The sequence below is a fragment of the Pelodiscus sinensis genome, chromosome 3 (assembly GCF_049634645.1).
Source record: "Pelodiscus sinensis isolate JC-2024 chromosome 3, ASM4963464v1, whole genome shotgun sequence".
Classification (NCBI taxonomy): Eukaryota; Metazoa; Chordata; order Testudines; family Trionychidae; genus Pelodiscus; species Pelodiscus sinensis.
Window position 1 is genome coordinate 78,630,392 of NC_134713.1, and position 116,464 is coordinate 78,746,855.

Genomic DNA, 116,464 nt, shown 5'->3' on the forward strand with positions numbered 1-116,464 from the left:
ATACTTCACAAGAGTTAATTAAATATCTGCACATAAAAAGACTTAGATTAAAAACCAGCATCCGAACTCAGCTAGAACCTGCCTTCTAGATCAGATCCTTTGTCTCCATCTGTTGTTCACTAAGTCAATCCTTGTGGAATTTTTAAAGCCTTCATGGGAATTTGCAGAGACTTTTAATTTGTAATTTTTTTCTCTCCATTAATATTATAAAAATTTATAGACTTCAAAAGTAAAGACTAGCTTTATGAAGTAATTCTCCATGGAGATAAATGGGCAGGACAACTCGGGGGCCTGTAGGGTGACAATCTGGGAGAGGGGACTAGTGGGGTTTTTATGGGGGCAAGGATGGGAACTGAGATCCACAACTAGAAAAGAGCCATGCTTCAGATTTTTCCAATAAATTCTCCATTGGCATAACCCTATGCATGCAAAAATTGCAAGCTGAAAGCAGTTCTTTTGTGAAGGGTCGAGTCAAGCAAGTCTCTATCTTGGTTCAAATTAATATATGCAATCTGTCCTATGGAATTGCCATGATAGCTCCATAATCATTGCACTTGAACTACTGTAATGTTAAGAAAATCTGAGTAACTTGTTGCCATTACAACTAAGATGTCTTTAGGGTGTCACAGGGAGGACTTTGCACATAAGCAAGCTACCAAATCCTTTTTTTCTGATCTCTGCCCTGGAGACTTCAAAGTTCCTCTAGCCAACTTTCTCTTTCCTTTTTACTGGTGGCATCTTCCCCCCACCACATATCCCCAAACAATGTGCTGATGAAGAGACTCGTTTTTGATGCCACTGGCCTCATCCTATGTTTTGTACAGACTTGGTAATAGTTTTTATTAAGATGCAGCTGCTTACTCCTTCCATTTGCAATCCAGTGCACAAAAATACTGTACCTACAGACAAACTGCTTTATCACATCGGCCAATTTTCAACTCTAGACAACTACTTTATAATACAACTAATCAGGAAAGAGTCATTGTGGATAGTTCTCTGAAGACGTCCACGCAGTCTGCAGTGGCAGTCAAAAAAGCAAACAGGATGTTAGGGAATAATTAAAAAAGGGATAGAGAATAAGACAGAGAACATATTATTGCCCTTATATAAATCCATGGTACACCCACATCTTGAATACTGCGTACAGATGTGGTCTCCTCATCTCAAAAAAGATATACTGGCATTAGAAAAGGTTCATAGAAGGGCAACTAAAATGATTAGGGGTTTGGAACGGGTTCCATATGAGGAGAGATTAAAGAGACTGGGACTTTTCAGCTTGGAAAAGAGGAGACTAAGGGGGGATATGATAGAGGTCTATAAAATCATGAGTGGTGTAGAGAAAGCGAATAAGGAAAAGTTATTTACTTGTTCCCATAATATAAGAACTAAGGGCCACCAAATGAAACTAATGGGCAGCAGGTTTAAAACAAATAAAAGGAAGTTCTTCTTCACATAGCGCATAGTCAATCTGTGGAACTCCTTGCCAGAGGAGGTTGTGAAGGCTAGGACTATAACAGGGTTTAAAAGAGAACTAGATAAATTCATGGAGGTTAAGTCCATAAATGACTATTAGCTAGTATGGGTAAGGAATGGTGTCCTTAGCCTCTGTTTGTCAGAGGTTGGAGATGGATGGCAGGAGAGAGATCGCCTGATCATTACCTGTTCGATTCATTCTCTCTGGGGCACCTGGCATTGGCCACTGTCGGCAGACAGGGTACTGGGCTGGATGGACCTTTGGTCCGACACAGTATGGCTGTTCTTATGTACCATGCCTTCAAGCCTTGCAAACTCATTCTGAAAATCGACCAGACCAAGCACAAAATCTTTTCATGCTGTCTCTTCCAATTAATCACAATAAAAGCCTCATATTTGTTGGCCAAAACCCTCACATCTGACAAAGAGGGTAAACAGAACTATGGAACGCTGCTTTAACTAGACTAGCATCAGGATATTAGCAAACGTCTTTGATATGTGAATTGTTCCTCTGAATAGTATTTAGGGATTACTACTTTAAGTTGATTTAACTAAAGTATTTATAAATGTATATTAGAGGGCTATTTCCCTATAACAAAATGAATATGAATCTTTCCAATTGAGATCTTGGAATGTTAGAAGTTATGTGACTCTCTTGCAGCATTCTAAGACAACCTCATTTGTTTATTGAAGTGTGAAATTTTTCAAAATTACCTGTTTAGGAGCCTTGTGCACTTAGAAGCCAACATTTCTTTCACTTAGGCTGCTCAATCGCTTAAGTGCTTTTCCAAATTTCACTGTAAATCCATTTACATTGCTTAAACGTGTTAAACTACCATTAAAGTGTTTGGTATTATTGAGCATATTTGAGGCTCACTATTAACTGTACAATAGGCCAGCGGTTCCCAACCACTGGGCTGTGGAGCAGCACCGGGCCATGAACCACTGGCTGGTGGATCGCGGCAGCTCTGGGGGCCGGGGCTGGAGTATACTGTCCAGCACCTTCCCTCCCACCACAGCTGTAGGGAGAGACGTGTGCTGCCCATGGTTCACTGTGCAGTGGGCCAGTTGTGCAGAGTCCTGCATGGCAGCCTTAGAACTACTGTGACCCGGGCAGCATCACTCAGCTGGCGGCTGGAGGCAGCACAGGGCTAGGTGAGGGGAGGTGGGAGGTTCTGAGGCAAGGGGCTGACACTGGGGACAGGGCTAGTAGTGAGGAGGCTGCGGGGGGTAGAGCTGGTACTGGGGCTAATATTGACACTGGGGGACCCTTGAGTTAGGTGCAGTGGGGCTCTGGAAACAGGAGTCTGGTACTGAGGGGTCTGATGGGGGGGCTCCAAGGGGCAGGGAGCTTGCACTGAGGCCTTTTGAATAGAGGGTTGGTGCTGGGGAGTAGTGAAGGGTAGGAGGCTTTAAGGGTTAGGGCTGACACTGGGGGACTCTGGAGGTTGAGGCTTTTTATACCAGGAGCCAGCAAACCCATTCACAAACTTCTGGTGGATGACTAACATTTTATTTGCATATTTGACTATTCATTATTTGTGCAATGAATTTGCAAATATGCAAATAAAAATGTTACTGGTCCACCAAAAGTTTGTGAATGGGTTTGCTGGTCCACAATATAAAAAAGGTTGGGAATCACTGCAATAGGCCACTAAGAGAGTGTTCTACTCTGAATTCTGTAACTTCCACTCCAGCTCATCTGATGAAGTGGGTATTACCCACAAAAGTTCAAATATTACATATTTGTTAGTCTCCAAGGTGCCACAGGACTGCTCATTGTTTTTAAAGTTACAGATTAACACAGCTACCTTTCTGAGAAATTTACTGTTATCAGAGATATATTTGACTTGAATTATCAGAATTAAGGATGTTAAGAGGGTAATTGGCTAATCATGTAGTTGATACAAATTGTATCAATATACCATTAGTTGATAAGGAAAGGTGCTATATCCCAGCTCGCACCGGGGTCCAGGAGCCACCCCCGCTGCAGCTCTGCAGTTTACATGTAGTAGGAGCCAGGCATGTAGGCAGCCCAGCTCTTACTACATTTAAACTGCAGAGTTGCAATGGGGGTAGGTCCTGGACCTGGCGCGAGCCAGGACTGAGCAAGCCTGGCTTGGTTTGGGACTGCTGTGGCTCTGCATTTTAAATGTAGTAAGAGTCAGGCCAGCTCTTCCTGCATTTAAAATGCAGAGTCACAGCAGGGGTAGGTCCTTGACCTGGTGTGAGCTGGAACTGAACTGGGCTTGTTCAGTCCCAGCTCTCACTGGGTCCAGCAGCCCCTGTCTGTGGTGATCCCAACAGGGAGCTGGGACTCCCCGCAGACAGGGGCTGCTGCCGGAGCAGCCTATGTTCGCAGCCAGCCCAGGCCACCAAGGACAGTCCTGGCTCACCCTGATCACTGTGCCTCAGCATTTTAAATGGAGTAAGAGCCCAGCGGTTCTTACTAAATTTAAAATGAAGAGACGCAGTGCACGTGGCTCTGGAGCCGGCTCCTGGAGCAAATTGTATCGACTATACTATTAGCCAGATAATCTCATTTTAATATCCTTAAACTCACCACTTGCTTCCGAAGGAGTATAAGCGACAGGAGTGCATTTTAAGTGTCTTTATGGTGAGTTGTCAGCATAATTATAGAGATTTTAAACTCACCCCTTAACTTCTTATACTAGTACACCTTTCCTCAGTAGCTCTTATTTGCCCTTGGGTGGATTACCTGGTTATCTGAGGCTTTTTGCCTAGGGGTCCTCATGTGACACTTATCCCTCAACTCCCCAGTCTCTGGTTTGTCATCAGCACACCACTTTTGCATTTTCTGTCTCCTGTGGGTGGAGAGTTTGTCAAAATCCAAGATGGCTAGTGTGGAAAAACTCCTAAAAAAAGAGAGAGGTGAAAGAACCGTTCCCCATAGTTCTCAAGTGATGCCATAATAGGAGTGATCTTTTTGTCAGACCTTTTCCCTACAGCCAGGCCCTCTTCTCTCTCTCCTTTACCTCCTTGAAAAGGTAGCACCCCTTGCGCTAGTGGCAAGTCAGATCCACTTCCTAAGTAAGTAAAATCCAGAAGGGCTCACATAGAACACTCATCATCATCATCTTCCTAAAGAATGATAAGTACGTATTCATCTGAAGTCACATCTTTCCACCAAAGTGAGTTTGGCTTTGGCTCCACTTCTAAAAGGTAAACAGAGTTAAAGTCAAAAGTATGGGATGGGAGGAGGTGAGGGGTGGGAGTGGGAAATGAAGAATTCCAGTTGTTCTTCTCTGAGGGTCCCCATGGGTGCTCCACCTAGGTTTGTCAGTGCCGCTGTGCACATGGGCCTGGAGATTCTTGCTAACAGTCCCCTGACTTCTAGTGCATGCTGCGCTATTGTGCAATGACTCTGAATGACAGTCTCCCCTAATTAACAATACAGTAGCCTTTAGTTTAAAAAAAAAAGTTATTTCATTAGGAGTATACAAGAAGAGCAGGAAGAAGAACAAGCGGAGCGGGGCATAGGTGCTACCTCCGCGTACCGCTCGCCCAAAGGGCAACACAGACAGGCAAACCCTGTCATGCCCGCACCACTGGGATTTAAAAGGTGCACAGCATGTGGGATTTCTATCTCACTGGCAGATGGACACAAGCAGTGTTTGTGCTGTCTAGGACAGGACCACCCAGTCAGCCACTGCCCACACTGCCAGAAGCTCGCCCCAAGATCAAAGAAGGTGAGAGATCTACGGAGACAACTTCTCTTCACGGACCTCAACACTATGAATGAACTGCAGCCCCACTCCACCTCCTCCCCCAGAGATACTCCTCCAGGGGCAGAGGGCAGGAGAAGCACTCCGTCAGAGGAACGTGCCAGAGAGCATGACCAGGAGCGGAGCACAAAATGCTCCAGGTCTGCTGAGACACAGCCTCTGAGCAACAAAAGACCTCTTAACAAAGAGGCTGACAATGCTTGCCCTGAGAAGGGATGTCGAAAGTGGGATAAGGGATCCAGCTCAAAGAGAAGCCGTTACCCCAAAACGAAGCACAGAGCTGCTGGCCATGCTTTGGGCTCTCCTCACAGCAAGCCCTCGGTACTGCCAGTACCAGTACACTTCAAAGCACCGGTGGTACAGCTGTACAATGCCTCCACCACTCCCAGTTCCGAGGTACATGATGGAGGCGGACCTCGCGGTAGCCTTGGTACCATGCTCACCACTCTTCGGTACCAATGGCACACCAGAGGTTCCATATTATCCTCAACACCAGCATCACTAATAACAACAAGATTTAGTAACGATGAGGAGGAGGAAATAAGGGGCTCGCGCAGAGTTCCTCAATACGCTGTACCACAACAGCAGCAACTGCAGAAGTGGTAGATGGCATAATGGATACCTCCACCGCTTCCACCACAGTGGCTCTATTGGCACCCATGGGCACCCTACAAAAGCCAACAAACGCAGTTAAACGAACCCTTCAGATACTCAGGGCACAGTCAGCTGACATGAACACTCAGAAACAAGCTAACTATAACCCAGACAACCATGACAGCGATTCATCTACGGAGGAGGCAACTGAAGCTTCGCTTATTCCTCCCAATACATCATATTCCACGATGGACAAACACAGTCTCCCTGGGTCACCAATCAGAGGGGATGACTTTAGAAGGTTCTAAGACCTGTTTTGGAGGGTAGCGGGACACACTTGATATACAGCTCTCCGACGTAATGCAAAACAAGTATAAACTCACGAGTATACTCTCAACCTACCTCAACATACCAAGCTGGCTCTGCCAATGAATGAAGTTCTGATGGATCCAGCTAAGTCCATATGGAAGACCCCGGCATCAGTGCTTCCAACTTTGAAGAAACTGGATAAGAAGTACTATGTAGCACCTACTAAGGTGGAATTCCTCTTCTCTCACCTTTCCCCAAATTCCCTGGTAGTTGAAGCAGCCAACCGGAGGGGGAAGCAACTCCAGTACCCCAGAACACAAAATCATGACAAAGAGATAAAAAGGATGGATGCTATGGGAAAGAAGGCCTATTCATCAGCCTTCCTCCAACTGAGAATTGTGAATTATGTAGCTCTGCTAACCAAATACTCACACCAGATATTTAAATCATTCAATTCTTTTATTCAGTACATACCAGAGGACATAAGAGAACAATTTGAATCAAATGTGAGGGAAAGTTCATTGATATCCCGAACAGTGTTACAGGCAGCATTAGACATAGCAGATACAGCTGCCGAGTCCATGGCATCCACAGTAGCGATGAGACAAGCATCATCGCTGCAACTGTAGGGGTTCCCCAGGGAGGTTCAATCGAATGTCGAGGACCTCCCAATTGAGGGTGAGAAGCTCTTTGCGGAGGCAACAAACTCATCCCTCCACACCCTTAAAGACTCTAGGACAACGCTGCACATACTGGGAATACAGCTGCCTGGAACCAAGAGAAAACAATACAAACAATATAATCAAAGGTTCAGAGCACCGGTGTATACACAACAGCAAAGGGCCTATGAGAACAAGAGGTATATGAGACAAACCCAACAAAGACAATCAAATGAGCATCCATTATCGACCCAGGCGTCCACTTTGCATCAGCAAATTTGAAGTGTTGGTCGAGGATACGACAGCTCCCATTCCTCCAGGGCAGGCAGAACTAAGGAAACATCTTCAGAAACAGACTGGCCAAATTCTACTCGGTATGGGAAACCATCACCCCATACCAGTGTGTCCTAGAAATAATTTGAACCAGATACTCTGTACCATTCACAGCAGTTCCACCACCCTACCCCCCTTCCCCATCCCTCTTCAGGGACCCTCATCACGAGCTGCTTCTCCTGTACAAAGCGCAGCACCTCTTAAAACTAGGCACCATAGAGGAGGTGCCCAGCCAATACAGAGGGAGGGGATTCTATTCCCGATACTTCCTAACAGTCAAGAAATTGGGGGGACGGAGGCCCATCCTAGATCTTTGTGTCTTCAACCCATTCATAAAGTATCAACGTTTCAAGATGGTTACATTGGTGAAATCATACTAGCCTTAGGGAAAGGAGCATGGCTGTCTACCCTTGACCTTCAGGATGCATATTTTCACATATCAATCCACCCAGCACACAAACGATTCCTCAGATTTACCATCGAGGTCTTACACTACCAGTACTGGGTGCTACCATTCAGCCTTTCCACAGCACTGAGAGTCTTCTCCAAAGTCCTCTCCATAGTAGCCGCACATCTGCGAAGAAAACAAATAACCATATTTCCATATCTCGACGATTGCTTGATCATGGCACTCACCTATGTGGACATGGAGCAATTGTTGGAGACAAGAGGGTTATTCAATACACTTGGGTTCCTACTGAATTTGCACTCTCACTACTACCCAGACACTGGAGTTTATAGGAGCGCAGTTGGACTGCACCCGGTAGCTTCACTACCCACTCACAGATGGTTGTGAATACGCGACCTGGTCATGTCTGTACAGAGCTGCCCACACATCATGGTATGCACATGCCTGAAAATACTCAGACGCATGGCCACATCTACATTTGTAGTCCCAAATGCCCTACTACATACAAGGCCATTCCAGGCATGGCTATGCTCAGTGTACCATCCCAGGCACCATCTACTCCACAAGACGCTCCATGTACCTAACCGAGTCAAAGCCACCCTGAACTGGTGGATAGACAGAAACAATATCTGTTTAGGACTTCTGTTTCAGGCACCAACGCCATCCGTTACCATTACAATGGATGCGTCCCTGCTGGGATGAGGAGCCCATATGGGGAGCGTGGTGCTATAGTGACAATGGACAGGCAAAGAGTCCCAGCTTCACATCAATGTATTGGAGCTCAGAGCAGTGAGGAGAGTGTGCTCACAACTGCTCGCTCACATACAAAACAAAGCCATGAGTCTATTGTTGGACAATGTTGCAATGATATACTACATAAACAGATGGGGGGAGTGCGAGAGCTCACAGCCTATGCAGAAGCAGTGAGACTATGGCAATGGTATATTGTGCACAACATGACACTTACCGCAATGCATTTTCCGAGCAAGAACCATGTACTAGCCCCCATACTGCTCCAGGGGCGGGCATTGGACCGTGATCCCTAGGGGACGTGTTTGCAGTCCGCTGGGATTTCTCATTGGTGTACACATTTCCATCTATACCGCTCATATAACAGACAGTACTAAAGATCAAACAGGATGCAGCCAAGGTCATCCTGGTAACTCCCACCTGGCCGAGACAGACTTGGTACCGTACCATACTGCAACTCAACACACATCACCCGTACAAGTTTCCCCCGATACAAGCTCTATTAACTCAAGACAGAGGACGCATACTACATCTTGGGCTCCACACACTCAACCTGCAAGCGTGGATGCTTGTTGGCTGTCAGACAGCAAGCTAACCCTGTCTCAAAGGGTCAGAGCCATCCTGATTAATTCCAGGAGACTCACGATGAGACAAGACGGATTTACGTGCATAAGTGGGTCCAATTTGCAGCTTGGAATTCAGCTCATGCATGGGTTCCACACAGGGCGAGATCTCAGCTAGTTGGGAGTTACCTCATAGGGCGGGGATATCGGACATACTAGAGTACGTCCTCTACCTGCAGGACACAGGGCTATCAATTAGTTCCATCAACGTACATTTGGCAGCTATATCAGTACTACACCTACCAATCCTAGGGCATTCCACTTTTTCCCACCCATGTGTTAAGAGATCTGAAAGGCATACGAAATCTGTGTCCACCATGTAGAGACCCAGTGCCATCACAGGATTTGAACCTTGTGCTGGACTCAATCATGAGACGACCTTTCAAGTTGCTCGCAACTTGCTCACTATTCCACCTATTAATGAAAGTAGCCTTTCAAATAGTGATAGTATCAGCCAGGCGAGTGGGAGAGATAGTAGCACTCATGGCGGACCCACCATACACGGTGTTCCACAAAGACAAGGTTGTCCTCAGAACCCACCCAAAAATTCCTTCCCAAGATACCAACCTCATTCCATTGTAATGAACCAATATACCTGTCTATGTTCTTCCCAAAACCACATGAGGACAGCAACCAGGCAGCGCTACACATGCTGGATGTATGCAGGGCATTAGCCTTCTACCTAGAACGCACAAAAGACTTCCGCCGAACACCCAGACTATTTGTGTCAGGTGCAGGACAGGTCCAGAGGTCAACCTGTTTCTGAACAGAAAATATCCAAATGGATCTCTGCATGCATACAGCTGGCCTAATCCCAGAAACACAGACAGCCACCAACAGTTGTACAGGTACATTCCACAAGATCAGCGTCTACCACGACTGCTTTCCTACCGCTAGACATTATCTGCAGAGCAGCAATATGGGCTTCGGCCAATTCTTTTGCGCAGCATTACGCAATTCAGATCTTTGAGGATATGGACACTAGCTTTGGACATACAGTCCTGCATCATGAAGCACCCACCACCACGCAGGAACACTGCTGCATAGTCACCTAAGTGGAGCACCCCAGGGATCCTCGAAGAAGAAGGGAAGGTTACTCACCTTGTGCAGTAACTGGAGTTCTTCGAGATGTGTCCTCGTGGCTGTCAACACCCATCTTCATTCCTTCTGCTCCAGTCTAGGAGAGTCCGGCATAGAAAAGAAATGAAGGGAATGGCCGCTGGCGCATGTGTAACTGTCATTTTAGCAATTGCACAATAGCACAGCACACACCAGAAGCCGGGAGACTGCTAGCAAGAATCTCCAGGCCCTTGTGCACAGCAGCGCTGACACACCTAGGTGGAGCACTCACTGGAATACATCTCAAAGAACTCCAGTTACTGCACAAGGAGAGTAACCTTCCTGTAGAGTTCATGTTTTTGGAGTTGGGAGTTGCCTGACTCCTAATGCTTTCCATTTTGTATTTGGATTTTTGCAGATTGTGGCTCTTTAGAATGACTCTACAGTTATGTCTTACTCAGAGGTGGCATTTTTATTTTAAAGGGGTTGGTAGCTTTGCCTTTGTCCAAAATGGTCTGTTATTTCCAATGTTCCAGATCTCACAGCAGACCCAAGTCACAACAGCCTCTCCTGGTAGCTCTGAATCACCAAGGTGGTAGAGAATGTGGAATAGTAACCACTGCTATTACTTCACACTGTGTCCCTCAAAGGAGTTTATCGGTTATCTTATTAGCAAGAGGTTGAGATTCGTAGAGCTGTCATGGCATTTTATCCTGTTATGCATTTTTTCTACATGATCTGGATAAGACTTGGTTAAGGGGATTTTAATTTGAAAACTTGGTCTCATCGTCATTCCTTTCAATGACTATATGCTACCTCTTCCAACGGAGGGAAATAATGACACTAGCCTTCCTTTTCCAGAAAAATTTTCAAGAGAACTGACCAGATTGAGGCTTGTTAGATACTTTTATTCCCAGAGATGTGTAAAGCATAGCTATTCCCAAACTGATTTTTAGACTGGGATTTGTCCTGTAAATAGACCTTCTATTAGTATGTTATAGCAAAAGGCTTTAATCCCTTTGGTTTAGGGCTCTGAAAGAACCTTCTGATAAAAAGATGGACACTCGCGAGTAGAAACGTTTTTTTAAAGCTTTACTACTATTGTGCATGTAGCCTGTGCTTTCAGGCCTGTTGTAACTGGGAGTTTGGCTTTGCATTACTTTGAATCAATATCACCGGACCACCAACGTGAATCTTACATTCAATTTACAAAAAAACAGAGATCGCCACTATACGCACTTGGTTTTTTTCCAACTGTTCCTGAAGAGTGGGTTTTGTACACACAGAGACACACCCTCCCTTCAAGAGTAGTTGAAAATATAATTACGTATGCTGAGTAATAATTAAACTTTCCAGTTCTTATTTAGGCTTGAGAACTTATTTGTGCATATAGCAAAGTGGGCTTCTATTTGAACATTCTATGGATTGTTATCTGATCAAGTGAAGTAGAACAGATGATCTCTACAAAAGCTTATTCCAGAATCAGCTGGAATATTCTACAATGGACACATCATAATTCTCTCTCAATAGGGACTTCCATTTAAGAAAACAAGAAGGCGCAAAAACATGCTGCCTGTCTACACTGGCGGGGAGTTCTTGCACAAGAACATTGACATTCCAATGTGTGAAATCAGTGCTTCTTGCACAAGAACTATGATGCTCCCGCTCAGGAATAAGCCCTCTTGCGCAAGTGTTCTTGCGCAAGAGGCCAGTGTAGACAGGCAACATGAATTTCTTGTGCAAGAAAGCCCGATGGCTAAAATGGCCATCGGAGCTTTCTTGCGCAAGAGAGCATCTATCTACACTGGCACAGATTCTCTTGTGCAAAAGCACATCTCTTGCGCAAAGGCATATGCCAGTGTAGATGCTCTCTTGCGAAATACTTTAATGCAAGAACTCTTGCATTAAAGAGTATTTGCACAAGATCATGCCAATGTAGACATAGCCTTAGGTTCAAATGGAAGTCTCATTTAGATATTATCCACACAAAACTGTAGGTCCCAAGAGGTGAAAGAGGTGCAAAAATGTGCCTGGATTTAGGTTAGTGGTTATTGTCACTTTACCCCTGAAAATTTCAGCATTAAAACAATTTTAAATTAGCTACAATTAAAGTCATGTTATGTAAACAAGGATGAAGAAACCAGATATATTAAATGACTACTGAAAGTTCTTTCTAAGGTAGAGGAGCATTTTACAATGCGAGTTAAAAGAGAGAAAGGAAAAACAAAACCACAATTTCAATAAAAACACAGCTGGGCTCAACTATAAAATAATTAACTCGAGAAAGTATTTCCTTCCAGGTGCTTTATCCTAGGGATTCCTACAACAGCCTTTCTTGCTTCTGCCAAGAATCATTATTTTAAGTAATAGCACAAAGGACCAGCATATGTTTATCTTGCACTTTCTTTGAAATTACTGATGCCTGCCCTGCTAGTGTAGACTCATACATCATGATTCACAGATTTGATCTAAGTCTGGCTCCAGAGCTATAAACACAAATGAATTGTTTGGGAGGGGGAGGGGGAAGCTCCAGAGTTGCTATTGTCTTTCCTGGTCAGGTTTTAAAACTTGTAAATAAAACAAGTCCATGTTCTAAAAATGCAATACTTCCTTAACATGCCTCAATATAGGTCTGCTGTTTGCTATAGCGACTCCTCATCCTGTGTCCCACATTACCATAGGGAAGGTGAATAAAAAGTGAAATTGTTTGGCACACTGATGACTAGTGTTGCACTTCATAGCACTACAAAGCACCAGCTGTAGGTAGGATTGGCTCCTTTTAAAACAACTGCAAAGTGTAGTCAGTCACTCAGGGTGGAATTGATAAATTGTATCAATACAGTTACCACTGTAAAACACATGTGCTGTAAATGGTACCATATTAATGAGCTTTCCAGCTCTCAAAGATCCAAAGCAAGGGAGACAGTGTGTGCATTTTATTTAATACAAAGCTTAATTGCAAAACATTACATAAAATGAAATGAAAGGAGATTGCCTATCTCCTAGAGCTGGAAGGGCTCTTGAAAGTTCAATGAGTCCAGTCCGCTGCCTTCACAGCAGGACCAAGTACCATCCCTGACAGATTTTTGCCTCAAATCCCTAACTGGCCTCCTCAATCCTGGGTTTAGCACGGTTATATCCAGTTAAATGTCCCTTTTAAGCAGGGGTGGGCAAACTTTTTGGCCCAAGGGCCACCTCAAAGTATGGAAATTGAATGGAGGGCCATGAATGCTCACAAAATTGGGGCTGGATATGGGAGGGGGGTATGAGCTCTGGCTGGGGTGGGGCTAGAAATGAGTTCAGGGTCTAAGCTGGGGCAAGAGGTTGGACTGCGGGAGGGATGAGGGTTCTGGCTAGATCTGTGTGCAATAGAGTAGGGCCAGAGATGAGGGGTTTGGGGTGCAGGAGGGTGTTCTGGACTGGATCCGAGGGGTTTGGAGGGTAAGAAGGGGGATTAGGGTTGGGGTAAGGGGGTTGGGATGTGAGGGCGGGAGTTAAGGGGCGCAGGCAATGGGACATGCTTACCTCCTCAAGCAGCTTTCAGAAGCAGACACATATCCCCTTCTGGCTGTTTCTACGCAGAGGTGCAGCCAGGTGGCTCTGTGTGCTGGCCCCCTTGTCTGCAGGTGCCACCCTGCTTTGGTGGTGGTGGTGGGGGTGCTTTGGTGCATAGGAGCTGAAGGAGGGACATGCCACTGCTTCCAGAAGCCACGTGGTGCCAGAATGTGCGCAGAAGGGCAAGTGCCTGACCCTGCTCCCCAGCAGTAGCTGGAGGGCTGGCTTAAAATGACTGAGGAGCCGGATGCAGTCTGAAGTTTGCCCACCCCCCTGCTTTTAAGAAATTTTTCTTTTCCAATAATTTACCATAATTGTCACAGGAGTATTTTTAAACTAATGGTAGTCTGAGCATAATCATTTAAGGAAAATATCACTTAGGCATCCCTGAGAAAGTAACTGATTTGAAACAATGGGGTTTTTTTAGGTGCATCTCTTGGTACGAGAACTGTTCCCAGCAAGTTGTCAGGGACAGAATAGGGGACTGCTCTCTAATGAGCTTTAGGAAGGGTGGGCTCAATGTACACCACGTGTAGAGAAGTGTTAACCACTTTAGACAAACACTTAGAAAATGTCTCTGCTCTGTTTCTAATAAAGTCTGTCGCTGTAACCTATGGGAGATTCATCATACAAAACAATTTAAATGCCAGATCTTTTTCTAGCACTCAGAAGCAATACATGACAACATCCAGCTTTTCTGATACTGCTGAGAAACAGAAAAACAGTTCATATTGATAGCAGAGCCTCAGTTTGCAAGTTCCGTAACTTTTGCCAGCTGCTCCAATGTTCTTTTCACTCTTGCTGTTGAGTGGGATGATTACATGTCATCAATTCCTTTATGTTATTTCCATTTTGTGTTCACCCAGCTTAGTGTGTAACAGCTACTTGCATTGAAGGCCTCCTTTTTCAGAAACAGCTGTGGTTTCGATAAGTCTTTGTAGGTGTGGAAAAGCCTGAAATCCTTCAGTTCTAATTCTTTCAGAAGACTGTACCAGTATCGGACCACCATGCTGTCATTGCCACTGACCTCAAATCCAGGCCAATGAACGTGGACTTCAAAGACCAACTGTCCTATCTGTTCAACAATGTTTTCCAGAATCAGGTTTTCCAAAATCTTCCACTCAGCACTTTCCATATCTGCCTTGAGCACATCAATCTGAAACACAAAGCTAATTACTTTATGAAAAAGACAGACTGTGCAATTGCTGTTGATAACCATCTTAAGTGCCAGGCTTTTCAATTTCATTCAATTTTACTTAATCATTCTTGAGTGTGGCTGTTTTTGTTTAGAAGTCCCAGCATCTCCTGGGGATAATTGAACCAGTTTTTGAAGTTTAATAATTGCTTGTTCATAGCTTCCCCTCCCCAATTCCCCCTACTCAACTCAATTTTAAATGCTTTGCAGTCTGAGGCTTCCAATGAGGAGTACTAATGAGGCACTTAAACCATCATATTTTATTATTCCTTTATAAATCCTGTGAGCCTCTCAAAGTTAGAGGGGTGAAAAACACATGCTGCTATGCAAAGATACTCATACTTTTCTCTAGCATTGACTAAAGAAAGTGCTATTTGTCCATTACTTTCTTAAACATTACAACATCCAGCAAACTCCTGTAGCAGATGTTATGTTTGTTTGTACAGTAATAGCACTGGGGTCCACAATTGGGGACACACGCACACTCTCTCTCACTCTCTCTGCCCTCCAAGCATACAAGAAGAAAACAGCTGCCTTTGGCAGAGTAACAGTGAAATTATTCATTGGTTTTATTATGGGACTGTTTCCCAAACCTAACAAATTATTGTGGATAGTCTGGACCTAAGATATTGGAGGCAAGGTGGGTGAGGCTTTTATAGGACCAACTTATGCTGGCGAGAGTTGATTTTGCATATAGATAACATGAGAGCCTGTTACACTGAGTGCCTTCTCAAAGCTCCCCTTTGTCATACATGCTTGCTTTCCCCAGGGATTTAGGGACATTCACATACTTTGCATTCAGTGAGCTCTGCTATGACTGGCAGAAAGAGCTTTCTTTTTCTTGCATAACTGAAGTCTCCACATGAGAGGCCCCAGCCTAGAGTTGCAGGGAGTGTTACAGGTCAGGAGTGCGCCACTCTGGCAAAAGGTTGTGAGGGAGCTGTTAAAGCTGGTGCTGTGCTTTGGCTGCAGGAAGTGCTGCTTGTCCCTAGTTTTCATATGCATTAAAAGACTATTCCTATGTGCCTGAATGAATGTGCAATATGTGTACAGCTTATATTTTAAACCTTGCTGAACAAACCCTTGAAAGACCTATCAATACTAGTAACATCTCTTTAGTGCATGACAGAGTAAGTATGGTTTCTGAAGATGATGCCTTCTAGATTCTTATTGTTAATTAGTAGTGTATATTTACTATAGGCTTTCTAGCATCACTGAAAAAAAAATCTGTTTTTTTTCAGGAGTAACTTTAAAGCAATTTTTTTCATTTTGTGGAAAGAAAGATTTGAGTGGAATTTAATTCTTTTTTGTCAAAGGTTATATGTCTTCACTGAAGCAAACTGCTATGGGATTTGTCTTTCAGAAAAAAAGTCCTGGCTAAGGAGAAAAACACATGCGTTTCACAACGCCCATATGGGAATCGGTATTCTTTTTTCCCCCCAGCTCTGTTGCTGTGACACTTGGATGGTTTTGTTTAAAGTATTAACGTTCTTAACCTGAATACTAGTGTCTATAGCAGCAGGTAAGCTAGGATTTAACTTTCAGCAGAAATTTCAGAACGTCTTTTAACATGTAATAGAGGAGGCTGTGTCTTAGCTGCACTGGAAGGCGTTTCTGAGAGCTCATTTCAAGTATTATACTTCCCTCCAGTTGAGATCTTTTATTTTAAAAACCCCAGGCATACTTTGTATGTTCAAATAATATCAGGCACATCGATGGGTTCCTAGCCATACTGCAGATGCAGCCAATATGTTTTGCCATTGGTTGCAATGGGGCAGCACTTCACCCATGAGGCTTTAAAATGAAAAGCACCCATGCAATTAAGCGTGACATTTACTTTTTTCTTCTTACCTATTAGTTATTCTGTGTTATTGTTTGGTTTAGTTAGGTGGTTTAGTCCATTTTAAAATGAGTGCCAGCTCCCCGGTGCTAATAAGGAACCTCACAACAATAAGGCAGTAAGTACATGTGATGGAGAAAAATACTTCAGCCGGGAAATATATTTGTTTCAAGCCTTCCAAGGATTGTTCTAAGCAAGAAGTTATGACAAATATTTTCGAGTATTATTTTCAGATTTTGTCCTTTCACCTCCTGTTTTTGCCTGGATATTGCAGCTCCTGAGGCATGCCAGTGCTACCACAATGCTTGCTATAAGGGAAAATGAGATAAGTGAAATGTTGTGTTTTTTTATAGGTGTTTGCATTTTCCTGTTTGTGGGCTTAATGTCAGTCAGATGGTGCTTTTCCCTTTCAGTCTGTTCTGGACAATTGTCCCAGCATGGTAGTGGAGGTGTGCCTTCTAGTGGATGAGACTTAAAACCAAGGCCTTGACCATTTGTGGCTATTAAGATCCCATGGTCTTTTTTGTAAGCATAGGACTCCACCACAGCATTGAACTTAAATGGGGCAACTATAGCAGCCACTAGTCTCCAGCTATCCAGTCAGTGCTTAATTTGTGTTGGGGCTTGTAGCACCTCTTTCATTACAAATTAAGCACTGTCTCCATTTCACTCCCTCTGAAATGTGTTGGGTTTGTTTTGAAAGGGAGTGTTGCTTTTTTCTGCATACCTGGGAGTAGGCGCAGGGGAGAGACTGGACCTAGGACAGTGAGTTAAAAAAGGTATGACTAGGACTTGCTGGGCAAGCAGACTAGAGAGAGTTAAATGCAGCTGTGAAGGACTGAATCCTACCCCATCTCTACCATGCAGTTCCCATGTGGTGCTAGGCAGGGTACTTAAACCAAAGTTCCCATGGGGAGGGTCACTAATTGCATAGCCCTCATTTTCAAAGTGCTTGTTTTAGGCCCTGGTGTCTGACTTGCAGCTGAAAATAAGGGAGTGGTAACCATGCTTTGAACATAAGAAGTGCTATGCCATGTTACTCATGGAAAAATCGGGTCCCAGGTGTATTTAATTCAGCACCTCAAACCAGTGGATACTTTTGACCTTAATCTCTGTGCCTTAGTTTCTAATATATAAAATTGGGATAATGATGATACTTCCTCACAGCAGTACTCTGAAAATAAATTAATAAAATGTTTGTGAAACATTCAGATACTTTAGTGGTAAGCACTACAGAAAAGTCCATGATGAAACTAATAATTATATCTCTAAAGCCAGTTTTAATAGTGTATAGTAAATAAAGCCTACAGCCCCACACTGAACAATGAGGAGAAAATAAAATATTGAATAGCTGTTCATTAAGTGAGTATTGTCCATCCTGACTTCTGAATGAGGCCAAAGCAACAGTAGGGAAAAATAGTATGTGACCATGTATTTAAAGACTACATCATAATGCAGCTGCACAAGGGGGCCAAATGAAGGATGCACAGATAATGTCAATTCTGGCACTTCCTAATTTTCATTCTTTGATTTTGCTACCTTTAATATAACATTTTGTATGTAATAGTTTAAGTATCAGTTTGCTTGAGAAAAGTTTTAGAATCTGTCTGCGTTATGCACTGTAAATTATACTTCCTTAACTGGTTATGAGATTTCAGTAGAAAAGTAGTTAAGGGAAGAACACTCTAGCATCTAGCCCCTCTTCATAAATTCAAATAGCTGCTGCTTTTCCAGAATATATATACAAAATTCACCTTGCTATATTTTTGTAGATAATTTACCGTCTAAACACGTATGATCATTATAGGACTACACTGCAGCAGTGCCTTATACACACTGACTTTAACTTAATGGGACTGCTGTAACTTTTTAAATAGAGAAGTTGTCTGTTTTGAAAACTTTCCAGAAAAATTGCTGCTTGGCTCCGTTCTCTCATTTTCCTACTGTTTTTGCCCGACAGTGGTATAGTTGGAGGTCACTCTGTCATAATATATTTGCAGTTATTGCCTAAAAAATATTAATAGCCCTGTAACTGCATTGGCTGAACAGCAGGCAGCCTGCACATTCTGTTCTGCTTCCATAAACTGCATTGAAATGTGGCTGTTAACTCATTTTATCCTGCAGAAGAGTTGGTTTCTAAGCCACAATAAGGGCTCCACATACTGGAAGGATCAGAAATGTGATGCTAACAGGGCAGGCAACAGCCACCCGGAAGGTGCCACGTGGTACTCTGGCGGGGATTTCAAGGGCTCAGGAAACTTTGACCCAGGGCATGGTGATTCAGTTCAACTGCCTTATTCTCCCTCACCCCATCTGGGTCCTTATTGGCAGGCCTGAATGCTAGGGATGTGATATACACAAAGCTAAGAAATTCAGTGTTTTTAATTGCTCAGGCAAAGACACAGAAAAATATACATATGTTCACTTACCTCCTGCTCAGGTGCAACTCTGATTGTCCTACTAGCTACTATGTACCAAGGGCTAAATCCAGCGTTTAAGATACTTATATAACCAGGACTGTCCCTGGGGGTGTGGAGTACAGGACAAACTCCCCTCCCTCCCCCCAGCTCTTCCCACCCCCCTTGTATCCTTTCCCTGAAGACCTGGCCCCAGAGCTATGTGACCTGGGGGATTACTGAGGGCCTGGCATGGTGTGGCAGCAGGGGGTCAGCCCTTCCTCCTCCTGTGGGAGCTGCAGCAGCAGTGGAGCAACCCAGGAGTCTGCTCTGCTCTGCTGCTAACTCCCAATCAGATTGCTGTGTTTTACGGCGGGGGTAGGAAGTAGGGCACCTCAGCCCCTCCCCTACATTGCTCCAGGGAATGGAATGGACTGGAGCACGCCAATTTCTGCTACCATGAGTGAAGCAAAATGACCTGACTGGGAGATTGTGGCAGAGCTGAGCAGGCTGCTTTATCACACCAGGTCCTGGGCTCCTGCTGCCACAGTGAGTGCAGTAGGCCCTGATCCCTGCTGCTGCTCTGGACCGGTCCCCTCCTCCCACAGGTAATCCTCAGGCCCCATGCACTCCCATCAATATGGGGGACCATTCCATCCATAGGACGGTTGGGGTGGCTGCCACGGGGCACCCTACTGTGCATGGCCTCAAGTGGCTGCCTTGAATTGTCCTATGGCTGGGATGGCTCTGGCTGTAATACTCAGCACTGCAATATCAAGCCCCTAGGCATCCTGCCACTAGGGTTAGCATCCAATCTTCTCACACAGTGAATGGTAAGAGGATAGGTAGACAGCTAAGAAAAGGATTCTCAAAACTCATCATGTTGAGCAGGGAGCTATTTAAACTGGCTAAGACTGAAACAGAGGAAGAGGCCACACACACGCGCCTGCAGTTTGGCATGTAAATGATCAGACGTCTGTCCTCTGGCAGACTAAATCCAGATGAGAAATCTCACCAAAAAACAAGCACGTCTTGACCCTAGCATAGCTAGTAGTCTGGAAATTAAGACATTCACCCTGGAGGTGGGAGTCAGAAGTTCAAATGCCTGCTCTGCATGATTTTGAGCAGGGACTCTCAGAGGGGAGGCTGAGGGTGGTAGATTCTTGGTCTAATTTTCCTTTGAACTTGTGTGAGCATGAGAGAGAGAGAAGTATACAAATTATTAATGGAAATAAGCCTCCCTGTGTAACATCTCCTAGTATCTACTATATATTTGAGAGAGTTTTTGTCTGTTCAAGAACTCCTCCTAAATGTTAAGAGCTAAGAACATCAAATTTGGTATGCAGCTTCCTATTATCATAACTTAAAGCAAGGTAAGGGTTTGGTTGGCCAGGAAAACGAGATTGCTTCTCAGAAAACCATAAAGAAAAGAGATAATCAACAGGCAGGTGAAAGGGGCTGGCTGGAAGTGTCTCTCTAACTCAGAGATCGAGTTGAGATCCCAAACAAGCCCCCACCAGCAGGTGGATTTGAAGCTGGAACCTCTGGAGCTTAATGGAGGAGCCTCTACACAGCTTGAGCTATGGAGCCAGCTGGATTCCAGCTTAGGGAGCACACTTGTTGTTGTCTCTTGCTCTAAGTGGTCTAAGTGCCACTACATGGGACAGTGAACCACACCCACTAGATGTCTAGGTTACATGGCCCCCCTCTGGGACTGCCTGAGCCTCTCGCCCTCCTTTTAGGGAGGGTTGGGAGGGGCTGATGCCAGATTCATATGGGCATATTGCTGGCTGCTTCCCTTTGTCAGGCAGTGAGGGGAAGTGCACAGTTTGATGCATTCCTCAATCTGGCTGAGGAGCGTAGGAGGCAGACAAGCTATGTGCACCTTGCTCTCACACCCTGACAAGGACAGGAAGGGGAAGAGCAAGCAGCCCTGGTAGGAATCTTGGAGGAGGGGTAGGACCCGAGCAATACCGTGTAAATATGGTAGTTAAGGATATATTTTGAAACACCTGCTAGAGGCCAAACAGCTTCTGACAGATTTCTTATCTGAGGAGTCTGATGTTATTGTACAATGATTCCAGCATGGTGCAGCCTAGCAGAGAATTTCTGATTTTAAGATTTGAATCCTTTGAAGGGTTAACCCATAAGAGCTGCAAATGGTAGCACTTGTCCTGGTGCCAGCTGTCAGAGCTCTGTTATTCTGCCTCAACACTGTGTGGAAGATAATTTCTATCCCTATTACTAATATCTTCCACGGCTTTGTGGCAGGGTGGACTGTAGAGGCTTGGGAGCCAGAGCTCTGTTTTCAAGCTCTTTTGTTTCCAAATTGAATTATACAGACAATGCCAAAGCTGCCACGTACTAACTTGCTGTAGAAAAAAGAAAAATACTCATATTGGAGAAAATCAAAGGCGGAGAAGTGCTGGATTGCAGAAACCCACTTGAAAATGAAGTATGGGGCGCTGCAGAGGGAAGATTTATAACTACATCTCAGATTTTTAATGACAGCAAAGAGCTTCCCCCATTATTCACTGAACACATTGTTTCATGCACAGAAGTCTCTGTGTAGTCATGGAAGCATAGTGCCCTCAGACTTCCACATATAATCAGGACTGGGCTATGTCATTCCCTGCAGTTTTCCCCATATAATGTTCCTTTTGAGAGGGCATTTTAGCTCCACTGAGGATGCAATGACTGACAAGCTACTGTATGGTCCCTGAAGCCACTAAGATGCTTCCTTGTTAAATGAAACCTGCCACAGTTGACTCAAGTATTAAAAATTGGTGCTAAGAAATTAAACAACAGGAAGCAAATAATAGCCTTGAACAAAATGGATTCAGGGTTAGATTGCAAGCTTCTGGGGGCACAAAGTGCATCCCTTCTGTGCTCAAAAGCTCCATGGACCAGCACCAGTCCCTGAGATCTCCCAGACATAGTTTAGGATGGCAGCAAGCCAGTTCCTTGCACAAAAGAAAAGTAGAGTAATGCAGATCGAAACTACTGTTTATAATGCAAAATAAATAATTAAAAAGCTTAAAGCAACACCAACTTAAACACTATGCCATTGTCTAGATGTATTTTATCTATAGTTGTTCCAAGTAACACCAAAGATTTGACTGAGAAGCACTAAGCTTGTGTGTGTTTCCCTAATATTTAATCCTTATGAACCCTTTAAATTCACCTCTCCACACAACTGTAAGGCTACGTCTACATTGGCATGATTTTGCACAAATACTTTTAACGCAAGAGTTTTTGCGTTAAAAGTATTTGCACAAGAGAGCATCTATATTGGTCCGGGACTCATCGTAAGAACGATGTGCTTTTGCGCAAAAGCACGTCTACATTGGCAGCACGCTTTTGCGTAAAAGCAGAAGCCCGGAACCATTCTGAAGAGGGCAAAAGGGCACCAGCCCTTTCCGGGGGCAGGGGCTGGAGCTCCTTTGAGATGCGCTTAAAGGGATCTCCCCGGACAGCCATTTCTCTCCTGCTGTGTGCTATAGGACCTCTTGCAGGGACTGACAGCTGTAGCAGTTCTATTTGTGGTTGCCCTCTGCCTTTTTGGACACCACTGCCTTGTGCCTTTGAGTGCCTTTGGCTGATTTTGTTTTCTCAGCGTATTTCTTGTGCCATGGAGCCAGGGGTGGCCTTGTGCCTGCTCTGGCCCCTTCCGACCATTTTGGAGTGCCTGCAGCTGCTACTCCAGGCTACTGCATTCCTCCTCCAGGACCTCGAGGCACAGGTCACTCTGGACTTCCTCACCAGGGAGGCCATAGTGTCCGTGCCATCCCCACCCCACCGTGCAGAGGTCCTTGTGGAGACTGGACACCAGTACCAACTGGTGGGCCCAGCTGGTCCTGGGGCAATGGGACGACCAGCAATGGCTCTGGAACTTTCGCATGCGAAAGCAGATGTTCCTGGAGCTGTGTGCCTGGCTCACCCCTGCGCTCCAGAGAACCACCACCCGGCTGCAGGCACCCATCCCTGTCGATAAGAGGGTCGCCATTGCACTGTGGAAGCTGGCCACCCCGGACAGCCACCCCGGCACACCAATTCGGGGTGGGCAGATTGACCATCAGTGCCGTCATCATGCAGGTAAGTAAGTCCCAAGGAGAGTGGGGGGGAGGAGGGTGCTGCACTCCATGCCCAGGGGCAGGCTGGGTCACCCAGGGGTTTGGGCCGTCCCTCCCTGGCACAGGCGTGCTGGTGGGGGGCCCTGGTGCGCGTGTGTGTGTGTGTGTGAGGACAGAGGGCATCACGAGCCCCCCCAAAGGAGCACGCACTCACCCTGCCTTACGTGATGTGTTCCCCTGTGTTTCTCTGCACCCTTCTGCAGGTCGTCCATGCCATCAATGACGTCCTGCTACCGAGAGTCATCCGCCTGCGCGATGCGGAGGCTACGGTGGCCGGCTTCGCTGCCCTCGGGTTCCCCAACTGCAGGGGAGCCCTGGATGCAACCCATATCCCCGTCCATGCCCCAGAGCATTGAGCGGCCCATTTTATAAACAGAAAGGGGTAATTCTCAATTGTACTCCAGGCCCTCGTGGACCACCGTGGCCTTCCATTTATGTGGGCTGGTCCGGCAGGGCACGACGCCCACATCCTACGCAACTCCGACCTGTTTGTCAGGCTGGAGGCGGGCACTTACTTCCCCCAGTGGGAATTTACTGTCGGGGATATGCCCATGCCCACACGTGTTGTGGGGGACGCAGCCTACCCCTGCTGCTCTGGCTAATGCGGCCCTACACAGGGCAGCCGGACCACAACTGGGCCCAGTTCAACAATCGCCTCAACCAGGCCCGCAACCAAGTCGAGAGCGCCTTCGAACGTCTGAAAGCCCAGTTCTGTTGTTTGCTCACCCATCTGGAGATGGGTGATTGGAATGTCCCGGAGGTAGTGACCACATGCTGCCTGCTCCACAATCTCATGGAGCAGAGGGGGGAGGCCTTCTTCCCAGCATGGATGGCAGGTGAGGGCCAGGCCTACGAACAGCCCCACACAGCTGCTATCCGCCAGGCGCACCACAATGGAGTGCTCATCCGGGAGGCCCTGACGAAGATGTCCTCCCAGGCCCCATAGTAGGGTCGGCTCCCTTTATATCTCCCTCCCATCCCCTATTCTTCCCTCCTCCCCTCCCCTTACCTCCCAATAAACAACCAACACAGGTTTTTTTGGAACACGTTTGAACTTTTTATTTACAATGGGGAGGGGGGAGATGTAGGATGGGAGAGGGGAGAGGCTCTTAACTGGGAGGGGGGAGCTACTGCTTCTGTGTGGGTGGACCTGCACATGGGGGTGAGGCTGCGTCGGGGATGGGCAGGAGGGGCAGGAGTAGGAGGGGCCATTGCGGGAGCATGAGGGGGCACGGGCATTGCTATGGGAGGGATGGTGGGTGCATGGGGCAATGCCATGCCATAATGTATGGCATGGCCAATGTGTGCGGTGAGGGTGGAGATGGCATCTGCCATGCGCACACAATGGGCCTGGAAGGGGCCCCAGGCTTCCTGGCGCCACTGCAGGTCCGCTTCCACCTGGCGCATGATGGCTGCCTCCACCCGTTCAGTGGCCTGCACGTGCCGCCAAAGGAGCTGGTCCCGCTGCCGGACCCACTGGCTTGGTGGTTGGGTGGCTAGGGGTGCTGCCGCTGCTGCAGGGCTGGAGGGTCCCCCACTTCTGCTTGGTCCCGCTGCAGGGAAGAGAAGAAAGGATGGGTCAGTCGAGTAGCCCGGCCACTGTCCCCACACCCCATACCTTCCATCCCTGAGCCCAGGTGATACCACAGTAGTGTGGCTTGGGCCCACTCAGTTACCCACCTCCCCCTGTGTTGTATGTTTGCATACAGGACCGCCCCTGGAGTAGGGTCCTCCTCCATGTATTGGAACCACCGGTCTGTGTCCTGGCCCCTTGGAGGGTGGGAGGGTGTAGGTGTTGTGTTAACCTGTGGAACTCCCTGCCAGGGAGGCTGTGAGGCTTTGGGCTAATCAATGGTGTTTGACAGGGAGCGAGATGAATCCCCACACAGTGCCTGGGAGCACATATGGCAGACGTGGTCTGGGCTCTCAGATCCCCATCGCGTGGGATGTCTCCTGGACGGAACCAGGAGAGTGACTGGGGAATGTACCATCCTTGCAGCAAAACTCAGGTGGCCCTAGGGCCAGCCCGAGTGCTTCTCCCCCCCCCCTCCCGCTAGCCCTCACACACGTAGCCCAGGGACATGTGTGGCTGCAGTGGGGACTTCCCTTTGGGGCCAGCCAAGGCACCAGGAACAGGCGAGGGGCTCAGTGGGGGCCACGCTCACAGGCTGTGATGCTGCGGTTTTCCCAAGAGCAGCTGGCTGCACCTCTCAGCCAGGCATGGAACAGTGTGCCGTTCTGCGTGCTGCACCCTTGCGGAGGTGCGGACTCTGGCCTGAGCCCCTGGGGCCTTGACTGGTTCCAGCCGGCATCCACCCTTCCCCCTGGTCCCGCCAGATGTCTGTGAGCAGCATGGTCCCAGGCATGCCCTGGAGCTGCCTGCTGCGGCCACGTGCCGCTCAGTCACCAGGCTGTACGTGGTTGCATGTGCTGCATACTGCTAATACTACACAGCGTGCAGCTCATGCGGCCTGAGTGACGCGCTCTCCCCCTCCCTGCCCTTGTGAGTGCAAAGTGCAACACTCACCAGTGGATCCTTCCCCGGACTCCGAGGACACATGGGAGACATCGGGGCTGCTGGAGAGGGCCTCCACCTGGAGGGTCCTGCTGCTCCCCTGGTCCGCCTCATCCTCTGACCCACTGAGAAGCTGTGCTTCCTTCTCCACCTCACTGGGCCTGGTGACGGGAGGGGGGGGGCGCGCCTGCAGGTGTCCACAGGGACGGACGGTGCGTGGGGTGCTGCCTGGCCCAGGATGCAGTGGAACTACTGGTAGTGGGGGCAGCTGTCGGTTCCTGCCCCCTGGCCCTCGCTGGCCTGGACATAGCCCAGGTGCAGCTCTTTCACCTTAGCCCGGACCTGCTCGAGGGTCCGGGCTGGATGTCCCTGGTGCAAGAGCGCCTGGGCCATGCGGTCAACGATTGCCGTGTTGCGGCGACAGGAGCGGGTGTCGTGGAGGGCCTCCTCCTCCTCCCACAGGTCCAGAAGGGCCTCCAGCTCCCCCGCAGACCAGGATGGTGCCCTACGTTTTCAGTCCCTTGGGGCCTCCTGCGCTGGGGGTACGGGTGGCTATTCCCCCCCGGAGCGGCCATCCTGCTCTGGTGGCTTTTGGGGATGGCAACAGAGCCGCATAGCAGAGCTCTGGGTAGAGGCGGCAAAGCTGCTTCTGCCTCGTGGCCTCTGCACACTGCGTCTGCCTTTAAGGGGTCTCGGGTTACCAGGAAGTCCGGAGCTACCTGCAGGTACGGAGTGTCCAAGCGGCCACTAGGGCTTTTTTCCGTTTAGACTGCTTTTGCGCAAAATGTCTTGGCTGCCTGTCTACACTGGCCTCTTGCACAAGAACACTTGTGCAAGAGGGCTTATTCCTGAGCGAGAGTGTCAGAGTATTTGCGCAAGAAGCACTGATTTCTTACAGTGGTCTTGCGCAAAAACTCGCGACCAGTACAGACAGGCGGCAAGTTTTTGCACAAAATCTTGCCAATGTAGACATAGCTTAAGAGTATGTGGAAGTCACACAGATAGTTGAGTTTTAAATAGCCATTTCTATTAATGCTCTGCAGCTAAACTGTTCTGGAACTACAGTAATAGAAGACAGCAGACCCACTAGAGGGCACCCAAACTGTTTAAAGGGATATTACCCAATTTTGATACAATACTTGATTAGTTTTAGGAGACATCTGTAGTAAGTTGAGGGTCAGTAACATGGAGTCAGCAGGCCTAAATAGAGGCCTGTAACATGAAAACAGCAACAGGGCTGCAATCTAGTGAGCAAGACTTTGGTTCAGTAACAGGAGCCAAGAAAGAGGCCCTATTGATAACTGTGTGATTGTGTAAGTTAGGTCGAGCATGGAAGGACACAGGGAGGCACTGGGTACAGACTGTAAGCCAAAGGGGAGTAATGGAACATCTTAATAAGAAATGTCTTGGTACAAAAACTCCCTAAAAACTAATGCACATACCGACCTAGGTTCAGGACTGGGTCAAAATTGACAGCATGAAGGATAGTAAGTAAGCCCCCCTTCCATAAGGCGAGGGGTGGTAACTAGGCAACAGAGGGTGGTAACCTGGTGCGTAAAGAAATGATGTAAGTTGTTTGTACCTATCTATAAAAGGACAACGCAGAGGGTGCTCTCCGGCCGACCTTGGGGGGGCGCACTAGGCGCCTGAACGGCAGGTGTCATTGCCTAAACTTACAGAATGCACAGTAGCTTAACTTTGACTAAGTGCTGTTAATATCTGATATATGGCAATAGGCCTGCCTGGTGTTGGTACCTTGTCAACGCGGGCCATAGTGCCCAGTGGTGTAACATTGTACTCATCTCTGTTACCAACTGGTAGAGCTTCGCATTTGACAATAAACCTGCTCGATTGATTTCAAACCTTGCCTGCATCTGTCGTTTCTGGGGCCTCTCAGAGATCTCTTGTGTTGACCCAAGTGCACGGGCTCTAACGCTCTAGATAAAGGGAGTACCGATTGTTACGCACGCAGCCGAGAGTTTAACAACGGAGTAGAGGTCCTGTCAGGAGCGCGCCGGGACAACCCTGACCAGACGACGCTGACACTGACAATCCAGACCACCGAAGGTACCGAGGTACGAGAACACCGAGGTACGACAACATCTTAGGCACACATGCTGGAGGAGCAGGCAGTCAGTGAGTTCCCTAACTTCCCAGGGGCAGTATTCTACCAGTACAGAAAAAAAAAGCCCTTTCCTCATACCCAACATGGCATATGAACCAAATGAAGACAATACGTGAGGAGAGGATTTTAAATGTCTGTTTTACATGTGATACTTTCTCAATTACTGTTCTAAAGGTAAGGACTGGCAGCAACATTGTGCCACTTTACACTACAGAAACAAGAGTTCAGTTTGCCTAAGGCCTTATCCTCAATAAGAGGAAGGTCAATGCTGCTGAAGTCAATCTTCTGGAGTTTGATTTAGCGAGTCTAGTAAAGACCTGCTAAATCAAATTCAGAGGGCACCTCCATCAGCGCTGGTACTCCTGCTCCTCACTAGGAGTAAGGGACCGCACGGAAACTTGAAGAAAGATACATTGACTCCAGCTATGTAATTAATGTAGTTGGAATTGCATATCTTAAATTGATTTTCCAGGTAAGTATAGATAAGCCCTTAGTTTTGGTTGCTGGGGCTGCCCACCTCTGAAGACACCTTGGGCACAATGCTGGAGGAGCAGACAGCCAGTGAATTCCTTACCTTCCCAGTGGCAGTAAGCGTCAGGCCATGGGGGCAGCAATTCCCTGCACTGAACACAGGGCTTCAGGCTCCGCCCCCCCGCCTTTCCTCCCCCAGTTACTCATCTACCTCCGTAACCCCTGGCCTTGCTGCCTCCCCCAAACTCCCCACCAAGGCTTAAGTAAGTCTGCTGTAAAAAGTGCTACTTGTATGTTTGTTAACATCACTTTTCACAACTGGCAATAAATAAATTACAAGTCTTTGGACGTGTGTGGACATGCACAATTACTTCTTTTTCCTAAAGCTAATTAAGTATTTAGGGAAAAGTGGGAGAGTGGCCTCCAACAAGCATGGCTACACCAAGACCACCAAATAATGTACCCTCAGAACCCTTGATTTAGCACTCCTTGCAGAGAAGAGTTAATGAAATGTAGATTGCTCACCATGTGGGACCAGAAGCCCCAAAAGAGAGAAACGGCAAATTAATTGCAGGTTAATCAACTCTCTGCCTTTCCAAAAGATCAGTTTTTCAATGTGGAATGAAGAGGGAAATCAAATATTTTGTTGTGAGGTCAAACTTATGTGGAAGTGCTCATTCTCAGATGTCCCAGAAAGTCAAGCATAAGACACTGAGCCTTCAAAGGCATGATAGACAAATTATAATTTTCATACAATTGCATGAACAGGCAGGCCCTCTTCTGTTTTGAATATGTATTTTGTTACCCCACCCTTTGTTTAAGATGCCCTCAGTTAGGCTACGTCTACATTGCAATGCTATTTCGGGATACTGGAATATTCAAAAGAGCTATCCCATGTCTCAACAACAAGCCCATTATTTCGGACTCGCTATTCCAATGTCCCTGTAAACCTCATTCCATGAGGAGTAAGGAACATTTCGGAATAGCAAATTATTTAAAAATTTGGCAGCCCAAATTACAAATTAGGCTATTTCGCAATAAGATTGAAATAAGATATGCAATTTGAGCTACGCAAATCTTGAGCTACAATGCAGTGAAGACACACTCTTAGAATTTAGACAATCCTATGTAAATGAAATCCACATTTTGGCAGCAACTTTCTGTGGGATAAACGCCCTTGTGTTTTTAATTTTTTTTCTTTCTTTCTTCTGTGGTTTGCTATTGTCTTTTGTGCAGTCTGTCAGTATGTTTTCCCTCTTTCTTTTCCCTTGTAGTCATCCCCTTTCAACTTGATTTTTGCTCTCTCCACCAACAGCCTATTGCTTAGGTCCCTTTCTTGGCCTGTGCCCTTGTTGCTTCCCTACCCAGGATTATAACTGATGGCAGATGAAACAGTGGTCACCTTTAGAGCAAAGTACAGATACAGCAGCACACGGTGTTCTTGACTGATAGGTCTTCACTCCAAAGAGAATGGATGTCATCTCTCAACAGGGTGAGAAGGAAGAGGATCTGCTCTGAAGTTGTATGCATGCTCCTAGGGCAGGGCTTGGGAGCAAAGATTTTGGCACCGGTGAGTACAACTCAGGCCTGTGTTTCTTATTTAACTGGGATCAAAACTAAAGTTCTGGCACTGTATAGATGGCTTCATATCCAAGTAATACATTCGTGGTTTCTGAAGGATAAACATGTTCTTAATTGTCACAGCTTGAGATATTAAAACTTGTGAAACTAGTTTCTATATACAGGTACTTATATGGCCTCCACACTCTACTGTGTGATCATCCTAGTTCAACCACTTTTTGACTAGGTTTCATTCCCCTAGTCATTATGGAGTCTGTGATAACTGGGTACAAGCAGCTCATTTTGTTTTTTTGTTGCTGATGGTCTGAGGTCATTTTTGAGGTACTGACTGGGTGTTTTGTTTTTTGTTGTAATTTATATCTTGTTGTGAAAGTATCTGGGCAGCAGGGAATAATACTTTAACAGCCTTTACATATTGTACTGCACATACTAGTAATACTCTTGCATTGATAGCGGAGTCAACAATTTACGTAACCTTTCCTGCTATTCAGCCATCAATAATGTGTGTAGCAGCCTGTCCAATGCATTAATGTCCCCCATAAGAACTAGCCTTGCAGAAAAGGCTACAGAACACAGGAGAGGAAGAATCCATTAATAATGCCAATTATAGGTAAGCATTTACTATCCCTATGATTATTGTATCTATTTACGTTGCTTAAGGAACATTAAAAGGGGAAAACTATGGTGGTATAAAACAGCTCACTCACACATGCATGTGTGTACAACAGAAGGGGGACATGTATAAGGCTCTGATGGCACATTTGGTTCTAAACCCTTTCTTCATTAATGTCTCCAAACGTTTTCTCTTAGACTAAAATTTCTCCTGCATGGTCTTAATCTGACAGCAATTTATTTCTAGTCTTCACAGAAGGAAAAAATCAACCCTATTCACTCATCCAAGTTTAAATGAATGGGAAGGGTGGGCAAAAGAAGGTATTCTTTAAGATTCGAATATTTCCAGGCATCACTTTGAAGTATCAGAAGACAAAAAAATCTTATTAGATTCCCAGCTGCTGTTGTCTAATTATACTGCTGCAGGGCCAAAAGAGTGTTTTGCTATCCATAGCTGGGCAGGAGACTGTCACACTGTCAAATTGAGGCCTCTCTATCATCACCTCACACTTAGATTCCTGAAATGTGCTCTGCATGAGACTACACCTTCAATCAATTTGGAAACTGTAGGAGGCGCAAAAATATGGCAGCTCATTTGCTAAACAGTGTATGTATCTCTGTGAGTATAAAGTGCCTAGGCTCTAAAATCTGTGTTGGCTGCTAGGGTGTGACCATTTCTCTCTCTATGTAACCAAGCTACTACAGTTAAGAATCTATGGAGGTGCTCTTATTAGAAGGCCTTTATGTACTGTCTTCTTGTTCTATGTTTGCATATCACCTAGTACAAAACACTCCTGGTTCATGACAGGGCTCTTATGGACAATAGAAATACACACATTAAGTACCAGAGGGGTAGCCGTGTTAGTCTGAATCTGCAAAAGCGACGAGGAGTCCTGTGGCACCTTATAGACTAACTGAAGTGTAGGAGCATAAGCTTTCGTGGGCAAAGACCCACTTTGTCAGATGCATGAGGTGCACATTAAGTAGTAATTATACAAAAGCAACTTTTGGCACAGTGTTCTCCCTTGACATTGGAATTCAATTTTTCCTTTGGTTGACAGTAACCCAAATGTGCTGACCTTTAGGAGATGTTGCAAAGCCAGTTCATGTGGGCAGGCATTAGGAAAAGATCGATGCACAGGAGGCGCATATTTATGCAGGGCGAACTGATGGTTTTGTGGGAGCTAAAAGTGGGGAATTACAGATTTATGGAATGGCTTTGTTTATACAGAGGAAGGCTATGGGTTTGCTACTGCTGGCAATAACTTGACCATTGGATTCTTTCTCAAGGGCTTAAGGGAAAAAATTATGTTCAACATTTTGGAATAAAAATACATAAAATGGCTTTAACTTATAATTTTGAACATGATGTGTTGGGGGCAAGACAGCTTCCACACAGCAAAGCTGAGCCATAAAGGCAAAACAAAGGTTCTGGGGTGTAATAAATCAGTCAGGTTAAATTGTATTAGTGTCTTTTCATTTTAATTGGTTCAAATTATTGGAGTATTCCCCGCCCACTCAAAAATCCGCCCCAATCCTATTAATCCAATAGGACTGATCCCATTAGCTTTTAAAGGCAGGCTCATTTGACTCAGCATACTATTTAATGTGTTTTTGCTGGATATCTATTATATCACATTTCCTGCTCTGAACACCTTCCTTTTATTCTACTATTCACCACTGCTGATTCAACTACATTCACATTAAACCCTGTTCTCATATGAGCCTTTTTCTTGCAAGGAAAGGGTGGTAATTAAAGCTTTAGCCCTGGTCACTGCTTTGGTGACTACAGTTAGCTAATGAACTATTCATTTATAATTAAACTGGAGTAATTCCTAAAATTAGGCGCTCTCAGAGGAAGCAAAGAGTGGAAATGTTGGCTTGGTTATCTATTTTATATGTTTTCAGTGACATTTGATACTTGCAGTCAGTGTTATTAACACATATTGGCAAGCCTTCTATTCCTGTTCTGAAACAGGAAACACCTTTTGCATTATCTATTGGTGTTGAGTGTCTTTTCCAACCTGCAAAGCTCTTCTAAGTTAAATAGAAAAGATCAAAATATCACCTCTCCGGGTCCTTCCTGGTCCTTCCAACTGCTGGTTAAACTAGTGGGTGAAAGAATTCTCCTGAGAAAGAAATTTATCTGGACCAAAAAAAAAAAAATTAAAATTTTTGCGCACAATATTTCAAAATTCTGCAAAAACTGTAATTTTGGTCAACAAATAAATGTAGTTTGAGCATGGCAGTGGAGGGACAGGGCACTGGCTGCATTGAGGTGGGAGATTACCTGGTAGCCACCACCTTCCTGGGTACAGGAACTCAGCAGAGAGGCTGCATTCAACCCTGACACAGGGTAAGGGCTGGGTCTGCCCCAGAACCATCCAGGGGCCCTGCTCTCTGTGCCAGGCATACCAGGTTGGATGGGCAGGCTTAGCCCAGGCAAGATCCAGGAGTGGAAGGGCTTAGTGTGGGGAGATCCAAGTATGGCGTGAGAGATTTCTGTGGGGGCAATCTGGGTGCAGGTGGCTCGCTGGGAGATCTGGGTGCACAGGGACTCATTGGGAGTACAGGGGCAATGGGACTCTGCAGAGGATCCATGTGAAGGTGGATGGGGCTCAACAGAGAGTGTGTGGGGAGACAGAGCTCAACAGGGGAGGGCAGAGTACGTGGGGCTCACTGGGGGGGGGCTGCAGGAGTAGGGCTTGATGGAGTGGAGGTCCAGATTCAGCTGATTAGGGCACAGTTGGGTAGGAAGCGGCAACTCATCAGGGGATGCAGGTGTAGGGGAGTAGGGAATGTCAGGGTAAGGGTTTGATGGGCCTGTTTCATGGGGGATCCCCAGCTGCTGCCAAGGGGATACTGCATGCTGGGCTCCTGTCTTTCTCCATGACTCCTCTCTCTTTTTTCTCCAGTCTCATCCCTCTCCCTCTCTGCCCCATCCTTCTTCCTTCACTCCCACATTCTCCACCTACTCTGTTCTGCCTCCCCTCTTCCTCTACTGCCTCTTCCCCAATTCCACTTCCTTCATCTCCCGTGCCCCCTCTTGCCAAGCCCCACCACAGGCACTCACTTGTGACCAGAAACCAGGGAGACTCCCAGCACACAGAAGGGGAACATGACTGGCATTAGCACATAGGAGGCTGCGCTCAGCTTCCGTGTCTGTGGAGCCAAGATGCAGCCTTCTGCAGCTCAGCAGCTTAATTTCTGCACTTGCAGAAATGAGAGGACCTTGCCTTTGTTGGGGGGCAACCCTCCAAATGCACTCAGGGTCCCCCATCACGCAGCATTTTCTACTGGGAAACACAGGAATTCTGCAGGTTGGGGCAGGCATTTTATTCCCACAGGAGTAGACACTGACCTAGTTAGCCAAATTTTTAATGGACTTGAACCTCTCTCTCCCAAAGCCCAGGTGAGTGCCCACATCAGCAGGCTATGGCATCAATTTCTTACTTGAGCATGCCCAATGAATAGTTATAGAATAGCTTCGAGAAGAGAGATGGAGAAAGCCCCACTTCACAGTAGAGATGTAAGCGACTAATAGACTAGTCAACCATCCGAGTAACAAACATTTATCGGATAGTCGATACACCAGTCGACTTGTCGCTTCCCACCCTCCTTGTTGCCTCTATCAGAAAGAGGCAGCAAGGGGGAGGAGAGGGAAGGGATGCTGGGGGGATCCCTTTTAAAACCAATTCCTCCAGCTCCATGGGAGGAGGCAGGGGTACAGTTGCAGCGTTCCACCATTGAAATGTATAACAGTCCCCGCTGGGGACTCCATGCCTGTTGGGGCTCTTGCATCTTACAAAGGTGGGATGCTGCGCGGCACTTCCACCTTTGAAATGTAACAATAGCCAGGCAGGTTCTTGCTGCATTTCAAAGTAAAGGGCCTTTATTGAAATTCCATTGACTATTTGATTAGTTGATTAAGCTAATTTTAACATCCCTACTTCACAGTACCCATTAGCCAGGTGGTTAACACCCACCTGGAATGTGGGACACCTGGGCTCCTGTCCCTGCTTCAAATCACCCTACCAACACTCTTCATGTCCTACTTCACCTCCCTTCCCCCATGGTGAGACCCCCCCCACCCCATCATTTCCCTTTTCATCCCCCAGCCCTCGTCTCCTCACGCCCCAACCCTCATGAGACCCCCTTGTCTGCCACGTCCCTCCTCACTCTCTCATCTGCCACTCACCACTTCACCCTTTGCCCACCTGCCTTGCCACTCCCCCACCAGACACCCCCTCCCCTGCAGCAAGATTCCCACCAGACCACTGTTCACAGGTTGGAAGTCAACAGGCTCACACTGCATGGAAATGGCAGCAGGGAAGAGGAGGCTGCCAGCTCCCAGCCCATGAGCTTTCGCAGCCAGCAGCCTTCCCCTTCTGCCCCTGCCACCTTGTGCAGGGAGGGAAGGTGGTCAATTCCTAGCCTCCGCAGGACTCCACAGGTGGAGGGATGCTCCTGGGTATAACAGTCAGGTGTCTCCAGTGTGGCATCCTGACAGTTCTCCTGCACAGTCTATGATGACAACTGTTTGGCTGTGTGAGTGTGCTCCTCTAGGTGTCCTGCTGTGCAAATAGCCATCACAGCAGACTCCAAGAGAATCCCCAAAGACCACTGGATCAGATAAGGATCAAAGGTGCTTGGCCAGGTTTATTGTCAAATGAAGAACAATAATAGTGGTCAGCAGAATCTACCAAACCACTTACACATTACGCAAGTAATTAAGGAATTCATCTGCAAACACCTGGAAGATAAGGTGATAGGTAACAGCCAGCATGGTTTTGTAAAGAACAAATCATGTCAAACCAATTTGATATGTTTTTTTGATAGGATAACGAGTCTTATGGATAAGGGAGAAGTGGTGGACGTGGTTTACCTAGATTTTAGTAAGGCATTTGATACAATCTTACATGATCTTCTTATCAATAAACTAGGCAAATACAACTTAGATGGGGCTACTGCAAGATGGATGCATAACTGGCTGAATAACTGTTCTCAGAGAGTAATAACAGCTTACAATCCTGCTCAAAGGGCATAACAAGTGGGGTTCCGCAGGGGTCTGTTTTGGGACCGGTTCTGTTCAATATCTTCATCAATGATTTATGATGGCATAGAGAGTATGCTTACGAAGTTTACAGATGATACCAAACTGTGAGGGGTTGCAGCTATTTTGGAGGATAAGGTCATAATTCAAAATGACCTGGACAAACTGGAGAAATGGTCGGAGGTAAACAGGATGAAGTTTAATAAGGACAAATGCAAAGTATTCTCCTTAGGAAGGAACAATCGGTTTCACACATAGGGTATGTCTAGACTACACGCTTCTTTTGAAAGAAATTTTCTAAACAACCACAACTTTTTTTGAAAAAGCGATTCTCTCCTTCAAAAAAGCCCTATTTACAGTCAAGAACGCTTTTTTCAAAAGAGCTCTTTCGAAAATAAGTGTTCTTCCTTGTAAAATGAGGTTTACTTCTGTCAAAAAAACCTGCTGTGTGCTTTCAATTTAATTTGGAAAGAATGCAATAGCAGTCTAGACACGGGTGAAGTTTTTTCGAAAAAAGACCACTTTTTTCGAAACTTCCCCCCCCCCCAAATCTAGACATAGCGATACAGAATGGGAAGCGATTGTCTAGGAAGGAGTACTGCAGAAAGGGATCTAGGGGTCATAGTGGACCTCAAGCTAAATATGAGCGAACAGTATGATGCTGTTGCAAAAAAAGCAAACATGATTCTGGGATGCATTAACAGGAGTTTTGTGAGCAAGACACGAGAAGTCATTCTTCTTCTCTACTCTGGGCTGATTAGGCCTCAACTGGAGTATTGTGTACAGTTCTGGGCAGTACATTTCAAGAAAGACGTGGAGAAATTGGAGAAGGTCCAGAGAAGAGCAACAAGAATGATTAAAGGTCTAGAGAACATGACTTATGAAGGAAGACTGAAAGAACTGGGATTGTTTAGTTTGGAAAGGAGAAAACTAAGAGGGGACATAATAGTAGTTTTCAGGTATCTAAAAGGGTGTCACAAGGAGGAGGGAGACAAATTGTTCTTGTTAGCCTCTGAGGATACGACAAGAAGCAATGGGGTTAAACTGTAGCAAGGGGGCTTTAGGTTGGACATTAGAAAAAACTTCCTGTCAGGGTGGTTAAACACTTGAATAAATTGCCTAGGGAGGTTGTGGAATCTCCATCTCTGGAGATATTTAAGAGCATTTTGGATAGATATCTATCAGACATGGTCTAGACAGTACTGGGTCCTGCTGTGAGGGCAGGGAACTGGACTTGACCTCTCGAGGTCCCTTCCAGTTCTAGTGTTCTATGATTCTATGATTTGTACCTTCTGACAATGAACCAACTCAGTCTCTGCCAGGGAAAAAAATGCCCCTTCAGTTGGACAAAGGCGATTATTTGAGGATACACGTTTATACTCGGGTACAAACAAGTTACACGTCACTCCTGACACATCAGGTTGCCACGCTCTGGCGTTACCTAGAACCACCCATTACCTCGTATATGGGGTTCAACCACTATCTATCATGCTATCAATTTAGACCATCCTAAACCTGGGTCAGTATGTTCCTGTTATCTGTGGTGGGGAGGGTGGTACCAAGATGTTTCTTCACGAGGCATTCTGTTACAATCCTTCTGGAATGTGTTTACAGTCTGTGCTTAGTAATTTTTAAGTAGAAGTGTTTCTGTAGTTATCAGCCCTGTTCTTGTCAGACTTCTGCCTGTTAATCTGTGAGCAACTCTGCTTTACATTAGCAAAGTCTTGTCCATTGCTGTCTGGGCCTCAGGCCTCATATAAGCCCACATATTACAGGCTGGGTGTTTCAGGCCCTCACCTTATGACACTGGGTAACAGTTAACCATTAAAGATGATGCTTATCAGGTAACTGGTTACCTGTTCACATCCTTAGCTATTTCCACAGACTTTTGCTCCTGCCTAACTTAGGTAGCTTCCTATTCATCTTGCTAGCTTCTGTGAATTCCATTCCCAGGCCCTCAACTCTCCCCTTACCCTGCAACCTCAGGCCAGTGAATGCCTCTGGGTGGAAGGGTACTAGGATTTAGGCTTTGATGTATGCCAGGGGTAGGAAACCAAAATCAATCAGGGTCCACACACAAGTGAGAAGTGAAAAAAAATCCAACAAAACAACAACAAAAAAATCCCTTTATTGTGGCCCCCCCACTGAGGAGGAGAAAGACACTTCCAGGCTCTGGTGTGTGAGGAGAATGTAGGGGGGGGGACAAATCTTAGCCTAGAAAATTGTGCATACTCCAGCCCCATGGTGAGGCAACAGGGGAGCTGAAGCACAACCATGGGCCCCCCAATGCTGGGGGGAGGGTGGGTTTGAGGTTCCCCACCTTGTTGTAAGCCCTCTTACTTATTTACTCTAACGAGAGAAAATTCTATTGTCTGACCTCTGTGCAGGGGGAAAAAACCCTACTGTTCTTGCACTTTTGATGTTATCTACCAGACACTGCCTCTGGGAACAGATGTTTATTTTTAAAAAGTGCTATTTCACTGCATCCTAGGTTCTCTTCATTAAAGAGGAACAAACATGTGTGTCTTGTTTATGCTGCTGCAGTATTAAGCAAATTCTATACAAGTGGGTTGTAGGCTACCACTGAAGAGGATAAATGTGGTATCCTGTCTTACTAGAGCTGGAAGTGAATGGCTGCCACTGCTTTAGAGAGAAGAGATGGGTGAAGTTTAATAAATGATGTCTCTCTAGTATCTTGGGAGCAACACAGCTACCCCACTTCAAAAATTCATTAGAAAGTAATAAAACAACTCAGAGAAGAGAATGCAGGGCAGGATATTTTCAGAGCAAAGCAAATAGTTTAAAAAAATCCCTGTCACTAAAGAATATTTAAAGCTCTTCTGTTTGGTAAACCATAGGAACCTGAGACTGATCACAATGTAAATTATGCTTAGGAAAATAGCTCACTGCTTGCCTAGGGTGTTTCTATGCATTCTTTGTCATCCAAATTCCCTCTCATCTTCAAAATGAGTCATTTCCTAGTTCCTGAAATAGCTCCAAGTTTTATATACCCTGCAGCTTGGGAGGCTCTATCTTCCTGCAAAGCAGCTCCTTAAATGTTGTTGTCTCTATAAAAGCGATTCACTGAAAGTGAGAAGCTCCTAAAATATTAAAGTAATGTCCACACACACCTCACATCCACTGGATTAATATAACAGTCGCTACATATACACCGAAGAAAATCTGCAGGCTTCTGGACATCAGTTGTCATTCAAGTATGTATGCACCACACCACCACCACATGAATTTCTCTCTGTGTAGTCACTGTGCGCTCTGATTCTCTTGTTCCTAAAACAAAAGCCACCACCTCTTAAAAGAAATCTTCCGTTATTAGGAGAAAGGGCTCTATGATGTAGCTCAGTTTTCATTTAATCAAATGGAGGATCTGGTACACATACATGCTACGCCAATCAACACAGTATTTAAAATTCTCTTTGTGAGGCTGTTCATTCCATTCCACTTTCTATGCAACTTATTTATGTGCTTCCAGGCTGTCCTGGTGTCAGTTTTCCCTATGTGGCCCATCCTAGTGTTTATTTGCAATGACAGCAGAAGGAAGGCAGCACGTGCAATGCACATTTGAGTCACACAACTACCACCAAAAAAAAAAATCCCTAAGAATCTTTCCCCATTCTGCTCTTCTCCCACAAATACTGTTATAGCCAAGGATTTTAGTTCATTATTCATTTATTGTGTTATGTTATATATATTCATTGCACAGCAATTAGAGTTAATTTGTAGACTTATGAAAATATAAGATAGTTCCCTCTAAATACTGACCATGTTCTAGACATGAGTAAAATATGCTGAAACACAAGAACCTGAAGGTTAAGCCCTGCAAGACTTTAGCTTAACTATTTTAGGCCTTGAAGATAAGAAATTATGACATAAGTGACCAGAATATAACCCCCTACCATAAGATTATGGGAAAAGAGGTACCAAGTGAAATACTGCACAAAATTACCAAGCAGATTAATATTAGAAATTAAAAATACTGTAAAGGCACATTTGTCTTAGACATTGTCTTAATCACAGGATACAGGTTGTGCGTCAATAAAGGGAACTTACCCAACCTATAGAAAATTGGGGTTCCATAAGTTTTCAGGGAACACACACCAATAAGAGAAAAGAGAGTGGACATGTGCAGAAGGTGGAATTGGACAGAATCACATTATGAAAAGGGGATGCCCAGAATTGGAAAATTGAGTTCCCTCAGGAAGACTCCAGTAGGAACCATCCCTGTACTGATGATCAAGCCATAAGACACCCATCAGACACTAACACTATTGTCAAGGATGTGAGTATAATTATACACAAAACATTGTACTAAGTAGCAAACTCTGTAAAAGAGGAATTCATAAGAATGGCTGTACTGGGTCAGACCAAAGGTCCTTCTAGCCCAGTATCCTGTCTGCCAACAGTGTCCAACACCAGGTACCCTAAAGCAGAATTCTAGGGATGCTGCTGATCAATAAAGTGATACCTTGGCAGAACTATAATAGGGAAGCAGGACTTGCACAGCATCAATCTGACTCTAGCCAGTGTAGCTGCTGCCTTGATTTCATAACTTCTAAATTCATTCATTCATTTTAAAATTGCATTGAGAATTTGTAGTTTACGATGCAAAAAGGCCATAGAATGTACATTTTCAAACTACAATTGGAAACATCTGCACCAATTTGATTTCCACTGAATTTGCAGTAAGTGGAGTTATACTCAACAGCCAATTGATACAAAAGCATATGGGATGCTCACACATGGAAACAGTTAGTGATCAAAATGCATAGTGGTGTAATTTACAAGAAGCCAGTGGAGTTACAAGGATGAAGTTGGCCCAGCATACACAAGTATAACCTCAGAGGAACTGAATGCGTGTCATGGGCAATAAGTCTTGCATGAACTCATAAATCTAATTACACAGCTGGAGACAGATGCCTATTGTTGAACCACACGCACTCTACTACTTTGGGATTATTGCTTTAACGTGATGACGTTAAAAAAACATTAGTTTTACATTTTCTAGCTGGCTTGTTGTGATGTACTTTTCGCTGAAGATCTCAACTTCAGCAACAACCAACATGGAAAGCAGACATGTGAGAAATAGGATTGTAAAAGCTACAATAGTACACAATGCAGAATTTAGCTGGGGTACAGTTAGTGTTCCAAGAGAACATTCAGACAGAAAACTGATAACCAAACCTTCTTCAAATGATGGTCTCTATATGGATTCCAAATGTGGATGCACATGCACGCCATGCATCAGAAGGTTTCTGAAGCAGTATTTGTTGACTTGCACATATACCTAAGTTGCAAGCATGAGGGGATTTAAGCAGCCATGTGGGTCAACACCTTTACTATTTCCTGACTGCTACATCACTGGAATTGGAGCCCTTGTTCCTTCGTTCTCTTACCGCTGCTAAGAGGGTGATTTCCTGCCTGTTTTCTCTTGTTTATAGTTGTTCTTAGTGTTATATAGCTGTAATTACTAGTAGATAGTGTAGTTTTGCCACGTTTGGGGGGAAACACCCCCTCCTCTAGGGTATGTCTACACTACAAAGTTAATTCCAACTAACAGCAGTTAGTTCGAATTAACTTTCATAGTGCCTATACATGCAAACCGCTAGTTCGAACTTAATTCGAACTAGCGGAGCGCTTAATTTGAACTAGGTAAACCTCATTCTACGAAGACTAACGCCTAGTTCGAATTAAGTAGTTCGAATTAAGGGTTGTGTAGCCACTTAATTCGAACTAATTGGAGGCTAGCCCTTCCCAGCTTGCCCTGGTGGCCACTCTGGGCACAACCAGGGAAACTCGTCTGCCCCCCTCCCGGCCCCGGAGCCCTTAAAGCCTGCCAGCACCAAGCCAGAAGACCCTGCACCTGGCACGGCATGAGCCAGACACCCACTGCCACCCAGCCCTCCGCCTCTTCCCAGGACCAGGTTGGCGGCTCCCAGGAGCCTGTCCGGGGCCATAAGAGGCGGGCGCCCGCCTGGTCTAGTGCGGAAATCGTGGACCTCATGGGGGGATGCCTCCAACGTCCACGATCTCCGCACTAGGCACAGGAATGCGGCTGTCTAGGGAAGGATAGCTGCCAGCCTGGCCACCAAAGGCCACATGCGAACCCAGGAGCAGGTCTGCATGAAAATCAAGTTGGTCCAGTGAGACCCCCGACCGTGAGCTTAGAACATAAGAATGGCCATACTGGGTCAGACCAAAGGTCCATCTAGCCCAGTAGCCTGTCTGCCAACAGTGGCCAGCACCAGGTACCCCGGAGGGGAGGAACCGAAAACAATGACCAAGCGATCTGTCTCGTGCCATCCATCTCCAGCCTTCCACAAACAGAGGCCAGGGACACCGTTCCTACCCCCTGGCTAATAGCACTCCATGGACCCAATCTCCATGAATTTATCTAACTCCTCTTTAAACTCTGTTATAGTTCTAGCCTTCACAGCTTCCTGTGGCAAGGCGTTCCACAGGTTGACTATGTACTGTGTGAAGAAGAACTTTCTTTTATTAGTTTTAAACCTGCTGTCCATTCATTTCATTTAGTGTCCTCTAGAACTTTTCTTTATTCACTCTCTCCACACCACTCATGCTTTTATAGACCTCTATCATATCCCCCCTCAGTCTCCTCTTTTCTAAGCTGAAAAGTCCCAGACTCTTTAGCCTCTCTTCATATGGGACCTGTTCCAAACCCCTAATCATTTTAGTTGCCCTTTTCTGAACCCTTTCTAAGGCCAAAATATCTTTTTTGAGGTGAGGAGACCACATCTGTACACAGTACTGAAGATATGATGTACCATAGTTTTATATTTCCCCTCCTCCTTCTTCCCCTGGCTTCCCCCTTCCAGCTCCCGCCTCCCAAGTTTCCCCCTCTCCCTCTCTCTTCCCCTCTCCCACCTCCTTTTCCCAGTCTCCCCAGAGGTTAATTCCCCCCCCCCCCAGTTTTGTTAAATAAAGAGAGTTTCTATTTTTGAACACACGTGTCCTTTATTTTTTACATCAGGAAGGGGAGCTAGGGAGGGGTAAGTGGAAGGAGGTGAGGGAGGAATGGGGCACGAGCCCCCGATGGGGAGGACTGGGGTGGCTCTGTGGGCTCCTTGGAGTGGAAGCTCTTCTACAGGGCCTCCTGGATCCTGACAGCCCGCCGGATGGCAGCCTGCAGCAAGTGCAGCCGGGCTGATGGCCGAGTGCTGTGATGTGCCGAGTGAGGGCACTCAGGGCACTCCAAGTCAGGACTGCTTTGCTGTCCCTCATCGAGTTAGACAAGCAAGCGGGGAACCCTGAGAACCGTCTGTCCGGGGTGGGGGTTGGGTCCCTTTAAGCACAGCTCTTGGCTAGCCTGAGGCAGCAGCTCCACAATCTAAGTCCTAACCTGATGCCCTGCCGGCACTGGTTCTGGCCAGCCTTAACTTCGGTTCAGGGTCCACTCAGTGTGGACATGCTATTTCGAATTAGCAAAATGCTAATTCAAATTAGTTTTTAGGTCTAGATGCACTAATTCGAATTAGCTTAGTTCGAATTAACTAAAGTCACCTTTGTTTACACTTACCTTTAGGCTTTGTCACCTGCCCCCTTTGATCTTAGTTCAAAGCCCTCCTCACTAAGCTAGTAAGTTGATGCACAAAGATGTTCTTCCCCTCCTGGTTATGTGGACTCTATCTCCTCCCAGCAGTTCTCCTTCCCAGAACAGCATCTCATGGTAAATGAAGCCAAAGACTTCCGACTGACACCATATGTACAGCTATGCATTAATCTCCAAAATGCACTTGTCCCTCCCTGGTCCATTAACCTCAACTGCAAAAAAAAAGGGGGGGGGGGAGGGACACACACAATCTGCCCCTCCAATATCTTCACCCTTGCTCCCAGAGTATGTCAACAATGCAATTAGACACCCATGGCTGGCGTATGACATGCTTGTAAGGCTCAGAATTATGGGGTTAGCCAGGAGTCCAGGGTCTGAAACCTCCAAACTTGTAGGGTCCTAGAGCCCAGGCTCCAGCCCAAGCTCTGAAGTCTACTCCACAACTAAACAATTCCATAGTCGAAGTCCTGGGAGCTGGAGTCAGTTGACATGGGCCAACTGTGAATTTTTAACTCCACTGAGAAGTACCCCCAGAGCCCAGTAGTCTCTGCTGATCTTTTCATGGTCATAACTGGCAGTAACGTTAGTGTCAACAAGGATCAGCAGCATGAGGTAGAGATCAGAGGGATGGATGAGCCATGGCAACCTTTCTGTAATGTCTCAGATGTGGGCTTCAGGCAGGCAGCACACTTCCCAGGGCACCAGGTCAAGTTGGCAGATGGATTTCCATCCCTCTGAAAAGGGAGTCCCTGACCTTATGCCTCCTCCTCTTGGGTACAGTAGCCAGGAGTCTCCTAGCCTTTGGAGTTGGTGGTTTCTTCTCAGCCATAGGAGCCTGCTCTTCACCACCTGTTCCCATCCCAGGGAAAGGTCCCTGTGATGTCCATTTGTTCTATGAAGTGCCTCACACATTTTTCTTTGTTGTTTAAACAGACCCAGTGCAAAGCTGAAATAACTGCTTTAGTAAAAAGGAAAATTATTTACCTTACATCAACTGCAGTTCTTTAATATGTGTGCATGCTTGGGCTTATTCTCCTCACATATTAGAAGACAAATGTAACTCAGGGTAGAGGACGGACCCTGAGGAAGGGTCACTCAAGCCTAACAGAAGCAATATTGAGTTCAGCTGGGGCTGAAGACTGACCTCAAAGAACAGGCTGAGGAATAGCCAAGAGGGAGGTCTTTTGCGTTGGGACATTTTGTGAACTTTCACATCAATCCTGTTACTCCAGAAATGTCTAAATTTTATGTCATTTGAACATAGGGTTGAGCTACAGAAGGCCTGCAGGAGGCATTGGAGACAAGGGATCCTTGCAGCATAGTAATGGTCAAAAGAGAGAGCTACAGATCGTGAATACACTACCTTAAAGTGTGGTCCCTATAAGTATTATTGTAGGGAGTGCATGAGTTCTATGCACCCAGTGTGTCACTAGTATAACTTGGTAAATCCAGGGCCAAAGGCCAATTTACTTACTATTAGGGCAGATCAGAGTAATTGTTGAATTTAGAAGAGCATATTAGGTGTCTAAACTTCATGAAAACTAATGGGTCATGATACTTGCAGCTCTCTCACTTCTCTGGTCTTGTATAATTCAACAGCAAACATTTACATTGTGTGTATTCCTGTAAGTAAATAAAGCCTTAAATAAAGTGAGTGAAGTCTTGGGGAATGCAAATGAAAAAGAGAGCTAGCTTCAAAATGCATTCCTCGCTCTCTGACATCAAAGGAAAAGTCCATTTTCGGTAAAGACACTGTCACAGTTTGTTTTCTGTGTAAAGGAGCTATAAATATGGATCCAAGAAATGAGCGGTCCTCCCTGTCTGTCTGGACTCACACAGAGCAGTGCATGAGAGCAAAGCAGAAATCCTGCAGAGATCGCGGGGTACCCTGAAAAGACTTGTGAGACCAGCAGTTTAATACATCACTGTCATCATTTGGAATTGCAAACCGTGACTTACCTGTTAATATATTTTACCTGCTTTAGCCTTTCAATAACTCTCATGCTTTTTTCTTAGCTAATAAACCTATAATTTTGTCGGTTGAATCCACTAAAACTCATGATACCATCTACATGTTTTGTTAGTCTTTGCTAGACTATTTGTTCTTTTTTTTAAGTTAAACCTATAATTAGTTTATTATAGAACTGGCTGCCAGTGTTCTTTGGTGTAAGGTCCAAAGTAACAATTGATCTGGGGTAAGTAACTGGGCTCTTGGGACTGGGAAAAGCCTGACATGGTGTGATTTTAGGTTTGAGTGCCCTTTTATCACACAACACAGCTTGTCTGGTTGGAAAGACAGGTTAAATAATCTAAGGGCACAGTCTGTGACTCCATGGTAATAGTGATATAACAATCCAGGATTCACATTTCTCACTGGCTTGGTGGAATCTAATACCACCAGTTTGCGGTGTTTACCTTTGTTTTCTGTTTTTTTGTTTATCCTCACAGTTGTGAATCCTTCTAGACAGCATGACACCCAGGACCAGATATTCTTCAATAACAGTGTCTGTTGACCCACATCTGTACCCTTCATTTTTCATGTTCCTAGTAGGGGCATAAGGAGCAGCATGGACCAACCACCTCTCCAATTCCTATTTTACCCAAAGCTGAAGAGCATCTGAGCCAACGGGAAGGAGGGCAAGACATGAATACCCATAGGCATCACACATTTCAAAGAATTCCAGTAGCTACTATAAGGTACTGTTTGCTACTGTTTCCGATGGCTACTGCTTCCTTTCTTCTTGGAGTGTTGGTTCCTATTGGTACTCACTGTGGGTAACTCCCAACCAGTGAGAAGGCAGGTTTGAGGAAGTGCTCTTCACCACAATTCGCAGAATCACAGAACCAAGGGAACCCTCCTCAGCTGAGGCTCGAATTGGGGCACAGTGCATGGTAAATGTGTTTCCTTGTCCAGTTTGATCTTCCAAAGGATACAAGATAGTAGGGAAAGAAGGTGTATTTCAACAGGTCTGACTACTGGATTAAAAAGACACCTCTTCTGGAGTTGTAACCCTGAGCAGCTTGTGAGCAACAGGTCAGGCATTTCCTGTTCCCCGGGATTATAAAGAAGATCCAAGATGAGAATCCTCACTGATGAAAAATTTATCAGACCAGCACTCAAAGAAGAATGGGCAGAGAGCCACAAGAGACTGGTATGAGGTCCCTTCCAGTCCTATTATTCTATGATTCTATGAGGCCTATGCCTCTACAATGTGCCAGCAAGTGAGAACAAAAATTCTGATACAGACTGATGCTCTGATGCAGTTTCAGCCAAGAACTTCAGTCTGTGTGATCTACATTTAAAAATGTTGGATACCACTAACCTGACCACGTGAGAAATTTACTGAGCTCACACCCCTGGCAGCCAATGCTTGAATTAAATAATTCAGTGACTCATCACCTAGTGAGTATCTTTTCTCTACTTCCTTTTCCCATCATTACAGATTAGTTGGGTTTAAACTGATAGTCTCATTGGTGTCTATTGCTTCCAATCTTCCCACAAAGCCAAAATCCACCATTGATGATTATCATACAAATATTTATTAATGTTACTAACAGCAGCTGGTGGCATCGTAGCTAAAGTCTGACAGAAAGAGCAATTCATGATGTATGAGAGCATGTATTTACAGACTCATACCTAGATAATCAGCAGTGATGAGACTGCAGAAAACTCACTTTACCAAACATATTTAACTGTCTTTTTAAATTCTGTCCAAGTAGTATAGTATTTCACTACAAACTAACTTCACCCATTAAACATCACTGGGTTTTGTGAGCTTGTGACTAACTTTGAACATTAATACTCATGTTCTATTTCAAAAGTACTATGGACAGATTTCCAGATCCAGAAAGATACTCAGGCACCTAAACTACAGATTTAGGCACCTAAGTCCCTGGTTTTAAGACCACAACAATCCACAAAACCCCAGCCTGGCAGCCACCTAATCCTCTAGCCACCTAAATTTACCTTTACCTAAATCTTCAGGTGAAGGTAAAAGTTCCCTAGACACCTGTTTCTGCTTCTGGGCATGCGCACAACTGCCTCACTCTAAGTGCAATGGTGCCTAAGTCTCAGCGCAATCTATGAACAGGGGAAGAAAGACGGAGGAGCACCTATCTCGCCTGTGGAGCCCAATCCATGGATATGCTCTGAGCCCATTTACAGAACTGAGCCCCATACAAAACCAGCTGGAGGAGGAGGTGAAAGTAGAGCTTCCCACACTTATAATGCTTAGTCCAATGATTAAAGCACTTACCCAGGAGGCCAACGTTCAATTCCCCTCTCTGCCTCAGGTGAGAAAGGATTTGAACAAGGCTTTCCTACATTTTTCAGGAGAGTGCACGAACTAGGCTATGGGCTATTCAGATATGAGCTTCCTTACTCTTTCCTACTGCAGCTATTCCACCTGGGCTAAATGATTAAATAGTCCTTGGAGCCAGGGGATGAGTCCTTAGGTCTCCCATCTCCCATTCATGTGACTACTATAGAATCACTCTCAGTCTGCTCCAAAGGCTATGCATGTATACATAGTGGCACAACTTCTGCAGGATACACTGAGGGCAGATCTACACTTACTGGGAGATCAGTGCTGTGGCAACTGATCCCCGGAGATTGATCTGGCATCAAGTCTGGTACTCAGTCGGAACAAGAAGCATAAGGGGAGTTGATAGGAGATTTTCTCCTGTCAGCCTCCTGCAGCAACTCCATCTAAGGTATGTCAGCTCCAGCTATACTATTCACATAGCTGGAGTTGCTTTCCTTAGGTCAATATTGCCCCCAGTGTAGATCTTTCCTAAGTGATCTCATATCAGAATATCCCAGAGCTCAGCAATTAGAGCACTCTCCCAAAAGGTGGGTGACCCCAATTCACACCCTTTCAACCCCCCTAGGAAGAATGGGGGAAAGCAACCACACCCTAGGTGAGAGCACTAACCACTGTACTAAAAGCTATATGGTCATCACTGCTGCCACCTGCTATTCTAATTGTTCTGTGTGCAGTTAGACACACACCTAGCTCATTCTCAAAAGAAATGATTCAGGCATTTAAACTGCAGGACTCCAGGGGAGGGATTCCCAACTGCAAAGATACAAGCCTCCCTGAATCCACGTGTGACTGCCTAACTTTGTAAGACATAGGACAGATCCTTCTATGCATCTCTCATTAGGCTCCCTGCCTAGTTTGCTGGCTTTCATGGATCCCATTCCTATGCATCTCTCTCTCTCCCAGGCATTTTATAGGGAGCTTAGGTGCCTAACTCAAGACTTTGTGAAGCTCATTGTTGTTTCAGTGGTTTCCTAGCTAACTAAAAGTTAGGCATTGTAACTCTGAGCATCATAATGCCTAAGTTCCTTTGGGGATCTGGAACACAGCAATTAACCCCAAACATCACTGTGCAGTAGGTAAGTCAATCCTAATGGAGAATAATGAGATACCAATGTTAAATGACTTGCGCATCTCAGAAGCTAGGCTAGAAGTCCATGAGACCACAATGTTTCTCACAACATTAATAATTATAGTCATCACGAAGCAGGCCTCATTTTATTGCTTTTAAACACTAAAAGTAGTCTTTCCCAACCTAATATGTTATTTGAATATTTTAACTTGATCATCAGATGCAACTAAGTCATTATGAAATGTTTGCCTTATATAATTCCTTTTATATTTATTTGAGCTGTTGCCAACATAGGTGGTACCAAACCAAAATGCGGAATTGATTTTCTGTCATCTTTGATCTTTCTTACCAGCTTTCTCAAAGCTAGAAGTGCAGCATGAAATAGACTTTACATTAAGTGCCTTAGGAGATGAAGACAGGTGATAAATTACTTGTCCAGAAGGATATGAGGTTATTAATCAACATTACTCCAGCATGTAATGTTCTGAAATTGTGTCAGGTATTAAATAAGCTAAAGGGGTAATTCTTGTATTTCTATAAGCTTTAAATCTAAGCATGTTCTATAAAATGGAATTGACATCTGTTAGCCAGCTTTTCACACAAACGATTCCAAATGCAAAACATAGCATAAATTAAAATATTAAAATAAAAAGTATATAATTTATTTTAATAATAAATTGTGGACCTGATACAAGTGTATTTTACACTATTTCTTTTTAAAAATCTTTAGTAGTAGAGATGAAAGTAACTCCTTATGACAATCTAAAAATTATACGTGGTGGTGCTTTGCTGTCTCAGTTTCTTGTTTGTCTGACTTCTGAAGAGGTCATTGTTTACATAGTTCTGAGCTGCTGACCTATCTTTCCTGGAACTGCAATCCCTGGCTTATTAGACTGAGTATAATAGGACACCGAGATAGATCAAAATTGCTGAGCTCCAGGGGAAGGAAAACTACTGCTGAATAAACAGTTTGCATGTGCAAACGTGCATGATTTTTTTTCATGCAAATATTTTCAAGCTAGCATGAATTAATTTGCTTCTGCTGCTGAAAGCCATTCTGTCAGAGAGTCTTATTTTTCCTTTTTAGCCACAATCTTTATAACACAATAAATATGTAAAGGTTGGATTTTGGATTTCAAGGGTGGCATTGGAGTGTGGATTTTTCTTGAGATTTCCTCTGTTCTTTGTACTGCATACTAAAGCCTAAGTTACAAGAAATAAACATTCACCATGTGGAAAAAATGCAAAAGCTGTATACAAAGGTATTATACACACATATATATACTACGACCAAGTGGATGATTTTATTTTAAATCTGAACCAGCTATCTAATGAAATAAAGTCTGAGTTTAGGATTAGTAGATAACCTAGAGCAACAGAATGGGCTGCTTCTCTGTGACCAGTCTAAAAGAACACTTTGAATTCCTCCTATCTGTAGTCAATAACGAAAGTTCTGTGTTCATCTATCCCTAACATGCTCACAGTCCTGCAGTATTTACGCTCATATAACTCCTGCCAAAGTCATGTAAGAGTAGCATGTTCAAGAGGACTGAAGCACTGGAGTATATACGGGTAGTTCAAAGAGTTGAATGGGAATAAACATAAACAGAAGGGGCTTAGCTCATCAGTGATTGCCAAACAGCAGAGCAAATAGAAGTTTACTGTATATGACCACCCATCAGTAGTGCATTTGCCATTACCCAGTCAGAGAAATAAGAGATTAAAAAGATTTCTTTTGTCATCTAGTCCATTCCCCTGCTAATGTAGCATTGTTTCATTTAGTACAGGTACTAGTAAGTTGTCCAGTCTTGATTTTCATATGAAGTGATGAAACTTTCACCACGTCCTTTGGAAATTATTCAGAAACAGATTTCTCTCTCAGAAAGTTTCTCCTAATACTCTACAATTTTTCCTTCTTAATTTCTTCCAGTTACAACCCATGATGTGCACGTGTGTTCTCACCAGCGTCCTACAGAGAGAAACTCGCCCCTTCTATTTCTATTATGTCTCTATACAAAAGACCCAATATTTCATTGGCTTTTTGCTGCCGTAACCCTGAAAGGAACTACAGCTGTTATTATCTGCCCCCCGCGCGGCCCCTGCTCCAAAGTCCATTGAAATCAGTGGAAAGACTCCCAAAGATTTGAACAGGCTTTGGATTAGGCCCCAACTCTTTTAAATATTTTATTAATGCAATATAAAACAAACACCCTAAATGCCACCATCTTTACATTCTCTGAAATATCAGAAAGGATTGTATTTTATGGCTTTTTTAATTAGTAATATGGTCAGAACAAATTTTTAAATAAATCTGCATTTGTTACTGATTTTTCTTATAACTTCCTTGCTTCCTGAAATAGGGGTGAGTTGTCCAAGTAGCCATAAATTGCTGGTGACAACTTATTAGTTGAGAAAAAGCAGCATGTTTTAAATAAAAAAAATGGGCAGGGGACAATGGCTGAGGTTAATATTTGCATGTGAGGAGACTAATGTCACTTTAGGAACTTTAAATTCCTGTGAAATTTATTATAGCTGATGTAGAAGGATAAAAATTCTCCCCAAACAATATGCTACATAGTTTTATTGAGCTTCAGTTTAAAACATCTATTAATTATTTTTTGAGTTTACACTATTCTGAGGATGCCTTGGTATTCATCAAAAAGGATTTATGTAGAAAGAATTATTTCTGTTGCAAATTGTTGTTCATGACTCTCTGTTTGATTTTACAGAAACAAGTAACTGATTACCAGAAAATTCAATAGGAAATACGGCATGCATGTGGACACGGTAATATTTATATAGTGCAAATGAAACAAGAGTACATCAGGACACCAAAACTGCTCATGAAAGGATATACAGATGTTGCATACATTTCCTCTTTTGTTTCCTAGTTTGTCCAATACTTACTCCAAAGTCTTTTCCCCTGCCACGTCACATCTGTTCCGCATGTACACATTAGTCCAGCAGAGGCCGAACATTACAAAGGAGGCACTCACATTATAATGGGAAAATTGCAGATGGTTTTACAGTACCAGTGTTGTTAATATAGGGACAAAACTTGACTTTAGCTCAAAAGGAGTTACTTAAAATTCCTGAATAAAGGTAGGGGCAACAATAACTTCTAAGGAAAGTGGAGGGATTTTTGAAGTTAAAAAGAATGGAAGAAGGAGAATATTTTAAATAGTAATTGAAAATGTTTTGGAAAGTATATCATGAAAACGTTTCACATTAGTTTGTTTGTACAGTCAAGGAAAACATTCCACTTGCATTCAGTGGGAAAATAAAAACCTGAAACTCACTATATTTGCTTTGATGTATTCTTAATGAACTGTAGCTTGTTTGAGTCTTCAGGCAACATACAATCCAGAGATGTAGGGCAGCATTAATCAGCTTAGACTGTGTTTCTAATACAGGGTTGCTATAGCTGTGTGGTCTCTCTTACATCCTGGGACCACAGTGAGTGAAGTCCAATAATAATCTTTTATTAGACCAACTCACTTGTCTCTCTCACCAATATAAGCTGGTTCAATATTACCTCACGTATCTTGTCTCTATAATACAGAAAGTTATTAATGGGAAATGGTAGAACACTGCAAAGGTTTTATTCTTACTGGATGAAATTCAGTTCTCACCTTCAACACACACACTGGCTTCATATGGGAAGTTACACAGAGGTCAGTGTGGGAAAAGTGGTACTATGCTCACCATGTATGCAGAGACCCCTAAATGATATACGGCCAAAGGATCCACATAACTACAGATCCAGTAGCCATGCTTCCATACTTCCTCTGCATGCTGAGCTATGCTTCCTGGCTGCCCTCCACTGGCATAGTAGAACTGCTCCAATCCTCCTGTTCCTGGCCCTTCCATCCAAAAGTGACTTCCACCCAATATACATAGAAATAACACAGTCAAATCTTCCAGATCATTCAAGGGCTTATCATTCTAAATTACTACACTAACAGAAGATTATTCCCCAATAGGTTTTGAGTCTAACATGTTTCAAGGGTTTTTCTTGGATACATATTTTAGAACACATAATTCTCTACAGCACAAATATCAAAGAAAAGTCATCTCTCTGTTCAGATGCTCTTTCACTAAAGTGTAAGTGTAAAATAGGAACAATATGACTGAAGTGAGAGAAAACACATTCCACTTTTTACTTCAAAATGGTTGTCAGAATAGCTGAGCCAAAATAAGATGCCAAAAGGGAGGGAAAAAAGGGTACCTCACACTTTACAATGACAAACCTGCATGTTAATGCTTGGTCTGAAAGCCCTGTCCACAGCTAGGTCTGTCCATTTCTTAAAAAATAAAGAAACAGAACTGTGGGCACCCAGGCATAACAATTTATTTCATGCCAGTACGTTCTACAAGGGCAATATTTATTTGAAAGTATACAAAGTCTGCATGTCAGGAAGTTCACAAAACGTACTTTGGCAAAAGTCACTGATGACCAGAACTCTCATATCTTTACAATTCCGTAAAAGGAGATCAGACAAGCCCAAGAAAACAGATTACTGCCAATTTCAAAGGCTGTTTTTCTTACTGAAGTCTCTCATAAAAATAAATGACCTTGTGAATATAAACAATTCTTTAACAATTTCTTCTGTTTTAATTATAGTCGTAAATGTTCTTGTGATCTTATGAACGGTGTTGTATTAAGCGGCACCCTTCAAATTCAGATTATGGATGGGCTGAGAAAACAAGTAGCCAAAATCATCAGCTAGCCTCTATTAAGAGCATTTAAAACAATGGTCTCCAACCTTTTTAGGGCCAAATCACTTTTCTTTTTAATTTAAGGCAACCCAGGATCTACCCCAGCTTTTCCCTGAAGGCCCAGCCCTTCCCCAAAACCCCACCCACTGCATCTTCCTCCCTCACTTTCATCTGGCTGGGGGACAGGAGGGAGCTTCGAGCAGGGGGAAAGTGTTGGGGTGCAGGAGTGTGAAGAGCAAACTCTGGTAAGCATTGTGCCCCATCCTACTGGAGCTCCCTCTTGCACCCAAACTTGCTCCTACAGCCTACACCTCTCAGTCCCTCTACATCCAGAGCATTTGGGTGCAGGAGGCGGCTCCAGGATGGGGCAGAGGGTTGGGTGCAGGACAGGGTGAAGAATGTGAGCTCTAAGAGGGAGTTTGAGTGCCAGCTTTAGGCTGGCACAGGAAGTAGGGGTGCAGGCTGCAGCTGGGAGGTACTTATTGAAGGCAACTCCCAGTCAGCTGTACAGCAGGGCTCAGGCAAGATGCTTCTGCCCGGCCCCACGCCACTCCTGGAAATGCCAGCTGGCTGAGTGTAGGCACCGTATGTGTGTGTTCCCTGGAAAGGGAGAAGGTCTCCATGTGCTGCACTTCTGTCCATGTGCTCAAGTAGCACCCCAGTGCTGGGAGTGGGGGCAGCATTGCCAGAGGCTGCAGAGACTACCTGTACTCAGCCAACTGGTTGCTTCCGGGAGCAGCCTGAGGCCAGGCAGAGGCAGCCTACCTGAGGATCACAATTGCCTGGCAGATGCTCCAAGATCTACCAATCGATCACAATCAATGGATTGGTGACCACTAGTCTAAAAGGAGCAAGAGGGACAGAATATTCAGTGCCTAAATAGTGATTTAAAATCAAAGTGTTTGCTGCCCATGAACTGAAATAGCACCATAGAAAAGTACCCTCACAAAAGAATGTAATACAACATTTTGGGAAGAGGATGTCTATTCGAAAATGATTTTGGAAATGAGAGGGCATGCTTCAAGGCCTTCAATCTAGCAGGAATGAAGCTCTTGGAATTCCTTTTGCTCATTATCCTTGCATTATAATTATAGCACTAATTCCTACCTTCTGGTGTCCAAATTCATTCAAGATGGTGCCAAGCTTTTTTGTACGGCTACGTAGTTTATGAGCAGCAATTGCTGGATTGGGATCTCTCCAGTCAATGGACAGACGATGGTACCAGAGATGTTGTCCCTCCTGAATATGAGCTGATTTGATACTAGGATCAAATCGATGCACCTCACATCCACTGTTGGCCATGCTCATCTCAAACTGGTTATCATCACTGCCCAGTCTACAAAAACAAGCAAGATATTGTTATTGTTATTATTATTATTATTATTATTATTGCAAAGAAAAACGTAATCAACTGGAGAATGATCCCAGACTTTTATGGATACTCAAGGAGAGAAAATACTCCTACACATTGATTTTTGAAGCAAAACAAAGGAACTACTTTTTAAAATTGTAAACTTGTTATATGAATGTACAGCACCCTGGGGTCCTGATTCTGACTAGATCACCACAAATAAAAATTAAACAAATTGAAAACTCTCTCTCCAATTAAAATTAGGAATCAACACCAATAATCTAACTGCAAAAGGAAAATTAAAGAAATATTTACCTTCCTCAGTACAATATGCTAAGTGATCTTTAGAGATTTTTTGTTTAAATTGCTATAACCTTATTTGTTTACATATCAAAAATATTTATAACTGAGTATAGATCAACATGTTGCACACAATTAGTGAAAAAAGCTTCTTCAGAGTCAAGAAGCAAATGATATTTTAAGTATTAAGCCATCAGTTGTATGATCAATGAAAATGTTTGAGCATATACATATATTCTTCCATGTTTGATCTGCCTTCTCCTGACAAGATCACAATACGTCCATTTAGCCTCCAGTGCACATGCTCTTATAGTCCTCTCTAGTAACTAAGGTGTTAATATAATGAGAAATAAGTTTTTAAATGTGTGTAAAATTACTTTCCCATTGTTTCTATAGTCTGCTGTTAGTTTCATAGTTCCTTAATGATGTTAGCTTAAATAATCCTTAAAAGGGCTGCAAACTCCATCAGGAGGGATAGGACTCAAGGACCTTCAACTGCAAAATAAGCAAACAAAACAAAACATAATTCCATTACACTGGTGCTATTTTCTCTGGTGAGCTAAACTCTAGAGCAGGGCTACTCAACACGCGGCCCACAGGCCACATGTGGCCCACAGCCCGTTTGTTTGCAGCCCGCAGTACAGTTTGGGTTTACATGGGGTGGGATCCTTTGAACATGGCCTCCATTAGGAATGTGCTCCACAATGGCGAGTCAACAGAACGGTCTTCTGTTGATATGCACTTTAGTAGTTAAATTCCTGGACTACTATTTCTCATTAAAAGTGCTGTCATATGGGTAGAAATCGGCTAAATATTGCTTTTTGTTAATATACGCAGAACTGACTTAAATGGGGCCTGCGTGTTGTAGTCTTGCCTCAATCTTTGTATTCATGCCCGTCAGTGTGAAATAAGCTATTTGCATATATTTGCATATATATGCAACCACACTTAAGTTGTGGCCCTCGGCATGTGCTGTGAGTATTACTGTGGCCCCCGGGGCTTCCAAAGTTGAGTAGCCCTGCTTTAGAGGGTGCCAGTCACACACACTTAGACACTGACTGTTGCTAGCACTAAAAGACGCAGAAGAAAGGGAAGGAGGTGAACCCACCAGTCCTTCTATTACACAGAGCGCAGTCCCAGTCTCAGTTCCTGCCCGTGAGGAGTGAGGTTTTGAAGGGGTGGATGGGAAGTCACAGTGCTGCCTGGCCAGTAGAGGAGCCTGATCCATACTCCAACCCCATTGCACATCCAGTCACCCTAGGCCCAGTACTGGTTATATCTCAGTCAAAATTATACATGAAAGTGAAAAGCACTTCCGTACTCTGACAGGCTGATGCAGAAGTCACATTAGGCACCTTAACAGTATTTTTCATACTTCTTACACCCTCTTCTGCAGGTTAGACAAAGCTTGGCCCAGAATTTACAGTGGTTCATATCTGGCAGAGCACAGTCAGACACCAATTTACAACGAAGCTATAAGGTGCAAGTAGAAAACCCATAGCTGAAAATAGAATCTGGGAGCTTTCCTTTAAAAAACTAGAGATTCTAACTTCTGAACAAACATCAAACTTCCATTAGCTTTTAGTAGTAGTAGGGCTTTTATCGTTTGTGGACCAACCACTATAGGGCAATATATTCACTAAGACACATGCTCATTTATATTATGTAAATCACTCCCTTAACCTCAGTGGCCATCCAACTGTAAAATGTTGGCTGTTGTCCAGTATATTAATAATAATACAACACTAAATCAAAACTACAGCAAAGAAACTACTATAATTGATTGTGTGAAATGTGACCGTCTTCTGTCAAAAGTTTTGGAAGAAAGCCCACCTGTTATAATGGAATTCCTATAAAGCACTCTTTCGCTTTCAGAAAATGGAGTGAAACACCACTTAAAAAATTACTTCTGCTTATTTGTATGGAGGATTCAGTTCTATAGGATTCCACTTCTTCATAATTGTGTAGGAAGAGAAAACAGAGGATTCCTTTCCAGCAATTTACATATGTTGGATTATGGAAGAAAAAAAAGCCAAAGCAGTTGCTTAGGAATAAGAAGTTAGATAAGAGATGTGAAGATGACAACTGACAAAATTTAAATTATTCATAATTAGGGACTAATACTAGAACTGATGAGCGTGTAAAAGGCTCTGATTGAGGAAGACATTTCCCTGCGACAGTCTTTTTCAGTACTTTGAAATGATACTTTTCAGAGAGCCAGATGCTCTAACATCAGATGCCAGCAATACTTGCCCTGCTTTCAAAAGGATTTTTGCCTGTTTAAGGACTGCAGGATGAGGCCAAGAGAGTGGAAAACAGAAAAAAGTATTCGTGGAAAACAGGAAGTTGAAATGTCTTAGGTCATGCAGAACATCAACAACAAAAACCAACACAAAAAATTAGGTGACATTCAAATCTTTCATAACATTCAAATATGGCTGTGGTGTGGGTGAGGGTAAGTAATAATGCAGAACAGGGAACAAAGTAAACAAAAGATACTGCAGAAGACCAATCTTCTGCAGACCCTTTCATCTAACCATGTCTAAAAGAAAGTTTCTATCTCTATCACCAATGACTGTAAAGTGAAACATGCTATTCTCATTGGGCTTTTATTTTATACTAAGTAAAGATTATGATACAAAACTGCTGTAATCAAAAGCTATTCTGAAACTTCATGTTCAGTGCACTGGCAGTGGAAGAGATAGGGTTGCCAGATGGTTTAACCAAAAATATCGAACACCTCCCCCCTCCACCCCAAAAAGAACACTGGGGAAAACATTCTGTTGAGGAAAAAAAGAGGAAGACCAAAGCTGTTGAGCCAAAAAAGGGGGGACCCTAACAGCAGTTAAGAAAAAAAAAGAAATAAAAAAATAAAAAATCAGCATGGCTCCTTTAAGAAGAGGTTTTTTTTTTGCCAGCAGCCATTTTGTTTTTGTTCCAACCACAAGACATGCCCTTGTGGAACCAGGTAAGCAGGGGGGTGGGGGAGGAACGTCGGGGCGGGCCTGGCGGGAGGTCCAAGGGGTCCAGCGGGGGATTATATTACCCCCATTATAAAAATTATATCACCCCCATTATAAAAATTGTTCCAGCACCCCACCCTACTTCCAACCTTCTCTGGAGGAATGGGGGGGGGGGGGAGGGTAAAACCAGAGAGATCCTAGATTAGACTATACAATTGGCAAAGCAAGAGTGCAGAGCATTAGTTATTCTCTACTTCTTGGAGTCCATACAGGGCCATGGGAAACAGAACAGAAATTAGAGTTGATGGGTTGTTTTCTGACTTACATGGGGCACCATGCGGGCCCCTGCACAGCCTTAGAATACAGAGAACACACATGGGGCATAAAAGCCCTTTGTCACATACTCCATTTCTAAGTGCACATTCCTGACCACTCGTGTATTACAGGTCTCAAGGGGACACGGACAGAAAGAAGTTGTGAAAAACACTCAATTTAAAGGTCCTATCTTCCCCTTCCATGGGGTTTTCCACATGGGAGAACATGGGGTGAGACAATTTCAGACATTCCTTGTGTCTGAGACACATCTTGAAGTGATTTTAAGGTAGCTTTCACATTATCTAACTCTTATACTGTAAGATTTTAGATGGTGTTTCAATAGATACTTAAAACCTAACCTCATAACTTTTTGAAATCCCTTATTATCTCAGTTTGAATGCCTGTATATTGTGTTTGTAACAGAGTTAAATAGAAGCAGATTTTAGCACTGATAATGCTACAGCTCGCTAATACATATTACAATTCCATATCATTCTGAGAAGTCCTGTCCCAAAGCAAAAAAGGCAGTGTAACCCATGCACTTAATAGGGAGCTATCTCTTTAAGAGACCCTTGTGGGAAGAGGTAGGAGTGAGTTGAGTGTTACTGTTGCTGGTTCAGCACTCCACCCAGAAGCTTCTGAAGTTGGGTCCAGTAGTTTGGGGTCAGACTTCATGAGCAAGCAGGCAGGGCAGATGCTTTTCTAAGGCCTGTGTGAGTTGGAAGAAGCTAAGCCAGGAGCAGAGAACTGGCTGCTGTTTCTCACTTTGCAGCAGGGTTTCTTTAAGTCTGTTCACTTGTGAGCTAACTGACTAGTTAATCAGTGAGCTGGCTGCCTAGCAGTGACCATAGCAGAGGAAGAGTCTGCCTGGACTCCAACTGAGGATTCCCTACAAGCAAGTGGAGAGAGACTTCAGACTCAGTATATGGTGCAGATTTGATATCAGAGGCACAAATTGAGACTTTGGTGAACCAAATCTAAGCTCTTGGGACCTTTCAGTCTTTTCTTACTGTGTTTGTGTGGACTGAACTGTTCATATTTCACCCTTAGTTTTCTCTTTACTTATGTTTATTATAATTATAGATATTATTTGTGGGGTATAAAATAGCTGTGTTCTGTTGTAAGTGTAAGCTGGGGCTGAATTACTGCATGCTATCACCCAGCTAAAGGGAGAGAGATGCCCTGGGGGTGGTCACTCGAATTGTTTAGCTCTGCAAGATAATTAACTGTTAAAACTGATGATATGTCAATACAGCTCATGCCAGGAGAGTGAAGGGATCCGAGGTGTGGCTATGTAAATCCAATTCAGCCAGGGCTGATGGAGGATCAGTGTTGGAATGGAATGTGATGTATTGTAACTAATTTGGGGCTGTTGTGGGGGTCACAAATCATGCTCTCTCTAAATGTGGGAACTGTAAAATATGACATCATCATTGTAAGAGGTCTCAGAGGAACAAGCCTCCCCCCTGCCAGAGTTGAGTGAACTGAGTTGCGGGGGGAGGGGGAGATGGACTTGAGTCAGTCTGCTTCATGCCTGCCAGGTGTGAGCTGTAAGACTGGCTCATCCTGCCCCTTTCCCCCTGGTTTTAAGGACAGACCTAAAGCAGACTTCATGAAGAGTCTTTTTGCTAGTCCAGGGGAACTGGAATCTTTGGCCAGCCTAGGTGGTGGCGAAAGAGTTTAAATCACTAAGAGTTGAAATCACCAGAACCATTGCAGACAGTGGAGTGGCTGGCGGGAGCGGCGGCAGGCGGCCTGTAGGAGCGGGTGATGGGGATGATCAGCAGGCAGCCGGTAGGAGCAGCACAAAGGTGGCATAGCCTCATGCCCAAGGAGTAGAGTCATCAGGATGATGTGTCAGGGTTGTTAACAGAATTGCATAACTAATTGAATGCTTGTGTGATTTTGCATAATATCTAATGGTCGTGTATATAAATTATAATATTATGAGCCACTGTATGTAACCTAAGATATAGCTATATGAGAATACCCATACCTGTATTACGTCATTATTGCATTTTAAAAACTATGGTACATTGCTGTAAGTAACAGACTGACATGTTTGAATTTAAAATATACAAACTATAAATGAATATTCATGGGTCTAGATGTTGACCACATGAATATTCATAAGGAGGACTGTTTCTCATGAATATGGAATTAATATGTGTAACATCCAATCATTTTAAAACTATGTAAACAAGCATCTTACCCTTGACCAATCAATTTAAAGTGGTACCCTCATGAATATGCATGAGCGTGACCTTTATATGCCTATGCCACACCAGTTGAGCTTTTGCATCGGGGCGTCGGGCATAGACTTAGGTTAGACTCAGTGCATGCGTGAGAGGGTGTATGAGGTCTAAAGTCTTGGTCCCTGATATATTGGTATGAGTGAGGTCTAGAGTCTTATAGAGAGAAGATGAACGGAAGGTTTATTCTTCTCCTCCTTAGGTTTAGTTTAGTCTTTAGTTAGATTAGATCCTCCTCGTCGTGCTTGTACGTTAGGCAGTGTCGGTCCACGCATGTCGGCTGTCGTCGTGCTTGTACGTCGGGCGCGTCGGGGTTTAGTTAAGGTTTTATTTTAGGTTAAGATGAGGTTTAGGTTACAATAGAGTCTAGCTTCCATCGCCATTGAGCTGCCTCCGAAGTGCAGGAAGAGGGACAAGGACTTCGCGGAAGGTGAATCAGGAACTCCTTGCACTCAACCAGCGCTTCGAGGGATCGCCTGGCAGCTCCTGGCCAAAGGATCGAGGTCGCCAGCAACCCATCTATCGTCTATGTGCTGCTAGACTGTGGTATGATTATTGTTTTATTAAGAGGGGACTTCCCCCTTGTTATGTTTGAGGTATGTTTATAATATAGTCTTGTGGTTTAAACGTATCCAAACTGTCACGTTTTTATTAACGCGCCACCGTCTTTGAGTAAGAGCAAATACCGGTGAATAGATACGGATTTTCGGAGTCGCACCTTAACATCATAACATTTTAATTAGGTTAATTAGTAGTAGTTAATATACGTTGTCACCCCTTACGGGTAACAGGGTCTTCACTGACTGGACAGAGCTGTAAGTGGGGCGTTTGACATGGGGTACGGAGAAAGTTTAGGTTAGTGAACGGAACCCTTACCTTGTTGGACTGGTGAGCCGCAGAGGCAAAAGACATCGCTCAGTCCTTTTGAGCTGGGACAGTTACTCGTGGGGGAGGAAGCTATGAACACTGTTTGTTATATTTTCCCAAGATAATGCCATGTGACTTCTCTCTCTCTTTCATTAAAAGTTTATTTTCGACACTCAGACTCTGTGCTTGCGAGTGGGGAAACATTGCCTTTTGGAGGTGCCCAGGGGTATGTGAGAGATAGACCCCTAGATATTGAACCCGGCCCTGGCTGCTGCTGGGCCTACCCGGTGGAAGGGTTACATAAGAATTAGATTATTTGTTTCTTCATAACATTTTATAAAGTTATTTAATTAAATTCATTCTTTTGGAACTTGAATGTAGGGAGGCTGACACTGTGTAATCCTTGCTGAAATTACTTACAGACTAAACTCTGGGTCTCCAGTACTGCAGTGGAAGTGGTGGTTTCTTTAGACACTGGAGAAGGGTAGTGAAATCTAGCCCACTCAAGGGGTATGTCTAAACTACATGGCTCCGTCGACAGAGCCATGTAGATTAGTTTACATGAAAAAGGGAAATGAAGCGGCAATTTAAATAATTGCCGCTTCATTTAAAACAAAATGGCCACCGCGCTGTGCCGATCAGCTGACTGTCGGCTCAGCACAGTAGTCTAGAAGGGGATCTGCCGACGAAGGGTTCTGGGGTCGGCAGATCCCCGTCTAGACTACCGCGCTGAGCCGACAATCAGCTGATCAGCACAGCGCGACAGCCATTTTGATTTAAATGAAGCGGTGATTATTTAAATCACCGCTTCATTTCCCTTTTTCATGTAAGCTAATCTACATGGCTTCATCGACGGAGCCAAGTAGTTTAGACATACCCAAGGTTACAGCAGCATGCATGCTAGAAGTTGAAATAGTTAAAATTAATATCAAAGGGCCTCAAGAGATTTTAGGCATAGCTTGCTCATACTGACATAACATTTCTCCCCTTTCGGCATAGCACTCACATACGCAGAATGTTTTCTTCAACTGTTCAAGATTACAGATTTAATGCAGGGTTGTCCCTTTACACTAAAGGAACTTCTGCAGTTGTGAGCATTTTCTCCTTCCATGGAGAATGTTGTTCATTTGAAGCAGCTGTTCTTCATTTGCTCTTTATAAAATGCATTAAAGGAGAGGAACATTTAAGGAGATTTTTGTCTTATTCAAACCAAAGAACAGAAGAATTAAGTGGTAATGAGTCTGAAAGACTATAAATAGAGTTTGAGGGAATTAAAGGCTACTTATCTGTAACCCAATCTACTTTCTTTTTAAAAGCCTTGCATTGGGCGTATGATTTTTTTACACCTTTCCCTCCCCCCCCACACCTCATAAAAAAATTGCATGGTGAAGTTAAAAAAAAAATTGTGAAAAAAAGTCAAAGATACCTAAACTTTGTTTTGGTGTTAAAATAACAATGTTTGTTTGAAATGAGCGGTGTAAATATTTCAGAAAATAAGAGAATACTAGACAGAAGATGCACTCTCTCACTGAGTAAACATTCAGAACTCATCTGTAATTTTCTCCCAGTGAGAAAACTCTCTCACCCAACTGTTTTCAGCCACAGACTCTCAGTTCCTCAGATCCAAAGCTCGATGAAGTCAATAGAATGACTCTCTTTGACTTTCATGAGCTTTCAAATAGCCCTTTTACTTTTGGCCCTGTCATAATCATTGGTATACAAACACATTTCTTGGCTCTTACAACTTTGAAGGAATGGATTGATTTCTTTTTGCTAATTATTAAATCCACTTTACCAATATTGTAGAAATAAACTGTACTGGCTCAACGGATTAGCGAGGGGAGATAAAGTCTCTCACTATGTCACTGTTTTGAAACTGGCCTAGGACAGTAAATAAAGTTTAATTGACTCTTTGGTGAACTATGTGAAAAACTGGTTCTTATTGAGCGTCTTTATAATGAAGCCTCGCAGCACCACTAGTGGTAGTGTAATTGTGAAAGGGCAAAGAATGAATGGCTCTATAGATTAAACTCTCTGCAGAGGAGGAGCATATAGCACGTGGAATTTGTATTTCTGCCGTCTATGAAGTACTAGCTGTGCAAATTGAGAATGTCAATCTCAACATTTTGTGAATACCAAACTGCTTAAAACATTTTTAAGTAAGGATGTCAATGTGTAGAAGACTACACAATTAACCGATAATCCAAGGCTTATCGATTAATCCTGTTGACTATATGCATTCCCCCTTCCCTTGCTGCCTCTGTATGAGAGGCAGCAAGAGGAATGGGGGGTGGAGGCAGGAGCTGGAAGCCAGAGCCTGTGAAGAGCTGGCTTTTAAGCTGGATCCCCACGTGTACCAGATCCCATGGACCTGCCTGCACCCTCCGCCTCCCTCTCCCTGCCCCCCCAGTGCTGTTGCCTCTTTTAAGCCAGATCTCTGTGCGTGCTGGCTCAGTGGACCCACCTGCCCCCCCTTGCTGCTTCCTATACAGGCAGGGAGAGATAGGTAGGAGTCGCTTCACTCCACCCATCATGCTGCTGCTTCTATCAGAGACATCAGCACAGTAGAGAGGCAAGTGAGGTTGTCAGAGCAGCCTCTGTCCGCAACGAGCCCAGGCCCATTAGGAAGCAGCCCCTGTCCACGGGGATCTTGGACTCCACGAGGGGGACTGCTGCAGCGGAGCAGCCTCCATCTGTGGCAGGCCTAGGCTCACTGTGGACAGAGGCTGCTCTATGGGATTTGGAGCAGCCTCTGCCCGTAGGGAGCTCGGACCCCCAGGGACAGGGGCAGCTGTTGCAGAGCAGTCTCTGTCCGTGGAAGCTGGGGCACTCTGCACTGCTGCTGCCCTGCATTGCTGCCTCTGTATCAGGTCTGCATGGGGAGCTGTTTTTTAAACTGGCTCCCCTCATGGACCAACTTCTGCCTGCCACCCCAGGCTACTGCATCTGCTAGAAAGGCAGCAGTGCAGGGTAGCAGAGGGCTCCCTGGGAGTGGGGCCGGGAGCACATTGGCTGCTAGCCTCGCACCTGAGAACTATCGAATAGTCATGTAACCATTAAAACTAGATGTGGTTACATGACTATTTAATTACTATCTAACATCCCTATTTACAAGAAGGTCACAATCGTGTTTATTATTTTAACACCTAGGCACAAATGTTCTGTCACTGACTCCTGACAACAGAGAAACACTTTCTCACATTGAAAAATCTGATTCTTGGCCAGGGAGGGAGAAAAATATTTTACAAATGATTCCTTTGAAGTAACTGATAATTATATAAGACATTCCTGCTTAAAGAAGGAAGCTTTTGCTTTCCAGTTCACTTCATTAACTTTCATCTTCTTCTAATGAAGCCTTCACTCTACTTTGCTACTTTCCATTATGTGCATCTTTGACACATCGTATATGGGAAAAGAAAGGGAAGGACCTCACAGAAAGAGATGTTTTCCTAAAATCACATTCCACAACAAGACGCCAATACCTGTCAACAAGTACTAAAGGTAACTAAAAAAATCCCCAATTTTTATTAGATAAAACCCGTTATACTTTGCTTTTAAAAGGGCCACTTTATTCTAAAATGCATTCATGTTAAAATGCTGTGTTTTTTCCTCCAAAAGGAGTACTTACCCCAGTGAATAGAGACGGCATTGCTTGCTTTTCATGCGATGAACTAAATTGAACCTATCATCAAGACAGATTGACCATGGCTTCTTTATACTTTCAGAGTTATCTGTCAGGCCGTTTATATTCATATGTTCACATGAAATCTGTTGAAATCAGAAGAGGTTTTGTTTTAATATAACAGGCAGAACACTAATTTCTTTACTGTTGGTTTACTTTGAGGGGGAAAAGTGAAGGGGTGGAAAATTAAAAATGGTTTAATTATAAACTGAGTTACAATCAGATACATGGCTATGAAAACTGGTTGTTTTTTCCTTGTTTGTTACTTTTGTTGGCTGAAGAATGTGGTGGATCAGAAAAATCCCTCCTAAGACTAATATTAAAGGCATAACTAAGCTTCTGTATTATATACTAATCTATTTCCCTAAAATCTGTTCACTTGAGCATAAAGTGCTCCTTTCACACCTGAAACTGAATTTTCCATTTGTATCATTGGGGGAAAAATCTTGTGGCACTTGATTACCTAGACTACAGGTTTGTATTCACTATTATTATTTATACAGTGCTATCAGTGTGCTAGACAATTTACACACAAACAAAGCTGCTGTCTTCTGTTTCATCCAGGTAGAACCTCTGACAACTGACTCTCATCCAATTCCCAATCTTGGCCAACACTAGGAAAGCACAGACCCCAGCCTACTTGGAATTGATGAGACACAACAACTAAATAATGAAGTTAAAATGGAAGTTACAATTCCTGCTACAATTCTAGTAGTCACTATCTATATCCTCTATAATAAACCAATCAGTCACTTTTAATAAGGCCTAATCTTTAAAATACCATTATCTGAAAAATTACCACTTGGAGGGTTGCCTGCTGCATTTCCCATCCTCCCTTCCCCCAATTTTTATCATACCACCTATGGTAAATTCATGAAAACAAAGAATTGTTATTCATGCTGTTCCCAGGATTCACTAAGCCATAAATAAGAATGTAGCTTTTCTTCTCTCTACCATTCAGTCATATAAAAATCAGCAAACAACTGGCATGGAAACAAACACACAATACATTGGTGCTCATTTTGAAATATATTTTAAAAAAATCTACATGCTACAGGAAATCAATTCACAGTAAAATAAACAAACTTCATAATGCTAATAGTTAATTGATTCATGATACTTAGGAAAATACAATGCTCAGAATTTAGAAAGCTTTTAACAGCTCTTGGAAGCCTGGGAAAAAGGAGAGGACTTTATATGGGGAGCCAGGAGCCCAGGGCTGCATTCCTAGTTCAGCCACTGACCTCGTGCAAAATCTTAAGTAACTCATTTCACTTGTCTGGGCCTGTTTGCCTCTCCATCATTCCTGTCTTTATTATTTATTTAGATTGCATGCTCTCAGGTAGGGGCTTGTCTCTGACTAGGTATTTATACAATGGGCTCCAATCTTGGTTGAGGCCCCTTGGTGATACTTTAATACAAATAATAATGAATAAAACATATAAATGTTCTCATGATAATCTAATCTTAATATTTAAAGTGCCCCCCTTCCCCCCAGGTGCACACCTTGCTGCGTTCAAGGGATATGGTATCTTCTTGATTCGGCAGCACCGGTCTTTCATTTCATTTAAACTTGCTCAGTCCACAAGAAAAACAAGACCCGATACCCAATTCTATAAATATCTGTCATTTCTTGTGGCCTTCACACCTTTTATACAGGGCTATCAGTATTCATCAGTAATTCTGTAGCAGATGTAAGATCAGCAATGAGGGGTCTCTTTCATTTCTTGACTTCATTTATGCCTGGCCAAGGAGTCAGTAATTACTCTGAGAACTGAACTTCTTGATTGCCATGTCAAAAGCTATAAACTCTTTATTAATTGATGCTCTTGTAGGTTTTGACACCACTAGCAGATTCTGCCACAATTCATTAAGTCACTGAACAATGACAGTTTTCTGTGCTCTGAACCTTCATCAGCCTAAATATCTCTACCTGACAACAAGAAGTATAAGTACCAGTAATTTGGACCACTTAGATCTTACTGCCTTCATTCGAAACATCTTCACTCCTGCTTTCTCGGTACTGTTCATTCTAGTGAGTGCTTAGGGAACAGATGTCATTGGAAGAATGATTCAGGTACTTCTAAACACACAGCTAAGGCACTCATAGGTCTGCAGATAAGCAGAGACATGTTACCATACAATTACCAATAGACAGGAACAATGGTATACATGCTCAAAGACAGATTCTCTGCTCTCTCATCCTCACAAACACTGTATGAAAAAAGAATCTCTTATGGGAGTGACACAACACCCATCTTATAAAGTTTTGTTATTCTTAGATGCAAGACACTGCATAGACACGTCAAGATGTTCAGAAATGACATGTTGGGAGATATGAGTATTAGAATACCCTCCTTGTTCTAACTATCTAGTAGCACTTCCCATTCTTTCTTGGGTGGAAAACACATACAAATGTCATTGTACAAACTTACATCTTTAGCAAGACATCCAGGCCTGATTTTCAAATCTGCTGAGTGCTTGCAGCTCCCTTTAACCTCAAGTGGGTTTCTAAATATTCAGCACTTTAGAAAATTAACCTCTCTCCTCCTCCTTTCACCAATGTGTGGGTGAGTATAAGAATATCTTGCTACAGAAAGATTAGAACTCTATTGACATTATTGAGGAAGCCTGTTTAACATATAGGAACCTGACACCTTTCCTAAACTGGTTGAGGTACCCAAAATGCATATTTTTAAAGAAAATGTGTGTAGCTACAAATCGAGACCTGGGGGGTGAGGGAGTGTGCAAAGTCATTTGCTGTTCAGAACGGCTGGTGATTCCCTCTAGGTCAGTGGTCTCCAACATGTTTATACCCAACATCACTTTTTAAATGACAGAACAAGCCAAGATCTACCTCCCCGCCCCTTCCTTGAAGCCCCACCCTCTCTATTTTCCTCCTCTCCATCACTTGCTATCCCCAACCCTTATACTGCTGCTTTTTTTCCCAGTTCTTCTGTAGGAAGAGGTTTTTCCAACATTTGGCTTGTCTAGACTTGACTAAATGTCAGAAAAACCCCTTCTTTTGGAAGCCCCCTTATTCCTCGTGGAAAGAAGAATATAGGGGTGACCGAAAGATCATGTTTGCTCTTCCGCTAAAAGAAGCGGAAGAACAAACGCATCCCTGGATGCAGAAGAGTTTTTCTGGGATATCTCTGGAATCCTGAAAAACTCCTGCAGTCTAGCCGTACCCTCGCTAGGTTGAGACAGGATTTGTAGGCTCTGGGGTGGGAATAAGGGATTTGGTTGTGGGAAGGGGTGAGAGGTGCAAGCTTCTAGGAGGAAATCTGGATGCAGGAGAAGTTGGATAAGGGAATGCTGGCTCAGGGAGGGGGCTCCAGACCAGGCAGTGTTGGGGTCAGATGTAGGGTTAGGGTACTAAGCAAGCCACAGACTTCTAGATGTGAGGGTTCAGGAATTTGGGTTGGGGTGTGTGAGGGGCTCAGGGCAGGGGGTTCCAGTGTATGATAGGCTCAGATGAAGGGTCTGGGGGAAAGGGGAGTGCAGGAGTGTTATGATGCTGTGGCCAGATGGAGGCTTGGCCCCAATTGGGGGTTTGTTGGCCAGGCTTCATTTTTAAATAAAATACTGTGTCAAACATAAAAAGTTTCTGCATTGTCTTTATTTATGAGAAGGGCAGGGAACCTGTTTTGAGTCAGGGGTCACCCAGAAAAGTCAGCTGCGGCCACACAAGTGAGATGCATAAAAAACCACCTAATGTGGCCCCAACTGTGTTGGTGGGAGCAGGGGACATAGTACTAGGGAAGGGTGCTAGTGGGTGCTTCAGCAGGGGACAGGATGCCAGTGGGTACAGAGTTCTGTGGCTGGGGACGGAGGAGTGGGGACAGAGTTCTGTGGCTGGGGAGTGGGGAAAGGGAACAAAGTGCCAGTGGAGGCAGAGAGTCCCCTGCACCCACCTCCTCCCAGGATTTCTCCCCCACCCCCTCCGCAGGGAAGCCGGCGCGTGCCTTCTCCGGGCCTGACTCCCCCCTGTGCGCGCTTCTGCTGGGGCCAACTCATCCCTCCCGTGGAGCAGGGAAGCCCCCAAGCGCGCCACCCCCGGGGGTAAACCTCCCTCACAGCGCAGGGAAGCCCCTGTGCGCACCTCCCCCGGGGCTGACACCTCCCCCCGCACCGCAGTGCAGGGAAGCCCCTGAGCACACCTCCCCCAGGGCTGACCCCTTCCCCCGCCACGCGGTGCAGGGAAACTCCTGCGCTCCTCTTCGGGGCCCACTCACCCCTCCCGCGGTGCAGGGAAGCCACCGCACTCCTCCTCCAGGGCCGACGCCCCCTCCCGCAGCACGCCCGGCATGCCACAGACCTGAGGGAGGGAAGCAGCCAGCGCACTTCTGAAACTTGCGGAAGTGGCGTGAAGCTGCAGGATTTCCATCCACCCCGCAGGAAGCCGGCACTACCTCCATTGTCGCTGGAGGTAGGTAGTGGGGCTTCTTGGGGTGGGGGGAAAAATGGAGGGGGCCTGAAAACCTCGCAATTGACTGGTCGAGGCCTTGCGATCAACCAGTCGATCGTGATCGACCGGTAGGTGACCACAGCTCTAGGTGATGCATGCTCCTGGTGGGAGGAGGGAACTGCCAGCCACTTTGAACAGCTAATGACTTTGTGCACTCCCTTGCCCGCAGGTCTCAATTGGGCGAGTGACAGGGCAGGCCATGGACCGAATCAAACAGCTAGGCAAGTTGGATCCGGCCCATGGGCCTTATCTTGCCCACCCTATTCTAGCCTCTCTTGATTATTATATTTAAGTTGATTGTTGATTTTAAATTGCACACTTTCTGAAACAAAATATCTAATTCTAAACAAGATGCAATGTGATGGGGTACTGAAGTAATTGAAACTCCTGTTAAAGACTCTTTTTGGGAGAAAAACTGATTGTGTTTTTCAAATTGTTTTCAAACTGGATATCAAAATGAAAACCAACCTGAGGTGTGGTGATATATTTCAGGAACCTCAAGGCCTCATAATTCAAGGAAGGAGTTGGACTAGCCCAAGGCTGTAGGTCTACGTGCCATCGTATAATCTGTAAATACAGGGAAAAAAACCACTTGAAGGAATGACATCTCTCAGTAAAAGCACAAAATGCAGGGGCACAATATATTAAATGAGATTTACATTTAAGTATAAAGTTTTCTAAAATGTGACACTGACATGCACAAAATCAGAATGTGAATTGCTAAAATCCTACAATCGTTCATTAAAAAAATTATATAGGTGAACATGCCATTCTGCTAACACAGGAACCTTATACTGAAAACAGTAATCATCAACAATAAACCTCAACAATCAGTAGGTTTTCTTTTGCTAAACTCTAACTTTATAATTCAACATGGTATTCTGAATTTTTAAATAAAAGGTCTTTTATTCTTTCATGTTAGCCTAAAAAGAAAGAGTTATCAGAATTTTTTGTTTTCCTGAAAAATGGCGGCATTGTTGCCCACAATATTATAACTCCTCATTTTCATTTCCAGAAGGAACTAGTTTCAGTGAATGCTTTTCATACTCTGTGTGGGGCCCATGAGCTCAAAACCTTGGCAATCCTGTCAGCTTTTCAAACAATACTACCCACAGAAAGTAGAACAGGAAAGGTCGTTTAGAAATGTTTGCATACCAACAGGGTGCTGTACTCCCAGCAGCAATACCTCCCTTAATGAACCATGCTTTTGTCATTTTAGAATCTAGCCTTTCCCTCAAACACACACACAAAAGTATATGCAGAAATATACTAAAATTAAGACAAATTCCTTCTGATTGAGCTCTACCAAAAAGATTATTTTTTGGATTGTGACAGTCCATTAGTCTTATAATAAATTAGGTAGTGTCTATCTTTCCTAGGCCATTTGTGATTAATTGAAACATCCAGAAAGACAAACATGGTTCTTCATAACACTGATTTGCAACAACTAACCAAACCAAACAACTAACCAAACCAAAACTGTCTATGGTCCCAACAGGGTCTCCAGACAATAAGGTCTAAAATCAATAAAGTAAAAGGAAAGAAAACTAACTGGACTGAATACTGAGAGAGCTGAAATCTTGGGGAGGAAGGGGGAACCTCCCATTAAGCTGACACACACAGCAAGTGGCAGCCATCTCTCCTCAGAATATAGGAAAAATTTTAGGGATATAGGGGACAAAATGAATGGACAAAATCAGAAAAAGGAGAAAAAGGGAGAAGCTCAAAGGCAAAGATTATTAGACAGTAACTCCAGAACAGATGGAGGTTTTTGCCTTGACCTGCTATCACAAGTTCATTATTTTTGTTAAGTAAAAACAGTTTGTGAGTGAATATGAGCCAAGTGATCCGCAGATAACTTTTGTTGGTTTTTTGTTTTGTTCATTTTAACAGTGAAGATATGCTGAACATTTTAGAAACTTTTGCACCAATAGCCAAAGAGTAGCCACGCAATTCCCCTCTCTATGTTGTTTTTTAGCTTCCTTTAATTTTTTGCTGTTAAACAAGGACTTACGTCCCACACTGCATGTCACAGAAGCTAAAATATCAAGAAACCCACTTGTGGCCATTGATACTCTGATTTCAAAATGTTATGTTCAAACTGCTGATGTCAAAGTTAAGTATTTCATGTGGCTACATATCATTTGTGATGACAAGAAGGCTGTAGACCTGACAGGTTTGAAAGCTGAAATAAGAATGAAGTCTGGCAATAGTGTTTAGGCAAAACCAGGAGTACCCAAACAGCTGTGTAAGCTATTCTGAAGTGTAGAAACCTGCAGATATTCCATACAGGAGTGGAGTTACAGGGCATCCATTGTTGCCTTGGCACCTGAAAATTCTCTTTATTACTAGTTGACAGAGAAAATATAACTCAGGTATTAACCGTCTGAAATGAGATTCTCTTTCATATTGTAGGATGCTAAAGAATCACGGTGGCTTTCTCTCTCTAGGTTTTCTGATGTTTTTGTTCTCACAGTGGACTAGACTGCAACATTACATTCTGCTTTGCATAAGCTGCATCACATCAGGAACAGATCAAAACTGCTCCTGTAGGTCTATACCAGAGGTGGACAATATTTTTTGATGAAGAGACACTCCCAAGAATTTGGAAAGTGGTCAAGGACTGTGCTCTTCTAGTATATTAATGGAGGAGGTACGGGGTCTGGGATGGAAATTGGGTGCAGAAAGGAGCTTGGGGTAGGGGATTGGGGTGCAGGAGGAGGTGGGAGGGTCTGGGTGGGACTTTGGGTGAAGGAGGGGGTTGTGACTGGGGAAGTGAACCTGGGGCAGTGTAGGGCCTGGGAGGAGGTATGGGTGCGGGAGAGGAAGCAGAGGAATTGGGTTATGTGAAGTATGGGTGCAGGGTTAGGGGGCTGGAGCTTGGGAGAAAGGAGGGGCTGAGGTGCCAGAGGCAGGCTCTGACCAGGAGACTTACCTGCACAACTCCCAACCAGCAGGTTTCTCAGGCAGGCTCCCTGCCTTCCATGCCCCTGCACAGGCTACAGGGGCCAAGTGCATCTGTGAATAGCTGTAAGCCTGAGAGGAGGGGAGAGAGGTACTTCTCACACTGCCTGTTTTTCAAACAGGAAGCCCATTGGCTGGAATACTGCCAATTGTGTTGAATGGGGGGGAAATGTGCAAAGCCTCTCTTCCATGGACCCCCGACTCCACAGTTGTTCAAAGACAAACAAGGCCCCACAACGACTTTTCTAAGGCTCCCTGCTGGCGTGTGGGCCCAATTCAGTGGCTTTGCAAGACAGATCTAGCTAGGGTTGCCAGGTGTCCGGTACTGACCCGGACAGTCCAGTATTTTCACCTCCTGTCCGGTAAAAAAAATTCAGAAAATACCGGACACCTAAAATGTCCGGTATTTTCTGATTTTTTTTCCCTGCCAGGAGGCAAAGATACCAGACACCTAGCAACCCTACACACACTCAGCAACCAGGCCCAGCCCCCAGCTCTCCCATCTTTGGCCCCCTCCACTTACCTGGTTCCACAGGAAAGCTACCTTCTGGCACCAATCAAGAAAACGAGATGGCCACCAGCAAAAAACCTAAAGACTTTTCTTAAAGGGGCCATGCTGTTTTATTTATTTTTTGCTTAATAACTCTCGGGGTCCCTTCCCGCCCCCCCCCCCCCCCAACAACTTTGGTCTCCCTTTCTTTTTTCCTCAACAGATTTTTTTCTCCAGTGTTTGTTTGTTTGTTTTTGGGGGGGGGGGGGGGGGAGTGTTCGGTATTTTAGGTTAAACCATTTGGCAACCCTAGATCTAGCCCGTGGGCCGTATTTTGCCCAGCCCTGCTGTAATGTAAGCCCCAGGTTAATGGGACTTGAGTCAGCTGACTCATGTTACAAATCCCTAGGCTTGAGCATCTACATTGTGTTTTACCCCTACAATAAGACTTTTCTAACATGCTCAAAACTAGGTTCTACAGTGCACAGATCCAAGTCAAGATAATCATATCCCAGAGTCATTTCCTCCTCTCCCCTCAAAGTGTGGCCACTCAAGTCTAGGATTGTGGTACACCATGGGAAAATTTTCCAGCTAGCCCTGCGTGTTAAGGAAGTCTGAATAGCCTGCCAAGCAGTTATTTTGGTCTGGGCATGCCCAGACCTCGGTGCCGGCAATATGGATGAGGTGCATTTTGATAAACTTCTGTTGCTTGCGCTTTCACTCCTGTGTTAGAAAACCGGCACAGCATCTGGGAGGCACTTGTGGACATTTTGATGGTGTTTTCTGTCCCCCGCAAAGGTACGTGATGGATTTCTTGATGGAACTATAGGAAGAGAAGGCAGCAGAGGAGGAGGCGTTGTACCCTGGCATCTCAGGCTAGCACTGACAGATGCTACTCAACAGACCTGCATTGCTGCTGATGTCCCTTACATAGCACCACTTCTGGAGCCGAGGCACAAGCACAAGCTGGTGGGATCCCATCATCATGCAGACTGGGTATGAATAGCAGTGAGTCCAGAACTTTCAACATGAAGAAAGCTACATTTCTGGAGCTTTGAGAGTGGCTTCTCCCCAACATAAGGAGACATATCAGAGGTCGCCCTTGGGTCCTGGCTCCTACAAGTTCATTGCCAACAAGATTGGGGTAGGAAAGCCGACTGTGGGTAAAGTGAACGGGAAGGTAATTGAGGCAATCAGGTGTGTGAGTTAATCCAAGGTGGCAGGCATTGGTGTTGTTCCAGAGGTAACTGCTGGCTTTGAGAGAATGGAGTTTCCTAACAGTGCCAGGGCCATCGATGGGACTTATGTGCCCATAGCTTGCCCTTCTAAAGAAGCACCTGAGTACACACTACAGAGGCCACTGCTCCATTGTTATGTGGGCCAGAAAGGCAGATTTATGAATGTTTACATTGACTTTGTGAACTTTTCCGTGACAGCCTGAGTTTTTTTGCTCAGGAGACCACATTCATAGATAGGCTGGGACACTATTCCCACCAAATGACATTTACTCAAATGGAATTACTGTCCCCATTGTTATTGTGGGGGAGACCATGCACCCCTTCTGCTTTGGCTTACAAAACCCTACTCTAGTTTCAGAAGCCTTGTCAAAAGAAGATTTAATTACATTCTTAACAACTGTGGAATGGTGTGGCTCAATGTGCTCAACCTCTTGGAGTTGTCTGTCTGGATTCCAGTGTCATCAGTGCTGAGTGCAGTACTATGGCTTGCTGTGCTCTTCACAACCTTTGTGAAGCCAGTTGAAGCCATTTGCCCCGAGCTGACCTAAGGTAATGAGGGGTCGCTGGATTGGTATCCTCTGCCAAAAAGTGCAGCTACCGCTGTGAGAGCTGATTGCAGCAGAAGTCAGGGAGCTTTGTCTTTGCACATTGTGGACTTGCATGGCCCAATGGAAGAGTGGGAATAGTACCCATAGGAATATGCTTGTGGAGGAAAAGTGACTTATTAATTTTTTGGTGGGGGACAGTGCTTGTGCGAGGTGTGGGCTTTACTGACATGCAGTGTAAGTCTGAATGACATGGTGAATAAGGAATTTGGTTGTGTGGGAGAGGGGGTAACATGGGTGTACAGATGGAATGTACTGAAACGTGAATTGCTATATCTAGCTAAATAGAGGAATACTGTTTTCTTACTAGTGCTTAATTGCTCCTAAACACGTTTTTAGTTTTATCTCTAATTATGATGGTATAATGTGATGCAGAGATAGCAATATATTTTCTTGAAAACATTACGTCCTTTATCTGTAAACATGTCTTAAAATAGTAAAACATACACAGCATTCAGGAGACCCACTGCCATTGCAAAACCAGACCAAAAAAAAGAGCAGGAAATAGTTAATACACAATACAGTAAAACTCCGGTGGTCCGGCATCCAGTGGTCCGGTTCGTCTGATGGTCCGGCACCAACTGCAACCCAGAACCCGGGAACAGGTAGATCCGCAGGTGACAGGCTGCTGCTGAAACTCACAAGAGATCATCTCCCCTTCCTTGTGAGTTTCAGCAGCAGCCTGTCACCTGCGGATCTACCCGTTCCCACCACCTCCCTCCCCCTTAGGCAGTAGAGAGGAAAGGTAGATTGGGAGCCTGTTGCCGGGGCAGTGTAATTAACTAGAACTTCTTGAAACAGCTGCCTGCCTCTCCTTCCCTCTCTGGTTCTGCCCCTTGCAGGCTGGTTTGGCACACCTCCGGCCCCTCTCCCACCAACCCCTACCTTCCCCTGCCCTCCCTCCTCCAGGCAGTAGAGAGGAAAGGTAGATTGAGAGCCTGTTGGCTGTGGATCCAGCCTGAGGCAGTGTAATTGACTAGAAAATTTTAAAACAGCTGCCTGCCTCTCACTGCCTCTGTGGCTCTGCCGCTTGCAGGCTTTGCCTCCCTGCAACAGGAGGGAGGGTTCAGACCCCCGCCCGCCGACCCCCTACTCTCCGCCCCAGGCAGTAGAGGGGAAAGGTAGATCGAGAGCCTGTCGGCTGTGGATCTAGCCGGGGAAGTGTAATTGACTAGAACTTCTTGAGGCTGCTGCCTGCCTCTCTCCTCCTCTCTGCTTCCGCAGCTCGCAGGCTTTGCCTTCTTCTAAAATGGCAGAGGGTTCAGCCCTTGCGGCGCTGTTCCCCTCCAACGAGACCCGCCCCTGCCAGAGTACCTCCTGATAGTCCGGCATTTCTGATAATCTGGCACCACCTGGGTCCCAAAGGTGCCGGATTATCGGAAGTCTACTGTACAATCCCCTACTGCTACATCATCCCTGGCCCTACATTCTGCTTTCCCTTCTTTATACATCCCCCCTTCACACCTCGAGAGCCTAAGAGGGGAGAGGAGAGGAGGTCCCCACCTGAGAGAATTTGAAGAAGGAAGACTGCATGGGGTTTAGTTGCCCTGCCCAGCCACTCATGCATCCTGAATGCACAGGCCACCCTGATACAGAGCTATCCAAGCTATTGCTGGACTGAGGGTATGTTGCACATGATCACACCATAGAATCAGGAAGGCAGCAAAAGATGGGACTAGTTCTATCCACTGAGCACTCTCCTCCTCCCTATGCTGCCCTTCCTGTTCCAGGGTCTGCTTTGGAAATTCCTGCTCCTTTACTGAAACCCTCTCCTCCACTTGGGTGGAAGACCTCACCCTTTCTTCCTGGCGTTTGTCTCTCTTCTTCTGCCCTTACAAGAACTTCTGCCTAACTACATAATGGAAATGCTTCATTTTGGAATAGTCTCTGGAGGTATGTTGGACCACGCACCAAGTTTCTGAAGAATAACAGGCTATACAGCTTGAAGGTCCTGAAATAGGACAAGAAACAGAGACTGTCTACACCAGCTCAGTGGGGGAGCTCTGAATTAATTTTGGTGGCATCTCAAGGCCAGGGCAGCAGGGAGCCAGATGCTGTCCTGTGGGTGAGGCGCTGAAAGAAGGGAGCACTGTGCTTCTACTCCGCCAACTCCCCTTCCTGCGATTGGGAGCCCCCATGTACCGGCATCGCCCTCAATGACCATCTGTGATAATCATCAGATACTCTATTAATAATCTGCAGCATACACATGGTATCCTTTGTCATGCTTATATTATGGTTTCAGAATTCAGCATATGCTAAGGCCAGGTTAAGGGGCAGGTGTAATATCACAGACTTGGGAGGTTTGTTGTTTTCCTAGTCTATGCTTAAAAACACAAATTGTAAATCACAGACCTCAGAGTGGAGGGATGGCTCTGGGCTGAGCCTGGGTTGGAGTGCAGGAGGAGTGTGGGCTCTGGAAGGGAGTTTGGGTACAGGCAAGGATGTGGGAGTGCAAGCTCTGAGCTGGAAGTTGGGATGCAGTGCCTATCTTGGGAGGCCCCCAAAAGTGACCTTCAAATCCTTCTGGCAGCAGCTCCTAGGTGGGGTAAGAGGGCAGAATTCTGGGTACTGCCCCTGCCCCCAGGCACTGCAACCACAGCTCCATTTGGATGCAGTTTCCAACCAATGGGAACTGTGCAGTCGGTGTTTGGAGCAGGAGCAGTGGATTAGGGATGTCAACAAGTAGTAGACTGTATGATTGACCAATAAACCTAGGCTTATCGGTTAATCTTGTAGACTACTCACATTCCCCCCTCCTTGCTGCCTCTCTATCAGTGGGGAGGAGCAAGTGGGGAGGAGCGGGAGCCAGCTTAAAAGACAGTTTCCCCCAGCACCAGCTTCATTGTTCTGCCTTCCCCCACACAATACTGCTGCCTCTATCTTCACAGCAGCATCCCCTGTTCACAGGAGGTCCGAGCTCCCAGTGGACAGAGACTGCTCTGCATCCCACAGACCAGCCTGTGCCCACCACAGGCAGAGGTTGTTTCGCAGCAGCAGTTCCTGTCTGAGGGGGGTCCAAGCTCCCTGCGGGCAGAGGCTGTTTCACGGAAGCAGCCCCTGTAAGTGATGAGCCTGGGCTCACCGCAGACAGATTCTGGTCCCCAGGAGCCTCTGTCCATGGGGAGCTTGGACCCTTGTGGGCAGGGGCTGCTGCCACCTGTATCAGAGGCAGCAGCGCAGGTCAGCAAGAAGGCAGTCCGCGAGAGTTTTAAACTTGCTCCTCCTGCAGACCGGCTCCTGCCTGGCATCCTGTGCTGCTGTAGGCTCTGGGTGCTTAGTGGAAAGGGGGGGCAAAGGGGCTCTCAGAAGCATCATGGCTCCGCCCCTTCCAGTGTGGCCCAGGGACACTTCAAAAATTTTTGAAGTGGCCCCCGGCAAAAAATTACTGCCCACCCCTGATTGAAGGTATGCCATGTTAGTTTTCCCTGTATTAATCATCCTCGGTATGACGAGTTCGCACTAAGTATATCCGTAAGGACTTACCCATTACTTACATAAAAGTAGCATCATTACAAAGCTGGGACATCTACAGCGTCAATGAACTACAATTTAAAGAGATGCTTCAAAAACAAATAGGATTGATTTTAACAGCTCCTTATGTCCTTTGAGTAAACTACTGAAATAGTTACGTTTTTCTAATGTGCCTGGGGTTACATATCACATAATTATATGGCTAAACTGTTTAACTTTCTAGGCTTGACTTCTTTACACATGACATTTTTTACTTATATATAGCACTGCACAACTAGCAGGGGAAATCATCAGAAGTTGGGGACTGTGGTGGGGGGAAGAAAGGGATTGCCATGTTCTGAAACTTCAGGCACTGACAAGGATAAGAGTTCGTCATAGATGTCACAGATTCCATAACTTTCAGAGATCTCCATGATGTTTTCTTCAGCACCATGATAGCAGCACTGGAGCTATCAGAGCCACCAGAAGCACGGACCTGGGGCTCTCAACCATTATGGGAGGCAAGGGGCCTGGAGCTCCAAGTGGGCTTTGAGCTGCCAGCCCCAGAGCTCTGAACTGCTGTGGGCAGTGTAAGTCCCAGGGCTCCAAGCAGCGTTCCCAAAAAGCTGAGTGCTTGGGTTGCCACTCAGGAGAGATTCCAGTGCCGCTCAGCTAGTTAACCATAAGTTATGTGCCCACTGCTAGGTTTGTGTTTCTACTGATGGTACGCATTCACACATGCCTGGATGCACATAAAGTTTATTCTGCACATGGATGGAAAAGATTAGAGAGAACATTGACTCCAAGTCACCATGCGTTACAGAGGCCCTAGACCTCTGAGCCACAGTGTGGGCCCTAGACCTGTCATCCACTGGCCCTAGAGCAGGCCTAGGCACTGGATCTGTGCTGCAGAGAGCCCCAGGCAGGCTCCCCATCTTGCCCAGCCCCGCGCACCATGCAGAAACGCGGCTGCAGGGCTCGGTTTTTGTTTTAAAACTGGAGGGGAAGGAGTGGGGGCAAGTTTTAGGAGCAGTCCCGCTCCTAGCACATTCCCATTGGCCAGTTTCTGGCAGACCCTAGCCAGTGTAAGCTGCTTGTTGGAATAACATGCAGCCAAGAAGAACGAGGCCCCCCTCTCCTCAGCTCAGTTATTCATGAAGCACATGGCCAGGCTGGCTGGCTGGGAAACATTTTAAGCTCAGCAGGCAGGCAGGCTAGTTTGGCAGCTGGCAAATAAGTCTCTTGGCCACAGCCTACTTCTGGCACCCCGGCACTTTCCTGCCCTAACTCTCTGCCCCTCCCCACCTCCCCACTCAACATACCCAAACCTTCTGTCCCCCTCTTACATCCATACCCAGATCTGGCACCACAATCTCCTGCCCCAGATCACAATTCCCTCCTACCTTAGGTCACATCCCTAACCCCTGCACTCCAGTCTCCTGCCCTAGGTCACAACCACCTCCTTCACCCAAACTCTGTCCCAGAGTCCTCCTGCATCCCACTCCCTTACCTTAAGCTCCCTTCTGCACCCAACCTCCATCCCAGACCCCACATCTCCTTCATTAATATCATGGAAGAGTGCGGCCCTCGACCACTTTCCAAAATCTTGGAGTGGCCCCCTATCAAAAATTATTGCCCACCCCTGCCTAAAAGTCTATGCAACGATGCAACATGGGATGGGAGATGAGAGAGCCAGATTAATTTATTTTAAAGTCTCTTTTTAAGGAACCTCAAAAGAGGAAAAGTGGGTTACAGTTTTTTTCCTGATTATTTTGTCTACAAATTAAGTCTGATGTTTGTCCACCAATTTTGGTTAATTAACTTTTGGTTCTGCATCTCTTTTAATTGTATTAGCAGGTGTGGGGTTTTTGTTTGAACTAATCTATCTTCTTTGTATATTTCTTTTGGCACTTGTTTATAATATGTGCTTCTTGAAAACAACTTATTTTTGCATTAATTTTTAAGTACTCAGAATATAAGATGATGTAAAATGTTATGATTTTTCACTTGCTTTTTACATTTGAGCTTATGGTTATGGTAAATTTTATAGGCTTAATGGTCACAACAGATCTCCCATCCAAATTCTGATTGGACTCATACTTGATTATGATGTAAAATTTGCACAAGGAGTAAATAACAAGGTAATCCAGTTTCAGGCCATTGGTATCTGGGAGGTAACTGTGAAAGCCTTTCTTTCTTTTTGTTCAAATATTGTCAAATTAAAAGAGCAGGCTGTGGGAGAGTATTGTGTTTGGAATAAAAGAATGTACTTTTATTAATAGTTGTTTTCAACACAATCAACTCCCAAGAGCACCAGCCAAACCTGGTACCAGATTAATGCAGTGGTGTCAGAAAAAAAAATACAGAAGCATAGTTACTTCAGAATTTTTCTTGCACATGAATTCTTTTCAGGCCTTTCAATATATTTTAACTGCAAATAACATTTGTTTAGTAGACCATACATTTTGAATGTAAAATTGTTTTTAATAGTCTTGGAGGGGTAGCCATGTTCATCTGTAACTATATTACAGTCTATAGGGTTTGGGGTTTTTTTGGTTAATCTCTAAGGTGCTACAGGACAATTCATTGTTTTTGAGAACACGTGACATCACTAAGTGACCTTGATTTTTGCATGTTTTTATTAGCTGAAAAAAATTCTTCTGTCATACATTTTTGAGAAGGAACTGGGGAATATTATCTTTCAGAAAATCATAAAGGCTTTATCAACAAGGAATCCTGTGGCATCTTAAAGGCTAGCAGATTTATTTATTTGGGCATAAGCTTTTGTGGGTAAAATATACTTGGTTAGATGCAATGTTTTTTACCCACAAAAGCTTATGTCCAAATAAATGTTAGTCTTTTAAGATGCCACAGGACTGCTTGTTGTTTTTGCTAATACAGACTAATATGACTACCCCTCTGAGATGAAGGCTTTATAATTTAATTATATGCAACAATATCCTATATAGATTTATTCCAAATATGTACTCCAGGTTTCATTTCAACATGTCCAGGTTGTAGAATAATTTGTCCTAGGATGGTATGGTGAAAATATTTTTATAAGTCACACAAACCATCATGCATCAGGGCATAAGCCAAACTTTGATTAGGTAAAAACTTCCTTTTGGCAGGCAGGGGCAAAATACAGCCCATAGGCTGGATCCAGCTAGCCAAGCCACCAGATCCAGCCTGTGGAGGCAGTGGGGAGCCCCAGGCTGGCCCACCTGCTTGCCCCACAACCCTGCATGCCAATCAGAAACACAGCTGCGGGGCGCTTTCTCTTTGAGTCTGGAAAGGGGGAAGATTCAGATGCTGCTCCCACCCCGAGCACAATCCCACTGGCCGGTTTCTGGACAGACACTGGTCAATGGGAGCTGCCTGTTTGATTAACAGGCAGTCACAAAACACAACCCTCCCGCTCACTCACTCAAGCACATGGCCGAGCAGAGAGAAACATTTTAAGCTCTGCAAGCCTTTAGCTCAGCAGGCAGCCTGGTAAGTCTCCTGGCGAGAATCTGCCTCTGGCACCTCAGCTCCTCCCCCAACTCTCTGTCCTGCTACTCCACATGCACCCATACTCCCCTCCCAGATCTGGCACCCCAATCTCCTGCCTGAGATCACAATCCCCTCCTACTCTAGGTCACCTCCCAAACCCCTGCATCACAGTTCCCTGCCCTAGGTAACAATTACTGCCTTCACCCAAACTCCCTCCCAGACTCCATTCTCCCTCTTGTACCCCAATCCCTTACCCCAAGCTCCCTTCTGCACCCAACCTCCACCTCAGACTCCGCAGTTCCTCTATTAATACCATGGAAGAGTGTGGCCCTCGACCACTTTCCAAAATCTTGGGAATGACCCCCCTATCAAAAATTATTGCCCACCCTTGCCTTAGAGTTTTGAGTCACCATGGGCAGCAGAGGCCCTGAAGCAGTTAGCAGCCACAATCAGTCACCACTGCAGCACCACCCCCTGCAGTCAGCTTGCTGTTATTTTTAGTAAAAGTCATAGACAGGATGAATTTAGTAAAAGTCCACATGAATTTAGCTTCCATGAATTTAGTAAAAGTCCACAATGTGTCCATGAATTTTGCTAAAAACAACCCATGACAAAAATCTTATCCTAAGGCATTGGACATCATGAGACCCAGGATAACAAAACTGGCCCAATTCTACAAGGCCTCTAAGCACAGCACTACTATTGATTAAAGAGGGAGTTCTACTTGCTGTAACAGACCCATAATTAATAATTTTACCTAATTCTGAAAATCCTATTTCTCCACTTTTAGCCTTCTAAGAGTTAATCTGAGACAGGATGTTTCTAAAGCCTTTGATGGTAGCATGCACATGCTCACTGTGTTCTTCGTATTAAAACCTTGAATAATAGCTTCAATCACTAGAGGTATTAGTTTCATGCAGTAGAGTGAAAAGACCACAAACAGAATCCATCACCACAAGAAGACTACAGTGTTATGAAAAACATAGTGTGTTAGCATAAAACTTGATACTTCAGGATGAACAACAAAGCCTTGTGCCAACATCAGCTAGTGATAAAACATGTACAATCAAGTTCTCTTGTGTAATATCTCTATTTGCCATACTCAACTGTGCATACAGAAAGAGGATCAGGGATTAAAGTTCCCTGGGATTAAAATATTGTTGTATATTTAAATAAAAGTTTTTACAGCTGTTGTGTAAGGGGAAAAAAACTAATAACCCAAAGGTGGCTTATGTATGTGTGTGTCTTGATTAGTTTGAGAGGGAACTTCTAAAATTCATCTAACTCACTCCTATTGCTCCTTGTTTTCCTGGCAGCAACCTCCTCTCCAAAGTTCTGCATTGCCTCAAACCTCCTCCTGCCTGGAGAGGACAGGATGTGACTTCTTCCAAAGCCAATTAATACAATTCTGAGCATCACCCATTTGCTCCCCCAGGCAGTCTTGTACTGTAAGTAAGGTTGCCAACCCTCCAGAATTGTCCTGGAGTTTGCAGAAATTATAGATTAATTTTTAATTAAAGACTATGTCATGTAATGAAGTCTTTAGGAACACTTCCTACCAAAACTGGCAATCCTAACTGTAAATGAAGTGATTTTATTTAAAAAAAAAAAAAAAAAAAAAAAAGTAACACTTCCTAAAAATGGAGACCTAAATCAAATTGAAAAAATAATTTGTGGTTTAATTCTAATTAGAAGAGCTGCACGCTACAACATAGTGACTGAACCCAAAAGAGACTGTATCTTAGTCAAGTGTACAGCAAAATGATAGGCCTGTACATTACAAATGATGGGAGTTCCACTTCCACTCTTTTTGTTAATGCCAGTGCTTATTTTCTACCCTTACTTCATTTCCAACTTCCCCAGCTGAGTGTCCAGAAAACAAATGTGAAAATGAAATGGTTCGAACTAGCCCGCATTTAAAAATGGCGCCGGCCGGCTTCATGCAAATGAAGCCCGGGAAATTGAAATCCCGGGCTTCATTTGCAATTGCGGATGACTACATTACCCCCGCTAGTTCAAACTAGCGGGGTAGTGTAGACATACCCATGGATCTGCATATGTGCAGACTACTGCAGTCATCTAACCTGAAATTTTAAACATACAAAGCCTCTACATTACGAGAAAGAAAGTACTGTAGAGTACTGACACAGTATAAACTCCACTGACTTAAAGGCACCAGAATTTAATCCATAATCATTGAAGTCAATCACTAGAAAGTTTGCATTTTTTCCTCTGGGCCTGAAAGCATGTATTCCATGTACAGTTGCCAGATTTTTAATTTTATTTTGCAGACTTTGATGAGTTTGGAGAGCACAGCAACTAAAGTACTCCACTGAGTATGAAGAGCTTGAAAATAAACCACTACAATTAAAAAAAATCTGAGAATCCCTGGGATACTAGGAAACCTAGAATTTGGCATTACAGATTTAACTTCTGTAGACTTCTGAAATTTAAGACCTTTCTAAGCATATCCAGCTGCTTCTGGACGATAATGTGATTTTTTTTAATAAAAAATAAGTAGTAATTTTATTACTTAAATTATAATAAGTTTTGGTTTTAAAAAATAAACCTTTTTAAAACAAAAGCTTAATTTAATACTGAATATATTAAGGATTAAATTTATTATGATCTCTTACAATAAAAACATAAATATGCTAAATCCATGAGCCTCTATCAAGAACTGAGTTAAAGGCTACCAACTGAGATCAGAAAACATCTAACTTTTGAGGTCAAGCTTTATAAATGTGCAACAAAAGGTATTGTATTGTATTGTATTGTATTGTATTGTATTGTATTGTATTGTATTGTATTGTATTAAGGATTTCATCCTATGGTGACCCAGTAGTTGTGCTATTGCACATACAGCGACTTGGCCTCTTACTACAGGAAACATCATGATGCATCTCATCAGGATCATACATTGAGCCCATATACAGGCAGTCCCCGACTTACGCGGATCCGACTTATGTCGGATCCGCACTTACGAACGGAGCTTTCTCGCCCCGGAAGTCGGGGCGAGAAAGCCCCGTTTGTAAGCTGCTCCGGTGCCCCTGGTCTGCTGGAGACCGTCTGGCAAAGCCTCAGAGGCGAGGGACCCCGCCACGGCTGCGGCTTCAGTCTGGGTGCCTGTGGTCTGCTGGGGACCGTCCCCAGCAGACCACAGGCACCCAGACTGCAGCGGCAGCAGCGGCGGTTCCCCGCGCCTCTGAGGCTTTGCTCTGGCAAAGCCTCAGAGGCGCGGGACCCCCCCGCGGCTGCGGCTTCAGTCCGGGTGCCTGTGGTCTGCTGGGGGCCGTCCCCAGCAGACCACAGGCACCCAGACTGAAGCCGCAGCCGTGGCGGGGTCCCTCGCCTCTGAGGCTTTGCCAGAGCAAAGCCTCAGAGGCGCGGCACCCCGCTGCCGCTGCGGCTCTGCTCCCCGTGTCCCTGGTCTGCTGGGGGGGGGGGGGGCGCAGCTAGTGTGCCCCCCCCCCCCTGCAGACCAGGCTTTTGTTTTGGACTCTGGGGCAGAGCAGCTGGGGCGCTGCCGATTGGTCCTGCAGCGCCCGTGGGCACTACTGGACCAACCCGGCAGCACCCCAGCTGCTCTGCCCCAGGTCCTGATTCAGCCGCTGCTGGTCAGTTTCAGCAGCGGCTGAATCAGGACGTCCGGGGCAGAGCAGATGGGGTGCTGCTGGGTTGGTCCAGTAGCACCCCAGCTGCTCTGCCCCAGGCGTCCCCAAGTCAGCTTCTGCTGAAACTGACCAGCGCTGACTACAGGAAGCCCCAGGCAGAGTTGCTCTGCCCCGGGCTTCCTGGAATCAGCTGCTGATCAGTTTCAGCAGCAGCTGACTTGGGGACGCCTGGGGTTCTTAAGTTGATTCTCTATGTAAGTCAGAACTGGCGGTCAGTTTCAGCAGTGTCTGAATCTGGACGCCAGTTCCGACTTACATACAGATTCAACTTAAGAACAAACCTACAGTCCCTATCTTGTACATAACCCGGGGACTGCCTGTACATGATCTATTTACAGATTACTCCCTATCTAAGCTTTGGTTGGTTCTGTTCTCAAATTATGAATATTTATTACTCTAGCCATCATGGAAACAATTATTATATCAACCAATGAGATTGTTCCTTTCTTTAGAAAATAACTGAAGCTATTTATTAGCAGAATCAAAACAATTTTCCCCTATTAAATATATATATATGTTTTCATGAGATTTGTAACTCTTCCTCAAGAAATCTCAACAATTTTCCATCATGGTATGTTGATTATAATGGAAATTTTAAATTGAGGCTTTCTATCTGGTGATTTAAATCTACCTTGCTAGAAGATTGTTGGGGTTTCCAGAGGCAGAATTCATAAGACCAGAGAAGATTAGCGTTGAAAGAGACCTCAAGAGATCATTTAGCTCAAAGCAGGACTAAAACCAACTAAATCATTCCAGCCAGTGCTTTTTGTCAAGCCTGGCCTTATAAACCTGCAAGGATGGTGATTCCAAACTTCTGAAAACAGAAATATTTAATGAGAGAGATTGTTTGTACTCTTCTAACAGGACATGCAGATACAAAGATGGCAAGTTAGGTTTTCTGTGCTGTAGTAAAAGATGGGGGAGCAAGTGCTTCAGCAGCATACGTTTGAAAAACAAGCTATAATTACTGTTTCAGTGTACTTTTAAACAGGAAATGAAAGGGAAAATAAGTAATGACAAGATTTTCAAAAAGTGCTTAAAGCAGGAGTAAAATTACATGAGATTAAAAATGTTAAACCATGGTAATTGGAGATACAGATTTAAACATCAAAATCAACAATGAAGAGCTAGAGAGGGTAGATCAAATATTTTGGAAGCAGAATACGACAAGATGGTGTATGCTCTGAGGAAATAAGAATAAGAATCAGCAAAGCAAATGCAGCTTCAGTAAACTTAGGAACATTTGGAAACTTAATACAATACATTTACATACAAAGGAAAGTGTCTACTCAGCCATCATTGAACTGGGGATGTTAAAAAGTTATTGGTTGTTTTGGTTTGGGATTTCTTTTTTTTTGGTAAATGTATAACGGGTTATACGTGGGGAGAGTGGCTTCATAGGCGCTGGTGCGCATGGGGAGTCAGATTTTAAGCTGGCTCCCCATGAGCACCAACTCCCACGAAGCTGCTTGCCCCCTCCCACAACCACCTTCACAATGCTTCTTCTGTATCAATTTCTGGATGAATTTCAGTCAGTTATATGGTTAAATGCTCCGCAGGTTGCCAGACCTGCAGGCTACTCATACACCGAACCCACAGGCTCCTGGTGGTGGTCAGAAGTTTAAACGGTAAAGTTAATTGATAAGTTAAACTCTAATATCCCTAGTTGTAACAGTGATCTATAGGTCATATTCTAATCAGATAATGTCACATCTACTAAAGAACAACAAATATAGTGCCTGATCAAAAGCCCACCGAAATCAGGAGTCTGTCCACTGACCTTTGCGGGCTTTAGAACAGGCTTATAGTGTCAAGTAAGTTAAAAATACTTACAATTAGTATTTTAAGATTTTTTTATGTGACTAAAATATTTAACACCTTCACGTCTTCAAAGCAATGTACAAATGTTAAGTGGTAAATCCTCTCCTCAGCAAACCCTGACTAACTGGGTGATGTGCCATGGAAAGCCTCAAAAATCAGGACAGAACCCTCCCCCTCAGCTCACAGAGTTGTGTTAGCACAGGCAGCTACCACTCATATGCCCCCTCACAGTGGTGGAATGGTGAATAGAGATCTGTAGATGTGGATCCATAAGCCCATTCCTAAATTTCTTACTGGCAATGGAGCCCCCATTGAGTTTTGTCCTGTGGCATACAGAAAATGCTGGCCTTCTGTGCAGGCTCTCTGCAGCCTTCCCCTTTCCCCCACCAAAAAATGTATTGGTGCTGTTCTTTTAATGGTCTACTGTACACCTGCTATACAAGCCCCACAATACCTTTGTGAGAGAGATATTGAATTACCTATTTTACAGATAGGTAAACAGAGACTGATTTACTCGGACATGCATATCATGGTGATAAGCACAATGTAAAAAGCTAGAAAAGTCAGATAGAGAGGCTTCCAACATATCACAATCAGAACCCATGAGTCTCTGCTATCTCCCAGAACCATGCTCAGTTCACTTGATCATACCATGTCTCAGCACATACCAAGTGGAGAATTAAACAGATGCACCTCAATATTTCTTAAACTCTTTGTTTTTTTGGTCAGGTAAGTGTTAGCTAATAAAGAAATCCATAGGAAACTTAAGTTGGCAAGATGAAACCTGTGCATCTCGCTCTAAATAGCTCAAAACAAACATACTTTCCTCCTTCCTTTTCTAATAAAAGAATGGAATAGTATTCCCTGGGCAAGGGCAGAAAATTCAGTCTTTCAATATAAAGAAATTAGTTGTGCCAGGGAATTATAAACCCTCCAGAAATTATAAAGCCAGGAGGGACCATTGTGATCACTGTGTAACACATGATATGGGCTTCCCCAAATAAATACCTATTTGAACTAGAACATCTCTTTTAGAAAAATAATGTGGCTTTTTTTTTTTTTTTGGTTTTTTACTTTCTTCAATGTGCTGAAAAATAGGCACAGACAGCTTAAAAGTAGTTAGTTGTGGAGGTTTTATTCCACACGTCTGAGATTCTTTTTTTTAAATGAGTAAAGAGGGAACACGAGGTTGTTCCAAAGCATACAGTTTGGTATAAACAATACAACTGCCTGTTAGTAACATCCTCTTTGGCTAAAGGCAATTACCAATGTTTGACTGTCAGTTATAAACATTATACAAGACATTGCACCATGAATTTACATGGAGTTACAAACAAATTAATCTTGTATTCCTTGTGTATTCAAAATTCCCATGGGCTTCGGAATAAAAAAATCTGCACAATCAGGTCATTAGACATAACATCCAATTAAAAAGAAGAGCATACGCTCTGGCAGCATACAATAGAAACCTAATTGTTTCTTGTTTAATTTTCTGAAAAGATGGAGGAGAAAGGAGGAGGAAGAGGATGGCATAGCTATTAACAATAAAATAAAGTTTACTTGCTTTGAAAATATAAGTGACTCAAGGAAATGGTGAGAGAAAGGTAAAAAATTACTAACACGTAATCATTTAGATTAACAAATTTTACTGGGTTCAGGATCAGTTTATTCATTCATTATCCATTATTTCCTAGGCTGTATTGTACATCTCATCTCACTGGGTACATCTCTTAGCTCCATCAATTCAATGGGGGACAGCAAGGGTGTGAAAAATTCTTAGATTATGTCTTTGCTAGCTCAGAAAGACAGACCTGTGTGAGCTGTGATAAGGCTTGCATACTAAAAACAGCACACCCACATTGTATAGGATCTATGATATTGGCTAGGATTTGGGGGGGTAGTAACCTGTATCGCCACCCATGCAGCCACACCTGCTGTTTTTAGTACATTAACTTTATCAGACCTAATGTGAGTACATCTACCCTACTACAGTGTAGACATACACTTACTTTTCTTAGGCTTGTAAATTGCAAGTAATTTTTTAAATTATATGCCACCTTTGTAGGCAATTTCTTCTTTCCCTAACATTTTCAAACCCTATAACTCATGGTATAGTGGAGTGGATGCCACATAACAGGTAATTAGGAAGGAGAGCAGTGAATTTAAATTCTTAGTCAATTAGTCAATTTTGCAAGGTTATTAAGAAAATGAATGTTATGGTATTACTCCATATCTTTAATAACTTTAATCTCCATTGGTTCTATTAATTGAAACTTTTCTAAATAGCATGCATTTCCTCAACCATTCTATCCCTTTCTATTTAGTCAGTCTGTGTCATCCCATGTTTACGCATTTTGTATTTATTTTCTGGAGCAAAAGTCATTAGGATTTTCCGCTTGTTGACCTCCTTATCATAAATGAACTGATAATATTTCCAAAACAAATAAAGCAAGAGCATCTACTGCTATAGAAAAAACTGTGGGAATGACCTAAAGGGAGGAAACTTCCATAAATGACTCCTTGCAGAGTGTGACAGAATTCCCGTGGTGCAACCTAGATTGTGGGACCATTAAGCCTACTGTTCCACCAAACTGGAGTATCCCTCTCTCTCTGTGATACTATTGGCAAGCTAAATATCTATGCCAGCCACTACACTTAGGCATCCAAAGGCAGGGACACCCCCAAGTGAGTGCTTTGTCAGCCACGGATGAACCAACAATAGAGGCACCAACTAATTCCCCTCCTCCCAGTCTGCTACCCCAGAACTGAACCATCTTGGCCAGATCAAAATCCTCACCAGTGTGAGCTGATTACTCAGTCTACCCCTCCCTCAACATGTAAAGGGGACACACTAACCTTTGTAAACTGAACTGTGATTTCCCAAGCACTTCCACCAAAACACACTTTCCTAGGTAAAACATAAATCAGATGTATTAACTACAGAAAGACTGATTTTAAGTGGTAGGCACAAAAGGTCAGAGATAATTACCAAAATGAAAAAAAAAGGTAAGCATGTTGTCTGAGGGCCATGCATGCCTTTGTCATCTCCATAGCAATTTTCTCTTCATGAGAATACATTAAATCTATAAGTAAGTAAATGGAAACTAGTGCATATCATGTGTTAGGGGGCAAATCTCCCAGGCGTATGATACCAATGCTTTTGGATCTGAAGCACAATCTAGAATTTAAGATATTGGATTTGACCTAAAACCCCTAAATGGCCTGAGACCCAGTTATTTGGAAGACAACCTCTCTTCCCATGCCTACTGCCACAGTTAAGATCAGCACCACTCACATAAGAAACAGGACCCACCTGGCAGCACATTGTGGCAACACAGATTTGGAACTCACAGCAACATAGTCCAAAACAGTTCTATTCTATCAGCCTTGAAAGCATGCCTCAAGAAGGAGCAGCATTAGGCATTTTGCCAGGCAGAGCAGAAAGTTTTTTTGGTGTTGGCATTCATTCCTCCCACCCCACTTCCCAGCTACCATGCAAAAGGACGAAGGGAGGCCAACCAATCATCTGTGGAACATAAATGACCTGCCAACCAATCAGAACAGAGAAGAAAAAAGGCAAGTGGCACAGTGGTACCACCTGGCTTTCGGCACCCAGCGCAAGAGCCCTGCTCTCTCAACCTAGAACTGGTCCTGGCAGCAACAACCATTTCTCTTGGACATGAGGAACTGGTGGGAGACAGTAAATTTGTATATAGGTAAATAGCTCTGGGTTATGTGTTAATTAGTTGGCTGGGAGATTACAGGAATAGTCCATGTTATAAATGTGACAAGGAGCATATAGAACACAGGATTGGCACTCCTTTTTGTGGCATGAGTCTAGAAATCAAAAGTAATAAACAATTAAAGGAATCCATCTAACACAGTCATTCATCTACAAATCTTGTACAGAAGCTCCTGGTTCCCCTCTACATTCTATGGCACTTCCGGCTGCAGCTGCTCCTAAGAACATTCTTAAAGGGAGATACCCCAATACAGGAAAACACTGAGGCTGGTGAGGATATTTACGGTGAAAGATCCAAACGTTTCTTGTTAGTACAATGTATGCTGTAGTATGTTTACTGTCTAAGAATGCATGATAATATGGCCTAGAACTAATTATGCTGTAAAATACTGAGCATGCAGCAGGAAACATTTCAGCTGTGTCCAATATAAATATGGCAGTAATTCATTCAAAAGGGTGGATTCAAAATTACAGATTGTATTCATCTGTTACCCAGGACCTTCAGATCATTTGTACATATGGCCTCTATTACTCTAAAAAATTCTCTTAACACAGAAAAAGGCCACTGAGTCATTCAATCAGATTCTGTATAAATAAACTACCATAAATAACATCAGAGTGAATGATTTAACAGATTCTAAGACAATCCATAATATGTCTCAAAATTATAAATCTATAGCCTTGTTCTTTTTCAGTTCTTCTGCTAAACTTCATTATCTATTTTACTTCAGATTTTAACTCATTGGGAAGACGATAGATGATGTTTTTTATAAATAAATGGATGCAACATAATGCATACCTACTCAAATGTTTTACTGATAGTTGACTGTATAATTCACTATCACCATCCAATTATGTGGAAATCTGAATGACTATCCAGTACAACTTGAATTCCAAGCAGCATGTAGATTAAGTTATAAGTAAGGAACTAAAGCACATAATCTGAAAAATTAGAAACGGGACATGGGACATGAGAGACTCCCTCACCCATGTGTCAACACTTGGAATCTAAACAAAGTCATTAGGAGCTTCAGGGGGTAGCCGAGTTAGTCTGTTACAGAAAAAAACAACAAATGATATGTATACAGCCAAGCCCTAAGATACAACCAGATTTGTTCTGACCACACAGACAGTCACCTACAGGATCTTTACAGAGCATCCCTAAAACTGAAATACCCACCTGGAGAAGTGAAAAAACAAGTTGACAGAGCCAAAAAAGTACCCAGACATGAACTACTTCAAGACAGACCCAAAAGAAAACAAGAGAACTCCTCCTGTTATTACCCCTAGGCTGTGTCTACACTGGGCCACTTATTCCGGAAAAGCAGCCGCTTTTCCGGAATAAGCTGCGAGCTGTCTACACTGGCCACTTGCTTTTCCGGAAATGCAATGATGATCTACTGTAAAATTGTCAGTGTTGTTCCGGAAAAACTATGCTGCTCCCGTTCGGGCAAAAGTCCTTTTCCAGAAAAACTGTCCCGGAAAAGGGCCAGTGTAGACAGCACAGTAGTCATTTCCGCAAAAAAGCCCCGATTGCGAAAATGACGATCGGGGCTTTTTTCCGGAAAAGCACGTCTACATTGGCCATGGACGCTTTTCCGGAAAAAGTGCTTTTCCGGAAAAGCATCCTGCTAATGTAGACGTGCTTTTTCCGGAAATACTTATAACGGAAAACTGTTCCGTTTTAAGCAGTTCCGGAAAAGGGTGCCAGTGTAGACGTAGCCCTATAGTCCACAACTCAGACCCCTCCAACGCATTATACACAATCTACAGCCCATCTTGGAAAATGATCCCTCACTCTCAGAGGCCTTGGGAGAAAAGCTTATTCTTGCTTACAGACAACCCTCCAACCTGAAACGAATTCTTTCTGGTAACCATGCTACACAACCACATCATAAGCCTCCAGGAACCCAGCCCTGCAACCAAAAATCATGCCAACTCTGCCCTCATATCTATACTGGCAAATTCATCACTGGAACCGAAAACATAAGCTACCAAATCGAAAGGTCATTTGACTGCACATCCAGTAAATTGATCTATGCCATCAAATGCCAGCAGTGCCCCTCTGCTATATATATATTGACAAATTGGACAGTCTCTGCGGGAAAGAATCAATGGACACAAATCAGATATACATAAAGGGAACATACAGAAACCTACTGGGGAACACTTCAATCTTCCAAATCACTGTTTAAATTATCTTTACGTAGCTGTCTTGTCACAAACCAGTTTTACAAGCCAGATCCACAGGGAAGCATTGGAATTAGAGTTCATTCGCAAATTCAATTCATATGCTAGTAGACTCAATCGTGATGAATGTTGGTTGGGACACTACCAACTTAACAGCCATTGAAGGTGCAAACAGCTCTTTGTGTAGACTCCCATGTCAGGAAGGATACTATCGATTGATTTTGATTCTTATCTGCTTCATTTTAACTACCCAATCTTCAGATACTTACTGATTCCCTCTAGCTCTCTGTATCCCATCCTCCTTCCTTTTTTCCCTCCCCCCTCCCTTTCCCCTCTCCTATTTATTTTCAGTGTGCACATCCTAAACTCATAACTCTGGTCATCTGAAGAAGTGGGCTGTGCCCACAAAAGCTCATAATACCATCTACATGTTTTGAAAGTCATTAGAGACAGGTATTCATTACCATGTGATGGTTACTGGACAATGTTTGTGAAAAGCTGTTTTTGTCCCATGTCCTCATCACAACTTCAACTTTTTGTGGCAGACTCAATGCAGGTCAAGGATATGGGGGGGCTGATTCAACTTCCAACCAAGATGTCTGATTTCAGGGGGAGATGAAGCATGCCCTGAATAAGCCCCAGGCCTGAAGGATACCCTGATTCAAAGGTGACCACAATTCAAAGGTTGAGGTTGGCCTGCCATTGCCAAAGTTATACCTATTTTCTGAAATTTTTCATGTCTCAAACTCTGCATTCATATTATGCTAAATGTTCATTATTTCTTCAGGACAAATCTTGCCTCCTCCGCCATCTGCAGGCATACAATGTGCATGGAACAAAACCAGTGTTGTCCCACTTTGCAGGAAGATTAGAATGCAAGGAAACCCCACACCCCACATACCACAGCTCCATGTAGCATAAAAGGCCATTCTGGAGCTAGGCTACAGTTGGATTAGTAACTACAGAGATCCACTAGCCAGAGTCTGCGGTACTCAGGGGCGGAGGGGGGGAGGGGGTAATATCTCCCGCTGAGGCTAAGTATCTTGAAGCTTCTGGAGCTGCCTGTGGGAAGATTCTGTCCACCATCAGATCTCAGCAGAGCACTCAGGCTGTAAAATGCCATTAAAAATATAGCCATGAATCTAAAAATCCTAACAGTTACACAGGAGCAGGGCCAGCAGGCTTCGCTGCAGGCTCTGTAGCCATTGCTGTCCCTGCTCTTGGGGAGCCAGTGGGCGGAAGGGCAACCACCGACAGGCAGGCAGGGAGCTGCTTCCAGCCCCTACCAGTTAACCAGAACTGGTAAGCCTCATCTGTTAAGAGTGAGGCTTAAAGGCTAAAAGGTTAATCTATTAACAGGTTACAACCCTAGTGTGCACAGTTCGCTTAATCTGGCTTGCCAGATTTCAAGATTTGAACATAACCTTTGCCACAGACTCCATTAACTATCATGGGTTTCATGTTACTTTAAATATATACTTAAATAGTTGGGTAAGTGTTGGCAAAATACTGATCAACTTTCAATTAAAGCCTTATCAGCTAGAAAGTTAAATCCTATCAGAAGGAGTGTGGCAGACATAAAGAATGAGACTAAAAACTCTCCGAGAGAGCTTTAGACAGGCCTGCAGTGCAAGTCTGTATTAGCAAAAACAACAAGGAGTCCTGTGGCACCTGAAAAGACTAAGATACTATCGCAGCACAGCACTTCTAGCTGGATGCAGCTTATATTGGCAAAATTGGGCTTTTGCTGGTGAAGCTTATTCCAGGCCCTCTGAGTAAAACAAGCTGTAGGGACAAAATCGCAGTTTTGCAGGTGTAATTGCCTTTACACTTAGGGCTTTTATTGGCACAGTTCTGTCACCCAGGGATGACACACTCACCAACAAAGCTATGCTGGCAGCATCAACATGGCCAAAATCCTCTCCTTCCTCCTTTTCCCCCAGCAAGGTATACAAAGGTACTATTTGAGAAGGACAGTAAAATTCAGAGGAGGTGGGATTCTGATCTCATTGAAACTGTCTGCAAGCTGCTAACTTGCTGGTGGCATCCAGTCATAGGCGACTCATGGTACCACACAGGAGGTGCACTTCCCCCTGTGCCCCAGCCAAAATTTTGATTGATAAATGTGGTCTCTCTTGGGCCACCCCTGTTCTTCTGGGTGGTCCTCCCTGTGCTCCTTTCCCTCTCAGACACCAGTCATCTATGTGTGCAGCCACTGGAGAGAATGGATGCTAATTTATGACATGTCAGAAGTGTAACTTGTAAATATGGATCATGCAACTGGAAACAAAAAATAAAGAGCTGTCTTATCACACTGGTGTGTGTTATTTTTATTACAGAGTAAGTCAGTACTAGCAATTGAAAACTGATACAGGTAACTATTCATGTGAGGAAAATCTTGCCTCTGTGGCCACAAAGGGTTCCCTGGTGGCAGAAGCAGTTAAGGTCTGCTGTGCAGGGAATCCACGTGTAGAGCCCTGCTCTCCATAATCCCTTTTCCTAGAAACCCACTCTGCAAAGGCTTTTGGAACAGCAAAAAAAAAAAAAAAAGGTGAGCGCAAAGACAACACTGCATCTGGAATGCTCTGGTCCTCCCTTACAGTGGGAATGCCTAAAGGGCACACAGCTAGTTCAACCACTGGCTATGGAACCATTCTAGGAAGAAAGGGAGCATTGTTCCCTCTCCCAACCCTCCAAACCCAGCTCAGCTTTTTGGGTCGTGTGCTGCAACGAGAAATGGATCATTACGTATTTCTCTCCTAATACACAGACAGACAAGAACTACATTTTAGATCAGACTAACGGTCCATTTAGCCCACTATCCTGTCTCTGATAGTGTCCAGAACCAGACAGTTTAACAGGAAGGTGAAACAATCCCCATAATGAAAAGTTATGGAATAATTAAACTTCCCCATAGGGGAAGTTAATATTTAATCAAAGTCTGGCTTATGCCCTGATGCATGATGGCTTATGTCACTTATACAAATATTTTCACCATACCATCCTAGGACGAATGCATGTCGAAAAGAAATGTTGTTGGATATAATTAAATTATAAAGCCTTCATCTCAGAGGGGTAGCCATATTAGTCTGTATTAGCAAAAACAACAAGCAGCCCTGTGGCATCTTAAAAGACTAACATTTATTTGGACATAAGCTTTTGTGGGTAAAAAACATTGCACCTAACCAAGTATATTTTACCCACAAAAGCTTATGCTCAAATAAATAAATTTGCTAGCCTTTAAGATGCCACAGGATTCCTTGTTGATAAAGCCTTTATGATTTTCTGAAAGATAATATTCCCCAGCTCCGTCTCAAAAATGTATGAAAAGTATTTTTTCATCTAATAAAAAACATGCAAAAATCAAGATTACTGGAAGATCACTTACCTTGTAACTTGCTCTCAAAAACAACGAATTGATCTGTAACACCTTAGAGATTAACCAAAAAAAAAAAAACCTACTATAGACTGTAATATTGTTACGGACTAACACGGATACCCCTCCAAGACTATTAAAAACAATTTTACATGCAAAATGTATGGGCTACTAAACAAATGTTATTTGCAGTTAAAATATAGTGAAAGGCCAGTATTTTTCTTGCACATGAATTCTTTTCAGAAGTAACGATGTTTCTGTATTTTTTTTCTGACACGGCTACATCAATCTGATACCAGATTTGGCTGGTACTCTTGGGATTTGATTGTGTTTGCTGTTTTAAACAACTATTGATAAAAGTACATTCTTTTATTCCATACATAATACTCTCCTGCAGTCTGCTCTTTTAGTTTGACAATATTTGAACAAAAAGAAAGACTCTCATAGTTACCTCCCAGATACCCATGGCCTGAAACTGGATTACCTTGTTATTTAATCCTTGTGCAAATTTTACATGCTAATCAAGTATGAGTCCAATCAGTACTTGGATGGGAGATCTGTTATGACCATTAAGCCTATAAAATTTACCATAACCGTAAGCTCAAATGTAAAAAGCAAGTGAAAATTCATAAAATTTTACAATATTTTGTATTTTGAGTACTTAAAAATTAACAGTAAAAATAAGTTGTTTATAATATTTGCTTCTTGAAAACAAGTGTCAAAGGAAATATACAAAGAAGATAGTTTAGTTCAAACTTAAAGAACCTGCTAATATGATTAAAAGACTGCTGAAATCATGTTTGGTAAAAACAGGAAATGTGGAACCAAAAGTTAATTAACCAAACGTGGTGTGACAAACATCAGACTTAACTTGTAGACAAAATAATCACAAAAAAAACTGTCACCTACTCTTCCCCGTTGAGATTCCTTAAAAAGGGACTTTAAAATAAATTAATCTCTCTCTCCCATCCCACATTGCATCCCAGGGTCATCTCGTCTTGTTGCATAGACTTTAATGTCAGATGGGACTATTCCGATCACCTATTCTAATCTGACCTTCTGCACACTGCAAACCACAGAACCTCGCTCCCCTTGTACTCCTGTAACAGGTCCATAGTGAGTTAATGAAGTCCCTAAATCATGGTTTAAGACTTCAAATTACAGAGACTCCACTAATTACACTATTTTAAATCTGCAAGTGGCCACTGTCCCATGCCACAGAAGAAGGAAAAAACAAACAAACAAAACAAAACCCATGGTCTCTGCCAATCTAACCTGGGGGGAAGATTTCTTCCTGGCAAGATTAGATCAAAAGATTTTCTTCCAGAAAGAACACCAGATAGCCTTGCTCTTGTTCAAAGAGTTTTATTTTTCACCTGCCAGTTCTGAAAATCATCATGACATCCTGGTCTCAGCCCAGCAGAAGACTAATTGCCTACACCACAGAGAAGCACAAAATACAATTTTGCCTACCTTTCCCTATGATGTTACTTTCTGCTCCACTATTTGTTTCCTCCTATATTCTCTCTCTCAGCTTTTCATCAAACCCTGAAATCAAATGCACTGCATTAGCACAGTGAGATGAGACGGCCAAAACTCTGCCCTCTCTAAAGAGCAAAGACCCAACTAGATGGTATCTCTGACGAGAAAGCAAACCAGGGTCCAAGCAACAGTCGATGAGCCAGCCAAAGAATCCATTTGTGGTTAACCAGCTGTCCATCGTTCCAAAAAGATATCAACAAAAGCTTTATTTTTTTCCATCTTCTCTATCCTCTGCCTTGTGTCTATTCGAAACTGGAGACATGAATACTCTTTACACAAGACTGAAGGTAAAATTAATCCTTTCCTTTTTATCAAAGAAAGTTTGTTCTCCAAATGAGAGAGACTAATATTTTGCCTCCCAAAGGAGACATCTAAACATCTAATTGTTTGTTTTGCATAACCATTTAATTTCAGTTTCAATATGAATAATTTTTAATTTCTTGCTCTGTCTTGTGTTTAAAGAAATAATCTTTCAAGTTTAAAATTCATGCTTACAAATGTCTGCCAAAAAATAAACCAAGGCCTCTGAGGAAAAAAAAGACTCTTTGTCACTGTTTTATGTTAGACAGTGAAAGAGTCTAACATCTTTAACTCTTTTGTACATTATAATTAATACAACAGACTCCCAAGTGCTGAAGGAAATGGTGTCAGTGATGCTTTTCCTCTGAGATGTTAAACTGAAGTCATAACTATGGGCACGTCTAGAGTTGCTTTCACTTTCGAAAGAAGATATGAAAATTCGGCACAAATTTGCACATCTTCTGATCACTTTTTCGAAAGAGGTTCTTTTAAAAAATAAAGTAGTTTAGATGCAGTTCGTCCGAGAAAAAAAAACCTTTTTCGAAAGAACCGTGTAAACCTCATTTTTTTAGGAACAGTTCTTTCAAAAAAGGGTTTTTTTCTCGAAAGAACTACGTCCAGACTACTTTCTTTTTCGAGAGAACTTCTTTCTAAAAAGCAATTAGAAGAAGATACGCAAATTCACGCCAAATGTGTATATCTTCTTTCGAAAGTGAAAGCAAGTCTAGACATGCCCTATCTGTGGTCATTAAAGACACCACAGCACTTTTCACAACAGGATATTTTAACTCATGGTGCTAGCCAAATTCCAATTTAGGTAATTATATTCTGACTTTACATAGACTTTGGTTCTGCTTTTAAATTGTTAAGGTATATTCTTAATTTCTTCTCTTAGGCCAGGTCTACACTAAGAAGTTAGGCCTACCCAGCTATATCGCAGAGTAATGTGAAAAATCCACACCTCTGAGTGACAGAGTTAAAACTATCTAAACCCAGGGATTGACAGCACTAGTTTAATGGAGGGAGAATCCCTCCAATTGCTGTAGCAAGTGGGTACACTGAGCACAGCAGCAGCATTTCTAGTGAATGACTACTAGTTCCAAACAATTGCGTAACAATGTTGTACACTGTTGAACTTCCATGTCTGAAACCTATAGGGTGGGTGGAGCAACCACCGCCTATGACTTGTGTTTCAGTTTACATAGGATTTGGGGATCCTTTCTCATTAAAAAAAGCTATATTAATGTACAGGCAGTCCCCGGGTTACGTACGAGATAGGGACTGTAGGTTTGTTCTTAAGTTGAATCTGTATGTAAGTCGGAACTGGCGTCCAGATTCAGCCGCTGCTGAAACTGACCGCCAGTTCTGACTTACATACAGATTCAACTTAAGAACCCCAAGCTTCCCCAAGTCAGCTGCTGCTGAAACTGATGAGCGCTGATTCCAGGAAGCCTGGGGCAGAGCAACTCTGCCTTGGGCTTCCTGTAGTCAGCACTGGTCAGTTTCAGCAGCGGCTGACTTGGGGACGCCTGGGGCAGAGCAACTGGGGTGCTGCTGGGTTGCTCCAGTAGCACCCCTCGGCGCTACTGGACCAACCCAGCAGCACCCCAGCTGCTCTGCCCCAGGCGTCCTGATTCAGCCACTGCTGAAACTGACCAGCAGCGGCTGAATCAGGACCTGGGGCAGAGCAGCTGGGATGCTGCTGGGTTGGTCCAGTAGTGCCCAGAGCGGGTGCTGCAGGACCAATCGGCAGCGCCCCAGCTGCTCTGCTCCAGGGTCCAAAACAAAAGCCTGGTCTGCTGGGGGGGGGGGGCACACTATCCGCGCCCCCCCCCCCAGCAGACCAGGGACACAGGGAGCAGAGCAGCAGCGGCAGCGGGGTGCCGCGCCTCTGAGGCTTTGCTCTGGCAAAGTCTCAGAGGCGCGGGACCCCTCCCCCCCCGCGGCTGCGGCTTCAGTCCCGGTGCCTGTGGTCTGCTGGGGACCGTCCCCAGCAGACCACAGGCACCGCAACCCAAGCGGCAGCAGCGGGGGTTCCCGCCCGCTGCTGCCGCTTGGGTCCCGGTGCCTGTGGTCTGCTGGGGACGGTCCCCAGCAGACCACAGGCACCGGCACCCAAGTGGCAGCAGCAGCGGTTCCCGCGCTTCCGAGGCTTTGCTCTGGCAAAGCCTCAGAAGCGCGGGAACCCGCCCGGTGCCCCTGGTCTGCTGGAGACGGTCTCCAGCAGACCAGGGGCACCGGAGCAGCTTACGAACGGGGCTTTCTCGCCCCGGAGCTCGCAGGTAGCAATCCGCTACCTCGACCTCCGGGGCGAGAAAGCCCCGTTCATAAGTGCGGATCCGACATAAGTCGGATCCGCGTAAGTCGGGGACTGCCTGTAAACAATTATGAACATTCTTTGCAACTTTCAAATCTCAACAATTTTCACATTACAATGTATGGCCTGAGAGAAAATAACAAATCTGTATAAAAAGTTAGGACTCAATCCTAATATGTTCAGACATTACAGTATTGAGTATAGCTTAAAAGGCTAGACAGACAGATTAGACCAATTTCAAGAGAATCAAGATTTCTGAGAGTATTCACACTGGCTTAAACAGAAACAGGAGCAGCCCAATAATATGTAATAAATAATAATACCACTCAACTCTTGTGTAGCGCTTTCCCCCAACAATAGATCCAACGTATTTTACAAAGGAGATCAATATCATTATTCCTGTTTTAGTGATGGGGAAACTGAGGCACAGAAAGATGTGATTTGTACAACTAGTATCAGAGGTTTGAAAAACTGAAAGCAAATTAACAATATACATGTAAATCAAAAATGAAAAAAATTAACATAAAAAACTTACATTAAGCAAAGTTATAAAAATGCTAAAAAGGATGCCTATCCATACATCCTAGCCATTCTGGACATAAAAGTCTATAAAAACAAATCCAAAGTCTAGGAACATCTTTTTTAGTACAGTTAAAAAGAATGATGAAAGTCATTTTAAACTTAATCCAGCGTATCTCTACTTTTAACTGATGGACTGTTAACCTATGAATTAACTTTTTCCATATGATTTTGAAGAGACCATTTCATCTTGTAATTAAAAATGCAGATTTAAGTTTAGATTTTTTTTTAAATGAGATTGTCTCAGTTACAGGCAGTCCCCGGGTTACATGGATCCGACTTACATCGGATCCCTACTTACAAACGGGGTGAGACAACCCCGCACTAGCTGCTTCCCCTCAGCAGACCAGGGAGACGTGAAGCTAGCGCCACCCCCAGCAGACCAAGGAGACGCGGAGCGGCTCTTCTCAGCAGACACCTCAGCTTGAGAATAAAGGACTGAGGGAAGTGAGGTGTGGGAGAATAAAACTGAGCTCTGGAGAAATGTTTGGCTAGAGTTTCCCCTACAATATGTACCAGTTCCGACTTACATACAAATTCAACTTAAGAACAAACCTACAGTCCCTATCTTATACGTAACCCGGGGACTGCCTGTATTTATAGAAATTAATGACTTCCTACTACTAGCTCCTTAAGCAAAAGTAAGCAATCGAATAGACAACAGCAAAAAACAATCTGTTACCAAACGAAGCACAACTTAAATGTAATTACCTTTTAAAAATAAACCAAAAATATTGTTTTGTTTGTTTTAAGCAAGGATACTGTACAGCTCGGAACACTATTTACAGACATCTTTAATCCTAGCCAAAATGCAGAAGGACCCATCCAACAAAATCTAATTCTTAGTTCTACCATCATATTTATCTCCTCCCCTTCATTAACACAGCAAGGGTAATTTGTAACTATTTATCAGATTTTAAATCTTGTATCCTACAGCTGGAACTAAGAGAGTGAGTAAGGTACAGGTATGTAAGTCTTCCCAACAGTCACTGAAGAGCAAAGGTGTATATGTATAAAAACAAAATCTGTTTTTTTTAATCTGTACCACAAGTTAATTTGTCATTGTTTGGCAAAGTTTTAAAACATGTTAGGAACTTTATTTATATTTTAATCAACACAAATAGGTTAGTGTGGGAAATAGGTATGTGAATGGGTAACTGGTTACTCAGTGAGCATCGTCATCAGTGATGCTTACTGGATATCGGATAACCAATACCTGGAAGCAGCCTCCCACCCACGACCTGCTGCAGGCAGAGGGCTGCTTCGGAGCAGGGGAACCGTCAGCAGCCGCCAGGAGCTTCATGCACAGGGACCTTGAGAACAGAAGTTTCCCCACACGTACACATGCGGTGCTGCTGGCTCCTACTGTGGGGATGGAGCCTAGTTCATCGGTTAAGCAATTAAACCTAAGATTTAACCAGTTAACTCAGAGGTGGGGAACCATTCTTGGGTCGGGGCCACACACAAGTGAGAAACAAAACAAACAAAAAACACCCAAAAAACAACACCTCACTGACGTGGCCCAAATGAGAAGGAGAAAGACACCAGAGCCTAGGGGGGCCCAGACTAGTAGACTCTAAGTGTTCCAGTCCCGCGGGAGGGGAAAGCAGTGGGGCTGGAGCACAAGCACAGTCTCCACAATGCTGAGGGGAGCCTCAGGGGCCAGATCCAAGCAAGCCAGGGGCCGCATCCAGTCCCCAGGCCTTAGGTTCCCCACTCCTGGGTTAATTGATTAACTGGGATTTTACATTCCTAGTGGAAAAATCCAATAACGGGGTTCCAGCCTTCTATTCATCATACCATATACCGTAGCACGTCACACCACTCCTACTTTTTGGATGACATTTGCAGTCTGTATATGCCAAGTTCAGGAATATATTGCAGTAACATCTGGCTCCTTGGCAAGCTCAATGACTAACTGCATTGGCAGCTGTGAAATTTACCAGATCTGTCACATGGTCAGGGCCGGCCCGAGCCCTTTCGGCCCACCCCCGGGGCGCACAGCGCATGCGCTGCCCAGCCCGGCCCGGCAAGCTCTGCTGGCGCGCGCACGCCAGGTCATGCAGAGCCCCACGGCCGTGGGGAGAAGGGCGCTGCTGGCCAGTGCCACAGGGCCGACGCTGCAGGAGCCGGGCGCGCGGCGCCTGGTGGCAGCTGTATGGGACGCTGCGCGCCCCTTACAGCTGCCATCAGGCGCCCCCCAAAGGTTGGTGCCCCAGACAGCTGCCCGGCTCGCCCATGCCTCATTCCAGCCCTGCACATGGTTAAGTTACTAAGGGGAAGCCTTCCATTCAGTTGGTATTATCCATACATGCACCTTACATTTGTACTCTTTTACAGTGTAAGTACATTCCCCATAGATAGGGCTGGCAGAATTTAGTTCTAATTTTTGTATAACTGATGCACAATATCAAAGTTAAGCTTTTAAAATTTTTACTTAAAAAAGAATTAGCCAACTCACACGCAGCAGCCCACATTTGGGACGTCTACTTGCTGCCATACAGCTGGCAGCCTTGTGCAGGGAAGTGGTAGTGGTATGAGCTGGATCCTGCTCAATCAGTTAAACATAAGGTTTCACCACTTAACTGACTAACTGGGATTTTACATCCCTACTTCCACCCCAGGCCCCACACTCTCCTAGGGACTACTCTGCTGTCAGTACCAGTCTCCAAATTACGGAACAGGAATTAAGTGCCTTTTTTGATTAAAATAAGAGGCCTTTTCTTGTCTTAAAACAGTCTGAAAAATCTCTAAATGAAATAAAAAGTAACATGATGAAAAATAAAAATGATATTCACTCCATTTCTACTTTATTTTTTCTTAAAAATCATTATTTATCGACCATATTAAAATGACTAGCATTTCTGAGCTATTTAACATCCGGCTATGCACTACTTAATAGGCGATGGCTACATGTTAGAGATGTTAAATTTAGATGAATTAACTAATTGAATAGGTTATGTGATTTCCAGCAACTATTTGATTAGTCGATAAGGGTGCCTCTGCCTTTGAAGTCAGCAAGAGCCCTAACTGGGCTCTTATTACATTTCAAAGGCAGAAGCCCAGCAGGGAGCACAGTCCAGCAGGGAGCACAGTCCACCCCCCGTGATCCCTGAGGCACCTGAGCCTTTGAAATGAAGAGCCCATGGGGGGCTCTTGTACATTTCAAAAGGAAGCCCCTCGGGGAGCATGGGGACAGCGGGGGATTCCCCCACTGTCCATGTGCTCCCTGCTGGGTTTCTGCTTTTCAAATATACATGAGCCATGCCAGGATAGTCGACTAGTCGCTTATATCCCTTCTACGTATCCCATTCAGGCCTCGTTTACATATAACTTTTGTACATATAATTAAAATAGGTATAATTATTTCAGTCAGTGTTGTGATTTTTCAACCAAAATAGTTATACTGATACAAATCCCTAGGCCGTCCCTTCACTAGGGACTCAACGTGTTCTTTATTTGAATTAGCTATCTCAAGTTAACTCACTTGATGTAACATTCTAGTGAATACAACACAATTTGTAATTTCCACACGGGTTAGCAGCAGCGATGTGAAAGATTAACTGGTCAACTGGTAAGCGTCACTATAAATGGGTGATGCTTCCTGTTTCAGTTAACCGATAACCAGTGGGGGATGGAGCAGTTTCCTGCCTGCCACAAGCAGACAGCTGCTCCGGCCCCACAGGGAGCCCAAGGGAAACAAGGGCTGCTCGGGCTTCTGGAACAGCCTCTGTCCACAGGAAGCCTGGGCCCACCATGGACAGGGGTTCCTTAAAGGCAGGGCCTTGCAGCCGGCAGCAGACCTACCCCTAGTGCAAGGCTTGGAGATGGCAGCCAGCCCCAGTACAGACCTAGGGGCAGGAACCCCACGGGCTGGGGGTTGTTCCCACTGGGATGGAGCAGTCCCCAGCCCAGATCCCACTTTAATCAGTTAAACCCTAACTCCACCTAAGGTTTAACCAGTTAACAATTAACTGGGATTTTACATCCCTAGTGAGCAGATCTACTTAAAGACTAAGCTCCCCCAGCGTATTAACTCATGGAAAGACTACAAACTGTCTGCACTAGGAATTTATATTCCTAGTGAAGACATAGCTTGTGTTACACCAATAAAAAAGGCCTTTTCCCTCTAGTGCTTATTCTCCTTCCATATAGAGAAACTGTGCCTGTATATGAGAAAGAAGGTAAGTGAGGTAATAGCTTTTATTGGATTAGCTTCAATTGGTAGAAGATACAAGCTTTCAGGATTCACAGAGCTCTTCCCTCGCTCACCAATGCAGAACTACACCGTTACAACACCACTGCAAAAATGTTACACTGGGGTATCTATTTCCACACTACCAGAGTTGTACTATTCCAATTTTGCCAGTATAAATAAAGCAGTCTTCTTCTTTCGAATGTCGTGTTCAACACTATATTCTTCGTCAAAGTTGGACGTCCAAGCTCTCCAGTCAGTGAACAATGTTGCTGGTTAGATTGGGAATATTCTCCAATGAGCCAGTGAATTTTCGTGTTGGGTATTCCGCAACAATGGGATGCATAGTTTGCGGACTGCCACAATCACAAAGTGGAAATGGCAACAAATGCCACTTATGCAGTAGATAACTGCACCTGCCTGGCCAGTCCTATGCCGGTTTAGGACACACCACAGTTTCTGGGGAAGATCGAAGCCTTTCTGATGAGTGATAGGATCTGACACAAGATGTTCATTTGGGACGTCTACTTGCTGCCATTCAGATAAGTAGCATGATGACAGCCTTCCCATGGCGCAACTGTTACATGTTTCTTGGACTTGTGATATTAGCACTATCCAACTGACATAACTAATGTCATCAACTAGTCACTGAACGACGAATAAAGCAGTACAATTTGTGTGTAGAGCCAATCCCTATATGATTTTTGTTACCCATTTTCCCAGATAGATCCTCTATCTTTATCCTGTTCTCTCAATCGTGATTCCCTAGGAGCAGTCTCAGTAGAGGGAGTACCATGATGAAGAACACTCTAATAAATGAAATATAATGTACTTTAGGAAGATGCTCATGAGGTTATTTCAGCAGCTAAATACCACTAATATAACAGCACAAACAGTTCAAAAAGTCCTCAAACTAGGGGACTTTGAAAATCTTCCAGAAAACACTATAGCTGGGAGACCTGCCAGAAATTGTTAGCTGAGTATTCAGAGAGCAGAGCAATTGTAATAATTTAGAACAGCATTAGTGTTGATACAAGTGGAAACTGCAAAGTTTTGAAGTATGCATCCATATGCCTAGAGTGGGCATATAAAGCTATTTATGCGTAAACTAATTCTATTGCACCAATTCAACCAGAAACAGTTCAATTCCTTAATGCAGACATGGACCGTGAACTGCAGTCATTTCACTTTCTTATGTACTTACAGCAACACAAAACAACAGCACTGTATCCCAAAGTGTTTGTGGCATGAAGTATCATCACAATACAACACCAACACCACAGAAATTCAAAAGTTCATGACCTTTGCCTCCTAAAAATCATCAGACTGGCTTATAAATTGTAAAATTGGAGTTCTTTTAATTTGTCTACTAAGTTTTCAGTCTTTAAAAGATAAACTTAAGTTTTCTGAATGTTTACCTGCAACCACTAAGGCTGGAAACATATCCCAAAAAAGCTGTTTGATCCCCCATAATCAGGAACTGGGGATTTCAGACAAGAAACCAAATATTACAGCACTTGACAAAATTGCAAAAGCTGGCAATATTACATACCAATGCCATATGATACCAACATCATAAAAGATCAGAAAATGTCATAGTCACTGTTAGGACAAAATGTGCTTCTTTCACTTCCTTCCTTCCTGGATGAGATGAGCAAAAGGAAAAAAGAAATTATCCAATTTCTCAGTCTTCTTTCCTGACCCACTGAGTATCAAGGAAAGACCTTGGTAGTTCTACACTTCCCTTAAACTAAGGGTACCTCTGCCTATAAAACCCAAAGCAATCAGAGTGCAGGCACAAGATTTGGGCTCACTATGATGCTAAAAGTTGCTGATCAGCCCATGGGCATCATTTTGGCAGGACTATCACACATCCCCTGCCAGCTCAATGGCCAATCTTGTGCACAACTCTGCCTGGGATGGCCCTTATTCTCACAGATAGGGTGACCATATATCCCATTTTAGCCAGGATATTCCTTTTTTAAGCCCTGTCCTAGCTAACCTGAATTTTCTGGCAGAAGTGGGCATCTGACCCATTTTCTTTTGATGAGTTGATCAATTTGCAAGAGCAAACAGGCCAAATGCCCACTTTTCAAAAAAGTGAGTGTGGTACAGAGGAACATGCCAGTGAGTGGTAGTAGCCATATGGCAGCCCCAGGGAAGGGGGGGGGGGGGAGAGGGAGAATCAGGTTTTATACAAGTGTCAGGCAGGGTTCCAGGAACACCAGCCTGGTGGGAGCGCTCAGACAAGCAGCATGGGCCAGCCCCACCCATGGGGGGAAAAGGACTCAGGCCAGCCCACTGTGGAGGGCTGTCTTGGGAGATAGAGTCACCCTACCTAGTACTTTGGGGCACCACAGGGCTCAGCAACAGCAGAGATGGGGGAGCGGTGAGTGGACTTCGGAGCCAACCCCCACAAGTACCGACTCCCGGGGGGGGGGGGCGGGCTGAGCCGTTTGCAGCAGGCACCAGCCTATGCCTAGTTGGCCGATACAGCCCTTTGTGGCGGGAAGACGGGGTCGTGTCGGGGCATGGCGCTGGCCCGTCACACCACGGCAATACCTACGGCACATGAGCCAGTGCCCCGCTGCCCAGGCCACTCCCTACCTTCCTGCGGCTGCTGCCCGGGGGCTGCTCCGAGCTGCTCCTGCGGCTGCTTCTCAGGTAGGTCACGCGCCTCCTGCCGGCGGTCGCCGCCTCCGGCTTCAGGTGCGCTTGTGTCTCCGCTCCGCCCTTGCGCGCGGTGCCCCGGGCGCGCAGCGCCCCGACCGCAGCTGCTCCCGCCTTTTCCTCCAGGGCCCAGGAGCGCCTCAGCCCCAGCTGCAGGCAGAGGAAGAGCGCGGCCGAAAGCAGGCAGAGGCGGAACGCGGAGCCCTTCCACAGCGGCTTCTCCTTGGGCATCCTCGTCCCCCTGCAGCCGCCGCGCCGGGGCGCCCTGGGCGGGAGACGCCTGCTGCCGCCTGCGCAGCCAGTGGGCTGGGCGCCCTGCGCTTGGCTGGCCGGCTGGCCGGGGGGCCCATGCTAGAGCCGGGCGCTGGGGAAGGCAGGCGGCCGCGCCGCTCGGTGACGGGGCGGGGCGCTCCCCGGGGCAGAGCCAGAGCCCGCGGCAAGCAGCCAGAGCGGACGGGCTGGGCAAACGCTCTGAGAGGTGGGGCCGGCGCGGGCATCAGCCACACTCAGGCTGACGCGCCCCGGGACCTGGCTGGAGGGGCGCTGCTAAAGCGGGTGGCGCCGGGCCAGGCAAGCGTGCCACGCCTGCAGGGCTGGATTACCCACTAGGCAGACTAAGCACTGCTTAGGACACCAGCAGAGCAGGGGCACCAAAAATGAGATTTTACGGTATAGGATTGTTTTTATTTTGAATGACATATGGGGGGGCACCATAATCTTTTCAGTGCTTAGGGCCTTTAAAGGACTTAATCTGGCCCTGCACGCCTGGCTGTGGTTCTGTGGACAGGGGAGAGCAACTGCACTTCCTGGCTTTGTGTGTAAGGTGAGGTTTACACCTGTGTGGCCCAGCCACATGGAAGAGGGGTCACTGGAGTCAAGCCCATGGGCAACAGCTGCAGGCGCCAGGGCAGAACAGTCAATGGGACCCCCCCCACACACACACACACACACATTCTTGCACAAGCTGTGCCTACGTGGATAGTCTGCCTGACACTTGGGTGGTGCTGGCTCTGGGGTGGGAGTGTTTCTGGGAGCCAGGAAGTTGCCACTTACCCAAAAGTAGCCAACATGTCCCTCTGGCAGCACCTCCTGAGAAGGGGGCTCAAAGGGTCTCCCTGTGCTGCTGCCACAGGTGCTGGAAATAGGGAAGGAGAGGGTGCTGCAGCACCCCAGGTTTTGGATCTGCTGATCGCTCATGGCTGCCACCCTGGGGTCCTAGCTACCAGGCCCTCTGCTTGGGTGTGTACCTTGCACATTCGCCTCCCATCCGTGATGTCTGCTCCATTTGCAGGGTGTGAGAGAGAACCTGATACACTTATCTGGAATGTGCCAGGTTACAGCCCTTGTCCTGGCTCCTCCATAACCATCTGGTTCTTGGCTGAACTTTTCATAGAATCATAGAACACTAGAACTGGAAGGGACCTGGAGAGATTATCAAGTCCAGTCCCCTGCCCTCGTGGCAGGACCAAGCACCATCTATATCATCCCTGATAGATGTCTGTTTAACCTGCTCTTAAATCTCTCCAGTGATAGAAATTCCATGAGCTCTCTAAGCAACTTATCCCAGAGTTTAACCACCCTGACAGTTAGGAAGTTTTTCCTAATGTCCAACCTAAACCTCCCTTGCTGCAATTTAAGCCCATTGCTTCTTGTCCTATCATCAAGAGGCCACAGAGAACAATTCCCCCCTTCCCTACATCCTCCCCCCTTTTAGATAGCTGAAAACCATTATCACATCCCCTATCACTCATCTCTTTTCTAATCTAAACAAACCCAGTTCCTTCAGCCTTGCTTCATAGCTCATGTTTTCTATACCTTTAATGATTTTTGTTGCTCTTCTCTGGACCTTCTCCAATTTCTCCACATCCTTGAAATGTGGTGCTCGGAACTGGATACAACATATTCAGGTGTAAGTTATTACATCTTTCTTAGAAGTTATTTTTAAGTAAATACAGTGGTTTAATTTTATTTTTCATTTCATGCACTAAAATGTAAGTTTGGAGTATATTACTAATGCACAGCATTGCATGAGTTTGTTTCACACTTGCAGTGCGAAAAAAATGTTTCTTTGGGATATGAACCTTGACTATACCTAGACCAAGAAATCTGGACATTGGCAAAAAATAATTGATTACCCCTGAGCTTGTGTATGACATAATTATAGGACTGTTGGAGTGCTGGAACAGTTTTTATAGTGGGGTGTGCTGAAAGCCATGGGACCAAACTGTAAACCTTGTATATAATGGAAACCATTTCAAGGCAGGGGATGTGGGAGCATTCCTTGTTTCTGGCACCTCAGAGGACTCTGTTGTACCCTAAACTTGGAAGTTTCTGGTTCTGTTTGTTTTCTTGTTCATGTGACCCTCTCATAGCTGCAGCCTTCCAACAATAATGGACTATATGGCTAAACTAAACTGAGTTGTTTTTCTACTTGCTGCTTTTCCCATTTTGCTTCACTTCTCTCAGCAGCAGCAGCTGCCTTGAGCTTTTGACCTCTTCAGCTGAATGTCTTCTGTTCACAGCAAAGAGTAAAAGTGGAGCTGGCCTCTGCTGAGAGAGGTGATTGGGAGGGAGCTGCAGCAAGAAAAGGAACACGTACAAGACAAAGAGTTCAACCCCTTTTAGGATCAGGAGGCGAGTGGAAGCAGCTGGATAAAAAATGGTAAGGGGAAGAAGAGATGCAGCAGCCTGGAAAACTATTTGTGGTGAAAATTTCCACATTAGTAACTATGGCCTTTATGTCTCAAGAATAAAACCTCAGGGAGGAACATTTAATGGCCCTATAGGTTCACTCTGCCAATTTGCCAACTTTTTTTGTTTGTCAGCTGCTAGTTTTAAATCACTGACTACCTGCCTCTGATAGGATTCTTATCAAAAGGGCCTAGACCTTGAAAAATACTGATCACATTCACCAGGACAGAGAAACTTGCTTCAAGGAACACATTTTTTGCTAGACCTTTCCCTGTCATTTTGAGCATATAAATAAGGCATCTGTGTGGAGAAACAACATTTTTAAAAACTAGACTGAATACAGTATGAAATATGAATGGTTCACTGGTCCTGTTGTGTTGCTGATTTTTATGATACAAACATTGCAAAATCTGATAGTATTTTTCCTAAGAGTCCCAGTTGCTAGAATCATGAATGTGAGTATCTGCTTTCAGTGAAATAAAACGCCTGTGGTCCTCATGATGGAGAAAAATCTTAAAAACACAAGGTCCTAAAGTGCAAGGACCAGAAGGCACAAAAAGTCACAAATCTTTTAGTATAATCTTGTGATGCTTGAGCCATTAGACATTGATGGTTCCTTAAAATATAAAAAAATACATACTGAAATAAGGGAGATTTGACAAAGGGAATGTTGTTAAAAACAATGTAGCTACTGACTTTATCAGTTCAGATTTATTTGTTGTTTTTTATCAGTGCACAAGTTCTCAAATCCAGCCACTCTGTCTGTCATCACTCAGCCATAAATATAAACATTGATCTCCTACTACTACAACAATACCAGGCAGGTCATCCTGAGTGTGACTTTTGTTAACTTCAGTTAAAAAGTAGGTTAAGTGTTAGCCAGAAAAGAAAAAAGTAGAAACTAATGTTGGACTATTTTTTTTAATAAAATTTTCTTTTTCATACACACAAACTCACCTATTCCATTTTCTTTGGCTATAAATCTCCCTCCCTCACAAAGGGAGACTAGGAGGAGAGAGAGAGAGACTCAAAATATGGTAGAAATATCAAACAGGGATTGGGAGAAAATGTGTTTATACCAAGGTAGAATACAATGGGAATTCATACACAACCATTAAATTCTCTCTTTCCTCTTTCTTCTCTTTCTTGTTGACCTTCTCTCCACTTTAACAAGAAAATAGTGCTTAATTTTTACTAGAGTTTGCTAAGGCTGAGCTCCAGCACCTTGAGGTTTGGCAGTTCAAACCCCCTAGCACTTCTGGGCTCCTGGCCAGCCTGTCACTTTCTGGCCACCCAGCTCTGAGTGCAGTACTGTCACCACCAGCAGCACAGAAGTGAGGGTGGCAATACACCATACTGTTAACATCTGTACTTCTGTGCTGCTGCTGCTGGCAATGGTGCTGCCTTGAGAGCTGGGCACCCAGCCAATAGCCACCTCTCTCCAGCCAGTTTCAGCCCAAGTATCATTTTCATTACAAAGTAAGCACTGCAAGGAAATTTATATAGTAACTGCCTCATCAAGGATTCCTTTGCAAGAAGGCTTGTGTGAAAGAAATGAAGGTTAAAAAGAAACTAGAATGTAAAACTTCTGAGGCACTGTGTAAAGCAAGGAGGAGGAAGCACCGAAGCATGATGCACTCTGGCTATCCCAAGGTTGTGGATGGTCTTGTGGAGACCATTGCCTGAAAGTGCAGGCTGGAGGAGTTTCTAGGCTACTCTAACCTTCGCTCATGGCTGACAGAGAATAAGGCCTCCCTTTTATGCTGCACTTACAGGAGGTTAATGTGCAGCTGAGAATCTGGCCCATAAACTAACAGAGAGCTGAATGTTACTCTGGAATATTTGTGATAGACTTTCACTGGCAAGAATGAGCCCATGCTGCAGGAATAATTTCTGCAACTATATACATCTCCCAGAAAATTTTAAGTACCCTGAGCAATGCAGGGTAAATGTTCTAGTAATTAATAAGGTTAAAACTAAGAGGGAGTTCAGTGCTTCGAAACATTTGGTATTACATGTAAATTGGATACTATACAGTATTGTGTTGTGTAACAGAATCTCTTCTCAAAATAGTTTGCTTTTGCATTATAAACATGCCAAACTTTAACAAACCATATCCTAATCCAAAAAGTAGTCTGGGACAGCCAATCTGATGCAATCATAAACCATGCTGACAATAGTAACATTGATACCAATTTAATGGCTATCTTATAGCTAATGCTAAACAAAACAAAGAGGCAGAGAGCTCTATCCACTGTAAAGTATTCATGGCTTCCCAAGCCAGGGAGACTGAAGCAGAACATACACTGCTCTGGAGTTAGCTGACCTGCTCAGGAGAAAGGCTGGTTTGGTGTGGAAAATCAGCACTTAAAAAAACAAGCAAGCTATTGTACTGGGGATTTCTGGAGATTACCAAGGGGAAAATAGGGCAAAGGAAAGTCTCTACAGATGAGCTCCCTGCCAATATTTCCATGAAGCCTTTAGGGCTCTTACAGCCACATACCAAAGAGAGCAGCTAACTGGATCTCAGCCAGCCTCTTTCTGGCATTTAAGCTAATAACCTGGTGGTGTTAGAGTTGAAGGGAAGCTTCTGACTCTAACTGCTGATGTCAGCAGTGCTCCTAGGGGTCAGTGGGCTCCAGCAGTGTCACTTTCTCCCCCAGCTATTATTTCTTTGATGAATATATCAAATGGTTCATCTTCTTCCTGCCTCTCAGTCAGTCATAGATGTGCAGATCTCTTTAAGTTGCGCAACCCCTTGAAAAATCAAATTGGAGCAGTCATTTGAGGAAACATAGAGAGGACTAAATAGTTTCTACACAGAAACGTGCAAAATATTCAGATGGAAAGGTGTTTTGCTAGTTAGTACCTTATTTGCTTCCACTTATCTTCTGTGAAAGTAAGTTTCCTTATGTGGTTTTATACCTCTTTTATCAAGTGAAGTTGTCTTCAGACAAAACAGCATAAAGATCAGAATGAAGAAAATTCTAGACATATTGCAACTCAATATAAGTTTAGTTCCTCTTAATAGAATAGGGAAAGGAAAAGAGATTTCACTAATAGTGGTGTACAGCCACTCCCTGACTTACAACCATCTGTACTTACGACCAAAACGGTCGTAAATGCGGATCCGAGTTACGAACGGCAATCCGCACTTATGAACAGAGCGGTCGCCATGTAACTCTATGGGATCCGAGTTACGGACCAAGTGTTGGTCCATAACTTGTTCGTAACTCGGAGAGCGGCTGTATACGAGAAGTAATGCCACCAGAGTTGTTTGAGTTATACTGGAGATCAGCGACTAACTAGTGGGGGATGCTGACGAATGGGATTCATGCTCCCTGTCAGATATAAGCACCTGTGATGGAAGGGAGGGATGCTGCCCTTTTCAAGACATCCCAGCAATTCAGTTAACAAAATTGACTATAAAGGTTAAACCCAGAAACAGTGGGTAAGCCAGAAGCATTGGCAGGGTGCTAGGATAGCCAATGGGAAGACAGTGAGGCTGTGTCTACATTATGACACTTGCCACAAGAGGCAATGCAAATGAAGTGCAGATTAGCATTTTCTCTTGCTTCATTTGGAAAGGCATAAGGATCTTGCGGAAAAAGGGATTTTTGTGCAAAATGGCCATGGCCACACTGAGGCTACATCTACATTTCAAGTAGGAATAAGAGATCCTCCGGAAAAGGGCTTATTTTCCGGAGAATCACGTCTAGACTGGCGCTTTTCTCCGGCTTATCCCCAAGCCGGAAAAAAGCGGCAGCCATGTAAATGCAAATGCCGGGGGGGGGATATTTAAATCCCCCGCGGAATTTGCAATTCCGAAGTCTACATTAGCATCCCTTTTCCGGAAAGGGGTGCTGATGTAGACGTAGCCTGACTGTTTTTGCGCAAAAATGGAACAAAAGAGTATGTAAATAAACTGTGAGAAAAATGCTAATGTGCACTTCATTAGCATTACCTCTTGCAGCAAAAGTCATAATGTAGACATAGCCTGAGAATTTTGAATCAAAACAGGTTCTGCCTGTTTGGTTAAATTCTTCTGCATTGAGTCCATTTACCTCCCCCAATACACTGAAACTGAATCCCAGGAAAGCAATTCTCTGTTCTTTAACCTTTGTTTTTTAAGTTGCTCTGTAACATCTAGCAACCAAATATGCTTTACAAAGTACGTATTCTTTGTTTTGTTAATAAAATCAACTTTTTTAAGACTATGATCTGATTCCTTTATCCTAGAAAGCAGGATTTCTGTGTGCATATGCCTGAACTGAAAGTCAGCTATTAGGAGTTACAGCATGTTTTCAAGTTCTCTCATAATGGAAGGTTAAAAAGCTTAGGGGTTTTCTCCACAGGAAGAAATTCCCAAGTGCATCTTCCTAGGTTCAAAAATTGGTCTTACATTTGGGTGGTGGTAGTGAGCCACCCAAGGCCAGGGAATCTGTGATCTTGGGGAGTTTTTTTTTTAACAGAAGCCTTTAGTGGCAGGGTATTTTAAGGTCTCTTGCAAGTCCTTAGCTTCTGCATTCAAAATGCCAGAGTGGGGAACAGCCTTGACAGCACCTAAGATTGGGCTGCATGGAGGTACTAGCTCTCCTAATGAGCCACAAACTGGGGGGAAATAGGCATTCAGGCACCCAAGTTGCATGCAAGACCAGCAGAGAAGTGCCTTCCTTGTAATCTCTATCCCAGTGGTTAAGGTACTCCACCCAGGTTGAAGTTCCCCCTTCTTCTGAGAAAGAGAAGGGATTTCAACAGGAATCAGCCACTGCTTAGATAAGTGTTCTAACCACTAGGGCTGTGGTGTCCAACACGCTAGCCACGTGGCTATTTGGCTTGTTGAGTGTGACTAGTTCGCTATAGCAGTAACCACTATAATTGCTATTGCTTCAGAAGTGGTTGGACATCACAGCACGAGGGTGTAGGGCCATTCTAACTGTGTCTCTGTCCCAAGCAATATTTAGATATTCCATTATTTACTTAAAGTGAAACAACTGCAGCAGGAAAAATGGGGGGGGAGACCAACCCCACTTTAGAACAGTGATGGGCCACATGTGACCCATCAGGCTAATCAACTGGCGGGCCATGAGACATTTTGTTTATGTTGACCATCTGCAGCTCCCTGTGGCCATGGTTTACTATTCCCAGCCAATGAGAGCTGCAGGAAGTCACACCTGCAGGTGAAGGGGCTGTAGGATGTGCTGGCCACTGTTTCCACAGCTCCCATTGTTTGGGAATGGTGAACTGTAGCCACTGGGAACTGTGGCAGGGAGGAGGGTGTTCCTGTGCAAGTCAATTCAGCAAAATGCCCACAAATCAGATTACCCTGATGGGTCGCAGGCCACAGGTTGCCCATCACTGCACTGGAGAAATCCAGTGATTAGTGCATTCACCTGAGAAATAGCAGATCCCCGTTCAAATCTCCTTTCCTCCTCAGGAGCAGGGGGAATTTCAGTTTGGGTAAGTGCCCTAGCCACAGAGATAAAGATTATAAGGCAGTAGCAATGCCTGCAGCCTTGTGTGAACTCACCTGAAGGCCTCAATAGAGGCTAATTTCCAGATCCAGCCCTATACTTTTAGGTGGCTAAATTCCTGTCTTTTCAAGTTTGTGAATTGTTTTAGCTAGGGTATTTAGCCTGAAAGGAAATCTTCCACCTCCCAGCTGAGTGTTCTAGCCCCCCTCTACTCCCTTGTGGATTATGGGATATTCTGATATTGTTTTTTCTCCATCTGTCCTACTGAAGTTATTCTACTTCACTGAAATTATTAGTTGGGGCAGAGAAAGAATCATT

At 44.3% G+C, this 116,464-nt stretch overlaps 1 protein-coding gene and 1 long non-coding RNA gene across 7 annotated transcripts; one reads left to right on the top strand and one right to left on the bottom strand.

The window, feature by feature from the left end:
• Positions 1-6,574: 6,574 nt before the first annotated feature.
• On the bottom strand, positions 6,575-108,515 carry METTL24 (methyltransferase like 24). 6 transcript variants are annotated; one of them, XM_075923114.1, is made up of 9 exons: positions 107,919-108,515; positions 69,799-69,897; positions 64,806-64,945; positions 54,237-54,465; positions 32,447-32,524; positions 14,538-14,666; positions 9,998-10,073; positions 7,592-7,688; positions 6,575-6,890 (listed from the first exon to the last, which is right to left on the bottom strand). In XM_075923114.1, exons 1-8 carry the CDS (start codon positions 108,210-108,212, stop codon positions 7,630-7,632), a joined length of 1,104 nt encoding a protein of 367 aa, XP_075779229.1. In that variant the 5' UTR covers positions 108,213-108,515; the 3' UTR covers positions 6,575-6,890; positions 7,592-7,629. The 6 variants fall into 6 exon arrangements, with proteins under 6 accessions (XP_075779229.1, XP_075779230.1, XP_075779228.1 ...); XM_075923115.1 differs by having other exon boundaries at positions 6,575-7,188; XM_075923113.1 differs by having other exon boundaries at positions 6,575-7,688.
• On the top strand, positions 29,101-51,543 carry LOC142827515 (uncharacterized). The gene is made up of 3 exons (XR_012902201.1): positions 29,101-29,755; positions 45,465-46,419; positions 51,140-51,543. It is a non-coding gene; the product is annotated as an uncharacterized LOC142827515 (long non-coding RNA).
• Positions 108,516-116,464: the final 7,949 nt, after the last annotated feature.

What these genes read in the sequence shown, in the direction of transcription:
- METTL24 (XM_075923112.1), bottom strand. Translation starts at nt 108,212, where the DNA reads ATGCCCAAGGAGAAGCCGCTGTGGAAGGGCTCCGCGTTCCGCCTCTGC. An exon ending in CGGGCAGCAGCCGCAGGAAG is followed by an intron (nt 69,898 to 107,918) that starts GTAGGGAGTGGC and finishes CTGTATTTACAG; the next exon opens with ATTATACGATGGCACGTAGA. An exon ending in TGCCGTCTCTATTCACTGGG is followed by an intron (nt 54,466 to 64,805) that starts GTAAGTACTCCT and finishes TTGTTTTTGTAG; the next exon opens with ACTGGGCAGTGATGATAACC.